This window comes from Euprymna scolopes, chromosome 28 (assembly GCF_053919585.1).
Source record: "Euprymna scolopes isolate OS-2025 chromosome 28, ASM5391958v1, whole genome shotgun sequence".
Classification (NCBI taxonomy): domain Eukaryota; kingdom Metazoa; phylum Mollusca; class Cephalopoda; order Sepiida; family Sepiolidae; genus Euprymna; species Euprymna scolopes.
In genome coordinates this window covers 57,626,439-57,770,617 of record NC_136509.1, presented here as the reverse complement: position 1 = coordinate 57,770,617, position 144,179 = coordinate 57,626,439, and the positions used below count along the sequence as shown (strand labels likewise).

The 144,179-nt window shown below is 32.3% G+C and overlaps 2 protein-coding genes across 12 annotated transcripts in view; one reads left to right on the top strand and one right to left on the bottom strand.

The window, feature by feature from the left end:
- LOC145249658 (protein YIPF3-like) overlaps positions 1-40,848 on the top strand; it is a 107,708-nt gene extending 66,860 nt beyond the window's left edge. For all 11 annotated transcript variants that reach the window (XM_080111436.1, XM_080111440.1, XM_080111437.1 and 8 more), the window contains 10 exons: positions 7,661-7,752; positions 8,379-8,485; positions 10,658-10,703; positions 13,627-13,719; positions 13,959-14,090; positions 15,433-15,555; positions 20,944-21,067; positions 22,331-22,441; positions 27,846-28,088; positions 40,315-40,848. In XM_080111436.1, coding sequence (XP_079967562.1) covers positions 7,661-7,752; positions 8,379-8,485; positions 10,658-10,703; positions 13,627-13,719; positions 13,959-14,090; positions 15,433-15,555; positions 20,944-21,067; positions 22,331-22,441; positions 27,846-28,057 — 1,040 coding nt within the window. In that variant the 3' untranslated portion in view covers positions 28,058-28,088; positions 40,315-40,848. The remainder of the gene's footprint in view (positions 1-7,660; positions 7,753-8,378; positions 8,486-10,657; positions 10,704-13,626; positions 13,720-13,958; positions 14,091-15,432; positions 15,556-20,943; positions 21,068-22,330; positions 22,442-27,845; positions 28,089-40,314) is intronic.
- Positions 40,849-56,482: 15,634 nt separating this feature from the next.
- Positions 56,483-129,592, bottom strand: LOC145249660 (glutathione S-transferase 3, mitochondrial-like). The gene is made up of 5 exons (XM_080111447.1): positions 129,118-129,592; positions 100,894-100,958; positions 98,230-98,287; positions 64,359-64,431; positions 56,483-57,427 (listed from the first exon to the last, which is right to left on the bottom strand). The coding sequence occupies exons 1-5, from the start codon at positions 129,247-129,249 to the stop codon at positions 57,327-57,329; spliced, it is 429 nt and encodes a 142-aa protein (XP_079967573.1). The 5' UTR covers positions 129,250-129,592; the 3' UTR covers positions 56,483-57,326.
- Positions 129,593-144,179: the final 14,587 nt, after the last annotated feature.

Below are 144,179 nucleotides of genomic sequence, written 5' to 3'. Positions count from 1 at the left end.
ATGAATAATAACAACCAATAATCTATATGAATAATAACAACCAATAATCTATATGAATAATAACCAATAATCTATATGAATAATAACAACCAAAAACCTATATGAATAATAACAACCAATAATCTATATGAATAATAACAACCAATAATCTATATGAATAATAACAACCAATAATCTATATGAATAATAACAACCAATAATCTATATGAATAATAACAACCAATAATCTATATAAATGATAACAATAATCTATATAAATGATAACAATAATCTATATAAATAATAACAACCAATAATCTATATGAATAATAACAACCAATAATCTATATAAATAGTAACCACCAATAATGTATATAAATAACAACCAATAATCTATATAAATAGTAACAACCAATAATCCGTATAAATAATAACAACCAATAATCTATATAAATAGTAACAACCAATAATCTATATAAATAGTAACAACCAATAATCTATATAAATAGTAACAACCAATAATCTATATAAATAGTAACAACCAATAATCTATATAAATAGTAACAACCAATAATCTATATAAATAGTAACAACCAATAATCTATATAAATAGTAACAACCAATAATCTATATAAATAATAACAACCAATAATCTATATAAATAATAACAACCAATAATCTATATAAATAGTAACAACCAATAATCTATATAAATAATAACAACCAATAATCTATATAAATAATAACAAGCAATAATCTATATGAATAATAAAAACCAATAATCTATATAAATTATAACAACCAATAATCTATATAAATAGTTACAACCAATAATCTATATAAATAATAACCAATAATCTATATAAATAACAACCAATAATCTATATGAATAGTAACAACCAATAATCTATATAAATAACAACCAATAATCTATATAATAATAACAACCAATAATCTATATAATAATAACAACCAATAATCTATATAAATAATAACAATCAATAATATATAAAAATAATAACAATCAATAATCTATATAAATAGTAACAATCAATAATATATAAAAATAATAACAACCAATAATCTATATAAATAATAACAACCAATAATATATATAAATAATAACAACCAATAATGTATATAAATAATAACAACCAATAATTTATAAAACTGGTCAGCATTCTCATGATGATGAAACAATGAAAGACAAATTTTTAAAATTGAAACTCGCGAACCGGAAAGACACTTTCTGGTTTGCAAGTTTCTGTTTACAAAATTTCTTTTATTATTATTATTATTATTGTTGTTGTTATAATAAAATGAAGAGGAAATTGTAAACAAAGAAAGAAACATATTGAATAGAAGAGTAAGTGGGTTTAAGATGATTTATTAGATAAGGTGTGCTTATTTAACAAAAAGTCGGAGTAAGATGTCTCCGACTGTTATTACCGTGAGACAAGCAAAAAGCAAGCCCTTGACGGTTTATATATATAAAAAAAACTGTACTCGTACAGTTTAATCAAAACATTAAAATATTGAAAAAGGTTATATTGTACATATCCGTTTTGGACTGAAGATCTCCGAAAAAAAATTTCACTCAATTTGATAGAGTAGTTTTTTTTTGTTTTTTTTTTTTTTACAGCGAAAAAACACGTTTGTATGACAGCACGTTGAAGATAGGCATCTTGGAATTTTTAGAACCTGCCTCCCTGTAAAGCGCCAACACTCCCTCCCCATCTTTAATACTAGTTTTTCTTCCTAAAAATCAAACCTTTTGCTCGGTATTATAACAAATTGTTTTTTTGCTGTGTAAAAAAAAAAAAAAAAACTACTTCATGAAATAAACTAAGTGAAATTTTTTTTCGGAGAACTTCATTCAATAACGGATACATACAATTTAAACTTTTTTTGATATTTTCATTTTTTAATATTTTGATTAAACTGTACCAGTACCAAAAAAACATTAATATTTTTAATATACAATTCTTAAGTTTAATTACAAACCAAAAATAAATTCTTAAAATTTTTTATTGTAACGACATTATTTGTTTTACAGCAATGATACAACGAACAAAAGGCTACGATTTTTCTTTTATTGGGGAGGGGTTAAAAATAACGGGTTTTGTCGTTTTTGTCTTCATATATCTCATCTTTGCTCGGGATTCTCCATCCTATTTTCTGGTTAGTTCTGTGGTTAAGATTAAAGCAAGTTTATTTAGTTGTATAATGTAACTTAGCAATACACATGAAAAGATTGAAATTGCTTAAAATATCTCAATATGGCAAGAGCTTGGTGATCTAAGAAAGAAACTTTAAAAAATTTTTAAATCTGACCAAAAATAAGGAAGTTAGGACTATTTTTGTACCTCGCACATTTGGATATTTTCCCTCTTTAAGACCATATGTGTTTCATCATTTTTTTTTTTTATACCACTTTTTCTGTAAAAATGCTACATATTTGTTAAAACACAATGCAATGCAATTTACGATATGAATGTACTTTTGTTCAAGGAATCCGAATATTGCACTGAAAATCTCCAGAAATTAATGGTTTCCAAGTAATCTGCAGTAAATGTACATAACTATGCTGCAATATCATGAAAAAATTATGTTTGCATTAAAAAAGAAGGTATAGAAATCAAAGTTGAATTGTAATGTATTTTATGTATAAGAAATTGAAATCTAATACTAGAACTGTTTAAAAAGGAATATATTGCAATATTTCTTTGGTATTATTGTAGATTAACACCTGCTAAACCACCCTCCCCACCTGCCTCTCCAAAATGTGATTATCCCCCTTCTTTTTTAGGTAATCACATTTGAACACACTGAAAAACTTGGCAGAGATTTAAAAGAAAACAACAAAAATATAAATTTAATATAAAAACTGAATATAAAATATTTAGGGCAGTTAGCTATTTTCTTTTTCTATGTGAAATAAACCCTGTAAGCTTTTTTTTTTTAAACTTTGGCTAGGGGCAATTGTGAAAACTTGTTAGACAGACAATTCTGAAAACTTGTTAGACAGAAAAAAATAAAAACAATTATTTTAGAATGGGGGGAGGCATATTAGTTTTACATATAAATTTAATGTAAAGTAATCCACCATTTTCAGGCTATTTTAGTGTTTCAGAGCAGTTAATTTATTTTTCTATGGACAATTTGAAGACATTTTGTATGGTGGAGGTTTACCACTCGGATTTAGGGTTACTGGTAGAGTTATGAAAGGGTTTTTATTTTGAAGTGGGTGCCATTCACTTCAGAATGGCACCCACTAGGGTTAAAGGAGATTTTTTTCGGGGTGGGACATGTCAATCAAGGTTGGGAATTCATTATACATTAAATTTATATGTGAAAATGACCCTTCCTCCCTTCTACTCTAAATTCTCAATTCTTTTTATTATCATTTTTTTCTTTTTTTCTTCTACTAAGTTTTTATTTTTAGAATATTCATATATAATCACTAAAAAGAGTAGAATCTTATTTAGCTTTTCTTTATTGGCATCTATACAACCATTTATCACTTCTGTTGTGTTCTTGCACCAGGCAAAGCCAAGTAATCCATAAAAATGCTGTCATGTTGCTATGGGAAGGAACATTCTTGGCATGCAAGCAAAACAAAAAATATGGAATGAAAACATATGGCTGGGGTTTGATCAATCAGTGACCTTTTGTTAGTTTGATTGTTCAAAATTGTTATGCAGTTTTTTGTTTATTTTTGTTCAGCTGATATACTCCCCATGACCATTTTCAAGTATCTTTTTCATCTATGCTGATGTTTTCTAATATTTAAATGTAACTGTTGTTGATTATGTCTGTAATATAAGAATCCTCCTCCTCTTATATTTACCAGACAGATAGGGCCTTTCCTTTGAATGCCTGTGGACAGATATGAACCAGACAGCCCCATCCACTCCCCTGTCACTTTATGTATATCTTTCTCTACTTATGCTATCTCCTCTCCCAAAAATATAGTAAACAAAAATGGAAAAAATAAAAATAAAGAGAATAAATTTTAGCATGAAATCCAACCACATGAACCACCTACAGATTTTCACATGCTGCAAAATGAACAGACTTCTAAAAACTGTGCTTAGTTTCAAGATGAAAAATATATAGGTGTATGCATATATTTACGTATTGCACAGGGATGCAAGTGTGATGTTTGTGCATTGCACAGGGATGCAAGCGAGATGTTTGTGCATTGCACGGGGATGCAAATGAGATGTTTGTGCATTGCACAAGAGCACAAAAGATATTACTACCGTGCATGGAATGTAGAAGAAGTAATCTTCTGCTATATGAAAAAGACACATCAAAGCAGAATCACTAGAAATACCCATCAGGGCATTACAATATCAATCCCACTGAGAAGGACGTAAAACTAAAGATTGGATTGTACCAGACTTTGTTGTTGCATATAGAGTTTTCAGAGAACTTTGGAACTGAAAATAATATTTCATTTGGACATTTTATTTTATCAGAATATGACATGCTTCCATCAGCTAAGTATTTTATTTTTATTATTCCCATCTCTCACCAATTTTTTCTATCCTCGATGAACAGCTGAGTTAATTTCTTATATTTACTTTTAAATGTTTCTTTTGCATGATATATAAAAAAAGAGAAAGATATTATTTTGTTTTGCTAATTTCTTTTTGTTCACCTCATTCTTGGCCTATTGAGTATTGTATGAAGATTCTTGGGGTGGGGATTGAACCATATTATGTAATAAAAGCATTTGACATGCATATATATCTTTAGTCATTGTGTTCCATTATTTTTGTTGTCCATGTGTTTCACTTATTTCATGCCGATGCTGATCTGAATGCAACACATGATAAATGCTATACCTCTTACAGCTGACATTATTTTTCATTTATTTTTTATTAATACGTTATGAGAATGTGGGAGGAGGAATACTGTCAATCTTGTAGAATCATATGATTCTGCTCAGGCGACTTCCCCTGAACTAAGTTTTCTTGGCTTGTATTGTTATAGATGTGGCAGTATTTATGAAATAAAGTTAACATCAAAAGAAGCAGTTTTTCATTGGATTTAAGTGCATGGGAAACATCAGCCTATGCAATATACAAATAATCAACAATATTTGAATAGAAAGCATTACTTCCTGAAGAAGGCTAGAGAGCAATTTGGTTGAAAAGTTTAAAAATGATTTTTTAATTTTATAGTAGTGAATGTTCTGTGTCTGGTTATAACATGTACAAATGGCAAATTTTTTGTACAAAATGAATACACCTATTTTCATGTGTTTCTCAAGATTGTGGGAATCATTTTCTGCTTATTTTTTTTTTTTTGTGGTTCTTTTTTTTAGTGATGCAGATTGTGGAATAATTTTGGAGTTATTATTTTTTGGTTATTTTATGCCTTGAACTAAAACTTTTATTTTGTCTGTGTATGGAGGAGTTGTTTTCTGATCACTAATAGAATAATTAAAAAAAAATGAGATCATCACATCATCAAAGGTGAAAGGCAAAAGATTTCTGATTATTTAATGACCTTTTTTTAATTATTCTGAAACACAATGTCATAAATAATTCTGAAATGATAAAAAATTATCAGTACTACCAGACTTTTGGTATCAAAGTCAAAGTGTAGTATCTATTCTATCATGTTTTCTTTTTAGGTGAGGATTGATAAATTTTATTTAGATTATGCAGACTAGTGTTTTCATCTTGGATGTTATTATCTCCACATTTCAACTGATATAACCTCTGACTTTTGTAACCCCTCACTGATGAAGCTCGGCTAGGACCCCTTTTTGTCTGGAAACTTGGCTCGGATCGTCTGGTCCTTCTCTGAGGGTTGTTAAATTGAATCCTGTATGCTGAAAGCGAATATCGAAGCCGCAGGCAGAAAGAAAAACAGACACGTGAAATTCTAATCCATGAGGATTAATTCACGAAATTATGTACAATGTTTTTACAAATATCATTCAGTTCTTAGTAAGTTTTTCACAGACAGCGTCAGACAAGACATTCTTTTGGAGGAGGGGTCACATCTTCAGAGAATGGCGGGTTACTTCGAGTTTTGCGCACAAACTCCTTCGGAAACTGACTAATTTTCGCGTGACATATTAATAGTTGTGTATGTGGTCGTGGTTGGAAGTTTCCTCAGCCAATCAGATCACGCCATGAAATCGGGAAACCCCAGATTTTGCGTGTGTGCAATTCACCAATTTTGTGATCTGAGATTTACAGATATATTAAATTCCCATGACCCCTAAGGTCATCTGTCAGTCCGACATCTGGCTTTTGAGTTCGCTAAGGCCAGACAATGTTATGTTATTTTTCTAAGTTCCTGTCTTCAATTTTAAATGCAAAATATATTTCTCTGACTTCCAAACAATATCTATTTTGACAATGAAATATATATTTATATTCTCTATTTCAAATCCTCGGGATATCTGCCGTCACCCGGGATCGGTTAACGCTATCTTAGCATAGATATTCGGTCCTCCTCAGTCCCCTGGGGGCATATACAGCTCCCCAATGAGGGAAAATTGCTCCCTCAGGTTGATTACGTCACATATTAACCTCGTTACACTTCATTGGTTACTTTGCCTGTAAAGCATTTTTTATTAAGTAGAAAAACTTGAAAATTTACGTGGTTATGTTTCGTAAAGAATGTGTAGAATAAAATTGTATGGACTATATTTTTGTTGTTGTTTTAATATAAAACTGGAGTATTACCATATTTTAATAAAAATTTCAAATAGAATTTGATGTGAAATAATAGGTTGGTGCAAAAATAATGCTTTTGACATTCATTTGAACGTCAAAAAGTGACATTGTTTTTGTGTCAACCTAATAGAAAAACAAATTAAAAAAGATAAAACAAATATGTTTAAATTCACTGCAGACACTTGAAATGTAATAATATATATTTTAAACAAATTTTTTTCATTTTTCCTTTCAAAATAATTAAGCCTAAATTGTAATGTTTTCAAATTAAATAATAAACAAACGTTAATTTTCAATATCAATAACGAGCGTGTTTTGCGACGGTGAAATCTAAAATGTTTCCACCAAAAAAAAGTTCCTGAAATGAATAAGCGAACTTTGGTCATTATTATTTAAAAAAACATAATTTTGTCTTTACACTTAATATTTATTTTATTAATTCATTATCTTCACTCATTTTATTTAAAAATGTAGTTTAAAAATTATTCTAAATAATGATTCTATTTTCTTAACAGTATGGATTGTTTTGATGACGGGACGTTCTTGACAATTCACCGAAAAACTTTTAATCACTTCAATTTTTCAACTTTTAAAGTCATTTCCTCAAGCAAAGATAACGATTTTGAGAAAAATATTTTGTGTAGGTCTTTTCTATGTCAAACCCCAACTATCGTCACCATTGCATCACCGGGGTTCCAAAATCGACCTGCCCTTCTACTCTATTACAAATTTTAGGAAACGATTTGCATTTCCTATTTTTATTTTCTACAAAAATAACAAAATTCATCTTTTCGGAATGAAATGATTCTATTGAATCTATAATGTTGCCATGTGCTGTTTAATTTCACTAAATGTTATTGGAAAGATCTTTACAAAGCATTTTTCAAAATAAATCCCAGATTATTTTGAAATCTCTTACCTTGAAATTATCTCTTGTAATTTCATATAAATAATTTATTGCTTACCTGTCTTATTAGAATCTACAAAGATGGATGAAGATGTCTACAAAGGTCAGAATGATGTGCATGAAGATATCCGACAGAGAATAAACCAAAATGTCACTGAAATGGTAAGTTGTTTATCTTTAATATTTGACACCAGAATCAATTCATTAAATGTAAGAATTATTAAAATTTAAATGTAAGAGAAAATAATTTTTCATTAAAAAGAAATTTAATTAAATATTCTTACAAACCAAAAGCTTTTCTTTATGGCATGAATAAAAATTACTGGATAAAATGGCCAATCTACTATTTGTACAAGGATTTAAACTTAAAAAAAATACTAAACAATTCATTTGTGATTGAATTTTACTTTTTATGAGAAACATATAGCAAAATAAAAGCATTTATTTATAAAATATCTATATAGATAGATACATGTAAAGTAAAATACTGGAATCAGTAAAAAAAAAAAAAATAGTCTCTCTTTTTACTGAACAGACATTAAGCGTTTAGGGAAAGAATTTTTAAAAGTCATATCCTAGTTGGACAGTTATGTCATTTTAAAATTAATAATGACAATGGTGATGGGCACTTTTAATGCATATTCCGAAGTACGCAAAAATCACTGATAGAATTTGATTGTTCAAATCTTTTTTTCATGCCCCCCCCCTTCCAGCACACAAAATAATAAAACAAAAACCTAAAACTAATTCCTATCCATAATCTTTTTTTTCTCCCCCCCCCTCCCCAGGTATGGCAGGCTGGTAAACAACATGCAGCCAAAGCTTGGAATCTATATGGAAATATCGATATACTACGCCCTTATTTTGATGTCCAGCCGAATGAAGTAAAAAGCAGGTAGGTCAACAGACATCATTTTTCTCATGTTTATCATATTTTTTTCATTAGATAATTTTGATGTTGCAAATGATCAAATCATATAATCTTCAGTTACTTAAATTGAATTTGCTATAAAACGCATACAAAGCTTGAGCTAAATTCTGAGCTTCAACATGTTTTAATAAAGTTATTGATTTTATTATAAACTAGCGAGGGGTACCCGGCGTTGCCTGGGTGTTTGTAGGGGTGTGTGGTGTTAAATAAAAAAGAAGCCGGGGGGGGGGGGGTATGATCGAAGCCGAACCCCTGAGGCGAAGTTTGAAAATAAAATCGGCCAGCCAGAAGTGGAAGATGTTTGAAAGTCGTCGAGCGTTACGACGATGACGATGTAAGCATTGTTATAAGCGAAGTAAGAAAAGAAAACAACGTTTTAATTAAGCGGGGGGGGGGGGTAAAACACAAAAAAATGTGAAAAATGGCTTAAATAATACAGGGTTTAATATTTAAATTTAAAAAAATCGAAAAAAAAAAAAAAGCATCTCACACCACGATTCGAACCCAAAACGTTTAGTAAATGAACCAAGGCCTTAACTACCTGCGCTAAAGTGGCATATATAAAGTTTGTTCGGTTTATCAACTATTTAAAGTAAATCAGGTCATGACGTCATCTGACGCATGCGTTGTTGACCCTCCCCCCTGTCGAATCTGTCTAGACATCTCTCTCTCTCTCTCTCACTCACTCTCACTCTCTCTCTCACTCACTCTTTCTCTCTCACTCTCACTCTCTATCTCACTCACCCTCACTTCGTCCGCCTTACTCTAAAGACTGGAAAATGGCGTCTGGCTGTTTTTATTTAAAAAAAAAAACTTTGGTCGTTAATATTTTTTGTAAGCATATTTTTTTTTTTTTTTACTTCACATGTTTTACTTGGTTTATTTTTTGTTTAACTATCCTATTTACCTATTTTGAATGTGGTAATAACTTTGGTAACATTGCCATAGCATAGAAGTTCATAGTTTAGCTTTAATTAATTTTTTTTTTACCGATAACAACATTTTTAAATTGTAAATTAAGATCGCCATTAGAGGTTGCTGACGTCAAGATCACGTGACATGACTCGGCGGGTTTTAAATACAAGTTGATCCAAAATAAACGGCCACGTGTATACTTTATGTAGAAGAGTTGGCGGCCGTATTTTTGGGGGCAGTTATAAATCGATTTAAAAATATGTAATGTTTAACATTAAAATGTCACTTTTTTGCCCCCCCCCCCTGCAGAAAATCGATCAGTTGACGCACTTCTGATGGTCACTTTGGGCCAATTTTTCGATATTTGTCGTCCGGAAGGTGGGGCTTTCATATGAGACCAAGTTTGTGAAATTTTGTTGTGTCTGTCGAAAGTTTTTAGCAGACACACAAACATACATACATTTTTGCTTTTATATATATAGAAGATTGTTGTTGCATGTGTATGTGGTACTAATAAATGTCTGTGTTCTTATCATAACAGGTAATATGTATGTAACTATGTATGTTGTTTGTTGTGCAACGGACTGTTGTTCTTAAATCCCTAATGTCTATTTTAGCAGCTTGTGATTCATTTAGGTGTTGTGTGTGTGTCAGAACATATACCCATGACATGACGACATGTGACACATCACTTCCAGTCCCCGTTTGCATCTTCGGGTTCAAACTTGACCGGGTCACAGAGTGTGACATGTTGTCAAAACATGACTTCAAATCTCTATTGTCCACTCATCACTAGATAGATAATTATATAGACAGATATATAGATAGTTACACAGAGAATTATATAGACAGATAAACAGATGATTTTCTGCTTGGCTATTTTCTAACATTATAATTTGGAATTGTTGTAAAAGATTTACTGGGAAGAGATTTTTTACAAATTGTATTATCCACTTGCTTGTTGAAAGATCTTAAAACTAGTTAAAGGTTGTTGTGTCGCTATAACTTGCTTTGCTTTACATTTATCTTGAAGAGGCATGTTCTTAAATTGAATCAACTTTTGAATTGAAGGTGTTCATTTATCATAATAGAGTAAACATTAAAATTTATAAAATTAATGATAGTATGAATTTGCATTTATTTGTGAGATTGTTTTTTTTTTTTTGTTATTTTAAATCCTTTGTTTTTCTGTAATTAATTTGAGACTAATTTTAAATTTAGACTCCTCCAATCACTTATTCCACAAAAGCCGACAGGACAAAGACAGGTGAGAAATTAATTTTTATTTTTGTTTCTAAGAAATGACCAGAAAAAAATGTTATTTACTTTTAAAAATGTTTTTCAGTTTTTACACTTTCAGGAAAATTGTACATTTATTTAAATTTTTAAAAAATATGCACATTGTGTGAGGAAAGAAAATTCAATATATACAACCATACCAAATATTTATTATATATATATATATATATGAGCAAACAGTTAATAAAACCTGTTAATAAACACTTTAAAAAAGAGTTAAAAACATATTTAATCTGAAAAGGAAACACTTGATAAGTAGATAGTCCCTAATTCACGGAGTTTCGAAGAAATACTTTCCTTCTAATCAGAGAGTAGGAATTAGCAAAATGTGGGATCGGATTTTGCATACAAAAGTATTTGATGAAACTGTAATTAAGTCAAAGATCTTACTTGATGACAAAAAAGTGAAGCAGAGGGAATATGGTGAAGAAAAAGGTGATTACACGTAAATGGATAGTCTGGTGAAAGGATGGTAAAATCCAAAAATATAACTCCAAGAAAGTTAATTGAATTTCCATTTGCACAAGTAAAATCCAAGAAAATCACGTAATTGGAGGATGGTCCAAAATAATCCAAAGGCTGAAATCCATGGAATAATTCACAAATATGTACAAGGAAAAGGGGAAAAATTTCAATAATATTAATAAAAGAAAAATTAGATGTGCTTTTCACACGGCTGCCGAGACATAATGTAAATAAGAAAGATCAGGGAAGAAGAAGAGGAAAAAATTAAATGGTGATAGAATTAAATATAAAATAGAAAAGCAAATGTCAAAATGACCCAGACAAAAAATGTTAAAAGGCGCAAAAAAATATATAGGGCAAAAAAATAGGTCAACTGAAATGTACAGGTTATTACTTAAGAAAATGTCAGCAAGAGTTGTTAAAAGACACTAAATGGAAAAAAATAAATAATAAAAAATAAATAATAAATAAAAAAATAAATTAAATATAAAATAAAAGAATAAAAAAGTTTTTTAAGGGAAGAGGATGGCTGGTATCTGCAAATTCAGGATAAAGCAAGTAAGTATGTAAGTAAATGCATATAGTAAAATATAAGTAAATATACATACAGGATATGAATGTGTGGGTAGATTGATATATTAGATAGATAGGAATATTTAAAGACTAAAACGGAAATTGCAGATAAAAAACCGGCCAAGCAAAGAAGAAATAAAGAATTAAAATAAAGGATTATTAAGTTATAAAGTATTAAGAAAGTATGTGGAAAAAATGATAAAGTTAAAGAAAAATTATATATCTATCTGAAAGGTTAAAGTAATAACTATGTAATTTCAAAATTACCATAATTAAATTTGGATTTTATATATATATAGAGAGAGAGAGGGGCTTCCTTTCAATTTTGAGAGATGATTGTTACTCCAGCTTATTTTAATGACAAAAATATTCTTACAGCTGACTCACACAAAATACTTTCACTAGATGCGTAGTATTGAAGCAAATGAAAAATTATAATATTTCACAAACAATATCCCATTTAAACTCTTCATCCAGTTCAAATACTGGTCATTTTCATAACTGGATTAAATTTCCTGGTTCGCAAGAAAAAGAAACACATGACTGAGTGTTTTAAATTAAAAAGAAGATAATGTTTCTGAGGGCAGGAAAAGGGAAACCATCTACCATTATGAGACAAAGTAAAAACAGAGGAACAGCAGAGAGTAAGACAACTGAAAGGAGCAGCACAAGTAGAACTAGTATAGAATTTAATACGATATGGGAACCAGTAATTATAAGCAATAGATAATATATAGCAGTAATAAGTAAAAAAACATTAATATATACAAATAATAAGTATAGAGATAGATATACATTAATATATAGTAATATATAGTAAGAAATAGTGATATTTACAACTAAAAATAAAAATAGGTTTAAGGCTTCTAAAATTCGTACTAGAATTGTTCACAGTAGTTAGAGTACTAGAAAAAATCTGAAGGTTGAAGGTTCAATCCTTAGTGTAGATGACTGAAGAAAAAAATACATTTGCAAATTACTTAGGACTTTTATCCAGTTATGGCTGACGGAACAAGAGCATGCTACCCCCGTGAAGTAAATAAAGGGCTCCGCTCGAAATTCTGTTCAAATTCCCGAGTTCAACAGAAACATTCCAGAGTTCAACAAGATACACTTGAAGAAGGTCGAAACGTGAAAATCACACTCAAGATGAGAACAGTAGTCTGAATACTAAAAACAAAGCGTTTTTCTTAAATGCTTTCATGACTAACTTATAAATCATGAACTTCTAAACAAAACTCTTTTCTGTTGGAGACTTTCATCTGTAAGTGGTTACTTTCTCTTAATATCAAAACCAGTTCAAATGTAAAGGATAAGAATGAAAAATTTTTAAATGTCAGAATCTAATAGCAATTTGTTTAGATGTGATTTTGAGAATCGGATTGACTTTTCTTATATATGTGTTTATTTATATATTTAAGAAGACATTGTTAAACATGACAATATTCTATTGTTTGATTATCCCTTTTTTATTTTTAAAATTTTTCTAATCATCTTTTTTTTTTATCAAAAACACACCCACACACATGTAAGTATATAATGAAAATACAACCGGTAAAAATAGCTGATTAACACTGCAATTATTAAAAATAAAAAAGAAAAAAATAATATAAGGTGGTATTGAAACAATTTTTTTCAAATGTGGTGTTAATTTGCTTAGGTATTTGAGTTTTTCCAATTTATGCATATTGTGCAAGTAAACTCAAACAAGTGTTTTATTAAAAAGAAAAAGAAATTTAACTACGTTGGGAATTTTCTTTTCAGAACTAAGCTTAATTCTGTAATGAAATTTGACGTGTTAAATGGGAAGTTTATTTCAAAATGACAATATTTTTTTGTCCATATTTTGACAGAGTGTTCAGCGAGAATTGTATGGACCAACGATGGTGATCTTTACGCTGATTGCCCTTCTTTTGTTTCAAATGAAATCCTCTGGACACAAAGTGGTAAGCTACTTTTTCCTCATTTTTAATATCCTTCAACATTACTTTAAAAAAGGCTAGAATGATCTAGCATCAAAGAATTTATATTGGAAATAAGTCATAAAAAAGAATGATGATTTTATTAACAATTGAATTCAATATTGTATTTTTATAATTGTTTTATTGAATCCTAAAATTGGAATGAACTTTTGTTACTGCTGGATATGATTGTCTTTTTAATATTATTTGTTTTCTCTCAACAGCAAGAAGGCACATTGATGGGGACATCATTTGTGGTGTGTTTTACCTACTGGTTTGGTTCATCTGGGGCCATCTTCCTACTATCATACCTTTGTAATATAAGTCTTTCCATGATACAGATACTTTCCATGTTGGTTGGTGTGACTTTGATTATCTGCTTTTTTACAAAATGGAATAATTTTCTTCATAAATCATAGAAAATGATTGCTTTAAAACATTTTGCATAATGTATATGTTAACATGTATAACTGCTGCACGTGTAATGTATATGTTAACATATTATTTATATGCAGATGTTTATAAATGCTACTGTCTTTGTTGTACACAAAACTTTTCCTGCTTAACTGTTTAGTAGTAGACAACAGCAGACATACAGCAGGTGAACTATGCAAAAGAGAAATAATGTGTATAGATAAAGGATAAAAAAAAGATTAATTTTATCGGTTAAGAGTGAAAGAGAGATGCTGAAAGCCAAGGACATTGTTTGTCAAAGGCAAATTGTGTGCAAGTAATTATGATAAAACGTTTGCACTTGTAGATTTTTCATTAGGCTTATACTCAATTGATAATATTGCTGAATAGAAATGTTAAAAATTGTTATGGTTTTTTGTGTAGTTTCGTTCAGCTGATATGCTTCCTGCGTCCACTTTTGAGTATTTTTCATCTATGTTGACATTTTCTTATATTCAAATTTAACTGTTGTTGATTATGTCTGTAATATAGGAATGTTTTGTGTTACATTCCACATGATTGCCTATCTTGTCAGCAGCACTCACCCTCACAAACATGTATATTCTGTTCAGGGGAGATGACGACGTTGGGTTTGTGCAGTTCTTGCAAAGAAGTGTCAACATCTTATACATACAGCACGTGGTATTCCCAAATGGTCACTCATCTGGTACTAACCAGGCTCAACATTGTTTAGCTTTGGTGATTTAACAAGAACTGCTATATAAATGTGATTATGCCTATGTCATGCATAATTATTTTTGAAATAAAAAAATTAACATCAAAATAAGCAATATTGTCCTATGCAATACACAGATAATAATGCAGAAAAAGCAATGTAGTGGAATGACATAATTCCCTGACGAACACTGAAAGACACTGTATGCTTATAATAGCCAATAATGGAAAAAAATTATGTTTTGACTAAAAATTATCGTCTAAATGTAGTTCAGTGCTCATTAGAATCAGCATTTAATTCTTTATGTAATAAGTTTTTTTGCATAATTTGTATAATTTTTAGGGGTATGGAGCCAAATTTCATTATTTGGATAGTTCAGTAATATAATATTTTTTTACCATTATTCAACCTAAAATTATCATCCAAGATATTAGAAACTATTAAGTTTCCACATAAGGGAAAAAAAAATTTTCTCAAAAATTCTTTTTTTTTTTTTTTTAAATATTCTTAAATCTATTTTGATTAAATAATTATAAAATCAGATTTGAATATATTATGTCTATATTCAGGGATATGGTTTGGTTGGTCATTGCTTGGTGGTGTTTTTGAGTACAGTTCTTCATTCTGCACATAACCATCTGGTCTTTTACCTCCTTTGGGTCATATTTGGTGGTCTCTCTACCTTAAGAATGGTGAGTACATGAGCAAAAACAACTTTGTCCTTTCGACATTTCTGTAATGCAACTCTATTAGAAGCATACATAAATTCTTTCAAAATGCCATTGTCTCTTTTAGTTCTATATTTTTTTAGTTGTTTCAATCACTAACAAATTTATGTGGTTGCAAAAGCATCCACCATGTTGTGTCATTTGTGACTTCTAATTGGATACACACAAACATGAGAAATACCTTAGTTTGTTTGAAGGATGCAATCTCATGTACCCTGCCACGCATTGCTGTGGCTTAATTTCATGTAATGGAAAATTCTAATAAAAAGAGAAAATGCATGTTTATTATATTCTTAGTACAGCTATCCACTCCAAAAAGTTAAAAAAAAAAAAAAAAAAAAAATATGGTACTTGCAGAATTGGATCCGGATCCTAGGGAGTTACCATCAATCATGGCTTGGGCTCGACCAACATTCAGTGGATTAAGCCGAAAGTTGCTAAACCATTGAAACGCTAAATAGTTTTCTTTTTTATTGTATTAAAAAATGTGAGTTTTTAATTAATATTTGGGTAAGGGGGGGGGTACTATACACAGATTCGAAAAAGTTGTTCAAAATCGAATAAATGAAAGCAAAGGTAAGGTAAATTACGTTTCTATCTAACTGGATGATTTTTTAGTGTTTTTATTTAATGTAAAATTTTTAATCGGCTCAAAAACGCAGTATTTATCTATGTATTTGAAGACGAATGGTCGTGGACTCTGTTGAATACGTAAAGTTTGGGAAAATCAGTTAAAAACTATACAAAACAATGTCAGACACCAACTGATTATATGTTATTGTGACATAGGCTGACATATTCGGTGGGTTTCTGATAGTATTTTGCATAGTTTTTTTAGTTTTAAATCATTTTCTCAAACTTAACATCATCAACAGTGTCCATCACCGTTTGCATTTTTCAAATACACTGATAAACACTGTTCTTCGAGCCGACTAAACGTTATAGTAAATATAACGGGTTTGTATTACTAAACACAGAAACGAAAAAGTTGTTGAAAAATAAATATAACAAATAAATGTTATCAAAGGCAGGATAAGTTACTTTTCTACCTAACTGGATAAAATTTTAGTGTTTTTATTTAATGTAAAATGTTTAATCGGTTTGAAAAAATGTAGTGTTTATCTGTATATTTGAAAAATACAAATGGCGGCAGACTGTTGAACACATTAACTTTAGGAAAATGAGTTAAAACTAAAAAAACTATACAAAATACTGTCAGGAACTTACTCAATATATGTTACTGTGACATAGGCAGACATGTATTCAGTGGTTTTTAACAGTATTTTGTATAGTTTTTTTTTTAGTTTTAACTCATTTTCCCAAACCTAATGTGTTAACACAGTCTGCCGCCATTTGTAATTTTCCAATATAACAGTAAACGCTGTGTTTTTTGAGCCGAATAAAAATTTTGCGTTAAAAAAACAAAAAAAAATTATCCATTTCGGTAATAAAGTAACATATCTTGCCTTTGATAATATTTGTTATACATTTATTTTTTGACAACTTTTTCGAATCTATATGTACAGTAGTACAAACCCAATAAAAACACTAAAAATTATCCAATTAGGTAGAAAAGTAACTTATCTTGCCTTTGAAAATATTTACTTGTTATATATTTGTTTTTGTTGACAACTTTTTCAAGTCTTTGTGCAAGTACAAACCCAAAGGTGTATTTTTCTGTCTAATTTTATTTTTGTTACCACGCTTAAATTTAAATTTCACAATATCTTTTTGGGGGGAGGTTATTTTTTTTACATTAGGTCCACCTCCACAATTTTCGACTATGCTGAATAAGAAAATCTCATTTAAAATTTGCAGAGGCCATTAGTTTTCGAGATATAAAGACCTGTACTATGCACTATAATTCACTGACGGCTATGAATAAACACTCCCAACCTCCCCATATTAAGAACAGCTTTCAGAATAAACAACACCCATGCCTAACCACATGTTTTAACCTTTTACCTGTCTTTGGTCTTTTAAAAACGGCTTTTGGAATAAATACCACCATTCTCCCCATGTTAAGAACGGCTTTCAGAATAAACACCCCCAACCTACCCATGTTAAAAATTGTGGAGGTGGACCTAATGTGAAAATTTACCTTTTGTTTTTTTAATAAATTGTTAGTTGAAAGCACAGAATAGTGACAAAACATCATCCCCTCCCCTTGGTAAGAATAGCAAAGAAATAAAATAAAGGTTTTCTTGGTAGAAACTTTTCTGTATTTCACCTAACAATTTCTGGTGCTAATGAACTTACTAATCCGCGCTATTTTTTAAATCGAATTTCCAAGTTTAATTAAGGTTAAAGTACAGAATAGATACAAAACACCCTCCCCTCCCCATGTTAAGAATGGCTTTTTAAATAATAACGTTATTATTTCAGCACGGATCACTCTCTACATGAGTACCTAATATTTTTTTCAGCCATTCTTACCATAGAGAGGGAATGGTGTTTTGTAACTATTCTGTGCTTTTTTAACTAACAATTTATTATTAAAAAAAGATATTGTGAAATTATAAAAAAAATAAAGATATTGTGAAAGTTGAATTTAACTTGAAAAAAAACCCCAAAAAACCAATGTGAACGGCGCGTTCAACATTGTAGCCGGACCTTATTTGGCAATAAGGTCACGTGAGTTGATTAATGGGTGCTAATGCACTTACTGATCCGCGCTATTTTTTTAAATCGTATTTCCAAGCTTAATTAATTTTTTTGGTATTTTTTTTTAGATTAGGTCCACCTCCACAATTTTCTTTTAAATGACGACTTTTAAAGGTTTCCGACTATGCTGAATACAGAAATCGCATTGAAATTTTGCAGAAATAAGTAGTTATCGAGATATAGATAGTTGTTTTATGCATTGTATTCTTTGGCGGCCATCTTTGTTACGCGCGCAGATTTGTTTATGACGCGCGCAAGCGTGTAAAAAAGACGGCTGCCAGAGATTACAATGCATTATACAAATTTTTGATATCTCGATAACTACTTATTTCTGCAAAATTTCAATGCGATTTCCGTATTCAGCATAGTCGAAAACCTTCAAAAGTCGTCATTTAAAAGAAAATTGTGGAGGTGGACCTAATCTAAAAATTTACCATTTTTTCATTCAATTGTAAGGTTAAAGTACAGAATAGGTACAAAACACCCTCTTCTCCCAATGTTAAGAATGGCTTTTTAAATAATAACGTTATTATTTCAGAACGGATCAATAAGTGCATGAGTACCCAATTTCTTTATAAGCATTCATATTTTCTTATATAAAAACAACTTCTGTAAAAAAAAAAAAAAAAAAACGTGTACTTTCAATGTTTGTTAAAAAAGGTTTTCTTGAAAAAAAACCAAAAAAATATGGTAAAAAAAGCAAACAACAAAACATTAATCGGTATTCATGCAGAGAGTGATCCGTGCTGAAATAATAACGCTATTATTTAAAAAGCCATTCTTAACATGGGGAGGGGAGGGGGTTTTGTACCTATTCTGTACTTTAACCTTACAATTGAATAAAAAACATATAAAACTTTAATTAAACGTGGAAATGCGATTTAAAAAATAGCGCAGATCACTCTCTGCATTAGCACCAAAAGTACAGAATAGTTAGAAAACATCCTCCCTCCCCATGTTAAGAATGGCTTTCTAAATAATGTTAATGATTCAGTACTGTTCCTTGTCTGATTAAGTTTAACTTTTGTTTATTAAATTGTTAGGTGAAAGTCCAGAATAGTTACAAAACACCCCTATCCTCATGTTAAGAATGGCTTTCTAAATGATAACGTCATTATTTCAGCGGGGGTAGCTTCTCTGCATAAGTACCATGTTTTGTTTTTAAATTGTTAGGTGATAGGACAGAATTGTTACAAAATACCATCCCCATGTTAAGAATGTCTTTCTAAATAACATTATTTCAGCACGGTATTTTCTATGCATACGTACTATCTATTTTTGTTTATTAAATTGTAAATTGTTAGGTGAAAGTATAGAATAGATGCAAAACTCCCTCCCCATGTTAAGAATGGCTTTCTTAATAGCGTTATTTCAGCACGGTATCTTCTCTGCATAAGTACCATGTTTTGTTTATTAAATTGTTAGGTGAAAGTATAGAATAGTAACAAAACGTCCTTCCCATGTTAAGCATGGCTTTCTGAATAACGTTATTATTCTATTATATTATTATGGTACTTTCTCTGCATAAGTACCATGTTCTGTTTATTAAATTGTTAGGTGAAAGTACAGTACTCATGCAGAGAGTGATCCATGTTGAAATAATAACGTTATTATTTAAAAAGCCATTCTTAACATGGGGAGGAGAGGGTGTTTTGTAGCTAATCTGTATTTTAACCTTACAATTGAATAAAAAAACATATAATAAAACTTTAATTAAACCTGGAAATACGATTAAAAAAATAGCGCGGACCACTCTTTGCAAAAAACAAAAAAAAAACTCAAAAAGCAAGTGACAAACTTTTTTTTTGCCTTGTATAATAAAGAAAAAAATGCTTAAATTAAAAAATTTGGAAGATAAACAAATGAATTATGTTTTTTTTTTGTTTTTTTTTACTTATCGAGTAAACAGAAAATGAAGTCTACTTCGTTTCGTAAATTCGTGGCTATGAAATGAATCGAACCGGAAGTTCAGTTTCATCAGCAAAACACGTTCGCACTAACGATTACGAAAATATATTTATTTTATTTAATATTTTAATAATTCGCGAGGTAAATTTACTTTAATAACATAAAAACATCCCTCGACTCTAAAGATGGGTTGTCTGAAAATTTCAAATAAATTGGTAACGTAGAAATATGGTTTTATTCGCTTATAACGAACCAAGAATTACATTTTTATATATATAGATTGAATGTAAACTGCTCCAAAAACTTTCACTCTTTTAATACATGAAGATTTAAGAATTTTAAAGATAAAAATTACTTCCTATGCAACAATTAAAATGCTTCCAAATTCTTGTTAAATTTTGAAGTTATTCATTAATTTTTGTTAACTATTAACAACAAAAAAAGTACATTCAGATAAATTTCATTTTGAATTAAGTATTTTTTAAATGAGATTTTTTAAAAAAGTTGTTTTAGTATTTTATACTATCACATTTTTTATTTCAATAAATAATCGCTTAATAGTAAACAAAAAGTAAATAATGTGTAAGTCACTTAGAGGTGAGAAACACACACATAAAAAATGGTAATATCATTTTATTAGTATATACATATATCTCTCATACTATATCCAATCCCACTGACTAACCTGATCGACCAGCACAATATTTTTATTTCAAGAAATAATGTCAAAAAATCAAGGATTTCAATGTTTTTTTTGTTTTTTTTTTTCTTTTTTTGTAGGCTTTTATAATTCTTTCGCGTACATCTGGACATTCTCATCGGATGCTTGTTTGTGGCACAATTACATTTCTTCATCTTTGCTTTCTTTTATATCTTCATTTTGCCTATCACCAAACAGTGGAAGGTAAGCAACTATGTTTACATGTTTGGGTTCATCTCATATATCACCTTATTACAAAGGTAGATAGCATATTAGTTTATTTCAAATACTAGGATTTGAAGTTGGCATTTGTAAGAAGATGATGCTGATATGCTTAGTCGTTGATGACGCAGCCACAAACAATGCATGGAAATGGAATCATCGTTTGAGTATAAGAATGTCTTTAAAAACTGAAACTTATATACTTAAAGGACGATCAAGTTTTAGTTTTCAAAAACATATTCTGAAATGATAATTCCATTTCCATGCATTGCTTTTGGCTGTAATAATTGAACCAATACTAACATTTGAGTATTATCATCATATGAAGCTAAGCAAACTGAAATACTAACAGTTTTTAAATCTGATAAATTGATCTATTATACCTTATATGTTAATGAACATGTATGATGTAAGCTTTTGTTTGTAGTGTGACATGAACATTCTTAAAAACCATTCCATTTATAAAAGAAAATCATTTGCTTTACATTAATCACTCTCTTCTCATATCGCATTCATGTTTGCATTTGCTTTATTCATAATGTTGGAACAACCTAGTACACAAGTCTTCCAACTTGTGCTGCAAAACCCGTCACCAACAAACTATTGCTCTACAAAGAATTTCTCAACAAAACTAATGTTTTTTTCCCCTCCTAACTATATGGCTATATACACAGATTGGGTATCAATCATCTGATTTTGACATTGGTGGATGTCTTATTCTGTTTTACTCCACATTTTGTTCCTCAGTATGTCCTTTTGGGTATCACTTATTATGTGTGTGATAAATGATTGCCTCTAATTACAGGTTTCTGTTCTTCAAGCCTTATTTCAAGAGGTCAATCAGTTTCCCTTTTCTACTCCTTGCCACAACTGCACAGTTTTTGCTTATCTTATGTTTGCCTTGGCAAACATAAGATAAGCAAATCTTTATAAGATGTTAAAGTTAAATCTAAAATGCTTTATTTAATAGATTAACAGCTAAATCATTTAATTTATTAAATTTAACATCTGTAAGAAACATGTTTAAAAACATTATTAACATTGCATTTTTTTATAAATACAATTAAGGTATAAACATGATATAAATATCAACATTGATAAGGACAATAGTAAAAAACAAAAAAAAAAATGCAAAAACTGAATGTAAATAATATTTGACCATTGCCATTTGTAAAGCGTTTCATTATAATTAAATTTTGAACAAGTTTTGTTGATAAAGCAAATTTTGCTTTTTATTTATTGCAGAACTTTCTGAGGTGTTTAACAAGGATCTTTTACAAAAACCAATTCTTGAAGAAACAATCCAACCAAAATTTGTCCGAGAATTAGGAGACAACATCGCTAAAGCAAATCATGGTAATTTCTTATCTCTTTTTTATCCTATGTTTGTTGACACCCCCCTTTTTTTTATCCTATATTTGTTGACACCCCCTTTTTTATCCTATGTTTGTTGACACCCCCCTTTTTTTATCCTATATTTGTTGACACCCCCCTTTTTTTATCCTATATTTGTTGACACCCCCCTTTTTTTATCCTATATTTGTTGACACCCCCTTTTTTATCCTATATTTGTTGACACCCTCCTTTTTTTTATCCTATGTTTGTTGACACCCCCCCTTTTTTATCCTATGTTTGTTGACACCCCCTTTTTTTATCCTATATTTGTTGATACCCCCCTTTTTTATCCTAAATTTGTTGACACCCCCCTTTTTTATCCTATGTTTGTTGACACCCCCTTTTTTTATCCTATATTTGTTGATACCCCCCTTTTTTATCCTAAATTTGTTGACACCCCCCTTTTTTATCCTATATTTGTTGACACCCCCCTTTTTTATCCTATATTTGTTGACACCCCCCTTTTTTTTATTCTATGTTTGTTGACACCCCCCTTTTTTGTATTCTATGTTTGTTGACCCCCCCCCTTTTTTATCCTATATTTGTTGACATACCCCCCTCCTTTTTATTTAACAGTTTTTATCATATTGGTTGTTACTATTTCATAGGTCCTGTCCGTGGGGCATTAGAATACGCCGACTGCCTCCCTGCTGAGGGTAAAAGTCCCTCAATGGGGGTCCTGGATATGACCTTAAACTATATCCAGTGGTGAGGCCCCAACTTGTGGGTTTTGGGGAGTGTGGAGCCACCCTTTAATTACCATTGCTCCCAGGTCCACTCTGACCCGGAGTGGTAGTACCTGTTAGGGTCCCAACTACGGGTTAAATAGAAACTGATGTGAAAACAACAAATATATTCTATTAAAAAATTTTTTCTTCAAAATCTTTGGATTCAACATTAAATAACCCGCAAAGGGTTGATATGCCGTAAAACAAAACCAACCAACTATTTCATAATATTTTGGTTTTTTCTTTCAGATCGATTTTACCATAGTTTATTCCAAATGGAATTATGATACTTCTCACCATTAGGAGCATTAATACTTTTCTATTGTTTATAATACTGATTGTTTTTAAAGGATTTCATCTAGGGTAAAAAAAGAGTAACAAAATAATAAATATCTTTGATGATGGCTCTTCTATTATTGATTAAATAAGAAAGTAATAAAATGAGTTGTTCATTTTATTAATGCTCTCCCGTCAGATTTATCCACTATAAGATTACTTTATAATGTATCAAAAAATATTACTCAGAAGTTATTAGAATAATTTTTAAAAAGATAGGTCAAAAGTGTTAATAATATAAGACATTATATTTCTTAATCACATTTGCAACTTACAAGAATTGTGACGTAAGCAGTTTCATAGTTTCAGAGATACACCAACACCAAATCACCATTATAAGTAGTGGTGGGACGATTAATCGGAATCGGAATCATTAGTCGTAAGAATCGTGTATTGTGGGAGGTATCGGAATCGGAATCGCATCGTTAAAAAATACCTTAATTTTCCGATTCCTTCATTACGATTCTTTTAGTCTGATGTTGAAAAAAAGAAAAAAATTTCCTGATATTTCTAACCACAAGAGAGAAATAAAAAGAAACCAAAGAAATTCATTATTAACAGGGCAATGCTTAGTGCCCCTCCATTACAAGGTTCATTCATTCAGATCTATTGTAATCAAAACTACAAAAGAGTTAACTTGAAAAGAAGTATGCAGGGCTCTACATTGTGAGTAAAAATAAAAAAAAAACGCTTATCTTTTTGGCGATTGTTTTTTTTTTTACTGACAAATCTTCTAATAGTGAATGAAAATGCTTTTTCAACTTATATTTTCTTAAAATAAAACGAGCAAAGTCAAATTATTTAAACAGTAAAAGGTTTAATAGAACAATATACTTTTTTTTCTTTTTTTAAAAGAAGGCTTTTGAAAGAAATATCTCTAAAATGAAATTGATCACGTTGTATTATTTCGCAAAGTTTTGACAGTAGTCGGTTTCTTTTGAAGTTTCAAAAAAATCGACCCCATACCTATCTCTTCCAAACCTAAAGTTATTAAATAACCCCTTCGTTAATTTAAGGGTACTTAATTCAGTTCAGTCAAGTTTGTTTTTTTTAATTTCATTGAAATAAAATCCATTATTTTTTTTTCTCCAGAAAGATAAAACCCTGAATTTGATTATATTAAAAGCAGAATAATATAATCTTTTTTCTAGAATTTTAAATTGAAAATTAAAAGTGTTTTGCGCAGTTTTTTGCCGAACGAAAAAGAAATTAATATATATATATTTAAAAGGTTTTGTAATCAATTAATTTTTATGTCTAAATAATATTTACGATGGATTAAATAATTTCATTTTAAAAAGTATTTATAAATAGAATTTTACTAAGGACTTATAGTTTAGCAATATTGAACCGCGTCAACCAAAAAAAAAATTCAAAAGAAAATGCGGGTTTGTATTACTGTAGACATAGATTCGAAAAAGTTGTCAAAAAACAAATATATAACAAATAAATGTTATCAAAGGCAAGATAAGTTATTTTTCTACCTAACTGGATATATTTTTCGGGTTTTTATTCAATGTAACATGTTTATTCAGCTCGAAAAGCATACAGTGTTTACCGATGTATTGGAAAATTCAAAATGGCGCCCGACACTCTCTTTAACACGGTAAGTTCAGGAAAAGATGTTATAAATAATAAACTATAAAAAATACTGCTAGAAACTCGCTCAATATATGTTACCGTGACATATTTTGACATATATTCGGTGTTTTTTTAATAGTATTTTGTCTAGTTTATTATTTATAACACCTTTTCCCGAACTTACCATGTTAAAGAGAGTGTCGGGCGCCATTTTGAATTTTCTAATACATCGGTAAACACTGCATGTTTTTCGAGCTGAATAAACATGTTACATTGAATAAAAACAAAATAAATTTCCCAGTTTTGTAGAAAAGTAACTTATCTTGCCTTTGATAATATTTGTTTGTTATATATTTGTTTTTTGACAACTTTTTCGAATCTATGTGTACAGTAATACAAACCCGAAAATGCATATTTGCATTTCATTATGTAAACTTTTATACATTGGTTTCAAAAATTAAATTCTATAAGTTTTTTTTGTTAACTACCGGTTGGTACAATTTACCGCCCCATCCCTTTATATTTTTTTCTTTTTGTCTTTTTTAGCGGATTATTTACAATTAATTATCCAAATAAGTGACTAGCTTTAAAACAAAATTTAATAGTAAATTATTTGTTTACAGATAAACTGAATTTTCTAATATGGCCCAAAGTCCAAAAAAAAGTCTTTTTGAAGATGATGAGTTGAAAGCCATTTGCAAAGTCTGTCAAATTAAAATATCGCGAGGAATAAAACCATCTAACATGACCACAACCAACATGTTAAAATATTTAACTATGAAGCATCCAAATAAATTGGAGGAGCAAAATAAAAAAGAAAAGAAACAAAAAATTACCAACTAGTCACTCAGAGCAGTTTTATTAGTGAGGGTCGAAATCGCAGTGTCTTTTTTTTTTTTTTTTGCCTACGTCACCATCTAGGTGTCACCATTTTTTTTTTTAACCCTCCTTAACTTCAAAGAGTAAATACAATATATACAACTAAAAAAATAATTTTTAAAAATGCTGATTCCATTCATGAAAAATTCTTTTAACTAGAAATTAAAACTTAGGTAAAGATAGCTGACTGACAGCAACAGGAGCACTGGTTAACTACTGAACCATGTGGAAAGGTGTGGGGGGGGGGGAAAAAAGGAAATTAAATCATGATAATAAATTATGATAACCGTCTTTGAAAGGCACTAAACTCCTAAAATTTACTTCTTTAAAATTTTAGTCGGCACTCCCCGGCGATTTTAAAGCACTCTCTCTCTCTCAAAAAAAAAAAAAAAAATTTTTTTTAAGTTTGGGAAAGATATATTTATTATAACCAAATTCCTGTATGAAGACTGGATCTACTTTATTGGACGTTAATTTGTGAGATAAGTAATTTTTCAATGTTTAATATGTTTTTAAAGTTTCAATTATCAATTAAATTTTTTTAATTGCATTTATTTTTCAATTTATTTAAAAAAAAACAGGGTTTTAAATGTATTTTTCAAGGTAACAAGCTTCGAAAGAAGTCTAATAAAAAAAAAATCACTTAATTTTTAATTTCGACAACCCTGAGAATTTAATTATTAAAAAAATATTGAAATGTGACATTTGTTTATTTAACATTTCTATTAGTTCAATTAATTTTCTTTCAATAATTCATTTCACTCAACAAACTTCACCATTTTTTGTTTGTTTTTTTTTAATCTTTTTCTGTACTTTTGGTAATTATATTTGCTCAGTTTTATCTTGTATTTCATTTGTTTTTTTATCGTGGTATCATTTTTATGTGTTCCTTTGATATACCCTATTTCAAAATTAGTTTGGCTAAACTTATTCTTCACGTTAGAAACGTGTAAAAGCAATGAAAAAGTAAGAAAAAATAATAGGTGTTAACTACTCCTTGTGAATTATGGAGGTCTGAAGAACTGCCGTCACAAATACAACTATCAATAGCTAAACAAAAAATCGTTTTTGAAATTCCTTTAATTGTAACTTTTCGCTATACCTACCTTTTGGTATAAAACACAAAAACTTTCGATTAATGGTATTTCTCATATATGGTCGTTAACTTTGGAAAGGTTATTTTGTATCTACGGCGCCATGTCACGTGGTATATTGTTTTTTTTTTCATTACGCACGTTCATTTATAAATTATTAAATTAAATATTTATCTTTTTTATATTTAATTAGTATATATTTTCTTTCTCTTCCGCTATATTTTTTTTATTTAATTCATTAAATCTGTAAATTATGAGGACCAAAATAATGAATCGTGTTAATTTATTCTCTAATTTTCTTGTTTTTGTTCTGTTATATAAATTCTATTTTATTTGTTTTTTCTCTGAAGGATAAATTCTATTTTCTTTGAGTTTTTTTTTTCTGTATTCCAATTAAGTAAAATAAATTTTCTCTAAAATAAATTTTGCTAATTTTTCCGTTTAGTTTACTATATAATAATTTTATTTAAACCAAAACACGACGGTGTAGACATAAAATATCTCTTCCAAAGTAAGAGAACATATTTGGGAACTACCGACCATAAGTATAAAACTCCTTGGTATATTTCAAAACAATAAATTCCCTAGGAATCGGAATCGGAATCGTACTTGGTATCGGAATCGTTAATCAATATTTTCCTGGAATCGGAATCGTATAAAAATTAGGAATCGTCCCAACACTAATTATAAGATATGAAAATGCTGATTGTAAAATGATGTGAAATTCTAAATATTTTCTTTTTGCAGCAATAAATCAAGTTATGAATGTTGATCCAAATACGAAATTGGCCATTGACAAAATAGACACTGCTCTGCATCCTGTTGACAATGCTGTTCCTCTTGTAGCTCAAAAAATAGCTGCAGCTGTCACTAACTCTACAACCTCTGTCAAAGTTGCACCACCGTTAATCTTGAAAGCAGTGCTTTCGAATGTCACCCAACGTGTGTTGTTGCAGTAACAAAGACAAGATTTCCATGTGAAGCAACAAGGTATTTTTTTAAAATTTTCTTTTTATGCTTTTATTTTCATCTTCCCAAGCAGAAAAATCAGACTCCAAAATATTTAACAGTTGGATACTAATAATATTATGTTTTTCGTAGTTGAGCAGCATCTCATCGTTCAAGCATATTTCATTGAATAATGTTATCATTCTGTGTCTATTTGATCTGATGATCAGTTTTCCAAAATTCTAACAAACTTTCACGTCTGTTAGAATTTTGTAACAAATGTCTTTTTGATTTTTCTCCTTTCTCAATTGATTTTTTTTTTTAGATTATTATTTAATAACAGTACTTTATAGAATTCCAAATTTTTTGAATTATCCAAATCTCCAATGATTCAAAAATAAGAATTTAAATCTCTTGAATTTTGATGTCAAAATTGAACATTTAAATATTAGAAACACTTAATATTTCTATATTTATAAAGCTATCTACTCGCTCATTGTATGTCCATGTATTAAATAGTAAAGGGTATGTTTATGAGTATTCGTTTAGTGATTTGGATTCACGGGCCAACATATACAAACATATACAAGAGACCAGGATCATTGGATCAGCAAGTATGCACTTAAATATCACCTCAACCTACATACATATCAGGCTGTCTGAAGATATCAGCTCCCTGACTCAAATGCACTGTTCATTAATGTTTTTTTTTTTTTTTTTTTTTTTTTTTGCAAAACTTAATCATGTTCTGTAAAGCCGAAAACAAAAAATTCGTCCACCCCTTTTTTCTCCCCACTTCTCTTCTCTCCCCACCCCCCAGGTGGTAGGGCATTAGAATATGCCAGCTGCCCCCTGCAGAGAGTAAAAGTCCCTCAATGGACCCACCTGTTGGCTGTGAATGGCGACCCATGATGCTTTGGGATGGATCTTAGTGGTTAAGCGGATTATGATCTGAGAACAAAGAAAACATGACTCTGTAACACACCACTTTGGCCCTTACTTTGGCTAGACGGATGGTCGGAGAAGCCTGATTCGATTAATCAGCCACACACCAAACCCTAGCACTAGAAATGCCAACTACTACACATAAGAATAAACTCTAAGGATACCACATCTTTTTACTTTTACCATCAAAATAGGCAAACCAAGTAAATGTTAGGTGATGGCAAAGGTCAATCAATTATTGAAACGAAAACCACATAATTATTCCTATCTGAAGTTTCTCTAAAACTGAAGACGAAACTGAATGAAGAACCAATAAATGACAACAGAAGCTCAACTAATTGAGTATACCTTTCTTATATCCCTGGGATAAAAAGGCGAATAAGGTTTCCCCAACATCTCCCACATTTGGGTTTTGAGGAGGATGAGGAATAATAAAGACGAATAATCAAATATATTTACATGGATGCAGTAAACACTCAATAAAAACCAAGAAACAAAACTAACAACAATGCAAGAACTAAAACTGGCATTTCTAACTTTGACTTTGTGAGTAAGAATCTAATCCTGAGAAAAACGATTCTTTCAAATATATACAAAATAAAACTTTCCATTATTGAAATTGTAGAAGGAAAAAAAGATTAGCGAATTATCTCCATTTCTAATTGAAAAAGTTCTATCCCAAAATAGTAACCTAAAACAGTTTAAAAAAAAAAAAATGAAAAACAGAAATCTAATTGTGGTAGATAATTATAGAGATGCTCAAAACGTTTTACAACACATATAAAAACAAAAGCAACAACACAAAACATCAGTCCCACAAAATCCAAAACATGGTCCTGTTCAACATCTAATAATAGAGATAAGTCAGACATAAATTCAATAAATCAAGAACCCAACCCAAAGAATCTGAAGATATGAAAGATGAAAACAAATATATCCCACAAGTACATAGACATGCATATATATATATTAGAAGAGGATTAAAGAAATGTTGAAGGCTTCTTTAAAAGGGGGCCTATAAAGATGTGTAAAGTTCAACAGGTAAGGTGGAGCTTAAATATAACGATAGCAATTCTAGATAAGACAAAGCCATATATTGGTATACATAGATTTATTTGTCGATGTAATAAGGAAAAAACAATAATTGCTGAGGGTGGGGGTTATATGCTCTTCATATCTCAATATTTCGAAACCTAATGCATGTTTTCCACTATTTCTCATACTCCCTACTCTTTATAACTCCTAATTTCTCACAAGTCCCCAGTTAGCTTAAATTTACCTACATTAGTTAAACATCCCTAGGTGCCCCGCTCGCCCATTGTCCATCACTCCCCTATATACCAGATACTTTAATGTCCTTCCTATTATTCTCCTATATATATTTATGTATGCATATATATATTAGTTTAAAAATTTTGCCTACCAAACTCCTGTTCAGTTTTTGATCTACAGACATGAAACTTAATATATAGGGTATTCGAACCTATGCAAAACTTTATATTTGGGTTTTAGCTGGGGAAAATCTGTGCAAAAGTGAAAATTAAAAAAAATAGAATTTGCCAGGTGAAGGTCGAACGATGGCATTATGAATATGCATGTGTAATGTAATAGCTATTGGTTCAGGTTTTAATTTTTAGCCTTGCAGCAAACATGTCTTCATAGCTTAGGCATTAACATTAAAGGAAAAAAATAAATCATAAGCTGAACGTTTTGGTTTCAATTCTTGGTGGTGGTGCGCAAATCATTTTTTTTTTTTTTTTTTTAAACTTTTTAAATGATTACTATGTATTGAGTCTAATATAATAATAAATGAAATCTGCATTAATCAAAATATATTTAAGCATATTTTACGACTGAGCAATGTTGGGTGGCCTACTAGTAAAATAAAAGCTTGAGAATTCACTAATCATCAAGTTATTGAACAGACTAGGATTTTTGAATGTGCATCACGTCTAGATTTATTTACGCCAAATTTTACACGATTCTTGCTATTTCGGCGCCTCTTGTGTTGATTTGGCTTTTTCATATAAAAGCGAAACTGATCTGAAGCGAAGGTGCGGTTCCCGGCACAAGAGCTGGAAACATCTAGAAATCAATGGGCATTTGGTCAATGTGATGGGGAAACTCCTTATATCAGACAGTTGCTATTCATATGGACACTCTCCTCTTTATGGGGAGCTGGTTTCCACCCAACATTTTGGCGAAACAAAAAGTTGGGAAACGAAACCAGAAAAACTGTCTCGCAGTAAATGTTCACCGTGGGACTTCTATGGCGTGATCATTAAAATCACGCACCTGTCAATTTAACTTTTTAATCGTTAAAATTAAACTCTGTTTAGTTACCCACTCACCCACAAAGGGAAAGTAAGTTGTGGGTTTGATCCTACCTATTTACCATAATTAAAATATATAGTTACATCGTGTTAAATACAGGGGGGGGAGCACGTTAAAACTTACTTTGCTGAATGGAGATGGTGTAAAATCTTTTTTTTTTTTTACTGCATTATAATTCTTTATCTTTCGGAAATGAAAATACTGTCACTTTTTGGTCCTTTACGATAATTTCCTCAGCAAGTTGGAACGATGCACCGTGAAGGCATTTTAATAAAAAAAGAAATATTACACTGACTTCAAGACGTTACGAATGCCTACCAGTGACTACCGGTGTCACCGGTATGGACTATCCGTGATGACGTCAGCAGATTAAATTATTTTTGCTCACCGGCCATCTTGTCTTTTAAGACGGTCTTGCTAGTATTCTCATAAAATGTCTACTATTGCTAGAAAGTGCTATCTAAAAATCACCAATATGAAAGACATCTTTGAAAACACTCACATGAATGACTTTTTAAGAGACAACTTATGAAACTTTAATTGCAGGTGCTCCAGTCACAGTAGTGGCGAATAAAATGAGAATTGTCATTTGCATTCAGTAACATGTATTTCATTTGATTATGATTTACGAGATATTGATCTCCTCTCAGAAGGGAGTTAATGTGTGATTTTTTTTTCTTGGCACATCATTTACATTTAATTCTTATTTAATGTTTACTTATTAATAAAATATTTGTTAAAATCTCAATTTGCAGTTTATGCTACTGCATTTGTAAAACTCATATTTTTCATTGAATTTCTTGAACATTTTAATCCAATTCATAAATAAACAAAACTCAAAAATTTCAATTTTACTTTTGTAAAGATCACCAGAAATACTAGCTTATAAACTTTCATTCTGAGAAATGCCAGTCTAAAGATTTTAAAATTCATTTAAATTTATCTTACAACTAAATATTTTTTTTATTGAATAATATTGCTGTACAATATTTTAAATTTTTTTTTTTTTTTTTATAGTTTTTTTACAAACATTTGCAGGTGTTTTCACATCACATTCTTCCAAATATTGTTTCCAAACACACAAGCATTAATTTTTTTTACTTTACATTTTTATATTGCAGCTATTATTTTGGATTTTTTAATTAAAACTCTGATTTGAGACACTACAAACATGAAATGTAAAAAAAAAAACACAGTCTAATTTTCAGAGTTTGTCATTGATAGCTTCCATCTTACAATATCCATATTTCATTTTGTATAGCCAATTATTTTTTTCTTCGACCATGTTTTTTGTATTTTTTTTAATAAAAAATGTATTTCACTAAAACACTTATTCTGGCTTAGCAGTAAATAATCTTTACAACATTTATCCTTAAAAAAGTCTACATTTCTCTGTTTATGCCAGGTTTCAGGTAACGCATTAAATTTTTCAATACATATTAACCTATTTATTTCTTATAATTACTTGCATATCATATGAATAGATGGAATAATTTGATTTTTGTAATTTATTTACAATGCTGTTTTATTTATTTATTTATTTAAGTAATTAAATTGTAGATGAACTTGATACATTTTAATACTAAATAATCCTCCAACTTTGGTACTCTTGCACTAACAGTTATAACTTCTTCAGAAACATTAGTTAACAGTTATTTTATTGAACTTCAGAATGCAATGATAAATATTGTTAACTGTTAAAATGTTTTCTTTTTTACCCTTTTCAATACAAATTGAACACTCATTAAACTTACATTATTCATCAAAAATAAGCCAAGTTTTAAAAAAATCCAATTTAGAAATAATACTTTAATTAAGAAATGAATTCCACTATAATGCATTTCCAGTTTCTTAGAAAACAAATCAGCCAGTTTTAATTTTTTATATTTATGACTTTAAATATTCTTGCTCATGTGCAAGCATATCTGTAGCCATCAAATGCAATGTACTGTGGGTTTTTTTTCGTCTGGCCATTTTGATTCTAATGTAGTTAATAGCGAGTGAGTACATAATGAAAACAATACACACAGATATGTACATTGTACTCAAGATTTGCTGAACACTGGTGTGTTTGTATGTGTGTGTGTTGGATTCATTACTTTGTGTACAACAATGGATTCATTACTTTCCTATTATCATTTACTTCCTATCTAATATTTTCTGATCATCTTGGCTGGGTGGGGGTGCAGTCTCTGAAATTACCTTCATTACTAGACTGTGCCTGTTAGGGACAGCAAATTCTGTAGACAATGACTTTTACAATTAGTTTTTCAATTTATTTTTGATTACATGTTTTAATTTAATTTTTTCATTTGTACTTTTTTAATTTTAAACTTCTTTCACATGTTTCATATCTTGTTCTTTATTAAAATGCCTCAGTGCTAATAATTAAATTTTCTATTTAGTAATTTGATTGGCAGAATTCTACAATTTTGCATAATTAGATACAACCTCACACATTGAGTATCCACTGGTTCTGATGGAAATGTAGTGTAATTCTAAAATGGATGTGGTTTTGAATTATTTTTTTCAAATTCTTCCATCCAGATAATGTGTTAATTTTAATGTGTATTGTAGCATGTTTGGACAAAGTAGGAAAAAAGGACTCTGACCGACTTCACTCTGTCGAGGGAAAGGTGTCCTTTTTTTTTTTGCAGTGAAGTTGGTCAGGGTCCTTATTCCTTACTTCATCCACATGTTTGAATGGAGTTTGCCAATATTTGACTCACTGAACTGTGCAGACTGGAGAGTAAGCTTGTAAAATATAGAAAAAAAAAACGTCTGACCCTTGGACAAAAGCAACATTATCAATTAAGTAATAATTTTCCAAAAGTTCTGTTTTGAAATTTGTTTATTTTTCAGTCATTTCTTGTGTTTAAAATCATTTTTCTGAGGAACTGTAAACATAATCCAATAAAATATAGACAGCATCTATATATTAAGATAGCGTGGGTGTTATTCATTTTGTGTGTCACACTTACATCAGAGTCACTGTCGTTTAATTATTATGGACCTCCATTTCTATGTAATAAATAATTTTACCAGGAATTCTTCATAAGTTTTGGTTTCGATTATTTTTATATATATTTTATTTTTTTCATAAGTATGGTTTCGATTCAAGCTGATATGGATCTATTTTTTATTTTTGAAATCACAACTTTATAAATGATAAAAATTGATAGGATATTATGTAAAATGTTTTTGACTCCTAATGGGGGTATGAGACGAATGGATTCGCTAATCATTTTCATAACCAACAGCTGTGCTAAACAACCAACGAAAACATCGCAAAATTATTATAAAAATTGTTGAATTTTGGATTCAATCAGTTCGCCGTTTGCTACGTCACTGACCGCATTTGATTCTTGGTTGCCATCTTGGTTACTGATCTGAACTACGCCGCCATCTTTGTTCAACACAATGACTCAAAACTTAACAGGTTATGCGCCCAGCCACCGTCTTTTCTTTGACGGATCGGAATCTAAATTCGAATTTTGGCAGGTAAAATTTCTGGGATATCTAAGGATTCGAAAACTACACAAAGTCATACAATCTACAACAGAGAATCCAAACGACCCCGAATTTCTTGAAAAAAACGCGACTGTTTTTGCAGAACTGATTCAATGTTTAGACAATAGAAGTCTGTCTCTGATTATAAGAGACACATTGGATGATGGGAGGAAAGCATTGAACATATTACGAGAACATTATTTATTAAAAGGGAAACCGAAAATAATATCCCTATATACAGAATTAACCTCTTTGAAACGTAACGAGGATGAAATGATCACAGACTACGTCATAAGGGCAGAAACAACCGCCAATGCCTTAAAACTCTCAGGTGAAATAATAAGCGATAGCTTGTTGATATCAATGATCCTCAAGGGACTTCCAGACGATTTTAAACCATTTACAACTGTTATAACTCAGAAAGACAAACCCATAAATTTCAGAAAATTTAAAGTGGCATTGCGCAGTTACGAAGAGACTAATCGTATGCTCGTGGACAATAATGACTCCAGCAATATTATGAAGTTCAAAAATGCTTCTCAAAAGCAGACACCACCAAATTACACACCTCACCGCAACATATTGTCCAAAAGTAATTTTCCCAAGAAAAAGAAAAAAATTATCTGCTATAATTGTGGAAGACCCGACCACAAAAGTTTCCAATGTTGATATAAACACTCTAAAATGGACTCCGTAAAAAACATTGAGAACTTTGAGGAAGAACATACATTTCTATTCACATATAACTTTGACAATACCACAAATGATAAAAATCTCCTCGTAGACTGTGGTGCTACAGCGCACGTTATCACCAAGGAATCTGATTTTAATTTTGATTCAAACTTTAATCCTCAAAGTCATTTTGTCGAACTTGCCAACGGTAGTCAAATAAATGATATAGTCTTGAAAAGAGGCGATGCTAAAATATACCTAAAAAATAATAAAGGTGAAATCTGTAACTGTATTCTAAAAAATGCTCTGTTCATACCTACATTTAAGCAAGACATATTTTCCGTGCAGGCTGCAATTAAACAAGGCATGAATATACAATTTGGCCAAAATACATCAAAATTGACATACCCCAAGTAAACTGTATTTGACATTAAAGAAAATGGCCGACTATATTATTTAAAAAGTATGGTTCCCTCAAAAACTGCCTGTCACGACTTGGAAACCTGGTATAAAATTCTAGGACACTGCAATACAGCTGATATTAAAAAATTACCAAATGTAGTCGAAGGCATGAAAATAATACCTTCAGACGATCTCCCAAATTGTGATGTGTGTGCACAGGAGAAAATGACAAAAGATATAAGCCAAACGCCAGACAAAAAAGCTACGAAAATTCTCTCACTTGTGCATTGTGACTTAGCAGGTCCGATCAGCCCGGTGAGGAGAAACAATCTAAGGTACGTTTTGAACTTTATTGATGATTTTTCCAGTTTAATTATGGTTTATTTTCTAAAAAACAAATCTGACACTCTCCTCGTCACTAAGAAATATTTAGCTGATGTTGCCCCGTACGGTTCAGTAAAATGTATTCGCTCAGACAATGGGACTGAATTTACTAGTAAAGACTTTGAACTTCTATTAATTAACCACCGTATTAAACACGAGAAATCAGCGCCGTATTCCCCCTTCCAAAATGGCCCCGCTGAAAGGGCATGGTGAACCTTTTTTGAGATGACAAGATGGCTACTTATCAAATCGAAATACGCGCATAGTTTATGGACATACGCTTTAATGGCAGCAGCATATATCAGAAATAGATTGTTCAATAAGAGGCTAGGAAAAACGCTGTATGAAGCGCTTTGCGATGTAAAACCTAAAATGATTGTTTTGCATTTATAGAAAACACCAGTAAACTAAATACTAAAAGCGAAAAAGGTACTTTCGTAGGTTACAATAAAAATAATCTGGCATACTTAATCTACTTTGCAGCTCAAAATGCCATAAAAGGGTTCGATGTGTAAAATTCAATGATACATTAAATTTAAAAAATGGCGATCCAGTGAATGAAAAACATGAAATATTGCCTAGCATCTTAATCGATCACAATGAAAATATTAATAACGACGACAATTACAGTACTTCTGACAAAAACAGTAACCAGACACGTCGATACCCAATAAGGGAGCGAAAAAGGCCAGACTTCTTACAAATTGAAAAGATACAAGATTACGCCGTGGATTACTGTTGTTTGTTGAACAGCGCACCGGAAAGTTATAATGAGGCGATTAATTCAGAAAATCACCAAGAATGGGAACAAGCTATGGTATTCGAATTGAAAGCTTTATCTGAAAATAACACATAAGAAATAGTGGTAAAACTAACAGATAAAAATATAATTTCTTCACGCTGGGTTTTTTCCAAAAAAATCACAGCTTCTGACAGTGAAACTTTTAAAGCAAGATTTGTGGCGAAAGGTTTCTCACAAATTCCTGGAATGGAATATTGTGCAACATTTTCACCAACGACAAATTTAACGACAATTAGAATTTTATTACAACTTGCCACTCAATACAATTTAAAAATACATTAAATGGATGTAAAAAAAATGCTTATTTAAATGCTCCGATTGACTGTGAAATCTACATTTACCCTCCAGAGGGATTTAAAATGAAAAATAAAAATTGGGCGTGGAAATTAAATAAATCGTTATATGGACTAAAACAAAGTGCACACAATTGGAATTTAACACTCCATAATTATTTAATAGAAAAGGAATTCAAACAATGTCCCGTAGACGCGTGCATGTATACCAAAAATGTAGGTAATAAATTGTTGATTTTGGTTTTTTGGGTTGACGATATATTACTCGCCTCAAACTGACAACACTTTAAGAGATGTTAAAAATGAATTAAATAAAAAATTTAAAATGGCCGATCTTGGACGACTGTCATAATTCCTTGGTATAAAATTTACCTGTGAAAATGAAACTATAACTATGAACCAATCACGATACATTGAAAAAATTCTGCTCAAGTTCGGAATTTAAGATTGTAAGCCGCGTTCAACTCCCGTCGAAATGGACATAAATAAAAATATAGGGACCGAAACAAAATTCATAGATAACCGAATATACAGGGAAATGGTAGGGAGCCTCATCTACTTGATGACCGCAACAAGGCCTGACATATGTTACACTGTAACAAAGCTATCTCAAAACTCATCGAAACCGACAATTAAAGACCTTAATCGTGCAAAACAAATCCTTCGTTACCTAAAAGGAACCAAGGAACAATCTTTAAGATTTAAAAAATCCACATAACCTCTAAATTTAGAAGGCTTTTCAGATTCAAATTGGGCTAACTCTGAGGATAGAAAGAGTATAGCGGGGTATTGTTTTAGACTGTCAAAGACTGGACCTATGATCTCTTGGAAAACTAAAAAGCAACAAATTGTTGCCCTTTCTACTTGTGAAGCAGAATATGACTCTTACTCATTCCGCGCAGGAGGCAATTTTTCTGAACACCCTTCTAAAATCTATTTTAAAACCAGATCTAAGTAAAAAACCTATAGTAATTCATTGTGACAATCAGAGCAGTATCTTATTAGCAAATAATTCTATGATTCATCAAAGGTCGAAGCATATTGATATCAGATATCATTTTATAAGGGATGAAATAAGAAAAAAATCTATTACTCTAACTTACGTGACGTCTGAGAATAAATTAGCCGACATTTTCACTAAACCTATAAAAAGAATAAAGTTAAGACATTCTATAACCGAACTTTTTGGAATCTAATTATGAATAAATCTCATTTAAGAGACCCAAAAGGAGAAGCATGAACAGTTAAAATCACACCAAAAAAAAAAAAAATTGTAAATTGTCCCGGGCACGATGTTAAACTGCGACCATTTTTACCTTACTAACCAAATTAACCAATTAATACCTAACATAATGTTTCCAGTTTTTTGTTAAAAAAAAAAAAAGAAAAAAAAAAGCCACTTGTTAAAACCCTTTTGTAAACTTCCTATTTGTCAAATAGTTCTTTTTGTATCTCTTTTTTTTTTTTTTTTTTTGGCAAACATTTGTTAAAACAAAACAAAAAAATGTATATTTGTGAATTTTTGTGCACATGTTTATATGTATTTGAAAAGTATTCTATTTGTATGTTTATATATATTTAAAAAGTGTTTATTTTTATATGTATCCAAAATTAGAATAAAGACAAATTCCCATAAAACCAGAAGAAAAAGAAAAGAAAAAATAATACAAAAAACAATAATTATTTTATTGGTTTATTTTTCTTTGTTCATTTATTTTTATTTATTTATCTTTCTTTCCTTTTCTCAAGTGAAACCAAAATTGAATCCGAAAGGATTTTTCCATTATATCAAAAAAGGGTGTGTGTAAAATGTTTTTGACTTCTGATGAGGGTATGAGACGAATGGATTCGCCAATCATTTTTATAACCAACGGCTGTGCTAAACAACCAATGAAAATGTAGCAAAATTATTATAAAAATTGTCGAATTTTGGATTCAATCAGTTCGCCGTTTGCTACGTCACTGACCGCATTTGATTCTTGGTTGCCATCTTGGTTACTGATCTGAACTACGCCGCCATCTTTGTTCAACACAATGTCTCAAAACTTAACACATTATCTATAATAATATATACAAAATCTGCAAGAATTAAAATATATTTAAGCATACTTTACGGCCAAGTTATGCTGGGCATCCCTGTTAGCTTTTGCCATTTTAACAAAAAAGCTACAATAATATCAGAGCGTCTCCATTTACACTGAACATCTACAGAATGCCGACATCAATATATTACATATGAATGAGTCCCCCTGTGGAATTTCCAAGCAATAAATGATCACAGAAAAAAACGAATCTACAAATATCATGAAATTTTAAAATGCACACATAAAAACACTAAAATTAAATCATGCCCATGGAAATCTAAAAAGCAACAGATGGTATCTCTCTACGTGTGAAGCAGAATTTATCGTGATCACACACACAACCCAGGAAGCACTCTACCTTAAAAATATCCTAAAAACTTCACTTGCCACAATTCAAATTTTGATTCGGATCCATTGAAATAAAGATGCACGCTGGCCCATAAACTCTAGAGTTGTAAGCCATGTTACTTTCAGAACAGTTTCCAATGGTTCATTGTTCTGCACAAGTCTTGGGGGTGACTGGTTTTCAGTAGACGGTTCTTGAGTTGGAATCCACCAAGCAAAAGATTCTTCCTGTGTCGACATGAAGAAAACATATGCAAAGTTGCTACAGAAAAGGAGCAATTCTGATCTCTGATTGAACGTGAATTAATTCGATTCGTTAGTTCCTAGCAGCATCGTTTACAAATAGAATCTCCTAACTATGCAGGATCATACCCCATTATAAGGCAAAAATATAACAACAATTTACCTATTTTAAAAATATATCCCTTGAATTTTGATCTGAATATTTTTGTTTTGTTGTAATTGGATTCAACGTTTTTGTATTTTTTTGATTTTAGGTTTTACTCCAATTTTTGTGGACATCATGCTTCCATCTCCAACAGAAAAGAAAAACGCCTGTAAACTTCTGGAACATTACTGAGATGGTTTTTACATTATTTAATAACTACTCTGACCTGCCTTAGTATGGAAGTCTCAAATCTCTCCTTACACATTTTTTTCCTTTGAGCTGACCGTTAACATCGGAACACACATATTTATGATATAAATAATAACTGGAAAACCTGATATTGAAAAAAATTAATTCAGTTCATATGATGTTTATTCCTTTATGTCAACTGAAAAGAAAAATTAAATTGAAAATGACATTGCAAATAAATTAGTGCTATCAAGATTTATAGGAAAAGGAAGAAAAAAATAGAAATGAGCAAAAGAGTTGGACATTACATTCATTTGCTTGAAATTTGTCCATAAAATATTTGTTTTTTGCCTCTTATTAATATTCATTTGTAATGTCTGAATTTTAATTATTTTTTAAATATACATTGTACTGAAATGTCATGAATTGAATAAAGCTTATTTCACAGACCTTTTCCAGACATTATTTATGTCATGCTTCTGGATAGTTCCTCTTTTTCTGAAATATATGAGAGAGAGGTATATGTGACCTGTTGGGTCACAACTACTTCCCCTATTTATTGTACATTGATTTCATTTAAAAATTCATGAACTTTGACATATCTGTTAAGAAATTGCATAACTAAGAATAAGACTCTTTACTTTTATATTATTATTATCATAATATAGTAAATAATATTCTTTATTATTCTTATATAGAAGTAAAGAGATTATTTTACCATCTAAATTACATCTGAACAAATGTAAATACTCTCAGAGATATTAGGGAATGGTTCAATCAATATCATGAGAAATACATAGATAGCAAAGTGAGATGACTGACTTGTTCAGTTGCTTATAAATTACAGCTAATTAGATCAACAGAACATTTTCAAAGACAGCTCAATCTAAAAATTAAAGTATATTTTAACATATTTTGCATGATTAAAATATATTGAACTTAAATAATGGTTAATTGACTCAATATAAAAATAGGTATTAATAACAAGTGATACACTTTACTGCCTCAGCATCATCAGAAGTGATGCCAACTCTCGTCAATGTTTTCTGATCATTCCATGTATCAATTTATAAAGGACAAGACTGATGAGGTGTATATTTTCTCTGCTTTTTATGCACCCTGTGCATGAATGTTGATTGCATGCAAGTATGAAATCTCGACCTATACAAAATGGTGCTCACTGCATATCTCATGACTGTACCATCATTTTTATCTCTGTTTATTCCTCTTCAATAAAAAAAATATTTCTTGTTTTTTCTATTTCTTGTATGAAATTATTTTTGAATGCATTTGCGTTTTTGCTATAATTGCATTCACAATCACTTAATCAGTTTGTACTGCTAGAAATTCTTTCAATTTAAATATGTTGTTGATTTCTTCAGATTTTATCAATTAGTGTGAAATGCTTTACGGGCCATACTAAACTGTTCTACATGTTTTCTGAAGATTGAATACGTTAATCATATGAGGAAAGAAAACATTCTGAAGATGAAGTCTGTTATTAGGAACAATTCCTAGTTTTGCACTCTTTGTTATCTTTGTCTTGCTCATTTTTTTTTAAGAAAACAATTTTTAGCTGTTACAGGATGTGAGTTCTTTGGGGGTTTTTCTGATTTTTTTTATAAGAAAAAAAAAAGACATTGTTAGAGCTTTACATCCTTATTTTCCCTTATTTGGTTCGATTTTATTTCTCTTTTTTCGTCTTTTTCTTTCTCTTTTTCTGTTTTTTTCTCTTTCCCTTCCCATCAAGTTTTGTTTTGCTTTGCTTCACTTTCCTTTTCCTGAAAATTTTGCCATACCTCAAATGATTCATGATTTTGTTTCATCAATGAATTTTTTCTGTCTTAAAGACAGAAAAAAATATATCACTCGATACTTTCAATATGAAAAATAAATAGGTATTGTAGATGAACACCCTTAGTTATGTGGCACCTGCTCCTCTTAAATGAGATTCTACCCCCCCCCCTTTTTATGTGATTATAAGTGAACACCACAGGTTGGGAAAACTTATTTTTATTTCAGATTTCTTACCATTGTTCACTTATAACGCTGCTATTATGATGGCAGCCCATATGTATGTATACTAGCAGGCCACCTATGCTTAATTATGACATTTTAATTCATGTAGATTTCATATTTATTATTATACACCAAATTCTCTTGAAAATTATATTATATCCAGTAATGATATCAAAAGACAAAATGACCGCAGTGCTGTAATCAAAACCAAAACATTCAGCGTTTCAACCTTAGTCATTATTTAGTACTTCAGCTTTTATGGTTACCATCTAATAAAATAATCTGGATAAAAAAAAAAAGAATTAAGTGATTTCAAGCTCCAAATGTAAGCTCAGACAAAAGTTAGCTTATTTACTCCTGCCAAGGTCAATTCTTTCTTCAATGTTGACCTCTTAGCAGCTATTTTTACAGGCTAAAAACCAAACCGAATCTGTTCCTGAGCTCCAAATACTCTAGAAATCAAATTTCACATCTATAGAGGAGTTTAGTAGAGATGTTTCATACACACATAGACTAGGTTACTTATTATATATATATATATATATATATATATATATAAAAAGCATGTCCATGTGCTAGAACATTTTCATCATAAATTCTATGCAATTATGTATAAAAAATTAAGTTAAATGAAACAAATCATCTAAGAGACCATGAAAATTAATTAATGAAGGTTCGTTTTTCAAAGAAATATGCAAATTAGTTAACTTTCACAAGTCGCTTGCATATCCATAACTGAGTATATTAAGAAAGATATTTTAATTTTTGAATAGAAAAAAAAGTAGGGTTTTGCTATCAGTGTCAGAGTAAGAAAAAAAGAAACTCAACTGTATAGGTATATAGATATAGTGTGTGTATATACTATAATATTATATGAAAGGGATTGTGTGAGCTCATTCCCTATGGACTCGGAAACAACTGGGCCTATTTTTTTTTTCTTTAAATTTCACACAAAAGGTCTTGTTCTTGCATTTATATTGGAATGCATCTGATAAGTATTGATGATTGAAAAATCCAATCACAAAGGATTTTGACCAAATTCAACACTTTTATAAAAACTAACATCACAAGTGCATTTGAGAAGTTTTATCACTGCACAAAAGAAGTTCCAACCTATAAAATCAACTGTCTTTTATAAGACAGGTGCGTTAGCAATGAATATTTCTTTTTAGAGCACAATTTAACCATGATACTTGACTTTTGTATATTTAACTTCAAGTGATTTATGTAAAAATAATTTTAAAATCATTTGGTTCTTTGAATAAGGCAGGGACACGTTCAAAATGAATGTTTCTGTTTTGCGCACTATGGTACGTGACTTTTGCATTTTAAACTTTAAATGGAGCTATTATTTACAGATTTTATAAATTCAACATTAGATTCTCTCTACAGTGCAATGTAGATTACAATGTATTGCTGATTAAGTCACTGTGAGGAGGCATGTGAAGCTTCATCCCAGTACACTGCGGGATGGGGTTCTTATCTGGAGCAGGCAATCAATTGGTTTGATTAAAAAAAAAAAAATAGGCAATTTCACCGATTTTGATGACAAAAGTATGGTGGGGTGGAACATTTGTTGATCCTCATTCAACCCCAGGCAATGTCAAGTCCCCTACTAGTGTTTATGTATTTATGTATAGTGAGAGTATTTGAAAAACTGCATTGAATATTCAACTTACACAAGGTTTCATGTAAAAAAAGTTACTTTGAAACGAGGAATTCATTATAAAAAAATCGTTAAAAATTTTGAGAATAAAAAAAAACTCTGCTTTGTTTCTTAAATACTTGTTCTTTTTAATGCTAAATAAATATATAAAATTGTTCTTTAAGATGGTGTGTACAGAATTGTTGATTTTGAAATTTCAAATGGGTTGTGTGTTTTTAAAGTATAATGACCTGTTTTTATTGTTGACATTGGAATGATGATAATATTGACTAATATCCTGTTAAATCTACTAAAATTTGGGATCATCTAACTCCATGAACACACAGGCACACAATAATATAAATCTAACCACTTGGGGTAACATTAGGTATAGTGAAATTTCAAGTCATATTTTTACTTTTTGATGGTTAAAAATTGGGCTTAAACACTTTAGAGGCTTTTCTATATATACAAAATGACAAAACAAAAATGAGTTTTGTGTGGGAGAAACAAGCTTAAAAGATTTTCAATTATTAATTACACTTCTAATTCACTGACCATCATCAGGTAACTGGGGTTTTGGATAGGAGAAAAAGATTTCTTGTGTCTTCATTAGCAGAAAGATAATTGATAACTTGATCAGTTTAAATAATTCATTTATAAATAAAAAAATAAATCATAAGTTTTAATAACATTTTAATTTTTTTTTCTTTTAAATTGATTTAAATTTAGAATCAAAACTTCATGGAATTCAACAAATCGCTCTCTTACAGACAAAAGATAAGTGTCACACGATGTATGAGTGAGCATAATAATTCATTATTAGTATTTACGACAACTGCTTCATTCATTGTAATTGATATTAATTTAAACAAATCATAAACAATTTTGTTGGGAATCACAATGACTGAAACGGCCAAATCAGAAATAAATTGTAATTAAATCTGATCACAGATTGAATATGTGAAACATCTATTTATGTATTCATAAAATTACATTTTAAACATGTATATGTCCCCACCCTTTTTTTTTTTTTTGTAGTTAATTCTTTATTTTTATGCAAATAAAGTTAGAAAAGGATTATAAAATTGCTAAAAAAAATCCTGAAGAATTATTACAGATTAAGAGCGGAGAGAAATTAGCGCAATACATGTTGTTGGATAAAAAACAAAAAGAACTCTTTTATCGCTAATCTCGCATTTTTAACTAAACAAATATGTGGCATTAGTAAACTAATGTGTTTTTTTGTTCTTGTCCTTTGAAAACAATGTTCAAGACAATTATTAAGGAACACAAAGACATTAGTTTTATATGTAATTTTTTGTAACATTTCATCCTCCTCCACATCAAACTCTTTTTCTTCTGTGATAAATATATTTTCCTGATGGTGGGGGTGTTTTGTTCTGTATCTTGAAGAAAACACTTTTTTATAAAATTTTATGTATTTAATAAAATAAAAGAAACATCTTAATCTTTTCAATTGTTAACTTTTTTTTTTTATTATGTTTATATGGATGTAGACACATTTCAATGTTTTTGTTTTTTAAGCAGCAGATCAAACTTCTTGTTATTTAATTACAAAACTTTATATCTATTGTATGGGGAGGAATAAAGGATCTGAACTTTGAGGATTCCATGCTAAATGCTGCCCCCCCCCCAATTCACCAAATAATATTAATAGTAAAAATGAAGTCATGTGACGGTATTGCTATGTAACTATACGAAAATGTCTGATAGCAATAGCTTATTCTTATGCATGAAAATCATATTGTGACACTATTGTCAGCCAAGGAGTTACTTAGTACTGTATTCAATGTGACTATACATTAAACATAGTCTTGTTTCAAGTCAGCATAATTGCGAACAAGTCCTGCTGTGCCACAATAGCGCAACATCTTCACCAAATGTCATACTATTGTGTCCTAGATGTATTCCGAGTCAAATCTTGGCAGTCACAAGAATTCTGCGGCCACATCTCCTAAACAGCATTCCTTCACTGCTTTGTCAAAGAAAATGTTTTATCAGTATGACAAAAAGGAATGAGTATGTATATCGAAAGAAATGACTGAAGGTAAGTGGACAAGACATTTTTGTCTTTGAAAAATATATTTTTATTCCTAATATATCGTCTTGTAAACCAAATGCTGTGGCTTCATTATGCAATGCTGTAAATGAAACTCATTTTCAATGCAACTGAATTCTCTGTTCAGAAAGGAATTGTCAGCAAAAATATCAGCCATCCATTCCTTAATCATCACCTAGCAATGTTCACACACCAAGTCTGCATAGTAAACCTTATTTGGTGAAAAAAGTTATCAATTGCTAGTGCTTGCCATTGTTGACTTCCAGCATTCACAGACCCCAGTTATTTCAAAAGAGTGCAATCTCCAAATTAAGTTGGTTTAACAACCTTTGAGATTTCACCACTTCCAACTAAAAAAAAAAAAAAAATCCATTATTTAATTTTATTTTACTCATGAATTGTTGAATTCGATAACTATGTAAATAAAAAGAATAAAGAAAAAAATGACCAAACTTGCTAGAACCAGAGATCTTAAGTTTTTCGGTCTGAGTTCAAATGAAAATGTCCCGCTAGTAGATAAACTTGAAAATGAAAATTTATTTTTTTTACTTTACACTTATCGGGGACACAAAGGAAAAGTATTAAATGACTGAATGTTATAAAAATAATTATAATTCTACTTGATATTATTTAGTATAAATTTAAAGAAGGAATAGTTTGGGTAAGATATATTCTTAATACGTATTCGTATGTATAATTCTACAATTGTGAAATACAATACTTGTTTTTCATAAGTAAACAAAATAGCAAAAAAAATGTGAAAATAGAAAGCTGCCCCCCCCCCCCAAAAAAAAATATTGTCAAAGACAAGAATAGTGCAAACATTTCATTTCCATGATTTTCAACAGATGCAGAAATTATTTTTTTTATTTGCACATGAAAATATAGAAACATGGTTTGGATGTCACAGGTAAACTTACCTCAAACCAAAGTGATCATGTGTGGCTCTCAGTTATAATCCTTGTAGAACCTTTCTCTATCATGCATGAGTGACTTCCACAGGTACCACTTATGATAGACACTTCTCTTTGTTGCAGTTTATCATCATTAAATGAGGGTTTATACTTAGAGCAATCTACTTGAGAAAAGTAATGTCCAAGATTGTCTACAGATAAGCCCCTTTTGAGTGGACAGTTACTGACCATTATCTCTAGTGGATATCTTGAAAAGTCAGTGTCTGGGTAGTCGAATCAGGATGACTGAGAAAGACCAAAGTATTAGAACCAGCTCTCCAAGCATGAGGCAGTCAGTTAGGAGTTGAACGACTGGATTTGTGTGCCTCTTAAGCACTAAAGTATTTGCCTTTTGATTTAGTTGGATAAAAATCTAATTTTCCAATTCAACCCAAGAAAATGAATATATTGGACAGTTGAGTTTGACATAGTTGAAGGCAAACTGTGGCTTGGAGCTTGATCAACCGACTGATGGACACAGCCTCAACAGTAGATGTAGATGTGGACGTTCAGAGGGTCGATGGTGTCACACAGACGCAGTACAACTAATATTTACAGAGTGATGGAGGCTGTTTTCCTTTTGAGTTGATTTATAATTTTATACATGTGAACCCATGCATGCCTCTTTGCTAGCTGTCAATGTGAGAAACGATAACAATAATAACCAGAAGAGAAGACCACAAAAACTTTGGATCGGTATCAGTGGCGATACACCTGGTCTTGTCACATCTGGTGCCAATGACAAAGAATCAACCCTTAAAAGTGGAGAACAAAAGAACCAAAATACAAAGAAAGATTGCGCAAAATTGCATAAGAAAATGAAAGAAAAAAACAGACTCACAAATATTTCAGTTTCTACACTTACAACTGGAGAGTAAAAGTATTAACAGAAAAATAAAACAAAAAGAATGAGTGTATGTGTTGCATAAAAATAAAAGTGGAAAGAAATGTGATTGAGAAAGAAAAAAGAAATGTGGAAGTGAAAAAATAGCTAATTGAGAGGAAAAGAAAATCAAAAACAAAAAAAAGTGAAAGTGTTTCTCTTTTAATCTCTACTCAGAAAGTCAGCATTTTTTTCTCATTTTAATGACTTTTTTTTTTTTTTTTTGCTTTGTAAAGATATTTCTTTATTTTTGCATCTTAAAACAATATTAGCATTTATATCGTTAATATGCTTGTCTGGTTCCACTGAGGGGGAGAAGACAGTAGTTGCTTTATTTTGGTTAAAAAAAAAATGGTTATAAAAAAAAAAAACATGGATGAATTAGTAATCAAAAATGGGAGAATTCAAATTTATTAGATATTAGCATGTTTGTGTTTTCTTTTGCTATCCATTAGGTATTGCTATGCAGGGAGGACAATCTCTTTGCGGGATGTGTGTTGCTGAGTGTTGGGGTGGCAGAGGACCAATATTTCATGAGTGATATGATCTTGAGCATATGATGCAATGGGGAAAGAGGTGGCTGGTTAATTTTAATGCATTTAAAACCAAGCTTCTATCTTTACATCATTAATGATCTGATCCCCGTCCAGCATCAATTGAAATGAATCGCTCTCGTCTTGGGAAAGCTCTATGTTTTGTCAAGCTTCAAGCAACCTTTACTCCTGATTTGAGATGGAACACGTACATCAAATCCCTTTCCAAGTCTGCTGGAAAAATGGTGGAATCATTTTACTGCTTCAGTAGATATCTCACTACTGGTGTAATTCTCTATCTGTATAAGAGCCAAGTATGTCTATGGATGGAGTACTGTTGTCACATCTGGGTAGGAGCTGCTAGAACCACCTTATCCTGCCTTGATAATGTTCAAAACAAACTTTATAGCCTAATGAAGGATGCCCTTTATCTCTTCCATGCAACTTCTTTCCCACAGAAGAGACGTTGCAAGCCTGTCTCTACTTTATGGCAAGTGCTCGTCTGAGCTCTAATCTATGGTCCCCCTTGCTTGACTTTCACAAAAAAAAAAAACACTCATCTAGCTGAAATCACTATCAATAATTTCTCCCACTCTTTATCTGTTCTGTAGGCTTGTATTGTCATTGTCAAATTTGTAGGCTTCTATTGTCATTGTTAAATCTAAAAGGCTCGATCTAAAAATATCTATAGATTCATTGTTTGCTACTTCCTATTTCATTGTACATTTGTATGACACTTCCTATCTATTGTTCCCTTTCAGCACTTAGTGACTCATGCGTCACCTTCATGGTATCACACACCTCCCATGCCCAAATTGTCATTTATTACATAAATTACAAAAAAAAAACCCTAAAATCATCAACATAAATTATATAAAATTCATACATATTACATAACTAATGAAACCCCAGAGATATGTCCTTCATTTAAAAAACAAAGCAGAAATTCGGCATATCATTTCCAACCCAGAATCACAGGTATGCACCCAACTCTCTCGGTATTACAGGGCTATTTGAATATCCTTTAAAAAAACTCTGCAAAGCAATTCCTTTTTTGACTGGCTCCAGACAACTGGTACAGCTTCTCATATCATAGAAGACAAATCAACCTCATCCCTCTATTGCGGTAGAAAAAAAACAGGAGAATTTTAACCACCTCCAAAATAACAGGAATTCTGCAATTTCGCCCCACCCCCAAAAATAAACAGGAGGATTTTAACCACCTCCAAAATATTTCACCTCACCAGCTCAAAATGGACAGGAGGATTTTAACTACCTCCACAATATTTCGCCCTATCCCCTAAAAAACAAAAACAAAATCATGAGGAATTTTGATCACCTCAACTATAACTATATATACTGCCACTCTCCTCTCTCCCTTTCTCTCCCCCCAAAAATAAGGATTTTTTTTTCACTTCCCACTGGGAAAATCTTGTGCACATTCCTAAACTTGTCCGGTCTCTCGCCATCGTTTTTTTTTCAATAATAAGGACAGTCCATTACCTTTTTATTTGAACAACACGTGTAACATCATTCAAAAAAACAAGTAACATTTTAACAAAACAAAATTGCTTCTGTACTGTTTCTATTTTCGACAACACTAAAACAACAATATAATTCAACACAATAAAACCCACAACCTAAAAAGCATTTAACAATTATAAGTCTCTTTTCTCTTTCTATCTTTTCTTCTTCCTTGTAATAATCGATTAAAAGATCCCAGTGCAATTTTACACACAAGAAACTTATGTAATCTTCATCATAAGAAATACATAATACATTTAAGCAGTTTTTTTAACACATGACCAAAATGTTTTCCTTTAAAATCAAGATAAGTCTCTTTTCTTTCTCCTTTTTTTAACAATAAAAATATAAAGTTCGTATGCAAATGTACAGAAAAAATATTTAAGCAGTCTCCATTTTTTTTGCATATAAAAAATTTCAATAAAAGAAATTTTCACTGTGATTTTTTTTTTCTTTATTTTAAACTGAAGGGCTTTCTCTCTTCTCTTCTGCACAGACATCGGCTTGCACCCCTCCCACGTGAATCATGGACAGTAATAAAAAAAATCACATTAAAATCCTAAAATTCTTGACTGACCTCAGTGCAATCACTCATGTCAACTTTGATCCTCACCAGTAACTCACTCTCCAAACATTAAACTTTCACCTAATCATTTCTCCACGCTGTTGATGTATGTTACCCCCCCCCCCCCCCACACACTCTAAACACATTTTTCTCAATGATTCTTCATCTGCCACCGGATCATAGAACTGACGTACCCCACGTGCCAGCGTGTCATATCCCTAACTATCTGATTTCCTGGATGCTTCTTTTCCTGCATCCCACAAAAACTCATGTTCCGTTTTTTGTCAACAACCTGGCCAAGTGGAATCACTATGACTTAAATTCTTTCTAACTATTGCCCCAACCTCCCATCACCCAGCACGTGACGTAGGACAAATCCCTGTTTTCATAACAGACAAAGTTCTCAGGAAATTCCTTAACTCGACAAATATCTCTCATAAAACGTGTTATGCTGCTAAAAGTCCTTATAAACCGTGACTGAAAAGACAGGAGAATGCCGGATTGTCACCAATATAGAAGACCGCTATATGGACAAAAATCGAAATGTTTAGCAATTCCTGTCCTAGACTTACATTTCCAGAAAGTAACAAAATGACGCACTGCCGTGCTCTCTGATCCCACTTTAACACCAAGTGAATGCAATCTGTGCATCAGTTGATGCATGTAACCACATCTCATGTTCCTAGTCAACACGTGGGGAGAAAAAAACTTCACAATATGTGAATTGTTCCCCTCACTTTTAAACTCCTTCAATACAAATCACTATCTAATATCAAAATTTCCTGAAATAATTATCACCTCTGAGGCTCCCCTCCCTCATGAGAGTTCTCCACACCAGTGTGTTGCACTCTGTCCCTGCTCTCACCTCCACCTGGAGCGACCTTCCAACAGAGAGAAAAAAAATCATTTCTCACAACAAAAGGAAAAAAATGATCAACGAAAGAGAAAAAAAAAAACATGTTTACAAAAAGAACGACATTGCTTCTTTCTTTAAAAAAAAACAAAAAAAAAAAAACAGCACATTTCCCCTATCCCTTTAAGCATAAATGTAAAAAATATAGAAAACCCTATGACGAATCCCACTATATAAAAAAAAAAAAAAAATTTATGTTCACACAGATGTGCGCGATCCACGCTCACTTTCCAATCTATCTTTTTCGACTAAACCTTCTTTCCCATCGAACTAAACTTCTCCACTCTTTCCACACTTTTCATTGTAGTCGCCAATCTCCTGACACCCCTCTCTCTTTTCTTCTATCTCGGCTGACTCCCCCCCCCCCCGTCACTCCCTTTTTTTCATTGTCTGGTCGCTGCTACCTGATTTACTCATTTTCTTCTCCAAACCCACCGCCGCTACAACGGCCTATCTCTCTCAGTGAATAACACTTGAAAAAAACCTGTATTCGCACACGTTTCTATGAAGTAAGAAATTATACGTCCATACATGCTAACAAAACTAAACAAAAAAACTAGAAAAATATTTCATCAAAATGGAAAAATAAATTGGCCTAAATTCGCCAATTTTTTTCTGTGCAGAGCCACAAGAGAAAGCTACTCACCGCGTATCCTTTTTTTCATCTCGTATTTCCCTTATTCCTCGATTTTCTTTCCTTCCTTCGTTCTTGATTGCTTTACTTGTTTTGTTTTTCTTCACTTTTTGTGTGGCATGTTGTTTTGTTTTAATGAATTCAGCCGGTTCAATTTTTTTCTGTCTTTCTCTATCTATCACGCGAGCACTCGTTTTTTTCTTTCTTTTTGTCTATCAGTGTTTTTATTTTTTTGTTGTTTTAGTTTCTTCTTTTTCAAAATGGATTCAGCCGTCCCTTTTCATCATGAAATCCTCCCAAGATCGAATCTCAGGTCTAATGGCACCATTTGTGACAGAGGTGTGTGGCCCCAACCCCCAACGTCATGTGTGCAGTGGTATTTTTCGTTTACTGTGTTTCTTATAGCCTGATGGTTATTTTTCTCACTGGCGACTGTCACTGAGTACACACGTGGGTTCACAAGAATATTAAAACAAAATAAACATGAAAAACATGCCATATTTGACAGTTGGACTTGTGAGCGTATCTTCTCCCTCTTCTATTGATATTATGTTTGTCTGTCAGTTGAATTCGTCTATTTCTGTTTTGCTGCCAACTCTAAAAACTGTCCAACTTGTCGCTACCAACTCCCATCCACCGCAAATGGCATCTAGTTGTCAACTAACTGCCTTCTCTGCGTCTGTATCTGAAGCCCCCCCCCCCCCGGAAGCTGCCCTTCCCTTCTAATCTGTTCTGTAGGCTTGTATTGTCATTGTCAAATTTGTAGGCTTCTATTGTCATTGTTAAATCTAAAAGGCTCGATCTAAAAATATCTATAGATTCATTGTTTGCTACTTCCTATTTCATTGTACATTTGTATGACACTTCCTATCTATTGTTCCCTTTCAGCACTTAGTGACTCATGCGTCACCTTCATGGTATAACATATACAGAAGAGGACAAAGATAGAAATTAATTTGGAAAATATTGATATCAGATAAACCGATTTGTTTTGAAAAGGTTAAAAAGCTATTGAAGTAGAATGCCCTAGCAATTCACACATTGGGAAGTATTTTTAAACCCGGGTAGGTTTTTTTCCATGTGTTGGCTGAACATGAAATTTAACCACATGCACTCACTGCTGATGCACAGGTTGCATCCTCTTGAGGTTTGTTTTGGAGCAGGTCGCCATTTTGTTACTTTCAATAATAATTTCCAAAAAGAAAAAGAGATCTATATACTGTAATTATATTTTCTTCAGGGTTTTATTGTCTGGATTTATGATTGTTTAGGTGTTGTGAAAATAGAAACAGTAGAGATATATTTATTTGTTAAAATGTCCTTTGATTTTGTAGATAATATTTCATAAATTGTAAAATTGTATTATTCTTTAAATTGTATTCTTATTGTTTGTAAAAAAAAAAAAAAAAAAAATGTCAGAATACCTGACAAGTTCAGAGATGTGGATTAAGTCCTCTGAGTAGAAAGTGAAAAAAATTCTTCTGATTTATATTTGAAGAGTAGGAGAGAAAAGAAAATGGCAGAATACCTATTCAGACATAATTCAAAAGTCCTCTGGGTAATAGGTGAAAAAATGTTCCTCATGATTTTTTTTTTGATGGGAGGGAGTAAAATGCCTGTTTATATAGAAGACGGTTAAAATTCCTCCTGTCTTTTCTACAGAGAGACGAGGGTGATTTCCCCTCTTTGGTATGAGAAACATGTACCAGAGAACAAGAGCCTGTCCAAAAAGGAATATCTTTGCTGAATGTTGTTTTCATAAGGATACTCAAAAATGCCCTTTGGCTGTCGAAAGGTTAAGTGTATATTTGCGATTCTGGTTCAGAAATCATTCAGTCGGGTTTTGCTTTGTTCTTGAGTTGACTGTCATATCTTTGCCGTTTCACGACTTACATAATATGAATGTATAAATTGTGTATAATTTATGTAGTATGACTTGTTTTTGTGTGACCGTGGATTTAACAATAATGACGATGATAAAAGAGCATTGATAAGAAAGGTTGTTATAGTATTGATTGATTGTGGAGAAAATGAATTGATAAAGGAGAAATCTGCTTCCATGGTAATTGGATTGATATCAACAGCCATTAAAACAAACCAGCTGAAAAAGTTGATGTTTTGGATTATAAAAATATCTCAAAAAAAAGTGTCAGAAATGATGCCTTTTGACAAGTCTCATTTCAATACCATCCTTGTTAAGAAAAACAGTTAACCTAATTCATTGGGGAGTCGAATTTATTTGTGGGTCACCCAAAATATAGGTCAGATATGAGTTTCTTTGGATAGAGAAAACAAGATAGTGGATATGAATTCAAGTGCCCAAGTTGGGAAATTCGGTTATCCCCAAAAGATAACCAATTTATTTATTTTTTACTAGCATACGAAATAGCATCTGGGAAAACCCTTGGTTATGTAAATGAAGGAGGAGGAGAAGGAGAAACCCTCCCTCATAAGTGATGGTAAAAGGTAGAGACCTAATGGAGGGTGAAAGCAATGGGACCCTCCTGTTGAGAGTGGCAGCCAAAGACATATTTGGGAAAGAAGAAAAAAGAGCCAGATACGTCCAAGGATGGAATAATGTTGCCACATATGGGCAGGAGCTGCTAGAAAAGACTTGTCCGGCCTTGATAGAGTTCAAAATAGACTTCGTGGCCTGGTGGGAGATGTCCTTTTCTCTTCGCTGCAACCTCTATCTCATAGAAGAGATGTTGCGAGTTTGTCTCTGCTTTATCGTTATTTTCATGGAAAGTGTTCAACTGAGCTTCAATCTATGGTCCCCCCTCGCCAAACTTTCACAAGAAACACTAGACTAGCTGAAAACATTATCAATAATTTTCCCCACTCTTTATCTGTGCCTAAACCTAAACATAGACTCCATGAACAAAGCTTCTTTCTTAGAACTGCACACCTGTGGAATTGTCTTCCGTTTTCCTGCTTTCCAGCTGTCTATAATATGGTCGTCTTCAAGTCCAACGTGAACAAGTTTCTGATGAGCCGTTCCACTTAAGTTAACAAATTTGCCGAACTTCCATTACTATTGATTACTATATTGTCCTTTTGACTACTCTACACTCTTTAACACTTATCCTTGAGTGGCCGATCGGCCTTGATAAGTGGTGACGCCCATGTAAGAAAAAAAAAAAAAAAAAGGAAAATTTTTTCAGAGCTTGAGAATTAAAAAAAAAAACGTCCAGAGATTGATTTAGTGAGAATTGTCAAATAAAATTCTGTGGATCAGGAGGTGGGGGTCAAGCCTACCTGATTCTCAATATAATGAAAGGCAAAAATAGCCTCAAGGATGCACTCTGCCAGACCACCAGAGGGACCATACTATTCAGAGAGAAAAAACTCTGTTCCAAGCCATTGAATTCACGCCTGTGAAGAGACAAGCCCCCAAACTTAGGGTCGACTGCCTCAACTTTACTAATAGAAGCCATCGATCCCTGGCCATTTTGCATCTTGAGCCAGAAACTTTTGAATGATCAGTGAATAATTATTGTGTTATTTTTATACAATAAACCCAGTTATCGACTTTTTGACTTGAAATGACCTCTACTTCCAGTGAGGTTAACTTAAGAGACCAGGGTCCAACGGATTGCACACTATCAAAAGCAACTTGGGGAGAGTGTCTTACTGGATCCTCTCATCAACCAGGACCAGCCTTGTCCCAGTTTAGGCCATTCTAACATTTTAAAGCAATTAACCATTTTTGTTTGCTGTTAGAGATAAATTATGTGCAGGGGAAAGGAGGTGGTATTTTTTTTTGGTGTTTACACAAATTTTTTACAAAGATTTCAACATGCCACCTTGAACTTATATTCTATAGAAAAACATTTTTTGGACTGATTGTCTGAAAAAGCTGAAATGGTCATAAAATGAGGTAGCATTTTATGTTAAATTTCATATGAATGAAAAATTCATCAACACATCCTGCTTTTATCAGAGGATATAGAGTATTAAGAATTTACAACATATACAGAATGGGTTTTAAAAACAATGGAACTTTTCCAATACTTGTATTGACAATAGATATTCTTTTTCATTATGATGTCCGACCCTTTGTTAAATAATGGGTTGATTAGAGTAAAAGCCATTCAACTTAATAACAATGATTAACTGATAAAATGTACCATCATCTGATTTAATCTAAAATATACATTTGATATTTAGTCGCAGCTGAGAAATAAAAGGCAATTGTTTAGAGTATGGTTCAAAAAGTGTTTAGATTCATTAGCAATCAAAAACCATGAGAACTGACCAATTTACACTGGAAATAAAACACATTTTATGAGTTCAAATACATTTAATCTTTTAATGTGAAATAGAATCAACAAGATTGGCAACAAGTTCAAATTTATTTCCATAAGACATGTGAAAAACGAAACGTGAAAATTCCAGTGAAAGAAAAATTCTGAAAGTAAGTTTTGTTCCGCACCAAATTTATAAAATTTATTTCGTCAGCAGATTAAAAAATAGAAACTATTTTGAAATTAGTTTACATATAGCTTTGTTCTTCTCTAGAAAATAAGATAAACTTTTCTACTTAAGTCGAAGATCATCAGTTTGGAATTTCCCCAAATCATATTTCCGCCTTCTTTCCTGATAATTATGTTAAAAAGAAAACACAGCAAACATTAAATAGAAACCATTGGAGAAGAATCACAAATGTCTGGCATCAAAAAAATAGATCAATTGTAGTTGAGGCCGAATAGAACGTTTTCATTGGCTACTATACAAAGATGCAAAGCACTCTTATAATGCGAGTTTTTAGCAAGGAGGTGTCACGTACCAACATTGAGATATATAACACGAGTGACACTAAACATTATAGCAAATGGGCTGGCATAGTTAAATGAAATTAATGCTCAACAAATGTGACTGCAATAAATTATTTGCCATTCATTAAATAAAAAAAAAAGTTTTAAGACAATTCTTTTTTCTTTTGAAAAGAATGTTTGTCAGGTGCAATTAATATGAAAAAACTAGCAAATCCATTTATTAGTGAATATTCAGCAAAAATGCTTGCTTACTGGTTGTTTTTATGTGAAGATTAATTCAAAATAAGAATTAAAGTAAAAAATAAACACCAAAAAGTTTAAAATTTCAAAAATAAAAACTTCTAATGTGAGTGTCATGGAAATGCTGATTGATTGAGAGCAACAAGGAATCTGATTTTTTTTTTAGCTTCTCAAGATCATTTGAACAGCATGAATAATGGTCATTCCAAGGAGAGGCAGAAGACCAAGGTAAGCAAAAACTCCTTGTCGTCTCTTGGCAGGATCTGAAGAAATAAAAGACAACAGATGAAATCAAAAGCAAACAAAAACTGGGCTTATGTACTCTTTCATACTCATGTGTGATGTGAAAAGATGTGTACTCTTTCATACTCATGTGTGATGTGAAAAGATGTGTACTCTTTCATACTCATGTGTGATGTGAAAAGATGTGTACTCTTTCATACTCATGTGTGATGTGAAAAGATGTGTACTCTTTCATACTCATGTGTGATGTGAAAAGATGTGTACTCTTTCATACTCATGTGTGATGTGAAAAGATAAAATCTCAGAGCCTTACATATTGATATGTGGGATAATGTAAAATTTTGTATTAATGAAATCTCATCATGAGAGTTAAATAAGTTTTCATTAAAAAGGAAAACATTCTGTATTAACTATTAAAATAGTTAATATTTTGTCAGATTGGTATACCATGAACACAAGTCTTAAGATCCAAGCAAAGTTATTAGTTAGTCACAGTTATTTAAACATGTCAACATTTCAAAGAAGCTGTTTTGTTGTGAGCATATAAGTTGAATAGTTTTAACCAATAAACAAATCGATTTGTTTGCACAAGCTTGGCTTATGGTTTTGGATGCAAATTACCTAAAAACACAGAGTTGAGAAAATCTTACTTTAATGAACAAGTGTGCAACTGATGCATTTACTTAGCAAAGAAAGAGTTTGAAGGATGAACTGTGAATATAGAAACTAGAAGAATGAATAACTGGTAATACCATTTTGGGGGGTATGGACCTATCATCTGACATTCTGCCTCCCACAAAAAGTGGAAGTTTATGTGGAATACAAATTCACACGTGGTTCCCAATTAGTATATATATTCCAGTTAAGGGAAATAATATATAGTGCCTGCCTAATATTTTCAAATGGTTATCCATCTTGTACTGGTCAGACTCAATGTCACTTAATTTTGGTAGTAAAATCATAGAAGTGATAACTTCTCTCTTTTTTCCTCTCCTTCCCTGTTTTTTCTCTCCCCTATCCCCCCCCTTTCCTTCTTCTTCGCACAGTCACACACACAATGTGTAAGGGAAATAGCTAGATGATAAATAAAAAAAAAACAGAGTTACTTGTTTTTACATAAAAACATTAAATGATTATTTGATCTCCAAAGAATTAATCTTTTTTTCTAAATTTTAGATATCTTTTCCGGATTACATCAATTTAAAAAATATCAACTTTATAGGTTGATTTTAGTATTTTTCAAGTTTTAGCAAGACATATAAACGCAGAGAACTTGAATGCTTACTAAACACTATCCTCGAGTGTCTTAACACTCTCTGTACACGATTTTTTTGAGAGAACCTGATAAGAGGATATTTTCCCTACAAGTAAACCCTTTGTAGTATTTGCGGTCCAAATAAAACCCTTCGTAGTATTTGCGGTCCAAATAAAAGCGCCTCAGTATTGCTAACCCACACTAGTTTTTACAAAGAATGGTACCCCTTCTCCAAGTGATGTAATCTCAAGTAAAAGTATGACGCTGGATACTCCACCAGATTAAATGAATTCTTGTCTTGAAATCGACTGAGTAGTCTAAGAGAGCACAAGAAAGACATATTTAAATAGTCAATTAGGGAGGGAATTATTGTTCTCAAATTCTTTACTAACTCAGTGTTTGAGAAGTAAAGAACTTTAATGGAATATTCAAATATCCATTTATCTCATATATGTGGGAAGGGGCATCTTGCTTTCTGAAAATTTTGAATGAAAAAAAATTAAACAAAAAAGGTCCTTTACATTACATTATTTAATTATATTATTTATTTATATCATATTTATTATATGTTACTTATGTACTATTATTTATTATATTATTTAATTATAATATATTGTTTACTTATATTATTAAATTATATTATTTAATTATATATTATTTAATTATAATATATTGTTTACTTATATTATTAAATTATATTATTTAATTATATATTATTTAATATTATATTATTTAATTATATTATTAATTTGTATTATATTATTTAATTATATTATTAATTTGTATTATATTATTTAATTATATTATTTAATTATATTATTAATTTGTATTATATTATTTAATTATATTATCATATTTAATTATATTATTTAATTATATTATTTAATTATATATTATTTAATATTATATTATTTAATTATATTATTAATTTGTATTATATTATTTAATTATATTATTAATTTGTATTATGTTATTTAATTATATTATCATATTTAATTATATTATCATATTATTTAATTATATTATTTAATTATTATATATTATTTAATTTTATTTTTTAATTATATTTAATTATATTTAATTATATTTAATTATATCATCTCATTAATTATATTATCTATTATTATTTTTGAATACATTTTGACTATTTTACCAAACTCTGAGGAATAAAATTCCTGAGAATTTGTCACTTCAACCGAATAATTTTTTATTTATTAACATGACTAGCAATCGGTGCCCGGCGTTGCCCAGGTGTTTTGAAGTGTATGCTGAGGAAAAAAAAGGTCAATTTTTTTAAACTTTGACCCCTATTATGACCTCTTAACATTTATTGTTTAGGGATCAAGTAAAGTTAATAAGTTAGATCCATGTCCAAGGAATCTATATATAAAATATCACGTGTTCAGACCTTAAATTGTAGGAGGAGTTTGGTAGAGTTCTCAAAGGTCTAGTTGTTGAATATTGACCACTTAATCGCCAAATTTCTGTCGAAAACCTATCACATCGATTTCCCAAATCTCAGTACCCTGTATATCAAATTTCGAATCTGTAGGCTTAAAATTGACAGAGTTTTAGCGTAGGGAAATGCACACAGACGCACAGACACACACAGACACTATCACTTATACATATATATAAACATGAACATCATATATGTAAGGATAATAGTACGCCATATATATAACAAAATACCAGTATTTACTGAAGTGAAAGGAAACCCCAGGGGAAGTTTACCCAAAAATAAATCTATATTTTTTTGTGTGTATTGATAGTCTGGTACTTATACAGTTTAGTGACGACATTAAAAAATGGAAATATTGAAAAAAAATGTTATTGTACGTAACTGTTATAGACTGAAGTTCTCCGAAAAAAAATTCACTTCATTTGATCAAGTAGTTTTTTTTTACAGCGAAAAACAATGATTTATCACGGCTACGTCAACGTGGCCATTTTGGAAATGTTATTGCAGGCCCAGGAATTCCCCAAGGGCAGGTAACTGCCGCACATAGCAGAATACCTCCATTTTAGGCCAATCTAGCCCTTCCCCCCCCCCCCACCCACCAGAAGAGTTTTTTTTTTTTTTTTTTGCGAAGACAGATGCCATGTTTGGAGTGTTTTTTGTTTTTTTTAATTTGTAACAGAAGTAAATAAACGAAGTTTCGAAGTTATCCATGCGTGTCCAACTGGGCATGTTTCGAAAATAATCTCGTATAAAAATTCATCAATTCTTTGCATTCTTCAATTTCTTTGCATATTCAATAGTATTCTTATTTAAAAAAAAAAAAAATACGCAAAAAAATTCCAGATTTATAAAAAAAAAAAAACGTAAAAAAATTGCAGATGTGTTGTGCGCATCTCAATATGGCGAGAAAAAAAAAGGCTAGATTGCGAAATTTGGCATAAAATGGAGGTATTCTGCTAGGTACATTTCCAAAATGGCCACGTTGACGTCGTCGTGATAAATAATTGTTTTTCGCTGTAAGAACAAACTACTTGATCAAATGAAGTGAAATTTTTTCTCGGAGAACTTCAGTCTATAACAGTTACGTACAATAAAATGTTTGTTTCAATATTTCCATTTTTTAATGTCGTCACTAAACTGTATAAGTATCGATAGTCTTATCAACACTCCTTTTTTCTATTTATTTAAAAAGAAAATACAACTTTATACAAATTCCCTATTAGTTTTTTTTTTCGGTTCTCTTATACGATGATCATCTTTATTTAACTATTACGTGTAATTATATTCATACAGATATTCTATATGATTTACATTTGCGTAATATTTGCGTAGAAATGAAGAAAATAAAATTTACTGTGTATTTATCGTGTTGCCATAACAACGTGACGTAGCCAAGGACGGTAGTGGACGTGAGTGTGTGTGCGTGTGTGCGCGTGTTTTCGTGCTGTATTGTTTGTAGTAGTAGTAGTACTAATAATCTGTCCAGCGTTTGCTTTCTGAATGGCGGACGTCGAGTCGGAGGTTCGATTTTTAGATTGTAAGTTAGTTTCGTATTTTTCTAATTTGTAAATGGCAAGTTAGAAAAAAATTAAACCCTTCCAAGATGGACAATAAATAAGACCAAAATATTTTATGGTAAAGTTTAGAGCGTAAGAACTATACTTTTTTAGGAGATGTGATTATTGGATTAACCAATCAGAAATCGTCTGTGGCACACACATCTGTTTTTATAGATATATAGATAGTCCAGCAATTAGCAATTCTAATCTGATTTTTTTTTTTTTACTCAATGCACATTGCATATAAAGATATTCAGTGTCATGGATATAAAGAAATATGTCGCTCACAAAGAAAAAGTGTTGTAAGTTTGAATTATTTTAATATTTCAAACTTATCAATAAATTCAATAAATCTATATAAAGAAACAAAACATAATTTTCAAGATTATAATTATAACCTTAACCACCTATTAATTGAATACAGAAATTTCAATTCAATTTAGTAATAACTTAAAATTTATAATCTAATATATAAATCTCACTGTGTGTGTGTGTGTGTGCGTCCGTTTTTCAAATTATATCTCTTCCCAGACGGAAGGTGGCTGGACAGAGTGCAGTAGTTCCAAAGATTGCATTTTTGGTGCAGAATTTTATTAGATGTATTTACTCAAAATAATTGCTAAGGAATTCAAAAAGAGGGTCAAAATTCAAAGAAATCACAACTTGGCAAGCCTAGCGCAATGGCGTCGTTCTATGCATGCGTGCGTCCTATAAAACATCTATTTATTTAGTTATTTTACAACACTTTCAAATTGGTTGTCCTTTTGGTGCAGTGAATAGTGTGACCGGTTACTAATACCAGTGTTGCGGTTTTGATCTTTCCTATTTTCATTGTTTGTTTTACATTTCGATATTCTTGACTTTTAAATGTTATGTAATAATTTTACACTTTTATTAAAAATAAATACAGAAGAATATTTTTGATCTATGTAATGAAAATGTCATTCAAAATATATATACATTGTTTTTATAGATTTCCGTCTTTCTGGTAGTAATTTATAAGAATTTATTAAAAAATACAATTTATATAGAAATTTATAAGAATTTATTAAAAAAATACAATTTATATAGAAATTTATTTCAAAAGCTTTTTAGTTGTTGTTTCACGATGTTTCGACTAACTATTCCTCTGACCTAAATTAATAAATAATGAATTCCAATTAAATCTATAATACAAAGCTGAATGTGTGTGTGTGTGTGTGGTCACGAATAGGCTCCTATATGGTTGACTATTTTAAAAAACTGATTACATATAAGGATAGATGTATTGAGACACAGGAATGGGTATGTTTGATCTGGCAGAACGGTGGTTCATTAAAATTGTGGGGTGTGCGTTTGCGCCTGGTCCACAAAGTATGGAAATAAAAAAATTAAAAATTAAAAAGAAAACGTTACAAGTGTTTTTGATATAGATGTACATAATACTTTGATAAGTATGTTTTAACTTAAATAGAGATGGTATAATAAAATTGTGGGGTCTGCGTTCGCACCTGGCCTCCATAGAATGGAAATAGGCACAAACTTTAATAAAGACTTTTCATATCTATCTGCGTAAGTATACTTTGATAATTGTGTTTCTGTTTGAAGAAATATGGTATAATAAAATTATGGGGTGTTCGTTCGCGCCTGACCTCCATAGAATGGAAATATGTCACAAAGTTTAACAAGGTTTTTTAATATAGATTCACAGAATATTGTGATAAGTGTTTCAGTGTGAACAGGTATGGTATAATAAATTATGGGGTTTATCTATTTTATTTTTACTTTCATCATATTTTGCTTTGGTTTTGATACCCCCAAATTTCATAACCTATCATACTTTCATAAATTAGAGTCCATTTTCTGTAGGCTGTTTTTGAACCCAGTCAACGACGGGTACTTTTGCTAGTTATATATAAATTCATCATTTGTTTATTATTATTATTACATGATGATATGTTACTAATTGTATGTAACCCACCTCCTATTTTAGTGTGTAATAATTTATAATCGTTTTTTATTTTTACCTGATATGCAAATTTCTATCTTGTATATCTGTAAAAGTGAGTGTGTGTATGCGTGTGTGTGAGGATAATTCTCAACCTATATACTCAATAAATTTTTTCATCTAAAGACTTGTAATTTGGTATAGAGGGTAATCAAACGTGGAAAACATTTTAATCAATTTTCATCTGAAAAAAAAAAAAAAGGGCTGCTAAGGGGTCAAAACGTGTGTGAATCCTTCGCATGACAGCTTCCTTATGGTAAGGATAAGACGGTTTTTTGACTAATAAGAAGTGAACTGTTTAGAAAAAGCATAATAAGCATATTTCATGACCGGGCAACACCGGGCCTCCTTTCTAGTCGTTTAATATTCTTTTAAATCTGAAACTTTCAGTATGTTTATGAAAAAATGCTTTGAAAAGATATTTGGCAGCAGATAATCCAATAAGTATGTCTAGCTCAACTGACACCCAAATTGATTGTTTCCTTTTTTACTCCCAACATTAGAGATGAACTCTTCCAACATTAGAGATGAACTCTTCCAACATTAGAGATGAACTCTTCCAACATTAGAGATGAACTCTTCCAACATTAGAGATGAACTCTTCCAACATTAGAGATGAACTCTTCCAACATTAGAGATGAACTCTTCCAACATTAGAGATGAACTCTTCCAACAAGAAGTAACTTACCTCCAGTGTAGTAACCATAAGCATAGGCAATTTTTCCAATTATCCAGATGACACCACAAATTGCGCTACTTTTCTGGAAGGAAACAATAATTACATGAAATATTTTTTAATGAAGAACAAAAACTGTGTGAAAGAAAATACAATGGACAAAATCATCAATTAAAATACAATGGACAAAATCATCAATTAAAATACAATGGACAAAATCATCAATTAAAATACAATGGACAAAATCATCAATTAAAATACAATGGACAAAATCATCAATTAAAAAACAAAACTTGTGATCAAATTGTTTAAATTACAAAGAAATAATCTCAGAACCAATTTGAAACTGATGTATAAATCCACCAGAAAATGTTATTTTAATCCCTAAAATTTATCCTCTTCTAATTTGGAATATCAATACAATCTGGCAAATATGTGGTGATGATTTGTTTGTATGGCGGAGATAGTTCGTGAGAACAATATGTTTGGTTTTCAGAAAGTTGAGCACATGGACTAGGGAATTTGCAGTGGTTAACTGTGGTATCGTTTGAAAAATCAGAATGGATGTAGAGGATATTTTTTAAGGGGGAATTTTTAATGTTAGAATTTGGACATAAAAAAATGATTGAGAAAAAAAAAACCCACTCCAGTCCAATATTGGTTGAAGGTCGGAAAGGAAGTCAGACATATCAACTTCGGACTGATATACGGAAGATTAAAAGGAAATATGAATAGGATAAGCCTAATTTTATTAATGAAAGCTGTTGTAGCAGCATTAAAATGAACAACAATGCCAGTTAACATTTTAAGTTTTACTTGAGTGAAAAAAATAACAGAAGCATTAACTGGAAAAAGATAAATATTCGATTTTGATAAAATGTTATTTTGGCAAGAATGAAGGAGATCACTGGAGAAATTTACTAAATACAGGTGTATTTGAAAATCAAAACTTAATAATTGACTAAATTATTTTGATTAATCCTGAGGTTCAACTACTTTACCAAGAAAAAATAAGAGGTACCTAAATTGAGACATTTAATGAAATCTATAAATAAGTCAGTCCGTCCGTAACACTTTTGTGCTTGGCCTTTTTGGTAATTAGGAGAGGCGAAGTAGACTTCTCATCTTGTCCCACATTCACTTGGCTAGGCCAGACGGACCATAAACTAGTTATGGTCTGGCTGAAACTAGGAAATAGGCCTAAGTTAGTGGCTCACTGGAAGTTAAACACCTCCCTTCTGGAGATACAAGACTTCCAAAAGAAGCTAATAGAATCAATTCAAAAAGCACTAGTGGGGTCGGTTACCGGGAGTAAGTGGTGGGTAGGTCTAAAAGCCAAAATTAGAACCTTCTCCATCAAGTATGCCCGGCGCCTCGCACTAGGTAAGGCCAAGACGAAGAAGCAGCTAGAGCAGAAACTAGCCTGGGCTACGGGGAAGGGTGATAGGGTTAGTCAGGAACTAGCTAAGCAGGATCTTCTGCATGAGAATCGCGAGCGTTATGAAGGTCAAGTAGTCAGAGCTAGGCTTAGAAAGGTAGGCAATGAAGCAGTCAACTCCAACACTGACGCGTGTCGTGAAATTTCTAGGCATGGCTCGGACAAGTAGATTGCAGAGGTAAGACATCCGGATGGACGGACCCTGAAATCGACTCAGGAGATCTGCGAAGGGTTTCGAGAACATTTCGAGGAGCGTTTTACGCAGCAGCCCGATTTTCCAGTCCTTGAATTTAGTGACTATTTGGCTGACTCTTCCAGGCTAGAGCGGCTAGTTGTGAAAGCCGGGTGATGGAGCAGGAGGTTTTTACTGCGCTGAAGCAGGTTAGCTGTGACAGATCACCGGGGCTCGATGGTCTGTCATACGAACTGTATTTGAGGCTGTCGCCCATGTTTCTGCCTCTTCTGACGGACGTGTTCAACCATTGGTTTGCTCAGGGATCCATCCCGGGGCAAGTCACCAAGGAAGTGATCACATTGCTGAGGAAAGGTGACGGGCATGGTGGGGAAAAGTTAGACGATTACAGGGCCATAACTCTGCTAAACACAGAGTTGAAGATTTTGGCCAAAGTCCTGTCGAATCGGCTGCAGGTTGTTATCGGCGAGTTGGTTGAACCGGAACAGAACTACGCTGTGAAAGGGAGATCGATTCAGAACAACTTGCACCTGATCCGCACAATCCTAAAGGGAGGGATAGATGATGACACAGAAGCCGCGCTGATCAACTTAGATCAGTCCAAAGCTTTTGATAGGGTCGACCATCGTTTCTTGGCATCTGTCTTAGAGGCCGCTGGCTTTAAACCGGACTTCTGCAAGTGGATCTCCGTGATGTATCGACAACCCACAGCCATCATGCAAGTCAACGGAAAGCACTCGAAACCCTTTGTTATCTCTCAGTCGGTTCGTCAGGGTTGTCTGCTGTCGGCCCTGCTCTATGTCCTGGCTTTGGAGACCCTGCTCAGCAAGCTGAGAAGTGGGGAGGCAAATTCGACCGCCAAGGTATCCGCGTTCGCCTATGATGTCACGGTCTTTGTGTCGAGCTTCAGAGACATCGAGACCGTGTCGGAGGCACTTGCTCAGTACAAAAGAATTACAGGGACCAAGATAAACCGCAGCAAGTCGGTAGGACTGCAGTTGGGCGCCTGGAGTGGCAACGCAAACCTCCCGGCGCCCTTCAGCTGGATGGCCTGGTTCAGATCCTCGGCGTGTGGTTCGGACAAGGTCTCCAGCTTGACAAAAATTGGTTGGAGGTACGGTCAAAGGTGGAGGCTGCAGTCAATTCGTGGCTTCCTAGGAAACTTTCCTTAAAGGGTAGAACCCCCCTCCACCTCAATCCTCGTCGGCCAGAGAAGACCCCCCCAGTCCTGCTCCCCACGAGAACAGCCTCCCGGCAGATGAACAGAGAAGTTGGAGATGAGGAGGCCAAAAGCAACAATGGTGGTCCACAGCCTATGACACTCCCAGTCTCCCAGCCCCCACCCAGTCACCCAGACCCTACTCCCCATGAGGGCAGCTCCCCAACGCCCGAAGGGGAAGATGATGAATTGCCCGTAGAACCCAAGCGCTTTTCAGGGACACTTTGGAATCGTTAAAGGCGATCGGGGAGGGGGGTAGGGAATATAAGACACTTCCACCGCCCAAAGCTCCCCAAAACACTCCGACACCACCAAAAGCCCCGAAAACCATCCCACCGACAATAAAGCCCGATGGGAGAAATCCCATGATTCAATCTCTGGGCAAAAGGAAGGAAAGGGGCCAGAAGACGGGCCAAAACCAGTCTATGACACCACAGTAGGACTGGCCAGAGTTAGCCCCAAACAAAAGGGCCAAGCAGCAGCAACAACAGAGCCAGCAGCAGAAAGAAAAGGCAGCGGCAGCCGATCCCCTCCCCGGTCCGTCCAACACCAAACAGGACGAGAATACGGCATATGGCCCTCAGGAGCTGGAGCAGATGACACTCGATGATTATAGGGAACTCTCCAACTCCACTTACAAGGCTGTCACAAAGGGAACAACCATCATACCCCTTCTGGGACAGATTGAAAAATTGGAAAAGAGAGTTCTCTCCCTGATCACCTCCGACCTCAAGACCAGGAGTTTAACAGGTGTCAACAAAGACAACCATGGTGGAAATCCTCATTGACTTGAACATTCCAGCAAGTTATATATGCAGGAGGAGTTTCGTCATGTGGGACATTCTACTCCCCAGAGAGGAGGATGCAAAAAGACTGGCCGGGACCGAACACAGAAGCAGGAACATTCGGCTCCAGCCAGTATACCTCGGAGGAAGGAACACTATTCTCAGTACTGAACGTCCCGTGCTACATGACCGGAAAACAAGTCGGGGCCATACTGAGTCAGTACGGGGAGGTGGAGGCAGTCGCCCCAGCCCGCGGTCGATACAACGTTTTGACCGGGGACTACAAAGTTCGGATGGTCCTGTGCAACGTTTTCAGCCATGCTTTTGAAGAGCAGACCATGACGCTGATCGTGGAGGAGAGAAAACCTCACTGCTGGCACTCCCAGTTGAGGGGACACATGGCCAAGGACTGTCCTAAAAGGCAACAAGCCAACTCCCAGGGAAAAGTCCCCACCAAAACACCCACCAAAACCCCAGCAGAGGTACAAGCTGCAGTCCAAGCCACAGCCGCAGGCAATTCCGACCCGGCAGCAGAAGCGGGTTGGGCAACGGTCACAAGGAAGGGCAGACCTAGCAAAAACCTGCCCAAACCAATAACGACCAACACCCAACCTGAAATCACCCCGATGGACACTCAAATGCCCTCTTCCTGAAACAAGAGGAAACTCCAAGACTGAGGAAGAGATCACGTCGGAGGGTCTAAAGACAGACACAGAAGACACAACATCACCAGCAGCAGTCAACAAGAGAACGACGAAGAGGAGGAAAAGCAGGAGATCCAAGGGAGACACTCCCATCCACATAGACAATATCCAACCAGCCGAGGCTGAACCCCCCAAGTCCCACTCCCCCAAACAGCCAGAGCAATTTCCTCCCTCCCAGAACCCCCAGAAAGGTCGACCAACGACCCCAAAAAATCAACAACCCCAACACCAAACACCCCATACCTACTTCCCCTGCATTCACTCCTCCTCCAGACAAGGAAAAAACCACCCCTACTAATCCACATGGAACGGACTAAAAGACTTCCCTTCCTTCCAGGAGGAAGGATATGTGAGACGGGCCCTCTGTAGGCAACACCAGAACTGAAAGGCCAGCAGAAGGTTCGTTACAACCAACTAAGGAACTTTACCTATGTCGGTGGGAACAATATCACCGATCCCACCAACTTCAAAGACGCTCCCTTGTTGATCACATTTGTTAGGGTCAACAAGGATTCCAGGACGGAGGCTCTCTGGGCTATGATAGATGCCGCGAAGGATGCAATTCCGGGCCAGCAGCTGGTGGACATGGAGCATCCTTCGCTGAACAATTTATTTTACAAATGTGAGAGCAAAGTCCCTGTTTACATCCACCCCCTCCTTTTACAGGGCACTCAAACTAACCTTTCCCCTGGATGTGGGAGGCGTGGCCAAGAATGGATCACCCTCAGCTGATTTACTGACCGGAAGCCTTGGACAAGCCTGCCACATCCTCAACCCCGGGGATTTCAGGCCCGTGTGTAACACTGAATAAGGTAAGTGGACCATGGCTTTAAACTTGGCTACTTATAATGTGAGGGGCCTCAGATGTCAAAGCAAGGCCGCGCGTGTGCTGAGAGATCTGGTGTCCCTCAAGGTAGATATTGCTGCTATACAGGAGACCTACTTTATTTGTGATGAGGATTGTCAGGTACTGGTGAGCGACTATGATGTTTACTCAGCATATGGCAATATCTATAGTCGTGGAATCTCCTTGCAAGTAAATCACACCCTATCAGTGTCGGTGAATGTTGTTCACACAGACGAGGACAGGCGGATGATTGTAGTCGATGTTGCCGTTAATAGCAGTGTGTTTCGGATAGTCGCAGTTTATGCGCCTAATTCCGCTGTGGAGAGGGCTTCCTTTTTTCGACCGATGGAGGGCTTTATAGATGATCCAGAGAGGGTAGTCTTAATGGGTGATTGGAATGCCATCCATGATCCCAAGATAGATAAGGTCGGGGGGACTAGCGGGCCAGTGTGGTGTGACAGCAGGCTGTCTGACCTGATGGCTTCATGTGACCTGGTCGCATGGATCACCTGGGGCGGGAGGTGTAGACGTGGCATCCTAATGCGCCTTCCCATCCAAGTACTCACTTGGATCGGATGTTAGCTAGAAGAGGCGATGTAGATTTCCTATCTTGCCCCACATTCCACTTTTTAGGACACTCGGACCATAAACTAGTTATGGCCCGTCTGAACTTGAGCTCTAGGCCTAAACTGGTCGGATACTGGAAGTTCAACAGCACCTTGTTGGAGCTGGAGGACTACTGGTTGAAAGTTACAGAGATAATCCAATGAGCATTAGTGGGGGCGGTTACCGGGAGGAAGTGGTGGGTTAGTCTCAAGGCTAAAATTAGACACTTCTCGGTCCAGTACAGCCAACGCCTGACACTAGATAAGGCTAAGGCCAAGAAGCGTATAAAGAATAGGCTGACCCGGGTGGTGGAGGGGGGACCCCCTAGGGATAGCACTAGCTAAACAAGACCTCAACCGCTTGGTTAGTGAGCGGTACGAGGGCCAGATAGTTAGGGCTAGGCTAATGAAAGTCTCGAATGAGGCTGTTAATGTAGACGTTGTTGAGCGTAAGGCTGCTCTAAGGCGTGCCTCGGACGGGTACATTCGAAAGGTAAACGACCTGGAAGGGCACGCCCTCGTGTCGACGCGGGAGATTTGTGAGGGGTTTCGAAAGCATCTATCGGAGCGCTTCACCCAACTACCCAGACTCAGGGTCGAAGAGTTTGGCAGCTATTTGGCCGACTCGCCCCACCTCATGGCGACTAGCTGTGATGGTCTGGTCACGGAACATGAAATCATTACTGCGTTGAAGCAGGTCGGCTGCAACAAGTCCCCGGGGCTTGATGGTCTACCCTACAAATTCTACTTGAGGCTGTCGCCCATGTTGGTCCCTATTCTGAAGGATATGTTCAACCATTGGTTTGTTCAGGGCTCCATCCCTGGGCAGGTGACCAAGGGAGTGATCACATTGCTAAGGAAAGGTCAACGGCATGGTGGGGAGGAAGATTTAGGCTATTTCAGGCCTTGACTCTGCTAAACACAGAGTTAAAGATTTTGGCCAAGGTTCTTACGAATCGGTTGCAGGTTGTCATCACTGACTTGATCGAACCAGATCAGAGCTATGCTGTGAAGGAGAGATCAATTTAGAACAATCTTCATCTGATATGCACGATCATAGAGGGGACAGAAGACGATGCCGAAGCCACACTGATCAGTTTAGATCAGTCCAAGGCTTTCGATAAGGTGGACCATCAGTTCCTGGGATCTGTGCTGGAGGCCGCCGGATTTAATCCGGACTTCCGCAAGTGGATCTCTGTACTGTATGATAGGCTGATGGTAGCGGTGCAGATCAACGGTAAGCTGTCGGAATCTTTTGTCGTCTCCCAGTCGGTGCGACAGGGTTGTCCGCTGTCACCTCTCTTATACGTCTTATACTTCGATGCCAAGCCCTGGCTTGAACTTGACGAGTCATATTTTTTGGAGAACATTAATCCGCCGCTGTCTAGGGAGAAAAGAATGGTTTTTCTAGCGATACTAGCAGTAGCGAGGATGGTCATATGGATCACACGCCTTCAGCGAGTCCGCAAAGGGATATCTGTTCCGGATCGGGATCTGATCGTCTACTTTAAACATCTGCTTAAAGTAAAGATCAGATGCGATTGGAAGAGGTTGCCTCAAGTGGCTTTTGACAAGAGGTGGGTGCATGACGCTAGCTTGTGCATCCGACGACGTGCCAAGTTTGAATTCGTGTTACCACCATAAGCATGGCACACGTGGTACTGGGTCCTACGGAGCCCATCCCGCTACGTTAGACAAATAAAAAGTAAAGAGACTCTTGACTGGTGGTACAAATGAGATCCTGTCCCCTGATTGTTTTTTGGCATCAGAGAACCTTCCGAGGCTACCCTACCACTACCCCGCCCCCATCTTTTTGTTTTATCACCCCCTGGTCAACCCCCCTACTCGAAGGTTGCCGCTTACCTTTTTTTTCCTTCCTACACCCGATAAGAATTTTTCCCAATCCCCACTAGGGATCTTCCCATTTGTTTTCGGTGCCCCGGAAAATCAGTAGATGATCTAACTTTCTAGATTAGCTCAGGGAGGGCCCTTACTAACAATGCACTAATTTTATTTTTTGTATATTTTTTCTAGATTCCCCACTCCCCAATACGAACTGTTTCTCTTCTAAATTCAAGAACTTTTTATTTTCCAATGAATTGAACTTTTTTCACACGCACATTTTAATAATTAAAAAAAAAAATAAATAAATAAATTATGCAACACACACACAGAAATTTTTGCAAAAACGCTGGGGATTTCATCAGAGTGAATGAGGTATTGTGGTAAATGTTGCCAGTCAAGAGTAAAGTCGCCAAAGATTCCATTTTTACTTTTGTAACAAAGACCCTGCAACACTCCCCACCCAGATCTTATAGGGCCTTGTGCCTAAATTTGTTTTGTAAATTGGAATTTTACTTTTAATTTATTTTAATTTTACATTGAATTATTTTGATTGTAATTTTCATTTTCACGAAATAAATTGTATATGAAGATCAAAGTGTAGTATCTGTTCCGGTACCAAACAAAGCAAGCAAAGACCATATGTGGGGACAGCCCTGTGGGAACATGATGAGAATTAGCAGCAAACCAGATGTTAACGTATCCACCATGAGAGACAAAATGAAAAATAGTCTTTTGCACATGGCTCCATGCATCGCTTCCGCTTGGGAAGAAAAAAATAAGATAACCACAAAATAGTTATCGACCAATGGCAGAGCTCCGTGCCTAAAATAAACACCTCAAATATCACAGTCACTGGGAGCCGGTTTGCCACAATAAAACGATGGTTTTTAGGGAACCAGAAGAGGAGGAGGAAAAAGAAGACGAAGACGCCGGGCTTCTAGCTGCTGATGAAAGAAGTCACCCGCTTTCCAGTTACAAGCCAGGACACGCATCACCGACACCAGGATGACCGGCCTACCCCTACCACATCCATCGTCTAAAAGATAAGTTACATTTACAAACCTTCATTCCTTGTCAATTCATACATACCTACAAACATTTTACGAACATTTCACCGTAATACAAACTGTCAAATATCTCCATCGGACAATCCATTCTTCGTTAAATCACATTCCATGCTACAAACACTTTGCCTCTCCTGATACAAATTGTTGGTCGTAAATAAAATCGGTTCTCAACCTTCAATATTTGTCTGTCTTTAATTATATGGAGTCAGAATCTACATACTTCCAACGTTGTTCATTTCATGTATTCTTTGTTGTGGCCTCTATGGCATCCTTTACCCACCCTTAATCCTTTTATAAAAACCGAGGCCATAGCCCCACATATAAGACCTTAATCAATGTAGGAGCAACCCTTCATACCAATTGTCACTATCCAGCTCCCCTACTCCCCAGGAAGTTGGTCCCCATTTCCCCTTCACTCCTCACATTGAAAATCGGCCTTGTGCCTAATTTGCTCGGTTGGAGAGCAAATAAATACTTGGCCTTTTAGCCAAGATCAAAGTGTAGTATCTGTTCTTACTACATGCTCTATTTATGTTTGTAACTTTGTGATATAAAGTGGGGGATCACTTTTCGGTATTAATTTAATGTAAAATGATCACCCACTTTACAACCAGTCAGTCTCCAAGCCATTCAAGTCATTCTTCAAATCATTCAAGTTGTTTTTGAAGGATTCCAGTTATTTTTTAAGCATTCAATTCATCCTTAAATTCATTGAAGTCATTCTATGTCATTTACTTTTTATTTATTTAAGTCATTTCAGCCCATTTTTCGGTCATTTTAGTTTATCTTTAAGAATTTCATGTCAATCCTACATTCATGCATTCATTCATTACATGAGAGCACACGACTAATGGCTATTGTCCTTGTTTTTGATTTAAATTTTATATATTTTTTGCCACGGTAGAAATTTATGAGCAAAAAAAAAAAAAAAAAAATGTCAAAAATTAAATCCACAATATTTTTGCACATAGAGTAATAGATTTTTGGAACAAATTGCTTTATCAGGTAAAAATGGCTTTAGTATAAAATATTTCGTAATACACTGCTTTTTACAACAGAGTATTTACATTATTTTCATAAAACAAACATTACATTCTCAAAGAAAAAATAAATGAACAGAGCATACTGCTGTTTACAGAAATTACAATTAACATATATATTAGCTTCAACTTTTAGCTAGGAATTTACTGTTGTCAATATATTTTCTTTGTCATATCTACATCCATATGTGAAAAAAACAAAAAAAAATCGCTTTCTTAATATTTCCTCTTCAGTATAAGAAAAAAATTGATTGTTTACTTTTTACATAAAGAATTGGATAAAATGCTACATTAAATAAAAGTTTCCTTTTTTTGATACAATAACTGATATGCATGACATATGACAACTAGAACATTTTTGTACAAAATAAACAAGTTTTTTTATTTGTTCCCTTTTTCTTAATTAAAGTAGAGCGATTTTCATAAAAAGATCTTTTTAAATATCTTCTTGCCTAGAAAAATTTCTTTTACTTCAATATTATCCATAAGGATAATATATATATATATATAAAATGCATAAATGTTGTTTTTTTTTTTTACAAAAAAAATAATCAACACAATAAAACATTGTTTTACTGTGTACGTTTTCAGCGTCCCAATTGTATTTTTTTTCATGTTTAAATTATCCAAATAAACAATTGTTAATACTTTCTGCTTTTTTTTTTTTTTTTTTTTTTACATTGTTCATTTCCACATTGTCTTAATTAGTTTTATTGACCTTATTATTAACATAAATTAAATATTTGACCCAATGGGTCATGAATGTTTGTTTAAAATAAATGAAAAAGTTACATTTAATTTTCATTTTCTATTTAAAAAGCCATTCTTAACATGGGGAGAGTTTTTTTTTTTTATTCTGTACTTTTTTTTTCTATTCTGTACTTTCAACTAACCATCTCATTTAAAAAAATATATCAAAATTTGAATTTAACTTGAAGTATTATGGTATCTGTTCAGTGCACATTTACCCATAAGTATGGCAAACCACTTATAATTCAATGGCTGTAAGTTTGTTTTTTTTCAAAAAAACAATTATAAACAGAACGACTCATAGAAATCTATCTATATTCTTTTTTCATTTTTGATGTACTTAGATAGAAATGTTTCTGTTATGTCACAAAAACTATTTTCTTTACGTCAGAAGTGTCACGCTCACACATTAATTCCATAGCTAATCTAACATACTGACCCAATGGGTCACGAGTAGTCTAGTATATATATATATATATAATTAGCTCCAACAATAGGAAAATCAACAAAACAAGGAATAATAACGAGTTAGCATTGAATGAAAGTGTCTTAGACAGAAAATGTAATTGCAGAATACCTGGGAATTGTTCGTTGGGTGGGAAATGTCTAACCTCAGAAATAGTGTATAAATGCGAGATAAAAACCGACAATACTAGGAAGATATATCTTGGGGCCATAGGACCCGTGTTTAAGTAAAGACATAGAAACCATGTAGTATCCTTTAAAAAGAAACTAGAGATGGAAACTAATAGAGAAGGTGTTAACGATAGCAGGGGGGAAGGGTACAAGAATCAGCATTAGAAATAAAAAGAAGAATACAACTGCATTAGGGGATTGGGTTAGGGAACTTAATAGAAACAATAAAGATTTTGAATTAAAATGGTCAGTAATGGATAGGAGGAGGAAGTACAGCCCTGAGAAATCAAAAAGGTGCAATCTATGTTTATTGGAAGCCTTTTACATAGTGAATTCTAAAGAAATTTTGAATAAAAAGCTAGATGCCATACAGGGATGTCTTCACAGGAATAGGTTTCTGCTATCGCCTTAAATGTAACTGAGATATAACTTTTTATAACAATAAGGATCCTCGGATTCAAGATCAAATTTTAATGTAGAGTTAAATAACTGGGAATGATGTAGTCTAAATGAAGGATCCATATCTAGTAAGCAAATATAGTTTCTATTATTCTAAACTGGATAAGAAATATAGATAAAGTATAAAGCTCAACAAAGACTGGAAACATTGTTCCATAACCGCGGGCATTTTTTAGTATGTAGTTGTAGTAGTATTGATGATGAAATAAGTGGTAACCTTTCCAGAAAATAAAACAACTTAACTAGCAATTATTATTAAAAAATTAAATTAGCAATTAGTGGATTGGAAATTAATTGATATTGTTCTCTGGCAACTAAAGCTTGTAGAATCCCTGCTGGTTAATTTACTCTTGTTCTAAATGTTTTTATCCAAAAATGCAAGGGTAGACACCTTTTCATCGGAGTGAAGCAAACTTGTAGCTATTGGGTGGTTTTGTTGTTAAATATAAATCCTCTAATGATTATTCTATTGCATTTTCACCCCAAACAAGGCATATCGCCACTTTGTTGGAGGGGGCTACTATCAGGGACATGGGCATCAGGGGTACTGTGTAGGGAGTTGGGCAGCAAGATGTCAGTTCACGTTGCATTTGAACTTCTGCATGTCAGTATAGTTGGGGAAGCATGGACCCGGCAGGGAATTCCAAAGTCTAGCTGTCCTGGGGAAGAAACTACTGGAGTAGAAGGCTCTCTTACATCTAGGGATCTCTACTGTGAAGGGGTGGGATTTAGCTGCTTGTCAGGTTTTTCGGGAGTATTTACATCGAGGGGGCACAAGTGCTTGCAGTTTGTCAGAGAATTCACCGTTAAAGCACTTGTAGAAAAGGCAGAGGGATGCAACATTTCGTCGATAGGACAGGGGCTGAAGTTTAGATGACAGTTCAGGACCTATCAGATTGGCGACTCTCTTTTGAACCTTGTCTAGGAGCGAGAGACTAGTGGTAGATGCAACAGCCCAAATATGACAACAATACTCCATAGATGGGCGAATGGTGGCCTTATAGAGATATAGGATACTTTCGGGCATTAGTATCTTTCTAGCACGGTAGAGAGAACCTACCTTCTTCGCAGCGGTCCTGGCGATACTCTCAATGTAATTGTTCCAACTCATGTTTCCTGAGAGCGTTAGGCCGAGTAATTTAAAGGCTGTACTTTCAGATAGAGTCATTGGCCATTGCTATTGGTGGTAGAGAAGGTTTCTTGTAATTATTGAAGGAAACAAGTTTTGTCTTGGCAGCATTGAATGTGACCATCCATTTATGTCCCCATTCCACTACAGATCAGAGGTCATCCTCTAGTGCTTCTGGTATTTCTTTAAATATGTGTTCATTTGTTTTCCTGTCGTGTCTCTTATAGAGTGTGGTGTCGTCAGCATATATATACCCATCTCACAGGCAATTTATTTTATTTAGGTATCCAAGAACACAATACACGAATTGTAATTTTGGTTTTGGAGCCATGAGTAACCCAAGTAGATTATGGATGGATAGCAGATGTAGGTTAAACCCATGGGTAAATAATCAGTTTTAAAATTAAAAATATACTTTAAATTCTTAATTTGTTAAATAAGCTATCATAGCCTTTTCTGTATCTGGTTAATTAAATTAATTAATAAATCATAGACACTTTTTAGTATTCACTAGACCTGAAACATCAAACGGCTAAGTTGTCTCCCTTTAACTGTTATAAGTACTAAATACGACCTTTATTTCCACATAATTTTTTAACTAATAGTTAACAACGTGATGGATTATCCCCCTTCGTAGTTAGTTTTTTCACAACTATCTAGAACCATATTTGATTAGAATGATAATGAATAATAAAATATTAAATAATAAAAAATAGAATAGAATCCATTACTCGGAATGTTGTATGAGGATTAATAAATATAAGGTAATATCAATCTTTATTTTCTTATTTAATAAAATATTAACCCTAAACTGGTCTTAAATCTAAGTAATAAGTTAAACGATATTTTGTAAACATTGATGCCACCAATGAGCGAATACGAAACTAAAAATTAACCGTAACGTTATAGCAAGGTTCTTCTGGACGTATTATAAATATAGAAATAAAATTTAAATAAATTCTTTTTTAAAAAATTAATTATGTGATATATATATATATATATATATATATATATATATATATTATCCATAAGGATTATATATCTATATATATAAAAATGTAAAGTTGGTTCGTTCTAAACGAATAAAACCATATTTCTACATCACCAATTTATTTGAAATTTTAAGACAACCCATTTTTAGAGTCGAGGTATGTTTTTATGTTATTAAAATAAATTTACCTTGCGAATTATTAAAATTAAAATATTAAATAAAATAAATATATTTTTTTAACCGTTACTGCGAATCTGTTCTGTTGATAAAACTGAACTTCCGGTTTGATTCATTTCACAGCCACGAATTGACGAAAGATTTCATTTTCTGTTAACTCGATAAGTAAAAAAAACAAAAAAACTTACTCATGCAGAGTGATCCGTGTTGAAATAATAATGTTATTATTTAAAAAGCCATTCTTAACATGGGGAAGGAAGGGTGTTTTGTACCTATTCTGTACTTTAACCTTACAATTGAATAAAAACATATCAAACTTTAATTAAACGTGGAAAACGATTTTAAAAAAATAGCGCGGATCACTCTCTGCATTAGCACAAAAAAAAAAATCCCATATTTTAAAAATTTAAATTCATTTATATACTTACCAACTTTTTAATTTTATTTATGTTAAGGCTTTTCACTCATGAAACATTACGTTTTAATTGTTTCGTTTCTTTTCACGGCATTGTTTACATAAAAAAGTTTGTTTTAACTTTTTTTAAACTATTTCATTTTTACGACATGCCTCAACGTATTATAAAAACCCTAACCTCCCCATGTTTAAAAAAAAAAAACGCCCTTCCATAAACCTCGAAAGCCGTTCTTAATATGGGGAAGTTGTTCATTCCGAAAACTGTTTTAACATGGGGAAGTTAGGGTGTTTATAATATGCTGGGGCGAGTCGTAAAATTAACGAAGTTGCTATCTATTATTTATTGCAAAAATTGCTTGAAATTTCTTTATTTGACAAAAAAATTACATTTTGGTACTTCTTGGGCATTGAGTTCCATGGCGACCAGTAGAAAAAAATAATAGTCGCTCCCTTAGTCTCCCACCCCACCCCGCACGTAACATATTTTATTTACTGACGTTGCCGTAACTAAACGATTATTTGTCACATTTACAAACATTTATTTATTTATTTTGAAAAAAGTTTTACTTTTTATGAATATTAAAAGGAAAATGGGTACTCATGCAGAGAGTGATCCATGCTGAAATAATAACGTTATTATTTAAAAAGCCATTCTTAACATGGGGAGGGGAGGGTGTTTTGTACCTATTCTGTACTTTAACCTCGCAATTGAATAAAAAAAAAAACACGATTTAAAAAATAGCGCAGATCACTCTCTGCATTAGCACCGAAAAATGTTACTAAACATTTATTAATAATTTCTCACTTTTACAAACATTTGATTTTAAATTTCTTTTTAAATGACGACTTTTATTGACTTTTTTTTTTTAAATATCCCCCCCCCCATGGTGTTTATTCCAAAATCCGTTGTTAACATGGAGAGGTTGGGGGTGTTTATTCTGAAAGCCGTTCTTAACATTTGTGGAGGTGGACCTAATGTAAAAAAATAAATAAATAAATAAATTAAAAAAAAAACTAAATCATTTACTGATAACTTCTCACTTTTACAAATATTTTTTAATTTACGTGCGCGGATGAACAAATTGTTGAATAGTACGAAAACAAAACGTTTTTGTAATAAACTTCGGGATAATTTTTTGGGTAAATATTTACATTTAGGTCCACCTCCACAATTTTCTTTTTTAAATGACGACTTTTATTGATAAATAAATTTACTTCTCCGCAACTTTTATTGATAAATAAATCTACTTCTCTGCCACGGGCACTGAACCCCTCCTTTTTTGGATAACCTTTACAGAGATAGTTCCAACGTCTGCCACGTTCTGAGCTCGGGGAGAGGCCGTCTGACGTAGGCGGTGTCGAGACAGAAAATTACCCCTTCAATAAAGTGCCCAGTTGTTAACTTAAGGAGAAAAAAACCCGTTCCAATTTTTATTTTAAACAGTTCAAATAATTAGAATTTTAAAACATAAACAGTTCAAATTTTTAATAATTCAACAGTTCAAATAATTGGAATTTTACAAAATACACAGTTCAAATAATTAGAATTAAAAAAAAAAAAAACAGTCCACATGATTAGAATAGTTCCACGTGGTTAGTTAACCCTGTAAAATTCTGTGATTTGTTTCACAATATTTGTAAAAGCATCTGTCTCTGACATATCGCATATTTTAGGGTTAGGGTAATTTTCTGCCTCGACACCACCTACGTCTCCCCGAACTCAGAACGAGGCGGACGTTGGGACCATTTCCGTAAAGGATAACCCCCCCTTTTTTTTTTTTTTTTTAATAGTATTTTCGGGTGAGTATGCTGACAACAAATATCAGTTAAATTTGGTAAATAGCCCCCCCTCCAAAAGTGGTGTTTATTCCGGAAGCTGTTCTTAAGATGAGGAGGTTGGGGGAGGGGTGATTATAAGGTGGACTTAATCTAAAAAAAAAAAAAACAAAAAAAAAAAACAAGTTTTTTATGCGCACATAAGCAACTATTTTTTATTAACTTTTTTTTTTTTTTTACTTTTTTATTTAAAAATTAGTAAATTTCAATGAATAGAATAATAAATCATTTATCATTAATATGTGTTTTTGGTTTTGTGTTGAATGAAACTTTTTTTTTCATTACAACAATAATGAACCAATTTAAATCTTCCGGCATGCGTTTAAGGGTTACGAAATTATCAATAAATCGTTTAGTTACTAAGCCAACGTCAGTAAATAAAAAAAATGTTACGTGCGCATGCATTAGCCTTGACTGGGGGGGGGGAGGGCTCAGGGAGCAACCATTAAATAATTATGCTGGTCGCCATGGAACTCAACGCCCAAGGAGTACCTAAAGTGGCACTTATGCACTTATGTTATCGTGCTATTTTAATAAAATAGTATTTTCCTGTTAAATTCAAATTTTACAATATGTTTTTCTTTTATTAATTTGTTAAGTGAAAGTACAGATAACCCAGTCGGTTTCTAATGCGAGGAAAATCTAGCCCCCCCCCCCAAAAAAAAAGGGGTACTCTGGATAATAACAAAACATTAAAATTGCCTCAGTCTCGAAAGATTTCTTCTCTACTGAATGAGGAAAAAAACGGTGAAGTGTAGTTCACCTTCTGTTTCTCTCCCCCTCTCTCAATATCTCTCTATCCATCTCTCCCTTTCCCTCTATCAATCTATCTTTCTCTCTATATCACCCTCTCCATCTCTCTTTGAGCCCCTTTCTCTCTCTAACTCCCTCTATCTCTCTCCTTTCCTCTGTTTCATCCCTCTCTGTTTCTAACACTCCACCTCTCTCTCTGTTTATCTATCAATCCCTTTATCTCTCTATCTCCTTCTCTTTCTCTATTTTCCTCTCACTGTCTCTTTTCTATCTATATATCTTCCTCTCTATCTGTCCATCTCTAATCCCTCATCCTATTTTAGTCTCCTAAATTAATTACAGTGAATAAGGCATTGTCAAAACATGGATAAATCCTATTTTAGTCACCTAATTTATTGACTGTGAGAATAGAAGTTATTTGGAAATTACTGCTACCTTGAACAGCACCAGAAGTAACTGGTAAAACCTTTCTAATTAAATTGATTTTGGCAGCCATTTGGTAACAAAATGACATAGCCTTAGCCCTTGCTGCATGAGGAATACCTGCGACCTTGCTGCCAAGTAGAAGAATTATTTATTCTACTTTAAAACATTCAATTTTCCAAAAATCTCATGTTCGACATCTCCAAAACATCCAATATGGCGAAAAATATTGCAGAAATGTAAACTTATTGTTTAGGATGAATGCACAATGTTACGCAAAAAATCATTTGAGGCTCTTGGTCGATCCTTGCAAGATTTGCGTGGCAATTTCAGACCATTTGGGAATGCAGTAATATTGCTTGCAGGAGATTTCAGACAAATGTTACCTGTTATTCTTCAATCAACACCAGCAGATGAAATAAATGCTTGCCTCAAATACTCTACTTTTTTGTTCCATGTGAAGACATTAAACTTAACTCAAAATATGCATGTACAGTTGCAGACTGTTCGATCCGCACAAAAACTTTTGCATCACTTGTGGGAAATTGGGTACGAAAAAGTGCCAGCTGGTCAGAGTTAAGGGCAAAATTCTTTGACTTTTAACTTCTGTAATTTCTGTAATTTTATTTCATTAAAAGAATAGTTAGTTTAAAAGGTTCTTGCAGATATTCAAATTATAAGAATTCCATTTGACTGAGTGAATGAGCTATTCTTGCAGGTCAATACAAAGATGCCCATGAACTTAATGCTATAATTAAATGTAAAATTCCAAGTGAGGTAGTCAAATACAAATCCATCGACACTGTTGTGAAAGCAGATAAAGTGGTTAATTATCCAACAATTATATTTGCCAGGGATGCCACCGCATGTATTGCAACTGAAATTTGGTGTACTAATTATCATGTTGTGAAATATAAACCAATCCAAGCTTTGCAATGGCACATAGCTTGCAGTAAAAAAAAAAATTAACAAACAATATCATAGAAACAACAATCTTAACAGGACCTTTAACAGATGAATATATCTTCATTCCATGCATTCCTATGATTCCACCGGATACATCATTACACTTTAGCAAATTGCACTTTCCAATTTTATTGTCATTTGCAATAATCATCAACAAAGCACAGGGAACAATCTTTACAATTGTGGGCCTTACAGTTACACACTGACTGTTTTTTCACATGGATAATTTATGTTACATATTCAAGAGTAACCAAACCGGAAAATCTCTATATCAGCTAAGAAAATGGAACAACAAAAACTGTGTACCCATGCAAAATGGAAATTTAAACCTATAACAAACATGCTTTTTCTCATTTTGGAACTTTTTCCATTGCGCCAATTTGAGCCACAGCAACGCGTGGCAGGGTACAGCTAGTATATATATATATATAATATAAAGCTGAACGTCTGTGTGTGTGTCTGGTCACGAATAGGCTCCTATATGGTAGACTATTATAGAAAAATGATTACATATAATGATAGAAGATGTATCGAGACACAGGAATGGGTATGTCAGATCTGGCATAATGATGGTTCATTAAAATTGTGGGGTCTGTGTAGGCGCCTAGTCCACAAAGTACTGAAATAAAAAATTAAAAAAAAGAAAACGTTTACAAGTGTTTTTGATATAGATGTACATAATAATACTTTGATAAGTATGTTTTAACTTAAATAGGGATGGTATAATAAAATTGTGGGGTCTGCGTTCGCACCTGGCCTCCATAGAATGGAAATAGGCACAAACTTTAATAAAGCCTTTTCATATCTATCTGCATAAGTATACTTTGATAATTATGTTTCAGTTTGAGGAGATATGGTAAAATAAAATTATGGGGTGTTCGTTCGCACCTGACCTCCATAGAATGGAAATATGTCACAAACTTTAACAAAGTTTTTTTAAAATAGATCCACAGAATATTGTGATAAGTGTTTCAGTGTGAATAGGTATGGTATAATAAATTATGGGGTTTATCTATTTTATTTTTACTTTCATCAGATTTTGCATTTTCATCATATTTTGCTTTGGTTTTGATACCCCCAAATTCGAAGCTATCTCTTTACAACCCTTCCTTTTCATAACCTATCATACTTTCATAAATCAGAGTCCATTTTCTGTAAGCTGTTTTTGAATCCAGTCAATGATGGGTACTTTTGCTAGTATATATATGTAACACACACACATTACGGGGTGTCCCAATAAAATGTATACACTCTTAAATGATCATAACTCCAACATTTATAATTTTTTTTTATGTGTGAATAATGACGAAAGCAAAACTACACTTCACTTATGTTTCAGAATGATTTTTTTTTATGTGTGAATAATGACGAAAGCAAAACTACACTTCACTTATGTTTCAGAATGATTTTTTTTTATGTGTGAATAATGACGAAAGCAAAACTACACTTCACTTATGTTTCAGAATGATTTTTTTTTATGTGTGAATAATGACGAAAGCAAAACTACACTTCACTTATGTTTCAGAATGATTTTTTTTTATGTGTGAATAATGACGAAAGCAAAACTACACTTCACTTATGTTTCAGAATGATTTTTTTTTATGTGTGAATAATGACGAAAGCAAAACTACACTTCACTTATGTTTCAGAATGATTTTTTTTTCTTAAAGTTTAGTTTTGCTTTCGTCATTATTCACACATGAAAAAAATTTATAAATGTTGGAGTTATGATCATTTAAGAGTGTATACATTTCATTGGGACACTCTAATGCATATAAATAATCCTTCTAGTGCAAAGATGTTTTAGATACACCAATAAGACTCACAATTACTCGTTTGCAAGATAAATCTGAGTAAGAAGGAACAGTTAAAGATGCCATACATTAACCCTTCTCCTCGAGTGACCTCTGGGTCTTGATAAGAGGTGATTCCTTTGTATAAAAATAAACACACAAATTCTTTCAGAAGTTCAAAATCACAAATAAAAACTTAAAAAAAACTGACTTTTCCATTCAATTTATAGAAAATGTTATTTCAGAGTGTCAGTTCACTTTCTGAATATTAACAACAACAAAAAAAGACAAAATTATTTCAAAAACAATAGTTACAATGTGCGTTCCTATTTAATTGCATCCTTGTACAGTTAGACACATTAACAGTTTTTAGTGTGGGAACAATCCATATAGATACTACACTTTCACTACAGTTATTAAAAAACCCTCAAAAAAACAAAATACAGTAAATGAGTAGGGATGTCATTGGTCCTCTAGAAGCCATTATTCCTAAAATATCTCAGTATTAAAATTTTAAAAATTTTATTTAAGCAAAAAATCAGAAAAGCATTCCATTATCAATAATTTATGTGACTCAAATTCGAATTTAAATGATGTAAAGAACTTCAGCCTCTCTTGCCCTTCTTAAGCAATGCCAGGATACAGGTCTTACTAGTATTATGTATTCTGTAAAATTGTAGATGATTGTGTATGTGCATACATAAATATTATGTATTATGTGTATGTGCATACATAAATATTATGTTTAATGCATATGTGCATACATAAATATTATGTTTAATGCGTATGTGCATACATAAATATTGTGTGTGTGTGTGTGTGTGTAGATAAATATTATGTTTAATGTGTGTGTGTATATAAATTATGTATAATATGTGTGTACGTATGCATATGCTTAATAGAAATTTCTGCCTCATTGATAAGGTGACAGCAAACTAGAAGCCCTTCAACTATGCGCTATTAGAAGCTTGATATTGGTGGAATTTGATACGAGCTCAGTGTCTCAGGTGTGTAATCTTCTGCATCAAGGCAATAACATACATGAATACCCCAAGCATGAGCAAAACCAAGGAGAACCTGGCTTTAGTGCATGCAACAGGTTTTGAATACTTACAACATCCCGGACAGGGCAACATTTCACACCTGCTCTTGATGTGTTCCAATCCACGAAAGTATAGAATTTAAATTTCAACATTTGGCAATAAAATCTGTAGGACATCTTACAAAACTAATTTAAAAAAAAATTTAAATTGTAAAGATTAAATCATCTTTCTGAGAAACAGTAAATATATTCTTACAATAAATTAAGAGAAAAATCAAGAGGAGTGATATACACTTGTGCCCGATATTATTCATACCCCCCCTTGAAAATTGAGTTTATTAGGTGTAACTTTGTAAGAATTTATTGTTTACGTCAATATTGATACATATTCTTAATAAACCTCTTCTGATCATTTTCGTCATTTTAAAATGCTGGGATACTTGTAATAAAAGAAATATACAGCTATTTATAAAATCTGCAATGTTCAAAAATAATCATACCCCCTTATTTTTTCAGTATTAATCGAGTTTCTGACTGTTTGTTTCCTGTTTGATTCTTATTTTAAATGCTTTTATACAACCTTTGATTAATTTCATTTCGTTTTTTGCATTTTTCAGAAATTAAAATGATATCAACTGAAAACCAATAAAAGAATAAAAATTATTAGAATGGGGAAGAAAAAAGAGCTTAGTAATGATCTTAGGACTAAAATTGTGAATTCACATAAGGATGGTTTAGGTTACAAGTCAATTTCCAAGAAATTTGAGGTCCCTACAGCAACAGTACAGAGCATCATCAACAAATTCCAGAGCCACCACACAACAAACAACTTGATTGGTAGAGGAAGGAAAAGGAAACTGTCTGCTAGAGCCACCAGGAATATTGTAAGAAGTGTTAATGCAAATCCTAGCACCACTATTAAGGATATTTTAGAAAATCTGGAGTCTTCTGGCATAAAAATATCAAGGCAAACATTGCAAAGGACTCTGCATGAAAATGGTCTGAAAGGAAGAAGACCAAGAAGGACTCCATTGCACACCGGAAAACACCTTGCAGCATGTCTAAAGTTTGCTAGGACCCATGTGAATTCTCCAGAGTCCGTTTTCTCAAGTATTTTGTGGACTGACGAAACAAAAATTGAATTGTTTGGCCATATGGATGCTTCTTACGTTTGGAGGAAGAAAGGAGAAGCTTACAACCCAAAGAACACCATACCCACGGTGAAACATGGTGGTGGTAGCCTAATGTTTTGGGGCTCCTTTTCGGCTAGTGGTCCAGGTAGTTTGGTCAAGATAGATGAAACCATGAAGAAGGAGCAATATTTGGAGATACTCCAGAAAAACATTAGACAGGATGCGGAGAAGCTCCATTTAGGACCAAACTGGGTCCTTCAACAGGATAATGATCCAAAACATACTGCCAAAATAGTCAAGAAATGGTTTGAGGATAATCAAATTAATGTTTTGGAATGGCCTAGCCAGAGTCCCGACCTGAACCCTATCGAAAACCTCTGGCACATATTGAAAACTGAGGTTAAAAAGCAGAAACCTAGAAATTTGAGGGATTTGGAGAACTACTGCATTGAAGAATGGTCAAAAATCAGTGTTGATGCTTGTAAAAACCTTGTTGATAAATATCCAAAATGGTTACAGGCAGTTATTAAGAATAAAGGGCATGCTATTGACTATTAGTAAGAGAGGTATGAATAATTTTGAACTAGTGCCATTATTGTTTTTCTTTGTATAATGTTTCAAACTTGCATAATTTATTTATTTGTTGAGTTTAAATTAAATGCTTATGCTTGATTTATTGTTTGAAATCCCTTTAATATTGTCTACCTTCTGGTTTGAGCAATATTCTTATAGAAATCTCAAAGATCCGAGGGGTATGAATAATATCGGGCACAAGTGTATGTGTAGTAATGAAGAAAAAAAAAAGTGAAAAAAACTCAGGTAATGTTGGGTAGATATGCCTAGTAACAAAAAAATATATCTCACGACAACCATATTGAATTATCTCTATATATAAATCTCAAACGTTTGTTAGTATGTATGTTTGTATGACTGCCTAAAACTTTTGACAAACACAACCAAACTTGACAAATTTGGGATCATATTGAAGCTCGAACCCCCGGACAAAAAATATCGAAATTTTGGTCTAAACAGTCAAGTCTAAGTTGGTCAGCTGGCCGTTTTTCTGCAGGGGGGGGGGGGCAAAAGTGACATTTTTTCGTTTTTCCTATGTATTTAAGTAGCAATGAAGTGATAATCTAGTGATGTTTATACGTAATTGAAAAATTGCTTAGTCATGTCATATGACATGACATCACCACGCTGTAATGGTTATGTCTGCAAGCAAAACAATGCATATAATAAGAGATAATTATTGGTAAAAATTCGAGCATCATACAAATTAAAATATTAACTTACACGTTATGAAAACGATACATAAGTTTTTATCGGGTTAAAAATAGTAAAATACAATAGTTAAACGAAAAATTACAAGTAAAACTGTCCAGAACAAAAAAAAATTACGCTTATAAATAATGACTGACGAGACGAAACGATAGCTATGTTTACAAAATGATAACAAGCAGCCATTTTCTTTTTTTGTATTCTTCTTTGTTTATAGGAGAGAGAGAGGGAGAGACAGAGAGAGAGGTCTAGACAGGAAACCATTTTTTTTTTTTTTTTACATAGACGTCACCACTTATCAAGGCCGATAGGCCACTCAAGGATAAGGGTTAAAGAGTGTAGAGTAGTCAAAAGGACAATATAGTAATCGATAGTAATGGAAGTTTGGTAAATTTGTTAACTCAAGTGGAACGGATCATCAGAAACTTGTTCACGTTGGACTTGAAGACAACCATATTATAGAAGGCTGAAAAGCAGGAAAACGGAAGACAATTCCACAGGCGTGCAGTTCTAAGGAAGAAGCTTTGATCATGGAATCTATGTTTAGGTTTAGGCACAGATAAAAAGTGGGGAAAATTATTGATAATGTTTTCAGCTAGTCTAGTGCTTCTTGTGAAAGTTTGGCGAGGGGGGACCATAGATTGAAGCTCAGTCGAACACTTTCCATGAAAATAACAATAAAGCAGAGACAAACTCGCAACATCTCTTCTGTGAGACAGAGGTTGCAGCGAAGAGAAAAGGACATCTCCCACCAGGCCCCGAAGTCTATTTTGAACTCTATCAAGGCAGGACAAGTCTTTTCTAGCAGCTCCTGCCCATATGTGACAACAGTACTCCATCCTTGGACGTATCTGGCTCTTATATAGATAGAGAATTGCATCAGCAGTGAGATATCTACTGGATCGATAGAAGGATCCGACCATTTTTCCAGCGGCCTTGGCAACAGATTTGATGTATGTATTCCATTTAAGATCAGGAGTAAAGGTCAAGCCCAGAAGCCTGTCAAAACTTGAGGCCTCCCCAAGACGAGAGCCATTCATTTCAATTGATGCCAGATGGGGATCAGAACGTTGATGATGTAAAGATAGAAGCTTGGTTTTAGATGCATTAAAAGTAACCAGCCACTCCTTTCCCCATTGTACAACGTGATCAAGATCAGAGGAGAGAGAATCAGAGAGAACTTGGTCGTTTACTGTCTTAGATGTGCTACCATAGATGGTAGTGTCATCAGCAAAAATGTCTACGAATGATGTAAGGATGTGATTTGGAAGATCATTAATGTAGATCAGGAAAAGAGTTGGGCCCAGGATCAACCCCTGAGGGACTCCAGCATTTATACTGTGAGCTTCTGATTTTTGCCCATCAACTACTACTCTTATGAACCTATCAGAGAGAAATGATTTAATAATTGAGAAGACATTTCCAGCAATACCATAGCTGGAGATCTTATGAAGTAAACATTTATGCCATACCCTATCAAAGGCCTTTGATATGTCAAGAGCAATTGCCCTAGAAAGGTTGCCTCTGTCGAGAGATTCGCTAATCCTATGAGATATAACTGTAAGCACATCTGCTGTAGATCTAGCAGAACGGAAACCATATTGTGTGTCACTAAGAAGGTTATTTTCGCTGAGATGGTTGATTACTTCTCTATTTAACACAGATTCCAGCAACTTACTCATGATGCACAGGAGACTTATTGGCCTGTATTGAGAGGGGGATGAACGATCACCTGAATTCTTAAATACAGGGAGATTTTCCAGGGTGATGGGAAGCAATTCTCCTTAAGACAACGTTTAAACAGTTTTGTAAGTATGGGTGCTAGTTTTGGTTGAAGTTTTTTGAGTACTATAATTGGAATATCGTCAGGGCCGGTTGCTTTACTGGAATCAAGGTTTTTGATTAGCTTGGCAACATCACATACAGATATTTGTACATCACATAGTGTATTTTCTGATACAGGAGGAAATATTGGGGGTTGGCAGCCTTGGTCGCAAAGGGTCGAATTAGCTGCAAAGTTCTTGGCAAAGAGTTTGGCTTTGTCTGATGCTGACAAGATCAACTCAGGTCCATTGATAATAGTTGGGATGGAGCACACACTTCTGTTCAAGATTCTGTTTGCAATTTGCCAAAACTGGTGGGAACCAAGCCGTTGCTCAGCTACTTTGGACTTGACGGACTGAGCATACAACTCTCTTGCGTTCTTTATTACTTTCTTACAATGGTTGCTGGCAGTCATGAAAGCGGCTTTAGCTTCCATACATCTATTACATTGGAAGCAATGGAAAAAGTGATTTCTGTGCGCAATAGCAGCAGCACATTCTGGAGAAAACCATGGCTGGCTGTTAGGTTTTTGCTGGAACTTTTTCGAGGGTATGAAATTGTCTATACCTACAATTAACCATTCTGTCAGGTCTGATACTATAGATGACACATCCTTTTTAAACATGGAACGCAGAGGAAGATCCGATATAAATGTACGGAAACTATCCCAGTCAGCCATAGTGTATCGATATACTGTACGATGGAGAGGTACGTCAGAGGACTTATTACATTTCATTTTTATCTTAATTGATACCACTGAGTGGTCGGAAGATCCAAGAGGAGACAGAACGGAAACTGAACATAGTTCAGGGCAAGTTGTGAGAAAGAGGTCTAGGAGACTTGCATACTGGCCGTCATTGTCGGGCACACGGGTGGGTTCGTTAACAATCTGAGTGAGGTCATATGCAATGGAGAAATCATGACAGAATCTCCCCTCATCATCGGTCTTGTTTGAGTGGGTCAACCATTCAACGTTGTGAACATTGAAGTCTCCACATACGTGAATGTTAGCTGAAGGATATGCTGATAGAACCTGGTCAATTTTCTCAGATATGCTTTTAAAGATAGTAACTCCGCTGTTATGGGGGCGATAGAGAGTAAATATAAATGCCGTAGTGTGAGCTAGTGCTACTCGGAAGCACATATAGGGCAAGTTAGGATCTTCTCTGGAGATGTCCCTACCACATGGAAAGCCATCTTTTATATAGGCACATATTCCATGCCCATGGCGATCTTTGGGGTCAGTTTTGGAAGTTAGGTTAGAGTATCCTTTAATTACGAACTCATTTAGGGAAATAGTCTGTCCAATTCCAGTTTCACATAAAAAGAAAAGGTCTGGTTTAGTCTCCTGTAATTGGGCTTCAACCTCTGGAAGGTTAGAACGTAGACCCCTGATGTTGGAGAAGGAGACATGGTAGTGGGGATCTACGTTGGAAGTTTCAGATCCGGGTTTAATCGTGTATTTGTTATTGAAACTTGTCATGATGGAATTTTGGAGTTTGTGGACTAGGTCGTCAGATTTGCTTAGAGCAGGACATAGAGGGGAAAACAAAGAGAGAAAAGTAACGAAGAATTTTTTTTTTTTTTTTTGTAGCACATGATAAGATAAAGCCGTAACAATTACCCACTAATATGGCATCGAGAGGCCCCACCAGAGACTACTGCATGGTCCAGAATCCATTCACCAAATGGCAATACAGCAGCCCCAGTACTTTGCACCTGCTGATAGGACAGCCTCCTTAGTGGTTAATCCAAGGTTCGGGTCCCTTACTATCAGGCGGATAACGTCAGCCCAGATAAAACGTTTACCTCCAGCACCCTTACTAGTGACATGGCTACAAAGATAGACATAGAAACGAAATATTTCCGCCATCTTTGCCGACTGTTCACGCAAAATACTGCCAACCTAGAATACAGCTTTTTCTTCTCCCTTTGTCAGGAAAATCACTCGTTAAAAAAATGAGGACTGAGTGACAAAGTGAAGCGAGAGTAACTAGAGCTGCCGACAACGCTTCCACAAAACGTTCTCTACTCTCCTTTAAAAAAAAAAAAAAATATCTATTAAGTATTGTACTTAATAAAAGTCCAACTGGCGTGTTTTATAAAGGGAACGTATGGTGATAGATTAACAATGAATACAATTTCCTAATGTGTTCATGCAATCAACATGGTAGATATAATAAACATTTATGACGAGAAAACGCTATCATTAAATAAAACAATCAGGAGATAGAAATATAAATTAAGTACTGAAATAGAATGTAATTATTAATATTAGAAATTAAACAAAAAAATTAAAATACCCTTATCTCGAACACGCATTTCGTCTTCAGAGTGCAAACTGATTTGAAAAGGCTTAGTTTTTATATCAGCATCCCGAAAGATTTTTTTTTTTTAATTAACCGTTAAAACAAAACGTGATTACTTTCTGAATTTTTGCGAGTGGCGTTTAAGAAATTGCGATATAAGAGAACAGGGGGAGGGGGCTTCTGAAATTCAACTAGTGCCGTTATAAGAAAATTAACAAAAAAACAGAAATTGAGATGTGTTTGTTTATTTTCTCTTTTAGAAACAACTAGCTGGGCTACCCGGCATTGCCCGGGACCATATAAACAATGAGAAAATTGAAGTTGATTTTGAACATATGTTATTCTTGGAAAAGAGGAATTTTTAATGTCTATGTATCATTAGCTTTTTCGAGGAAATGAATATTTTACCTACCCTAGGACGGGTATTACACGTATCAAATAATTGTACCTTATCTAGGATAAGTAATTTATACCATATATATGAAATAATGTTTCCTTTGCGGGGATGGGTAATATACAACACATATTTAAAATAATTTTACCTACCCTAAAATATATACATGAAATAATTTCACATACTATCGGCAGGTATTGTACAACATGTTAAATAATTTCTCTTACCACCAAGGCTACCATAATTTTAAGAAAACTGAAACAATTTTTAGAAAGTAACTCTGGACCGTATAAGCAATGAGAAAATTGAATTGGATTTTGAATATATTTGTAATTCTTAGGAGTATGAAATTTTTAATGTCTATGTATCATTTGCTATTTTGAGCAAAAGAATATTTTACCTAGCTAGGACAGGTATTAGACGTATGAAATAATTGTATCTTACCTAGGGTAGATAATTTACAGCATGTATATGAAATAATTTTACCTTTGCAAGGACGGTGAATATACAACACATATTTAAAATAATTTTACCTTTGCAAGGACGGTGAATATACAACACATTTAAATAATTTTACCTACACTAAGACGGGTAATTTAAATAGATATATTAAACAATTTCACAAACTTTTTTTACCCCAAAATGGACATTACTTTCTCCAACTTAACCCCCAAAAGAAAACTCAAGAGCACGTTTAAAATTAATATAATCATGCTTCTTTCTACCCACTACTCCAACCATCACATCATTCCCGTATGAGTACATAAAACATTTTAACAAATATAGATCACCCCCTATAGAAACTGGCCTAGGAAACTTTCATATAAACCCAACAATACATATGCATTAATCTAATTGTGAGATCATTAACTGTTTAAGCCATATCTGGAACTGACTTCACAAATGAAGTAATTTTCAGATAGAAAATTGTTTAAGCCATTTCCAGTACAAACTTTATATTTCACCACCCTCATTTAATCCAGGGCGATGCTGATTATTCTGCTAATATATATTTCTATCAATCTCCTTCAATCCCAGACGACGCCGGGGATATTGCAAATAAATTATCTCACGTATCTCATGCAAGTTTGAGTAATGCCGGATATTCTGCTTTTGTATAAGTGCAGCTATCTAATACAATCCAAGTACGCCAAGTATTCGTCTATTCTGTATTTGTACCTATATCATTTAATCTCAGGCGATGCCAGGTATTCTGTTAGTATTTATCTGCACCGGCATTATTAAATCCTATATATTTCCACCTATCTCATTCAATACGGGGCGATGCAGGGTAGTCTGCTAATATATATTTCCACCTATCTCATCCAGTCCCAAGCAACGGCAGGTATTTTGCTAATATATATTCTAAGCTATTTTATTCGATCCCGGGCAACGCCAGATGTTCTGCTAGTATATATCTCAATCAATCCAATGAAATCCGGGCGACGCAAGATATTCTGCTAATATATATTTGCATCTATCTCATTGCATCCCAGGCACCCGTGTATTCTGCTTGCATATATTTGCATGTATCTCATTCAATCCCGGAGGATTCTGGGTAATCTGTAAGTATATATGTAGATGTATGTCGTTGAATCCCATAATTCTTGGATATGTTACAAATTTCCACAATCATTTTTCATAATTAAACTCACATATCTTCTAACTCTTACTAAAATAATAGCTTTGATACATTTCACATGTAATCATTTTTCATAATTCTTGGATATGTTACTAATTTTTAAAATTATTTTCACGATTAAATTCACATAATCTCCCTCGTACTAAAGTAATAACTTTGATACATTGTCTGGGTTGTTTATTTTATTACAAACACACCAATAAAATAAATCACATTATATCATTTTTCATATTCTTGGATATGTTACTAATTTCGACAATCATTTTTAATGATTTAACCAACATAATCGCGCCTCTCTTACTAAAAACCCTGAGACATTGTCTGGTTGGTGATTTCATTACACACGCACCAATCAAATAACTCATATTTCATCATTTTGGATATGTTACTAATTTCAACAATAATTTTTCTTGATTTAACCCGAAGTATAGCCCCGCACTTACTAAAATAATAACTTTGATACAAAATCTGGGCTGTTTATTTCATTATGAACACACCAATCAAATAACACAAATTTCATAATTTTTCGTAATTATTGGATATGTTACTAATTTCCACAATCATTTTTTATGATTTAACCGACATAATATAGCTCCTCTTTCTAAAATAATAAATTTGAGACTTTATCTGGGCTGTTTATTTCATTATAACACACAAATCAAAAAACTTTTATTTCATCACTTTTCAGAATTTTTGAATATGTTACTAATTTCGACAATCATTTTTCATGATTTAACCCACAAAATCCCCTTTCAGATACAAAAAAAAAATAACTTTGAGACGTTATCTGGCTGGTTATTTCATTCCATATACACCAATCTAATAACTCATATTTCACCGTTTTTATAATTCTTGGATATGTTACTAATTTCGACAATCATTTTTCTTGATTTAACCCAAATAATCCCCTCCCTCTTACAAAAATCATAACTGAGGCATTGTGTGGCTGGTATGTCTAATTACAAACACACCAATCAATTAACTCACATTTCATAATTTTTCATAATTCTTGGATATGTTACTAATTCCTACAATTATTTTTCTTGATTTAACCCACATAATCCCCTTCCTCTTACTAAACTAATAACTTTGAGACACTGTCTCGGCTGGTTATTTCATGACAAACACACAAATAAGATAAATTACATCATTTTTCATAATTCTTGGATATGTTAATAATTCGACCATAATTTTTCATGATTTAACCTGCATAATCCCCTTCCCCTTAATAAATAACTTTGCTACATCGATCTACATAAAGCATTTTGTATTCCCAAGTAGTCACCCATCTTAGAATGACCAACTACATTGTTGCTTAACTTTGGTGATCTACATAAAGACTTTTGTATTCCCAAGAAGTCACCCATCTGATAATGACCAGACTCCATGTTGCTTAATTTTAGTGATCTGCATAAATCATTTGGTAATCCCAAGTAATTTCAAAGATCTTAGAATGACTAACCTCATTGTTGCTTAACTTTGGTTATCTACATAAAGCATTCTGTATTCCCAAGTAGCCAACCATTTGTTAATAACAAAGACAATGTTGCTTAACTTTGTTGAGCTACATAAAGCATTTTGCATTTCCAAGTAGTTACCCATCTGATTATGACCAGATTCCATGTTGCTTAACTTTGTTGATCTACATAAAGCATTTGATATTCCCAAGTAGTCACCCATCTGATTATGACCAAGACTGCTTAACTTTGGTGATCTATACAAAGCATTTGGTATTCCCAAGTTTTCACCCATCTGATAATGACCAAGACAATATCGCTTAACTTTGGTGATCTACATAAAGCATTTGGTATTTCCAAGTAGATACCTATCTGATAATGGCCAGACTCCAAGTTGTCACTCATATGATAATGACCAGACTATGTTGCTTAACTTTAGTGATACACATAATTATACTTTATTCCCAAGTAGTCAGCCATCTGAAATGACCAAGACAATGTTGCTTAACTTTGGTGAGCTACAAAAAGCATTTGGTATTCCCAAGTAGTCACCCATCCGATAATGACAAAGACGATATTGCTGAACTTTGATGAACTACATAAAGCATTTTGTATTTCCAAGTAGTCACTCATTTTTTAATGACCAAGACAATGTTGCTTAACTTTAAAGATCTATACAAACCATTTGGTATTCCCAAGTAGTTACTCATCTGATAATGACCAAGACAATGTTGCATAACTTTGGTTATCTACATGAAGCATTTGGTATTCCCAAATAGTAACCCATCTTCAAAATTGTCAAATTGGACCTGTAGTGCAGAAGCACCTTCAAAATTGTCAAGTCAAATAGAACATACACAACAGAAGCACTTTCAAAATTTTTCAAATCGGACCTATAGTGCACGAGCACCTTCAAAATTGGCAAATCGGACCTATACTGCACAAGCGAATATTTTGCTCTGTGGAACTGTCTACTGCAAAACAGTCACCTCTCAGGACTTGTGTGTAACAACGAACCATCGGAAACTGTTCTGTCTACTGCAAACCAGTCACCTCTCAAGACTTGTTTAAAAACAACAAACCATCTGAAACTTTTTCTGAAACTAAACATGGCTTACACTTCTAGATGGGTGACTACTTGGCAATACCAAATGCTTTATGTAGATCATCAAAGTTAAGCAACATTGTCTTGGTCATATATATATATATATACTAGCAGAATACCCAGCGTCGCTTGGATTAAATGAGGGTGGTAGAATGTAAATTTGTACCAGAAATGGCTTAAACAATTTTCAATCTCAAAATTACTTTATTTATGAAGTCGATTCTGGATATGGCTGAAACAGTTTCCGATTTCAAAATTAGATTAATTCATATATATTGTTGGTTTTCTATGAAAGTTTACTAAGCCAGTTTCTGTAGGGGGTGATCCATATTTTTTTGAATTTTTAATGTTATCATCCGGGAATGATGTGATGGTTGTAGTGGGGAGCAGAAAAAAGCATGATTATTTTAATTTTAAACAAGCTCTTGAGTTCTCTTAAGGGATTGTGTTGGAGAGAGTAATATTCGTTTTGAGGTCACAAAGCAATGCCCCACAATGTCATATTCCAAAAATATAGAATATCTGTGGAATCATATTTCAGGAAAGACATAATTTCTCTTACTATTATGTTGTTGGTATGTGGGAGGGAATAACTACATTAATATTGAAATTCGTGGTAAAGTAAAAGTTACCCAATCACAATCCATGTCAAGGTATTCTATACTTATTTGGAAAACTTGCTCAGTTATGTTCAAGAAATAATATCATTTCACTTAAAAATATAGCATCGGTACTTGGGAGGAATAGAACACAGTAATGTGGAATTTTGTAGTGAAGCAAGGATTGCCTAATCACTAAACTTAACACATTTGTTATTTGTTTGTAAAACCTACTGAGTAATCTTCAGAAAATGAAGTCTTTTTCAAAAATAAATTGGTGTCGGTAGTGGGGAATTAAAATGAAACACAGTAATGTGGAATTTGATAATGAAGCAAGGGTTGTCTAATCACCTAACTGTGTCAATGTATTTATGCATTAATTTGAAAATCCTACCGAGACATCGTTAAAAAATGTCATAATTTTTCTTACAATTTTAGTGGCGATAGTGACGAAGGAAAAATCCCAGTAATATTGAAATTTATGATGAAGCAATGGTTGCTTAATTCTTAACAAAGATTATGTAGTTATGTACTAATTTGGAAAGTCTAATGATCTACTTTCAAAAAATTGTTTAAGTTTTCTTAAAATTATGGTAGCCTTGGTGGTAAAAGAAATTATTCAACATGTACAATACCTGTCGATAGTATGTGAAATTGTTTCATGTATGTATTTTAATTACCCGTCCAAGGGTAGGTAAAATTATTTTAAAAAGGTGTTGTATATTACCCATCCCCGCAATGGAAACATTATTTCATATATATGGTATAAATTACTTATCCTAGATAAGGTACAATTATTTGATACGAGTAATACCCGTCCTAGGGTAGGTAAAATATTCTTTTGCTCGAAAAAGCTAATGATAAATAGACATTAAAAATTCCTCTATCCGAAGAATAACAAATATGTTCAAAATCAACTTCAATTTTCTCATTGTTTATACGGTCCTGAGCAACGCAGGGTAGCCCCGCTAGTATAATTTAAAAGACATTTTCTAGAAAAAAAAAAAAAAAGAATAAAATACTTACTGGACAAAATAAACCAGAAAAGAGTAACAGCATCAAGAAAATGGAATAGCCTTCAAGTCTGAGGATAAAAAAGAAAAATTCTCTTTGTGTAATTCTCTTTTTATTAATGACTGATATTGTGTATATGTATTAATCCATATCCACTTTTGTTTTAATAAAATATGCAAGGAAAGACAAAGGAAATCTTTCTATGTTTTATCGAGGGTCAATCCTTTATGGGGTTAAATAACAAAGATACAAGATTTATTCTCAAGGTTATGAAAAGATTTTACCCACCAACAAGTATATGCTCAGTTTTTGTCACATAAACTGTGTGACCAGAGGAAGCATATTTGGCTAGGCTAAGAGGATTATATAATTGAACTACATACAATATATAGGTAAAGCAAAATAAATTGTTTTGGATTATTAAAATTATTTTCAAAGGTATTGATAACACTGGTCAACAGCAAATTTGTTGTCTGTGTTTTTTCAGCTAATTTAGGACAAATCTGATGTACTGAATCCAAAAATCACATTAACATCAGGTCAAGTTTTTAGGCTATAGTCACATATCGTTGTTTTTACAATTTTCTTCATATATATATATATATATATATATATATATATATGCATGTGTGGAGGATTTTAGAAAAAGTTGTTGGTGGTAAAATGTCGTGTTTTGACTAGAAATGCTTATTTAATGACAATAAGTATTCAGGTTCAATAGTTCTGAGTGATTATGTCAAAAAGGGATAAGTTTCAAATCATAAAACTTTGAAATTTTCCAAAATTGGTACTCAACATACACGAAGGAGAACTCGTCTGTACAGGAGGAAGTGGTGCCTTGCAAAGAAATGAATGTTATCAACAACTCTTTGATGGACAAAGACAGAATACTCTTCTCACTGCTGCACATCAAACTTGGCTTAAGCAGTTCACGAAGGCTCTGGACAAGGATGGTGCTTGCTTCACTTACTTGTGCCAAGCTTTTCCAGGATTGACCGATGGGGAAGTTGAAACCTAGCATCTTTGACGATCCTCAGATCCAACAGCTTCAAAACTCGATTAACGAAACTGGAAGTGTGGAAGACATTTTTTCCGATAGTGAAGAACTTTTTTGGCAACAATACAGAAACATGCAGAACTTGTCAACAACAGGCTGACTGCTTTCAGAAACGTAGGCTGCAACATGAGCATCAAAATGCACTACCTATGTTCACATTTGGAGAACCTGAGAACCGGGATTCAATGAGTAATAAGCAGGGGAAGAGATTTCATCAGGATCTTGAAGGGATGGAGACTGGGTATCAGTGTCCCTGGGATGGCTGACTACTGTTGGAATCTGAAGAGATACTTCCCTGCCGCTGAGTATTCCAGGAGTTTGAAGAAACAGAAGTTCAAGCCGTAAAGTTTGAACAATCTTGAGCAACCTACAATTTGCATGTACTTACCGTTATCAATGCCCACCATTCAGTTTACAGTCATCAATGTTTTTATCAGGTAATCAATATATGCTGTTGGCAAAATATTTTTTCACTTAAAAACATATTTAAGATGATATGTGTTTAAAAAAATCAGCTGATAATGCCACCAAAATGTAATCGATTTTGTCACAAAATCTGATTTTTTTTTCTTCAAATCAGTTTAGCACAAAAACCTGACCTGATGGAGGGAAACGGATGTCATTTCCTGATTCAATCGTGCAAAAAGTAAAATTTTTGCCCAGTATTATATTTACCCATTCATTTTTTATTATCGCTTATGCTTGGATTCATGGCTTGAAACCTGACATAAGTCAGTTATTTTGTTCAAGTAATGTTTTAAGCTGTATTTATAAGTCAAAATAAGTCAGTTGGTAGAACATCAGACTGAAGATCTCCAAATTTCAGTTCCTGGTTATGGAATTCACTTTATTTGTTGGGAATTTATTATTTACTATTAATAATGCAATATTTTCCATTTCTAAAAGTAATTAAGATTTTTAAAGAAAACAAATTCTGCAATGGATTGATTACATTTAAAAAAAAAATTGTGACAGACAGACAAAATATCTATTTAAATAAGATGATGAGGGAGAGGAGAGATAGAAACTTCATACATTTCCTAACTATTAGTTGTCACTGAACATGTCTGCAAAGTTTTCAAATTCAACATAATCATGTAGTGCTATTGACTCGACGAGACTTAACCATCAATCTACAACACTGCTGACTGTACTGTCACCATTTTCTTTGATTCGGTTTGGAAAAACTTGTTGACAAGTCAGAAATTGCAAACTGTGCAATCTGTTAGGAGTGGCAGATCAAAGACATGTAAGGGTTGGAACAAAAAAGAAAAACTGCTCAAGAGAAAGTGAATGCAATTCTTACACAATAACATCCAAGTTTCAACGGCGTAACGATATATAATTGTTGCCAACAAGGCATCAACAACTCCTTTCAATATTTTAACAAAATTAGTGACCGTTTGTTAGAGTCTATGCAATATAGCATTCTGGGAGTCTTAACTCCACTCACATTTTCTCAAATCAAAAATGGTCAAACTGTTAAGATGTTCATTGTCATCATGTGAAAAAATACAAACAAAAACGTTTTTTTAGATAAAATATTTTCAGATCATAAATATTATTAAAATGATTTAAAAGATTTTGAAAGAGGTCAAAAATAAAAAAAAAATACTAACGTGTTTTGATGAACTCTTTGGATACAATTGAACATTGGATCCTTGTCAGAATACATGTTAGGATACTGGAAATAAAAAAAGGAGACCAATTTTAGAAGAAAATAAGTGCAGATTTCATAAAAAAGCATAATGCCAATGATACACCACTTTCTCCAAAGAAAGTCTTCTGCACTCAGCAGTGTATCTCAAAAATGTGATTCTGCACATTTTGTATTTTAAGTGTACAATGATGTTTAATTAATTTTATTTAAAATGTATTTATCAAAATTTGAAAACATATTTGATTTTTTATAAATAAAAAGACAAATTTAAGATAAAAACATGTTTATAATGAAAAAAGTAATTTCTAATAAAAAATATGTTTTTAGACAAATATATAATAAGTATGTTAAAAATAAACTGGAAAAAAATTTGAGCATTTGCTAAAATGAAGAAAACATCCAATGACATTTTTCATTCATTTTTATTTATATAAAAATAATTTGGCACAAGTGCAGTCTAACATCCCCAAGCAAATTAATTGTATTCATTTTAGGAGAGTTCCGTCTGTGTAAGGAAAGAGTTAATAAAAAAAGCTCCTCTCTTCATGTAAAAAAATCGCTTTCTACCTTTTTTAGGGGATGTTAAACTGCACAAGTGTGAAAATAAACATATTTCAATGAAAGAATCCGCATTTTAGATTTTCTTATGTGTTGACTTATATTTTCATATGTTTAAAATTCCAAGGAGCCAGATTTTCAAGGTACACTGTTCAATGTGGAAGTAGTGTGCCTCTATTTTAATTGCATTATCACAAAAAAGTTTGAGGTTAGTAAAATGTGTTCTTTGGTCATGAAGTAAACAAACAGGCTATTGGTATGTTTAACTGTATGGATGACAATAATAGCAATAATGGTTTTGTAATAGTTTATATATAAAAAAAAAAAAACATTTGAAAACTTTAAGTGTGTAAAATTCGTAACATACATTCCAAATGGTTTATAGACAAAATTAGTTTAATAAAATTGTTGGTACTTCTATTTTTATATATTTTATGTTATTTCAAAATGTATTTAGCAAAAATAATGGTAAATTTCACCAAAATTTGTTGAGCTGTTTTTTGTTATAGAGTCTCCTTTTTATATTTTGCTAAAATCCAATGGTGTGATAGTAAAAAAACAAAAAAAAAAATTTTTTTTTTATATGAAACTCGTTTGTGCTTTTTATTTATAAATTATTTCATGTTAATACAATGTAAATTTAAGCTAAAAATGTATATCTCATTTGTTTGTAATATACATTTTGTTCGTTGCAAAGATTTTTGGAACAGCTGCTTTAAAAATTTCATAACATCAAATTAAACAAAAATAAAGTTTTTATCACTTTACTTTTTCATAATTTCATGTAATTTTTTAAAACATTCTTTTTTACATAACTTAAGCTAACTTCTATATTATCTTTATTATTGTTATGATCGCGCACCCATAAAACGTGATAAAAAATTATGCTTCAGTGTTTAAAAAATAACATCTAAATCACTGAAGTTAAAAAATAAAGAAAAAACAAATATCAATTAATATAGAAAGAAAGGAAAAAAAAAAAAGCATCCGATTATGGAAATAGAGTGAAAGATGATATGTTCAGTTAATTATAAATTATAGCTATGTTTTGTTTTAAATGGATGATATTATCCTGTGGTGATGTTATGATTCACACAGTTTCTTTCGACTTTGTTTTAATGATGTCCTCCAATTTGCATGGAAGCAAACATACAAAATGACAAGCAACTTTTACTTTATATGCATCACATGTTTATCCATTGCTCCATTTCTTAAAAAACAAAAAAAAAGAAAAAGCTGATATTTCTTATTTTCTAAACAATGGGTTACAGCATATAGCCATATACAACTTGAGTGCAGAATCAGAAAGAACGTACAATTTTAAATAAGAATGTCAAATTCTATCAAAATTGATGAAAAACTAGAGAAACAGTGAAGAAATTAATGAATTTCTTGTGAATTGGTTTGTGATTTCAAGTTATTTTTCCATATAATAATGTCAATTTGGATTCTGAAATTTCTGACATTTAAATTCTTACAACCTTTGAACAACATTTGCATAATTCTAACAGCTTTGAACTTTATTTACAGAGTTAATAAATAACTACTGTGATTAAATAATAATTTAAAATAAAACAAAAAAAAAAAAAATCAACTGGGAATGTTAAATTTAAGTGACTCAGGAAGGGTATATGTGTGGTAAGAACTCCAAGAATACCTAAAATGACTGAGAACTTGCAATCCCACAGACCATTGCAGTTAAAGTGCAATTGAGAAAGACACTAATTGTACTGTCTCCAAAGATGAACTGATTTCCAGGATCAAACTGGTGCTTAGAAGGCACATTTTAAAAGACATGTAAAGACTGCATGCTCCTTGTTCTAGACACAGTGATGGAACCTCAGAACTGATTCTTCGCATAAACTATATTGAACAAAATATCCTCGAAAAGATGCACTTTAATTTTGAAAAGAAAATTATTCTCCAAGATACGTTCTTCTTTTCTTTCTAAAAAGAGTCAAATTTATGCTGAACAACCTGCAGTGGTAGTAAGATGGCATTTAAAATAGCAGTTGAGGTATTTAATGAGTGGTAGTGTTGGCTGAGCATTTTTTCTTTCTGCACGAAAATCAACAGAGTCTATGCCATTTCTAAAATGGCCCTTTCTTTGTTGGCCTGTACAGTTCTAGGAGGTCCAACATCCCAGGCTTTGTCTTCTTTCTTTGAGAATTTATTGCTAATTGCTTCTACTGGAGAATGCTGATGGGCCTGCCCAGGCATTTCTTGTAGGCCAGTGTACTCCTTCTTGGGAACACTGACTCTTCAATTCCATTTTCTGACCCTAGTGTCACATCATTTCACTGTGAGAGAAAGATATTGCTTTAGGAATTCAAGATGCAATCAACCCAACTAGTGATGATGGAGTGCAGAATTGAATAAAATAAAAATTTTGTACATCATTTGTGATTATCATTCAATTTTAACAGATCAAGAGCAAAAACAAGATGGTGATCCAGATTTGGGTCACACAAGTGAACATTCCAAATAAAATCACTCAGATGAACATTAAAAATAATGTTTTTAGATTTTTATTTTTCCTTAAATAGGTTTGCTCTTGTTTTTGTATTGACTGTAACCATGGTTAGATTCTTCATCTTTAATCGGCTTCTACCTTTTCAGGTACTACCAAAGAGTTAAAGAAAAAGTAATCAGTCAATAACCTGAATGTCATTATGATCAATTCTTTTGTTCAGTTTAAGAAATAAAAAAAAATAGAAAAAAAAATTCTATTGATTCACTAAAAGCTCATAGGCTAGAAGTGTTCAATGCTAAGAAAATAGCAAAGAATGTTAGGTTCTGATCTGTAAATGGACAATTCTGACTTCTCATCTCAGTGGGATTAGCTTTTTTGGTACTTGTACACTTTGTGCACTGGATTTCTATAAATGTTGGCTCAGGCTCGACTGGCAGTTGATGTAAACTTTTTCTCTCTGCACGAAAATCAAGAGTCCAGCACTGATCAAGTTGATCAGTCAATGAAAAAGTGATAACAAATATGCTTAGCCATTAAAAAAATCGAAGCGGACGATTTTTAATAAATTGGGGTGGGGAAAAAAATTTGTTTTTAATTACGCACAAATTTAATAAGTCGAACCATAAAAAACATAAAATTACTATTTATTTTTAAAAAAAAATCATTCATAAAAAATATGGTAGGTTGTTATATTTTATTTTATTGTTTTTTTCATTTTATTTCATTGTAATTAATATCTGAAAAATGTTATTTTTTTCTCAGTATTTTCAAATTTGATTGGCACTCTGCATATTCTGGTGGTTTACGTCAGCTGCCGGTAGAGCCAGAGTCAACATCATGCAAATCCTGTGCACAAAATGCAAAAGTACTGCGTTTTCATAGATTGGTAAATATAACACCTTATGTGGATATAAACACTTAAGTAGGACAAAAAAGTTTCAAATGATCCCACAAAGAAAATTGTGTTGCAGTCTTGTGGTCCTCCTGATATCTGGCATAAAGTGGTGGTAAGTAGCACATTTTAAGGGATGTTTAAACATCTTTATCTGTTGGCTTACTACGTTGCCTATCATGACTTCATCGACAGACCCCCTTCCTTCTGAATCTACTTCAACATGTATGAAATTTAAGATAAAATAATCCTTCATTTCTGGGCCATTCTAAGTTTATAGGACAGTTAATAAAAAACACAATTTTACCATGAGAAGTAAAAACTTGCTCCATTTACATAACAAACATGCACAACAGACCTTTCAGCAAATTCAAATGAAGAGAGTGTAACCCTCTTGGCCTTAATACGAACTTCAAATGATAATGTAAGATTTGTATGAGGTAGAGAGGAGCAAAGTCCTCAGATCTGTCGACCAATTTCAGACAAGTGCTCCAAATTACAACTAATCAGTGCTAGCAAGGTCAAAACAATTTTTTCCTAAGCCCATCGGTTGTCAGAGTCCAATTGCTACAAACAATAATGGATACCAGATTAAAAGATGACACTTCAATATGTGAACCATAAGACCTGCAACAAACTCAATCAGTGGCACAATAATGCGACAATAAAGGCGTGACATAACGCCTTGTCTTCTTTGCCACACTATTGACAAATATATGAAGTCACCAAGCCAGCTGAGTGAAGTCTCTTACCAACCCAGAGTGCATTACAAATCAGCCAGGCCAGAGATGATTTATTAGTAAAACATTCCGACCCAGGAGCCCAAGGTCAGATTGAATGTTAAAGTGAATCCCTCAATCGTATCATCCTAACGGATCACTAACACTTGATATAATGCATTTCGGTATAACAGCAGGGTGCCAGAGAAGATTTCTTTTGTCCTAAGAAAGAACTCAATGCATGACAACACTTGCGTCTTGGGGCAACCTGTGCCCCACCCTCACACGAGTGCACACTTTCCAAAACCAGAAAGGTTTTCTTAGTCCTATTTCCAGAAGCTACCGTTTCCCCCAACTTGTGTACACATTCGATCTGGGTAATAGAGACGAAGTGTATATAGATGAATCTCCCTATTTGGCATACCCTAACCCTAATCCTAACCCTAATCTCCAGAAGGATAGAAATAACAAAAATAACAAATAGACCAAGACACAAAAACGGAAAAAGAGCTGCAAATAGAGCAGGGTATCCAATAGGAGAGGAAAAATTGAAAGACGATATAAAAAGATTGGATATATGTGTGAAATGCATACTTCCATTCTCCCCTTTAACGAAAGGTTTCTGCTGTAGCCTACACCGCTTTCAAAACCTCCAACCAATTTTTCTACATCTGAAGGTCAGGACCAAACCAGACGCCGAGTATCTTGCAAGGTCTGACGCACCAGCCAAAGGGCTCCTGAAGGAAAACTCTTCTCCAGGCACCGATGCGCGAGCCTGAGGAGGTTACAGTTAATTTTGGCCCTCTGCTACCGTGTATCAAACAGATTTGCAAGGAACACAAGCAGAAGCGAATTCTCGTGGCTGGAAATTTTGATTACACTTCCTTCCTGGCTTGTCCAATCAGAAGCCAGCTCTCAGTCATATGACTGAGTTTATAAAAGGTTAAACTGGCAACACACACTCTTTTTCTTCCTAGATCTTGGACAGACAACAACTCCATGTGAAACCAACCGTTCACGTCCAACTTGTCTATCGAGCTTGGGGTTCAACTAAGACACAAATACAAACAAGCGAACATGGCTATCTCCACATGCAGTACACACACACTCAAACTCTTTATCACAGGTCTCTCTAATCTTTTGTCCCCATCCACACACAGATTTCAATGCGGTACACACACGTTCTCATCCTACAGTACTGTCTCTAATCTTTCATGACGCATGCTTCTACTACTAACTTCTAGGAGGCAAATAATTGGCTACGGACCATAACACATGAAGTCCTCTCTCTTTCAACAAGCCTGTATAATCATTAATCTCTACACAGAAACTCTTTCCCCAACTAACCCATTTCCTTATTCTTACTAACGAAGATAACCAGTACTTTATCATGTAAGAAGCGCCCAGTAAAGTTATATCGTGTAGGACTGGATTCATCCTTAATCTGTGAAGGAAATCTCTAACGCAAGCTCATAGAGCATCGGTCATTGGGATAAGCAGAAAACGATTACCACTTCTACCATCACCGCAGGGTTTGCATAAAGGAGGTGAATCCATGAGTGGAATTGTGCGCCAAAACTGCCTGCTGATAAAACCGCCCCCAAGTACAGGTTCATTCTGTTGAAGGCTTTGGACTGGTCTAAATTAATCAGCATGGCCTCAGTGTTGACTTTTTCTATCATCAAGCAGATTGAATGCAAGTTATCCTGAATTGTCCTGCCTTTGTTTGAGGCCAACCAGGACATGCTGCAGAAGATTAGTAAGCATCATTAAGGGCCGATAATTATCTAACCCATCTTTACTTTTGCATAACAAATTCACAATGCCTATGGTAAAGTATTTGGGGAGTGAGCGATTCCTAAACCATAGTTAAATAAAACTATCAAAAAGGGAACAAAGATGTGCGATATCCTCAAATACACCATAGGGCAAACCACTGATCCTCAAAAATTTGTTAAGGTCTATCTGTTTTAGAGCATCAATGACTTCACCTCCGTAATACTACTTTTGGACCTAGCCACTTTGGTAAGAAAAAAGCAACCAAATAGGTGTTGAACTGTTTGAATGCCAGACTAGGATTCATGGAAACAGCTCTTTAAAAGGAGACCGGAATACTTCCAGAATGCCTTTGTTTGATGTCATGGTATGTTCATTCTGTTGAAATTAACAATCTGTTAGAAGTGATCACCCTTGAAGCAGGTAAAATACTGTTCAGAGTTATTTCTTGTGGACTGTAATTTTAACATCTCTATTTTTTGATGACATAAGAGCTCTTATTTTTTTGTCGACCTAAGCAATTATTTGTTAGGTGTACAAAAGGTGTATAAAGCATATTGCTCTTGATGTGTGCGTGCGTGTGTGCGTGTGTTAATAAAAAAGCCTTTGTCGTCAGCTTTCCAGCAACAGTCTATTTTAATCAAGGTACATTCTTTTTCATTGATTGGCTTTAATAATTAATCAACATATCAAGCAATGTGACACACTCGGCAGCATGACAAATCTTCTCTGCACACAGATCAGCAACCATGTTTGTTGCTTACTGGGGCATTATCTTTAACCTAGCCTGAATCACTAGAGCTTGGTGCTCCTTTTCAGCCAAGTAGGCAAGCCAAGCACTATCTCCCTCCTTCACCGCCCAGTCTAATCTTGATTAGAGTGTTGCTATAACTGCCCTAGATTCTAGATTAAGTCGTCAGATAAAATCGTCAGAAAAGGATCTAATTTTGATCCCACCACTTATTCCTTGATTACAACCCACGTCAATTCCCACTGTAAGGTTAGTAATAGCCCATTATGGTAGCCCTCCATATCGAACAACAACGTTGAGCTTCTAATAACCGGCTAATATAGGCTTTGGTCTATCTAAGTTTACCTGTGCATAAACAAGTCGGTGATCTAAGTCAATGATATGGAAACTTGGACAATTTAATACTCCTACATCGACTTGCCTAAGAACCGGTGTATATAATTTGCAAGTTACACCATACCAGAGGCAAACATACTACCTGTTTTTTAACCTCTGCGATCTTTATCTTTAAATTTCTTGCCACCCGGGTCTTTATTAGACATATCAATTTTTTCCCCTCTTCTGTGAGGGTTTGGGTGTAAGACTTGGTGGGGGTATTGTTTTGAAGAGAGGTGATGCTAAAATCTCGCTAAGGAATAATAAAGATGAACTTTGTTTCTGCATTCTGGAAAACGCTCTTTTAATTTCAACATTTAAACAAAATATTTTCTGTACAAGCTGTCATTAAATAAGACACAAGTATAAACTTCAGCCATAATAAATTAAAATTGGTGCATCAAAATGGAACTACATTCGATATTAAAAAGAAATGGAAGATTATATTATTTAAAAAGTGTAGTCCCATCAAAAACCGCTTGCCATGATTTGCAAACTTGGCATAAAATCATAGGACACAGCAATATTCCAGATATCAAGAAATTGTCAAATGTGATTGACAGAATGAAAATAAAAACTTCTAAAAACTTGACGAACTGTGATGTTTGTACACAAGGAAAAATAAAGTACCAAAACAAGATGCCAAACAAAAAGGCCACCAAAATCCTATCACTGGTGCATTGTCCCATGGAATCGATGGGCAGAGAAAACTTCATGTATGCATTGAATTTTATAGATGATTATTCCAGTTTAATAATAAAAATTAAAGAACAAATCTGATGCTCTGCTAGCAACAAAAAAATACTGAATTGATATGGCTCCTTATGGTGCAGAAAAGTATATTCATTCTGACAATAGAATGGAATTTATAATAGTAGAAATTTTTTAACTTTTATTAATTAACCATGGTATCAAATTTTGAACTTTTATTAATTAACCATGGTATTATTTTATTAATTAACCATGATATCAAACATGAGAAATCAGTCCCTCATACACATCACCAAAACAGAACTGCTGAAAGATTGTGGTGGGCTCTTTTTGAAATGAAGTCTACTAATTGAACCAAAACCTATGGATGTATGCACTAATGATGGCTGCATATATATGCAACCGGTCTTTTAACAAAAGACCAAGAAAGACAAAGTGTTTGGCGTTAAAAAAGAAAAAAAAAGTAAAAAAATTAATTAGAATGCATATATTTGGTTTGACTTGCTTCACATTCATAGATAAGAAAAGCAAATTGAATATGAAAAGTGAATGAGGTATATTTCTAAGCTAAAACAGAAAGTTCAGCCTACCTAGTATTTTTTGCAGACAAAGATATTTAAAAAAAATAATCCAATTTGTAAAATTCGAACATGTTTAATTTTAAAAATCGATTATGAACAGAACGAATTAATATTTCCCCAAATTCATACATCAAGTGATGACAAAAACATTGATGATGCAGACAAAAATATTAACAATGATGACGACAATGATGCTGATGTGAAAGTTGAAAATACGTAAGAATGGTACCCCAAAATAAATAGACCCAATATTTTAGTGGTCAAGAATTTTCAGAATTATCAAGTCGATTATTGCTTTTCCATCAAAAATACGTCAAAAAGCTTTATTGAAGCAACGGATTCAGAAAATTGTCATGGTAATGAAAAATTAAATAGATACGCTAACTGAAAATAAAACCTATTCAGTAGTAGCCTCATCAAAAAATAAAAATGTAATTTCTTCCTGATGGATCTTTACATTTCTAATAATTTCACTGCCCAATGTTTACAGGTATCGATCTCTTTCCACAACTTATGCAGGGAACTTTATTTGGTGGTGGTTGGGGGTGGGGCTTCCTAACACTACAATCACTGAACATCACTTTGATCTTGATAAGACTTTCAGACCTTTCCTTTCTATATTCATTCAAGTAATTCAAACAAAACGATCTATTGCTTCACAGACAAGTCATCAGCATAAAGCATCACTTCTGGACAAAGTGTATGAAACTTTATCGACAATGTTTCTGAAATACAAATAAAAATCGACAGACATGCTACAGAATCATGATGTACTTCTACTTTAATATTAAAACTGTCACTAAATGTACTGTTCATTCTAACATGAGCATGTTTGTACATTTGTCCCTAATTTATGCACAGCCCACCTCTATTGTCACTTTGTCAAACGCTTTCTCCAAATCCACAAAAGCAACATACGGGATTCTTTTTACTAAGGTATTTTTCTTGTATTTGTCTTGGGATAAATATAGAACTAGTAGTAATTTACGCAGACATAAAAATTAAACTGCATTTCAACTATGCTTATTCGATTTACTTGCTGCTTAATCAATCAAGTAATTTGAGAATTTTTGTGCAAGAAGAATGTTCACAATTTAGCTTTTGTCTTTTTGTTTTCAATAAAAGTTTATAACAGTAAATATAAGTTTTGTCTAAGAAATAAACAAGGAAATAATATGGCCATTAGCAAGAGTAATATTTCAATTGCTCAATACATGAGCATTAGCTAATCAATTTAATAATGTCTCTCGGAAATGAAACACAAACGTGTTTGCATAGCTTACTTGCTTTCAGTATATTTCATACTAGTACTACATATATCATTAGATTGAAAACATAATTTTCAAAACCTACAAAAAAAATCTCTAGAAATTCTTAGGTTTTGTAGATTTAACTTAAAACTGTTTTGTGAGTAAATGCTTCAATGAATTGAGGTCAGTGAAGTAATCTTATCTGAAACTCCAAAGCTTAAAACTTGTCAAACACATGAAATGGGGTCACTGCACAGAGGAAAACGAAGGAGAAGGATAGAAATGGGTCTCACCAGATTTAATACTATTAAATTGAGCATTTACTTGAGATTGAACTCTAAATGGTTTGTGAGAAAATCTAAAACTGTTCTTAATATGATAATGAATATTAAATTTTGTATCTCTGGTGGTGGTCAGAGGAAAATATTGTGACTTAAAAACAAAAATATATATATATTTTCCGGTTATTTGACCTATAAACTTCAAATTTGTTAGGAAATAATTTTCTTATGTAGTTCTGAGAAGGTAGGGGAGGCAATTCTTCTTTTTTTTTTTTAAATTTTTTAAAAAGCATTCCACTCCCCCTTTTTTTTAACTGATTCTGATTAGTAAACATAAGGACAGACTAAAATTTCCAGACATCTATTGGTCCAACATAAAACAAATGTTAAACCGAATATGATGACGATTTAGTAAAAAAAATCTGCTTTTCGTTTCAAGCAAAAAAAAAAAAACAAAAAAAAAAAGAAATATAAAGACCAAAAAAGGAAAAGCAAGAAAAGAAAATGAAATATAAAGCAAAAGAAATAAGGAAAAGAAAAAGAAATATGAAAAGAGTATGAAGAAAAAAGAAATATGAAGAAAAAAGAAGGATAAAGAAAAAAGAAGGATAAAGAAAAAAGAAGGATAAAGAAAAAAGAAGGATAAAGAAAAAAGAAGGATAAAGAAAAAAGAAGGATAAAGAAAAAAGAAGGATAAAGAAAAAAGAAGGATGAAGAAAAAAAAGGATGAAGAAAAAAAAGGATGAAGAAAAAAAAGGATGAAGAAAAAAAAGGATAAAGAAAAAAAAGGATAAAGAAAAAAAAGGATAAAGAAAAAAAAGGATAAAGAAAAAAAAGGATAAAGAAAAAAAAGGATAAAGAAAAAAAAGGATAAAGAAAAAAAAGGATAAAGAAAAAAAAGGATAAAGAAAAAAAAAAGGATAAAGAAAAAAGAAGGATAAAGAAAAAAGAAGGATAAAGAAAAAAAAGGATGAAGAAAAAAAAGGATAAAGAAAAAAAAAGGATGAAGAAAAAAAAGGATGAAGAAAAAAAAGGATGAAGAAAAAAAAGGATAAAGAAAAAAAAGGATAAAGAAAAAAAAGGATAAAGAAAAAAAAGGATAAAGAAAAAAAAGGATAAAGAAAAAAAAGGATAAAGAAAAAAAAGGATAAAGAAAAAAAAGGATAAAGAAAAAAAAAAGGATAAAGAAAAAAAAGGATAAAGAAAAAAGAAGGATAAAGAAAAAAAAGGATGAAGAAAAAAAAGGATAAAGAAAAAAAAGGATAAAGAAAAAAAAGGATAAAGAAAAAAAAGGATAAAGAAAAAAAAGGATAAAGAAAAAAAAGGATAAAGAAAAAAAAGGATAAAGAAAAAAAAGGATAAAGAAAAAAAGGATAAAGAAAAAAAAAAGGATAAAGAAAAAAAAAGGATACAGAAAAAAAAAGGATACAGAAAAAAAAAGGATACAGAAAAAAGAAGGATAAAGAAAAAAGAAGGATAAAGAAAAAAGAAGGATAAAGAAAAAAGAAGGATAAAGAAAAAAGAAGGATAAAGAAAAAAGAAGGATAAAGAAAAAAGAAGGATAAAGAAAAAAGGAGGATAAAGAAAAAAGAAGGATAAAGAAAAAAGGATAAAGAAAAAAGGATAAAGAAAAAAGGATAAAGAAAAAAGGATAAAGAAAAAAGAAATATGAAGAAAAAAAGAGGGATAAAGAAAAAAGAAGGATAAAGAAAAAAGGATGAAGAAAAAAGAAGGATGAAGAAAAAAGAAGGATAAAGAAAAAAGAAGGATAAAGAAAAAAGGATAAAGAAAAAAGAAATATGAAGAAAAAAAGAGGGATAAAGAAAAAAGAACGATAAAGAAAAAAGGATAAAGAAAAAAGAAGGATAAAGAAAAAAGAAGGATGAAGAAACAAGGATGAAGAAAAAAGAAGGATGAAGAAAAAAGAAGGATGAAGAAAAAAGAAGGATGAAGAAAAAAGAAGGATGAAGAAAAAAGAAGGATAAAGAAAAAAGAAGGATAAAGAAAAAAGAAGGATAAAGAAAAAAGAAGGATAAAGAAAAAAGAAGGATTAAGAAAAAAGAAGGATTAAGAAAAAAGAAGGATTAAGAAAAAAGAAGGATTAAGAAAAAAGAAGGATTAAGAAAAAAGAAGGATTAAGAAAAAAGAAGGATTAAGAAAAAAGAAGGATTAAGAAAAAAAAGGATAAAGAAAAAAAGGGATAAAGAAAAAAAAGGATAAAGAAAAAAAAGGATAAAGAAAAAAAAGGATAAAGAAAAAAAAAGGATAAAGAGAAAAAAAGGACAAAGAAAAAAAAAGGACAAAGAAAAAAAAAGGATAAAGAAAAAAGAAGGATAAAGAAAAAAAAGGATAAAGAAAAAAGAAGAATAAAGAAAAAAGAAGGATAAAGAAAAAAGAAGGATAAAGAAAAAAGAAGGATAAAGAAAAAAGAAGGATAAAGAAAAAAGAAGGATAAAGAAAAAAGAAGGATAAAGAAAAAAGAAGGATAAAGAAAAAAGGAGGATAAAGAAAAAAGAAGGACAAAGAAAAAAGAAGGACAAAGAAAAAAGAAGGATAAAGAAAAAAGAAGGATAAAGAAAAAAGAAGGATAAAGAAAAAAGAAGGATAAAGAACAAAGAAGGATAAAGAACAAAGAAGGATAAAGAACAAAGAAGGATAAAGAACAAAGAAGGATAAAGAACAAAGAAGGATAAAGAACAAAGAAGGATAAAGAACAAAGAAGGATAAAGAACAAAGAAGGATAAAGAACAAAGAAGGATAAAGAACAAAGAAGGATAAAGAACAAAGAAGGATAAAGAACAAAGTAGGATAAAGAAAAAAGAAGGATAAAGAAAAAAGAAGGATAAAGAAAAAAGAAATATGAAGAACAAAGAAGGATAAAGAAAAAAGTAGGATAAAGAAAAAAGTAGGATAAAGAAAAAAGTAGGATAAAGAAAAAAGTAGGATAAAGAAAAAAGAAGGATAAAGAAAAAAGAAGGATAAAGAAAAAAGTAGGATAAAGAAAAAAGTAGGATAAAGAACAAAGAAGGATAAAGAAAAAAGAAGGATAAAGAAAAAAGAAGGATAAAGAAAAAAGTAGGATAAAGAAAAAAGTAGGATAAAGAACAAAGAAGGATAAAGAACAAAGAAGGATAAAGAACAAAGAAGGATAAAGAACAAAGAAGGATAAAGAAAAAAGTAGGATAAAGAAAAAAGTAGGATAAAGAAAAAAGTAGGATAAAGAAAAAAGTAGGATAAAGAAAAAAGAAGGATAAAGAAAAAAGAAGGATAAAGAAAAAAGTAGGATAAAGAAAAAAGTAGGATAAAGAACAAAGAAGGATAAAGAAAAAAGAAGGATAAAGAAAAAAGAAGGATAAAGAAAAAAGTAGGATAAAGAAAAAAGTAGGATAAAGAACAAAGAAGGATAAAGAACAAAGAAGGATAAAGAACAAAGAAGGATAAAGAACAAAGAAGGATAAAGAACAAAGAAGGATAAAGAACAAAGAAGGATAAAGAACAAAGTAGGATAAAGAAAAAAGAAGGATAAAGAAAAAAGAAGGATAAAGAAAAAAGAAATATGAAGAACAAAGAAGGATAAAGAAAAAAGTAGGATAAAGAAAAAAGAAGGATAAAGAAAAAAGAAGGATAAAGAAAAAAGTAGGATAAAGAAAAAAGTAGGATAAAGAAAAAAGTAGGATAAAGAAAAAAGAAGGATAAAGAAAAAAGTAGGATAAAGAAAAAAGTAGGATAAAGAACAAAGAAGGATAAAGAACAAAGAAGGATAAAGAACAAAGAAGGATAAAGAACAAAGAAGGATAAAGAACAAAGAAGGATAAAGAACAAAGAAGGATAAAGAACAAAGTAGGATAAAGAAAAAAGAAGGATAAAGAAAAAAGAAGGATAAAGAAAAAAGAAATATGAAGAACAAAGAAGGATAAAGAAAAAAGTAGGATAAAGAAAAAAGAAGGATAAAGAAAAAAGAAGGATAAAGAAAAAAGTAGGATAAAGAAAAAAGTAGGATAAAGAAAAAAGTAGGATAAAGAAAAAAGAAGGATAAAGAAAAAAGTAGGATAAAGAAAAAAGTAGGATAAAGAAAAAAGAAGGATAAAGAAAAAAGAAGGATAAAGAAAAAAGAAATATGAAGAACAAAGAAGGATAAAGAAAAAAGTAGGATAAAGAAAAAAGTAGGATAAAGAAAAAAGTAGGATAAAGAAAAAAGAAGGATAAAGAAAAAAAAAGGATAAAGAAAAAAGTAGGATAAAGAAAAAAGTAGGATAAAGAAAAAAGTAGGATAAAGAAAAAAGAAGGATAAAGAAAAAAGAAGGATAAAGAAAAAAGTAGGATAAAGAAAAAAGAAGGATAAAGAAAAAAGTAGGATAAAGAAAAAAGAAGGATAAAGAAAAAAAAAGGATAAAGAAAAAAGTAGGATAAAGAAAAAAGTAGGATAAAGAAAAAAGTAGGATAAAGAAAAAAGAAGGATAAAGAAAAAAGAAGGATAAAGAAAAAAGTAGGATAAAGATAAAAGAAGGATAAAGAAAAAAGAAGGATAAAGAAAAAAGGATGAAGAAAAAAGAAATATGAAGATAAAAGAAGGATAAAGATAAAAGAAGGATAAAGAAAAAAGGATAAAGAAAAAAGGATAAAGAAAAAAGAAATATGAAGAAAAAAGAAGGATAAAGAAAAAAGAAGGATAAAGAAAAAGGAAATATGAAGAAAAATGGATAAAGAAAAAAGAAATATGAAGAAAAATGGATAAAGAAAAAAGAAATATGAAGAAAAAAGAAGGATAAACAACAAAGAAATATGAAGAAAAAAGAAATAAAGAGCAACAAAACATGAAAAAAGAAGGATGAAGAAAAAAGAAGGATGAAGAAAAAAGAAGGATGAAGAAAAAAGAAGGATGAAGAAAAAAGAAGGATGAAGAAAAAAAAGGATAAAGAAAAAAAAGGATAAAGAAAAAAAAGGATAAAGAAAAAAAAGGATAAAGAAAAAAAAGGATAAAGAAAAAAAAGGATAAAGAAAAAAAAGGATAAAGAAAAAAAAAGGATAAAGAAAAAAAAAGGATAAAGAAAAAAAAAGGATAAAGAAAAAAAAAGGATACAGAAAAAAAAAGGATACAGAAAAAAGAAGGATAAAGAAAAAAGAAGGATAAAGAAAAAAGAAGGATAAAGAAAAAAGAAGGATAAAGAAAAAAGGATAAAGAAAAAAGGATAAAGAAAAAAGAAGGATAAAGAAAAAAGAAGGATAAAGAAAAAAGAAGGATAAAGAAAAAAGAAGGATAAAGAAAAAAGAAGGATAAAGAAAAAAGAAGGATAAAGAAAAAATAAGGATAAAGAAAAAAGGAGGATAAAGAAAAAAGAAGGATAAAGAAAAAAGGATAAAGAAAAAAGGATAAAGAAAAAAGGATAAAGAAAAAAGGATAAAGAAAAAAGAAATATGAAGAACAAAGAAGGTTAAAGAACAAAGAAGGTTAAAGAACAAAGAAGGATAAAGAACAAAAGAGGATAAAGAACAAAGGATAACGAACAAAGAAGGATAAAGAAAAAAGAAGGATAAAGAAAAAAGGATAAAGAAAAAAGAAATATGAAGAAAAAAAGAGGGATAAAGAAAAAAGAAGGATAAAGAAAAAAGAAGGATAAAGAAAAAAGAAGGATAAAGAAACAAGGATGAAGAAACAAGGATGAAGAAAAAAGAAGGATGAAGAAAAAAGAAGGATGAAGAAAAAAGAAGGATGAAGAAAAAAGAAGGATGAAGAAAAAAGAAGGATAAAGAAAAAAGAAGGATAAAGAAAAAAGAAGGATAAAGAAAAAAGAAGGATAAAGAAAAAAGAAGGATAAAGAAAAAAGAAGGATTAAGAAAAAAGAAGGATAAAGAAAAAAGAAGGATAAAGAAAAAAGAAGGATAAAGAAAAAAGAAGGATTAAGAAAAAAGAAGGATTAAGAAAAAAGAAGGATTAAGAAAAAAGAAGGATTAAGAAAAAAGAAGGATTAAGAAAAAAGAAGGATTAAGAAAAAAGAAGGATTAAGAAAAAAGAAGGATTAAGAAAAAAAAGGATAAAGAAAAAAAGGGATAAAGAAAAAAAAGGATAAAGAAAAAAAAGGATAAAGAAAAAAAAGGATAAAGAAAAAAAAGGATAAAGAAAAAAAAGGATAAAGAAAAAAAAGGATAAAGAAAAAAAAGGATAAAGAAAAAAAAGGATAAAGAAAAAAAAGGATAAAGAAAAAAAAAGGATAAAGAGAAAAAAAGGACAAAGAAAAAAACAGTACAAAGAAAAAAAAAAGATAAAGAAAAAAAAAGATAAAGAAAAAAAAAGGATAAAGAAAAAAAAAGGATAAAGAAAAAAAAAGGATAAAGAAAAAAAAGGATAAAGAAAAAAGAAGGATAAAGAAAAAAGAAGAATAAAGAAAAAAGAAGGATAAAGAAAAAAGAAGGATAAAGAAAAAAGAAGGATAAAGAAAAAAGAAGGATAAAGAAAAAAGAAGGATAAAGAAAAAAGAAGGATAAAGAAAAAAGGAGGATAAAGAAAAAAGAAGTATAAAGAAAAAAGAAGGATAAAGAAAAAAGAAGGATAAAGAAAAAAGAAGGATAAAGAACAAAGAAGGATAAAGAACAAAGAAGGATAAAGAACAAAGAAGGATAAAGAACAAAGAAGGATAAAGAACAAAGAAGGATAAAGAACAAAGAAGGATAAAGAACAAAGAAGGATAAAGAACAAAGAAGGATAAAGAACAAAGAAGGATAAAGAACAAAGAAGGATAAAGAACAAAGAAGGATAAAGAAAAAAGAAGGATAAAGAACAAAGAAGGATAAAGAATAAAGAAGGATAAAGAAAAAAGAAGGATAAAGAAAAAAGAAATATGAAGAACAAAGAAGGATAAAGAAAAAAGTAGGATAAAGAAAAAAGTAGGATAAAGAAAAAAGTAGGATAAAGAAAAAAGTAGGATAAAGAAAAAAGAAGGATAAAGAAAAAAGAAGGATAAAGAAAAAAGAAGGATAAAGAAAAAAGGATGAAGAAAAAAGAAATATGAAGATAAAAGAAGGATAAAGATAAAAGAAGGATAAAGAAAAAAGAAGGATAAAGAAAAAAGAAGGATAAAGAAAAAAGGATAAAGAAAAAAGAAATATGAAGAAAAAAGAAGGATAAAGAAAAAAGAAGGATAAAGAAAAAGGAAATATGAAGAAAAATGGATAAAGAAAAAAGAAATATGAAGAAAAATGGATAAAGAAAAAAGAAATATGAAGAAAAAAGAAGGATAAACAACAAAGAAATATGAAGAAAAAAGAAATAAAGAGCAACAAAACATGAAAAAAGAAGGATAAAGAAAAAAGAAGGATGAAGAAAAAAGAAATATGAAGAAAAAAGAAATATGAAGAAAAAAGAAATATGAAGAAAAAAGAAATATGAAGAAAAAAGAAATATGAAGAAAAAAGAAATATGAAGAAAAAAGAAATATGAAGAAAAAAGAAATATAAAGAAAAAAGGATAAAGAAAAAAGAAATATGAAGAAAAAAGAAGGATAAAGAAAAAAGGATAAAGAAAAAAAAGGATAAAGAAAAAAAAGGATAAAGAAAAAAAAGGATAAAGAAAAAAAAGGATAAAGAAAAAAAAGGATAAAGAAAAAAAAGGATAAAGAAAAAAAAGGATAAAGAAAAAAGAAGGATAAAGAAAAAAGAAGGATAAAGAAAAAAAAGGATAAAGAAAAAAGAAGGATAAAGAAAAAAGGATAAAGAAAAAAGGATAAAGAAAAAAGGATAAAGAAAAAAGGATAAAGAAAAGGATAAAGAACAAAGAAGGATAAAGAACAAAGAAGGATAAAGAAAAAAGGATAAAGAAAAAAGAAGGATAAAGAAAAAAGAAGGATAAAGAAAAAAGAAGGATAAAGAAAAAAGAAGGATAAAGAAAAAAGAAGGATAAAGAAAAAAGAAGGATAAAGAGAAAAGAAGGATAAAGAGAAAAGAAGGATAAAGAAAAAAGGATATAGAAAAAAGAAGGATAAAGAAATAGAAGGATAAAGAAAAAAGAAGGATAAAGAAAAAAGAAGGATAAAGAAAGAAGAAATATGAAGAACATAGAAGGATAAAGAAAAAAAAAGGATAAAGAAAAAAAAGGATAAAGAAAAAAAAGGATAAAGAAAAAAAAGGATAAAGAAAAAAAAGGATAAAGAAAAAAAAGGATAAAGAAAAAAAAGGATAAAGAAAAAAAAGGATAAAGAAAAAAAAGGATAAAGAAAAAAAAGGATAAAGAAAAAAAAGGATAAAGAAAAAAAAGGATAAAGAAAAAAAAAGGATAAAGAAAAAAAAAGGATAAAGAAAAAAAAAGGATAAAGAAAAAAGAAGGATAAAGAAAAAAGAAGGATAAAGGAAAAAGAAGGATAAAGAAAAAAGAAGGATAAAGAAAAAAGAAGGATAAAGAAAAAAGAAGGATAAAGAAAAAAGAAGGATAACGAAAAAAGAAGTATAACGAAAAAAGAAGGATAATGAAAAAAGAAGGATAATGAAAAAAGGATTACGAAACAAGAAGAATAAAGAAAAAAGAAGGATAAAGAAAAAAGGATAAAGAAAAAAGGATAAAGAAAAAAGGATAAAGAAAAAAGGATAAAGAAAAAAGAAGGATAAAGAAAAAAGAAGGATAAAGAAAAAAGAAGGATAAAGAAAAAAGAAGGATAAAGAAAGGATAAAGAAAAAAGAAATATATAGAAGAAAGAAGAAAAAAAGGAATAAAGAAAAAGAAAAAAAATGAAAATGATGAAACAAAAACAAGCAAATTGTGATCATCCTTCTAATCGAAGTTTTTATCCACAAAATTAAAACTTCATAATTTTAGTCATGTAATCTCCATTTACACACATTTTACCAGATCAAGGTTTTGGTTACTTCTAAGCATTTTGCCACCTTGCCATTTCTTTTTTTACACCTATTCAAGGTTTTATTGTCATAAAAGCATTTTCTAGATGGGGATTCCAGCTATTTTTTCAGAGGTGAGGGGGGTTGAAAGAATATAATTTTGTATGATTGCAAATCTATCTTTTACTCAAATGAGATCGTTTCTGGTTTCCACTCCTTAACATTTTCCACTCAACCCTGAAAATGGTTAACATTTTTGCCTTAAAAACAAAAGTTATCCAAGCCTCTCTTCATGACCCAAAATCATATACAAAGGTCTAGAGAATTCACAGGATATGCTTATTCAAGAATGACAAGGAAGGAGGAGAAAGAAGCTACATAACAAACAAGATAAAATGCGACTAGATTAGATAATTGATCTTCTGTATTTTTTTATTTTTTATTTTTTTATTTTCTTAGGTATCCTCATATCTCTCATTCAATCAAACTTCGTTTAAAATTACATATTTAGATGCATCCACATATCAGTTGTGTCGTCAAACAGTCTGTCATGATCAAGTTTATAAGTAGTATTTTTTCCACTAAACATACAGATTAAATGTTCAGGTGCAATCTCAAAATTTTATCTTTTTAAGATAAAATTTTGATTTGACAGTCATGATCTGTTTTATTTTTTAAATTATCATCTTCCACATGAAACATAGGAAAAAAATAAATTAGAACGATTATTACTTTATTATTGTTGTTGGAAAGCTCTATCTAGGATAGAGTCGTTGTGCAACATCGGACGGATGGATGCATGTGCATAAAATGAAAATTGTATGCGTCTCCTCATGAATCACTACAATAAGAAATTAGTAGATAGAAATTGTGACTAACAGACTTTTAATTTTGACATTGAGTGATTTTCAATCTAAACACTAAACTCTGAATTTAAAACCAAACAAGAGTAAAGTGTTATATAATAAGGCGTTTTCCAGGAGGCTAATACATAACAAAGGAATTAATTCATCCTTAAATTCTACACAAAAAACAATTATTGCTTTTAAGTATGATTTTTCATACTTAAATTTGAAAAATTACGGTTCAACAGCATAGTAAAAAAAAATGCTTAATAAATAATACATTTGGTCACTATTTTTGCGGGCAATATGTACATTATCTAACCTGGAAAGTTTTATAAACCTGTTTTATCCAGTGATTTATTTTTGATGTTTTACTTTTAATTAAGAAAAAAATGACATTGTACATAAAAGCTCCTAGTGTACAACTACAAAAATCTGAAAAATTGGTGTTTAATCAATAGTATTCCATACTTAAAAAAAAAAATGTTAGTGAAAGTATTTATTTCTATCCCACAGTGAGAAATGTAACACAAGAGTCGGAAAGTGGGATGTAAAAGTTAGTGCCCTCAAGGAGGAGCACTTTGACCGGCAAAAAAAAAAAAAAAAAATGCCTGGGCAGTCACGTTATAAATAAACTAACTTCTCAAAGATAGAAGACAAAGCCTGGGAAGGTGGACTTCCTAGAACTGCATAGTATCAACAAGGAGAAAGGTCATTACGAATGCTCTCAACTCTGTTAATTTTGGTGCCAAGAGGTGAGAATGTTAGAGGTTTGCAACAATCTTCACAACACTTATTGCTGAATAATCGATAGACAAAAAAATTATGAAATTCAACAAAATTAAAAAGGGTTACAACATTCCTTTTCAACCATAGTGTACTTAATAGATATTATAAGAAAAAAGAGAAAGGAAAGAGCAGGGTGTAAACACCCATTCTTTCATTTTTTTTGTGTGTAATTACAAATTTTGCTTGGTATAAATGATAAGCAACAGTGTATGTAATCTTTTTACTCTACATAGTTATTGCAACAATAGTGCGCGTTATTTTTTAATGTGACTTATGATCAATGACTAATTCGAAAATTGCAGAGCAATTCTTTTTACATTTCATCATTTATGAATAAAAATCAGTTGAAAGTTAAAAATATCAAAAAGAAAAAAATACCAAATTAAAATTTATGTTGATTCTTAAAGATGGTATAGGAGCCTCCCCTCTCCTTTTGCTCAAGGATAAAAAAAAAATTAATGACTATTATTTGAGGTTTTCTTAGAGTGTCTCTCAGAATCTGTATAGAGTACGTATCCATAGTTATTTTTATCACAACAGATAAATGGCAAAAATTTGAAATAAACGTGACTCTTCAGAAACTCCCACCATGTTGGTAGGCAATTGAGGGTCAAAGGTGGTATTTTGTATTAAGTTCTTCTTGCATCTTGAAAATAAAGATCATCACCCATGTTCTAAATGGAGAAATAAAAACCAGGAGAATAAGGGCTCATAGAATGTTGAACGTTTTGACTAACTAATTTTCAAATAATGTAAGGGTGGAGGTGGGAGCCTTTTGGCTCCTACATGAAATAACTAAAAATTTAAATTAAAGTAAAATGATTAAGACAAGTTATTTTATAAACTCTAAGAATAAGTCATTTTATTAGGGACTTCCAATGTGCACTACATTACAGATTTAACTCCTCTTCTGTTATATGTAACAGTAATTTAATATTATCATAACTTTTGCACCATTTAAAAGAAGCTTCAAATAAACTAGTAATATTTAAAAAAAATTTTCAACATATGAAAATAATAAAAATGGAAGACAAAAATGGTATTTACATCATTGATACCTTAAAACAACATTCCACCGTAGTGATCATTTCGAAAGCATAAACATACCCGTGTTTAATAAATCTACCAAAAATCAACTAATCGTCAGATTTTCATGAAATTTTTTATATTTATTCACTTTTGAATTAACTTATATTTTAAAACAGTTTTTTATTAAATATGCGAGGGAAATATTTTTAGGTATTCTAACCCTCTATATTTTATGTTTCGAAAACTAAAAATAAATTTAGGTTCATAAAAATTTCAAAATTTTATAAAGCGGAAGAGTTTAAATAATTTTTAAAATATTATATACACATATATAAATAAACCCATTACTTATATCACTTACCTTGAAGTTGTAAATTAATTCAATATGTTTAAAAAAAAAACAAAAAACAAAAAAAAACGTTTTTTTTTCTCAATAATATATAATTAGTTAAATTACAAAAAAGAAAACAAAAACAGCATTATAAAAAATTCATTTTTAAAAAATTCAAATAGATGTGAAGTTTTAAACAGATTTTGTAGTAAGAATTTCTAATTAAAAAAACATTTTCATATCATAAAAAATGACTATTGGTAATTTTAAAATAGCAGCAAATTCAACTACAACTTCAAATTTTAGTTGTTAAAAGATTTTTATTTCTGGGGGTAGGGCAACTTGATCTTAGTCCTTATTTAAAAAAAAATGCATGGAAGTGTCTAATAAATAAAATTAACAATAAACAATAGCAAAAAAAAAAAAAAAAAAAAATGCATCTTTTGGCACCCATAAAAATTATACACAAAACGATGTTGACTATTTTACACACAAATTTTGATATGCCAACAATTTATTTTTAAAAAGTCATTAAATTTTTTTTTTTAGTAAAATCTTTATTTTCATATTTTATCTGCAAATAAACTGAAAACAGATTTGAAAAATACAATCTTTAAAGTTCTTTTGGAGAGAATAATTTAAACTGAAACATTAAAGACCATTTTAGTTTGTCCAAAATGTTGCCCATCTGTGAAAAATGCAACGTTTTCGTTTTGATATAAGTTTATTGTAAACTTACTTTGATTTTAGTTTTCCTGCCTGAAACATGTCGCAGACATTTTTAGATAAAATATATAAAAAAGTAAATATTTAAAAAAAAAAGAATTAAAAAACATGTCAAGCCAAATGTCAAGAAGATTTGGGTCACAGTTTCTTTCCATCAAAATTCATTTGAAACTTTTATAGCTTGTGAAAAATAATATTTGTACAGATGAGCGATCTTTAATTTCTGTAATTATACTTTTGAACATTTTCAAGTTAAAAACGACTGATGGGAGGAGTCCAATATTTTCCTCTGATTCTTTTTAAATCTCTAAATATTTAATTAGAGATTTGTTGCTTTTTTAAATTTTCAAATTATTGGTCCCCCAATTTCTGTATATACTTTTAAGCTCATGTAAAAAAATACATTGGAGAGGGGCGTATATTACACAAATACATCTTTCTAAATATTTTTTCCTCAAATGTTTTTCTTGTAATTGATTGAAAATTATGAGACAACTAAAGATTTTTTTAAAACAAGGTTGATTTGTATTAGTTTTTCATTAACTGACAAAATGCTATTTGAATTTTTGTAATAACCAATTGAAAATAGTTAATGATTGTGATGCAAAATAAGACGGTGTAGGAACAGAATAGTTAATAAAACCCCTTCTTGTTAAGGAGTTTCTAAATAATAATACTATTTAGAAAATAGTTAACATTAGGAGGTGCAAAGGAGGCTTTTTAACTATTCTGTGCCTTCCCTTTATCAAAGAATGGTCATACTTTTTTAATCTAATTATAAAAATTTTGTCAATTAGACCGAGCTGTAAAAAGAGATTATAGTAGTAGTACTACTAATAATAATTTGTAGTTTGACATCCTCAACAAATCATCCCCCCCCCAAAAAAAAAAATTCTACTCTTTTTTAGATGATTACATGTGAAAGTTTTCAGATGGAAAGAAAAAATAATTTTGAGTGGGGGATCAGTTTCATAAATGCATAAATTAATGCATAGAATTGATCTTTCAAAAAGAAAAAAAAAAAACATTAACTGCTTTTAAAATGCTAGAAAGTCTCAGAAATAACTCATTTTGCATTAAATTGATGCATAAAACTGATCCCCACTCTAAATTCTTTTTTTCAAGGCGTCCAAAAAAAAAAAAAAAAAAAAAAATTCAAAAATAAAAAGAATAATCCGATTTTTAGGGGACAGGTGAGTTAGCAGTGACTGGACAAAATAACAATCGTTTTATATTTACTTTTTTTTAATTATCAGTAAATGTTTAGCAGTAATTTTTCTCAACAAAAATGTTTTTATTTTTAAATATTTTTCCTGTACTTTGTAAATACTATATTCTTATGAAATTATCAATGTTTTTTTAATTTGTTTGCAATTTGTTTTTTGCATTTATAATTTGTTGTGAAAGAAAATAAGGCATTATTAGAGGTCAACACCCTATGCTAATTCACCCCAAAAGAAAAATGTGATTCTATTTTTTAGGTTATTACATGTAATCAGACTGAAAAACTTAGTGGTAAAAAATAAAACAAAAAAAAATTAGTTTTGCATATAAATTTAATGTAAACTGATCACCACTTGTGGATCAGACAGCGTTTTAAAAAAATATGTAACCAATTTTGTTTCTTTTACTTCTTGATCTTCCTTATGAAACTTTAGTATAAAATATGTCATTGTTAAAAGCACCTCCTCCTCCCTACTACTAATGCTAAGACCAAGTTGTAATACAAAAAATAAAGTAATTATGTGTGATTTCATAACTTTGTCAGCCACACTTAGGATAACTGTTAAAAAAATTTAGTAAACTCCCCTAGAAAGTTAGAATCGCCTAGATATGGGGGATCATTTTACATTAAATTTTTTTTCAATGTATTTTCACATGATCGTCTAAAAAACAAAAATTAGAATCTCATTTAAATATTTCTTTTTGATTTGACAAACTATTAAATGTTTATATTATATCCAAAATGTTTATGAACTCGTTTTTCACTTGTGCCTAAACTGAAAATTAAATATTAAAACATTATTTAATCAGTGACCAATGATCAGGAAAAGAGTGGTGTCAGCAAAATAAAAATAAATAAAAACTTGTCCACTGAGCATTGTAATTTTCAATTGTGAACTCTATGAGAGGCATCATACAAACATTTAACAAATAGGTGCAAAAAAATATGTGAACACTTTAAAAGGTTTTATAAATGAACTGTAGAATATTTACTTTATTGTAATAATTAATTACAAAAAAAAAAAAAAAAAAGAAAAAAATTAGACTCAGAGAGTTAATGCAAAATCTGGGAATGGGATTCCTAACCCGACGGTCCTTAATCTTGTGTTGTGAATAAATACATTGTTTTTGCTGTAAAGACCAAAGGATTAAGAGTCATTTTTGGAATCGGAAATAAGGCTAAAATTTTTCTGATGATTTCGATACCTCCAAAATTCTTATCTGCTGCTCATACTGACACTTTTTAGGTTCAGTGGAAAAGGAAGATGTGTGCAGAAAGAGAAAATCGTGTCTATATCTCTTCCATATGCAATGAAGCTGTTTAAAAATGAACACACAGTTTTGTTAGAAGCAGACCAACAAAACTGACTGAAAATATTGAATTCAGTTACTATTATATAAAAAATCCCCCCCCCTTTAAACTTAAAAACTATGGAACATACCGCTATCCTCCCCATACCAAATGTATATTAAGTGCAATATGCATCTCCAAACCGTTGTGTAAAACGTCACCATTGCACACATTAAACGTCATCAATTCGTATGTTTACAATAGTCTGGGTCAATTTCTAGGGAAGAGCATTGGTGCTTGCTACAATGAATAAAATTTACAATAAAAATTGGATAAAAACAATACAAGATTTACCTTTTGTAAAACAAATAGATTTTCATTAATGAACTACACAGACGAGAAAATTAATTTTGACACTTATGCATCTGAAGATAATGTTGCTTACAGGCCTCCGTACATTTTTGGAAAAAAGGCACAAAAATTGATTAACACCCTCTATCATTTTAATTAAGCAAATCCAAACAATTTTTTTCTTAGTCGATTTTGCTTTTGCAATTTTTATCATCTCAAGAGTCATATATTCTATTACATGAATGTATTTTTTTTATTATTGGAAATCAGTTATAAAAAAAATCTTTGTTTAAACTTCATGTTGCGTAATATTTGAATTTAATATCATTTAAAGCTTTTTTAGAAATAATTATTTTTAGAATTTTTTTTTGTTGTAATTCAAATAATTATATTACCGAGAGAAAAAAAAATTATCAAGAAAAAGTGTTTATTTTTTTAGCATAATAATATTGATTTTAATTACAACTTTACAGTAAGTGAAATAAAGAACAGGATTATATATATATATATATATATATATAACTTTTTTTTTTTTTAAATTATTTGATTTTTCAGCTTTAAAAAATGTTTATTTTGTTAAGTTTTCGTAACGTGAAATATAGGTGGGGGGTTCTACCCCCCCACATCCATATTTCACGTTACGAAAACTAAACAAAATAAACATTTTTTTAAAGCTGAAAAATCAAATAATTTAAAAAAAAAAGATAGTTATATATATATATATATATATATATAATCCTCTTCTTTATTTCACTTACTGTAAAACCTAAAAACATATTTCCTCTAATGAAACCTACTTTTATTATGTAAGTTTATTTCACAATGAATAAATACCGAAAATTTCACGAAAATATGACAATTATTTGATTTTTTGCTAGATTTTTAAAACAAGGGTATATCTATAGCTTCAAAAACGTCACTATATGAGAACGTTGTTTTAAAGCGTCAATAATGTAAACACGATTTTTGTCTCGCATTTTCATTATTTTTGTATGCTGTAAAAATTCAGAAAAAAAATATTAGCAGTTTATTTGAAGTTTCGGGTTTGTATTACTGTACACATAGATTCGAAAAAGTCAAAAAACAAATATATAACAAATAAATGTTATCAAAGGCAAGATAAGTTACTTTTCTACCAAACTGGATATATTTTCGTGTTTTTATTCAATGTAACATGTTTATTCAGCTCGAAAAACATGCAGTGTTTACCGATGTATTCGACAATTCAAAATGGCGGCCGACTATCTCTTAAACACGGTAAGTTCGAGAAAAGGTGCTATAAATAATAAACTAGACAAAATACTATTAAAAAAACACCGAATATATGTCAACCTATGTCACGATAATATATATTGAGCGAATTTCTAACAGTATTTTGTCTAGTTTATTATTTATAACACCTTTTCCCGAACTTACCGTGTTTAAGAGATAGTCGGCCGCCATTTTGAATTTTCCAGTACATCGGTAAACTGCATGTTTTTCGAGCTGAATAAACATGTTACATTGAATAAAAACACGAAAATTGTATCCAGTTTGGTAGAAAAGTAACTTATCTTGCCTTTGATAACATTTATTTGTTATATATTTGTTTTCTGACAACTTTTTCGAATCTATGTGTACAGTAATACAAACCCGAAGTTTCTTTTAAATGGTAAAAAAGTTAGAATGATTAAATTAAATTACAGTTACATCGGGTTACATATGAGAGGGGGGGGGCGTAAAACTGTAGCGCGCGTTGGCGGTATCTAAAGTGCAAATCCTAATATTTGTTCAAAATAAAATACCCTGGGTAGTGAGTAGTATTTTAAGAATATATATTTATGATGGAGTATGGTAGTGTCGGCTTATAACCAAAACTAGTTATACCAGCCTTTTAGAATAGTTAATTAAATTTTTTGAACTACTAACCCTAAGTTTGGCTGTCTAGATCGTAAAACCACAGGTAAGTGTCTAGAAAGTAGAACCCCCTCCCCCCAAAAAAAATAAAAATAAATAAAATACAAAATCGGTTAACTACCCTAAAACGTTAGAATGGGCCATAAATAGAGACCGTTTTATTACGTTAAATGCATACACGAAACTGATTCTCGACTCTAAATTCCAAAATGATTGTTTTGTTTTTCTAATTTCCAAGTTTTCACGTAATTGGTTAAAAAAAAAAAAAAAAAAAAAAATTCAAAAAACTTTCTTTCGAGTATTATAGTTGATTTGTGCTTCTAAGTCAAACCGTAGAAACATTAACGCAGTAACGTCCGTTAAACCCAGAACTTGTTAACGCTTCTTTTTTTTTTCTATTTATTTTTTAGTTTCTATCGTATAAGTTTCTAGTTAGTTTTCAATTTCAAGCCTTTTTCTAGCACAAATAAATAGAAATTTAAAATTAAAGTTTTTCGTCTCGCTTTTTTACCTGCACGTCGAATTTCTTTCTGGCTGCCATGACTTTGCCACCCATCCAGGTGAGTAGAAACATCGACGCTACGGCCACAAGAATGACGTAGCCAAATTCAGGTGGCAAAATTTCATCCAATGTTGTAGACATGTTTTCCGCACTTCGTCGGCGGACTTCACGTTCAGCAGGGCAAATAGAAAAGCGTGCTCTGATGATGAAAGCTGTGTGATTGCAGCTTGTGATAACAAGAGCAGAGTTACCGGCCTTGATTTTAATTTCACCTTATTATTTCCCGGTTTTCAGTCTGATTGTATTTTAAGTAGGATAGTCCACGGAGTAAACTGTAGTGACTGCTGATGTGAAAGGGATAAGCAATTGGTAAAAGGGATGGTACTTTGAAGAATGGACTAGAATGCGTTTAGTTAAGAATAAGAAAGACAGCGACCCTGCCGACCCTCTCCACTTCTCTCTCATTTTGAGGGGGCAAGTATTTAGTTCTCTTTCACTGCAAAAAGTGTGACACCAGGGGCGGAAAGTGGGATTGAAGGTGCAGTGGTGCACTGATATACAAAAAGTGTGTGGGCAGCCCCGTCGGCATTCTCTAGTAAGGGCGCCTCAGGCGATTAGCAATAAACCAACCTATTTCCAAAGAGAGAAAGCAAAGCCTGGGAGAGTGGATCTCCTAGAATTGCACGACACCGCAATCAACAGGGATTAGACTATTACAGAAATGGTTTAATCTCTGTTGATTTGTGGAGCCGAGAATAAAAATCTTTGTGCTTAATTTACTACACATTGTAATTGCATATTTTTATATTCTAAAGCAAATAAATATTTCAACGTATATCATCTCTTCTCTATTGATGAAATTTCAAAATTTTACTGTGCGTAATTTGTATACTGATAGTTTTTTTTTATTATTTTTTTCACTGGATTATTATTGATTGGGCACTAATTAACCAGATTAAGAAAGAAAATTGAAAAAAAAAATCATTATTTCAACATTTGAAAGGGGTGCTCACTTTTTAGTTACAACATTCTGGTAAATAGGTCACCCATTTTGTGACCAATAAAAACGCGGGAATATCAAAACCATAGAAAGTAAAAATGACATGAACCTACCGCATTTGTAAATCAGAAATATTTTGTTTCTCAAAGAAAAATAAAAAAAATTGAATGAAAATAATTTTTTGTTTTTTATAAAAATAAAGTTCTGAGTTTTTTTTTAAAACTTAGTTTTTGGTTGATGAAAAGTGAGTTTGTGGGTGTTTTTTTTTTTTTTAAATAATTTATTTGTTTTTATGAAAGGTGAGTTTGTGGGTGTTTCTTTACAATAATTTATCTGTTTTTATGAAAGGTGAGGTTTTTTTTTTCAAAACTTTTTTTTTTTTTTAATGTTTTAAGTATTATAAATTTCGCTTACGTGCTGGAGAAATGTTTCGTAATTTTCCATCCCCATTGTCAATTTTCATATTGTATGCCTCCTGATACATAGCTTTGTCAACATGAGACCATTTCATATCTCCCGAAGACCCATAGACATACTTGATTCGCCTTTTAATTCTAGACCACAATGAAATTTTCAGAATGGTTGACTGTCCCATGGATGTAGTCACAATTTCCTAAATTGGAGTAGCTCCGCCGCTGGTCTGTGTAAATTGTTGAACTGACAGCAACGCATTCTGAAATTACCCACTCCAATGTTCTTGCCAAGTGGTCCGGAATTCATTGCAGAAATTCTTATTTTTTGGGTTTGGTCATAAAAGCCTATGACTAATATCTGACTGGTCACTTGGTCAACATTATTTTTTTGTTTAATAGACTTTCATTTATTTGCACAACATGTCCCGGACCGTCTAGCATTTCCCTGTCTTTCATCATTTTACTGGAGTATACATCCCTGCAATATTCATACCACAAAACACACGTTTTTTGGTAATGCCAATGGCATTTGCCGATCCTGTAAAGGGAGTTTCTCTTACTAAGTCGAACATTATTTGCAAAATTGTTGAAATTGTCAATTTTGCGTATTTGAAAAATGTACCACTCCATAAAAATATGGTACTTTTGCAACTGCAGCATCTCCAGCAAAAGTTGTCAAGTTTGACTCTAGCATATGTCTGCAGGGTCATGTCATGGCCACATGAGCAAACCTTGCTTTGGGCTATTAAATGTTTCTCCCGGGCATATTCTATCGGTGTTTCATTCAGTTTCTACATTAATTCGCATCTTGAGTTTCTGGAGGTAGCCATAATTTCTTTATTAGTATGTGTTCACAATGGAAAAAGCAAGCAAGAATAATAAAACAAAAAGGGGCAATAAAAGGGCAATAAAAATGGCAATTATTAACTTCCGTGTTTGGATAATAATTCACTTCCGTGGTTAGAAAATAGAAAAAAAAAAAAATGGGTGACTAATTTACCAGAACGTTGCAACTAAAAAGTGAGCATCCCTTTCAAATGTCGAAATAATGTTTGTTTGTTTGTTTTTTTTTTCAATATTTTTCATAATCTAGTTAATTAATGTCCAATCAATGATAATCCAGTGAAAAAATTTCAACAAATCTATCAGTATACAAATTATGCATGGGGTGATGGTTGTACAACTCCACCATTTTACTTAGTCAATAAAATTTATTGATAGTTTTATGTTTAAAGAAAAAAAAAAGAGTAAATTATCAATGGTGCTGTTAATGATGATGCAATAATAATATTAGCAATAATAATAATAATAATAATAATAATCATCATTATAATTATCGTTAGTTTTAACACACATCATTATCAGTGATTGCTCACTGGTAAAAACAGTTATTGTTCCCTTAAGTCTGATTGATGACAAATGTTCAGCACTCTGCATGTTTTGATTACTGTTGCATTCTTGCAATAGGCGTTTAACATTGTTCTCTCATTGAAAATGGCTGTTGGCTTTCTCTAGAATTTGAGTGACAATAGGATTCCTCAGAATTATAGTACTCACCCTTTCAGTGGAGGGCTGGGTGGTGCTGTCCTTTCTTGGTCTTTTTATCCTTTTCAACCCTTCACAAATATTTTGAGCGATACCAACAAATGCTGGTATCATCATCTCTTTTTTTGTGAGGTATCAAATTTTAGGATTTTTTCCAAATACTATCCTAACAGTTTCAGTTCCCTTGGTTTTGTGTAGTGTTTTTCCTATAATTTTAGTTGTGTTTATGTAGCGTTATTTTGTTTCAACTTGTGGTTGGTAAGTGGCACCTGATTAGCTGCTCCATGTACAATAGTTTTTCTTAATATTTAATCTGCTTTGCATTATGTCCATCTTCCCCTAATTCGAATTTCTCCTAGTTATTTGCCATTTTTCCAGAAATGATTACGATTGCTCCTACTATTATTGGCATTACAGTAATTTTCTCCATGTTTCACATTCCTTTCAGTTTTTGGCAAGTTCCATTTGTTTCGTTTTCCTGCCTCCTTAATTGAATTTCTTGGGTAGTTGGCATTTTTTTCTTGTTCACTAATTAGCATGTCTCGTTTTCTTGCTATGTCTGTTTATACCTGCATGTCTCAGAGAATTTTGTGCTTTTTATTTTCCAATATTGTTTTCAGTTTCTGATCGTACCTTTTGTCTTACATTTAATAAACTTCCTCATACAATCGTATCTGCTTTTTTTTTTTTTTAATTCTTTTTGAGTTAGTTTGCTGTATCCACATATGATGTAATTTACTGTTTTATCTCTTTGTTTACATATTTACTTCTTTCCTGGATTTAACCCCATTTTGGTATTGACATAGGTTGTTCCAATTGTGTGATTCTCAGTAGCAATTGCATTTCTCTATTCAAGTGTCCTTTCCGCAGCCATGTCCATGTGTTTTTTATTGTACTTCTTTAATCAGTTGTATAAATCTTTTATATAGCTTTTCTTTCCATTTTGATTTCTTTCTCTTTTGTTTCCTGTTTCGCTGCTCCCTTTATTGTTCATTTTGACAGAAAAAAGAAAAGAAGAAAAAGATAAGCAACAACAAGTGCATGTTCTACTACACAGAAGTAGAGAAGAGTGTAAGCCACCTGATATCTAGTTGTAAGATCCTGCCGAGGGACAACTATTATACAATACGACACAATGTAGTGTGCAAATATCTCCGTTGGAAAATCTGTAAACAGTTAAATATCGAATGTAGCAGCAATTTACGACTCCATCGTGGGGAGTTCTCGGTAGTGCTGTCAAAAATCCAATTGTATAAACTTGTTTTTACGCACATCGTCTGCATCCTGAATAAAAGCAAATGATTATTAGTGTTGCCTGCTCACTTATAATCAACTCTTATATTGAAATATTCCTAACTTTTCTCATTGACCTTACTTTCTAATATGAGACACTTGACTTTTATTAACAACATTTAATGAAATATAATTGAACAGAGAAGATTTGATTACAATTTTCTGACTCATATAAAGCCTGCCACTTAAACTATCGACTACAACTTCTTCATTGTCTCAACTAATGAATCCGCTTTGTTTTACAAGGATTCTAAAATATTCAAACATTTTATGTTTTTCCTATTGTTATAAACTTTCATTTTAAACATGTATAAAATATATCAGTGCGTAATACCACCCTGGGCGGGGTCTTTTCATACACACGGCCAAGAAAATGTATACTAACCCTAAGTCCTGGTGGCTACACTTTTAACTCTGTCTAGTGGTGGACGTTATTCTGAAAAACAATCAAGTTCATTTGCATAAAAAAGGTGCAACTATTTAACAAGCAAAAAACTATATGGTCCCTTGACTGATACCTTTTTCATGTTTTTGAATAAAAGGTAATGAAGCAATTTTAGTAAAAGACAGAACCACAACAAGGTATGTCTTCTGTATAAGTTTTTTTTATTTTTTTTATTTTTATTTTTTTAATTCTAGATGTTAAATTTTTGATGGGGTTTTCACATTTGTTATTTTTTTGTTATTTCATCAATATGAATAAATGAATCAAAACAGATATAAACTAATCACACAGTTAAGTACAAAATGATCACTAAATGGGCTGGGAATCCATACTGCTGGTGAAGAATAACAATTAAGTCCAGTATATCATCTTTAATTTGAGTGGTGTAATTTCAGCGATGAAGAAATTGTTGAGATCCATTAAGAGATTCTATTAGTGCCACATTGTTTGCAAGAAGCTGATCCAAATTGAAATCATCCAACAAAAGTACCCTTATACCAACAAGCAAGTTGTTCAGCTCCTCAGTGAGAAGATTTTTAAAAATCCCTAGTTGGCCAGGCTTGCGGTACATGAGCATACAACCAATCGCATGTATTAAAGTTCAATCTACGAATATATAATCAATATTTGTAAATCAAGTCTACAAGAGTTACTTCCCTTGTACTGTTAGCTAAAATCAGTTGTAGAACTGTTACCTATTTTGCCCATTTAAACCCCTGGTCTGATGTAAAACATTGGCCTAAAACAATCAAATGACACCGTTTCATGATAAATGATGCCTTAATTTTTTAAAATTTGGTACCATTTAAAACTCCTATTTAGACACAAGTATGAATTTTTGGAGAAAAATAAAAATTAGCCTCAAAAACTGTGTTTTTCACTCTTAAAACACCCTGGGGCTCAAGCCCCAGAATTTTCCCAGGGTCAAATATTATGTTTCCTGATGTATATCCATGTGATCTTGCTTTTCAGCAAAATTTAATGGTCGGAAAAGATTCTATATCCCGGAAAGTGCTATTTTTTTTAACCTCCTTGGGATGCAACTAGAATTTTTATCAAAAATCTGAGAATATTACATTTCCTCCCTTAGGTAGTTGTAACTCCATGCAAAATTTCAGAAAAATGTAATGACTAGTTATGAGAATTTTAGAAATAAACTGACGAAGGTGAATTCTAAGGTCCAAATATGACCAAGTTGGTGAACCAAAAATGTGATATTAATTGCAGATTAATATTTATTAAACAAGTGCGATGACTTCTTTTTTTTTAATGAAACAAAGTTTATAACATTAATATTAGGTTGGTACAAAAATGATGTCATTTGACGTTCAACTTCAAAAGATCATAACTCTTTTTTGTAATAAACTTTATTAATCGAAATAAGAACCATTAGAATCAACACATCTTTGCCAATGAGAAACCAGTTTATTTATCCCATTATAATAGAAATCCGAAGTTCTAGCAGCGATGAAGTCATTGAAGTCTGATTCAGCATCATCTTGGCTCTTGCAGCATTTTTTCACGCAGGAAGTTGTTGAGATGCTTGAAAAAATGATAATCGAGGACAAGATGTCCGGTGAATATGGCAGATGAGGCAGAGTTCAGTAGTTCAATTTGTTCAGTTTCTGCAGGGTCAGTTGAGCAACATTGGTCCCTTCATATTGACATACGTTGGAGCTTCTGGTACATTTTGTCAATTTGTCAGCAGTACTTCTCCGCCGTAATTGTTTCACCCGGATTCAAGATGCTGTGACCGATGTGACCAGCTGCAGACCACCAAACAGTTATGATAACCTTTTTTTGGTGCAATTTCGGCTTCAGAAGGTGTTGTGGAGCTTCTCCGGCACTCAACCACTGTGCCAAACGTCGCTGGTTGTTGTGGAGGATCCACTTCTCATCACAATCTGCTCGAGAAATGGGTTGTTTTTCTACGCAGAAGTGTAGAAGATACCTCAAAACAACGATTTTTTTTGATTATCATTCAATTTGTGCGGCACCCATTTATGCAACGTTTTGACTTCCTTATGACGAATGACTGTTCAGTGATTGACCTCGAGTTCAATAGAAACTTCTTGTGTGGTTTTGCAAGGATCAACTTCAATTAAGGCTTTCAAATGTTCGTTATCAACCACAGTCAGCTGGCTGCAGCCATTTTCATCTTCGAGGCTCTCATGACCATTGCAAAATTTCTTGAACCACCGTTGTGCCACACGTTCGTTAGTGGTTCCTGGGCCAAAAGCATCATTGATATTACGAGCTGTCTCGGCAGCTTTTCGGCTTAGTTTGAACTGGAACAAGAAAATCATGCAGATTTGAATTTTGTCCCAAATTTTGTCGAAAAGTCTGCAAAAAAAAAAAAAAATGAATGAGATTGAGAACGGTAATGAATAACACGATCCAATAGAGCGAAAGACGTGCTTCAAAATGATATATAACATTGCTATATATATATATATTCAGAAATCTATATATATAAAAGCGAAAATGTATGTATGCATGTATGTATGTATGTTTGTGTGTCTGCTACAAACTTTTGACCGACGGGACAAAAATTCACAAACTTGGTATCATATTAAAGCCCCACCCTACGGACGACAAATATCGAAAAATTAGCCCAAAAGGACCATCAGAAGTGCGTCAACTGATCGATTTTCTGCAGGGGGATGCCCCAAAAAAGTGACATTTTAATGTTAAACATTACATATTTTTAAATGGATTTATAACTGCCCCCCAAAATACGGGCGCCAACTCTTCTACATAAAGTATACACGGGGCCGTTTATTTTGGGTCAACTTGTATCTAAAACCCGCTGAGTCATGTCACGTGATCTTGACGTCAGCAAGCTCTAATGGCAGTCTGAATTTAAAAATTGTTGTCATCGGTAAAAAAAATTTAACCCTCACACAAGCTAAACTATGAACTTCTACGCTATGACAACGTTACCAAAGTTATTAGCACATTAAAAATACTTAGATACGATAGTTAAACGAAAAATAACAAGCCAAAAATGTGAAGTAAAAAAAAAAATACGCTTACAGAAAATATTAACGATCGAAGTTTTACAAAAAAAAAAAAAAACAGCCAGACGCCATTTTCTTTTTTAGTAACAGTCTTTTGAGTAAGGAAGACGAAGACAGAGAGAGAGAGAGAGAGAGAGAGAGAGAGAGAGAGAGGGAGAGAGAGAGACATGCACAAACGCAAACAGAGAGAGAGAGAGAGAGAAAGAGAAAGAGAAAGAGAGAGATAGACACATAGAGAGAGAGAGATGTCTAGACAGGAAACGAAATACGTAATTTAATAAACGCTAATGTGAAGTAAAACAAAAAAAATAAAATACTGCTACGTCATCTCGTAACGCTGCCGCGATGACCTCATTTAGTGGCTATCTGTCAATCAAACCTCTTTCACTCGCTTTATAAGTCTTATTTCAACACTATAATCAATTCCTCTTACTCTTTGCCTAGACAGTTAAGTGGTTGGAGTTTGTTTCACCTCCGCGTCAAAGCTCCCGGGTTCAATTCAGCCTCACGACCAAAACTATTTTTTTTCTTCTTTTACATCTTTAGACACGCGGGCAATGTTTCTTTTTTTTTTTTTACTTTTTTACTTCGCTTATTCTTTAGTTTACTCCCCCCCCCCCTATACACACAGCGTTTTTTTTTTTTTTGGTTTTGGGTTTTCCGATTTTTTTTAACATCGTTTCAAGGTTATTACTTATTCCCCCCATACACACACCTACAAACACCCGAGCAACGCAGGGTACCCCCCCCCCGCTAGTCATATATAAAAGTAAGATATGTGAGAAAACGATATTGTTTTTGCACCAACCTAATAACAAAAACTCTTTGAAAGTTTGAATGTTTCTTTTTGCTTTTCTGGTCAAGCGTATAAGTGTGGGGCACGGTGATCATAGGCCCTTGAGGGCTTGGAAATTCTGGAGGTTAATTTAACGTAGACTTGTTTCTTTGGAGTTTGAAACGATTTTCATTGGTTGAAACAATTTCACATGTTTCTGTGAAAAGTAACTATATAGAGTATCTGAATTTATTTTGAGGACGTTTTCGGTTATTTTGAATTAAATATTTAAGTACTTTCATCTATTTCATTAATCATATTCCAAATTTATTTAGCAAAAGAGAATGGCAAATTTAGGAAATGTTTGTGTAAGTAAAGTGTTTAGTGTTGAGACATTATGTTGAACATTTTTTACATCCATTTGATGTATTTTTAAATTGTATTGTGGGCAAGTTGTAATAAAATTCTAATTGTTGTTAAATTTGTCATTGGTGAAAATGTTGCAAACTATTCTACTCCAGAAATTTGTGAAAAACCTTTTGCAACAAATCTTGCTTTAAAAGTTTCACTCCCAGAAGCTGTGATTTTTTTTGGAAAAAACCCAGCATGAAGAAATTATATTTTTATCTGTTGGTTTTGCCACTATTTCTTATGTGTTATTTTCAGATAAAGCTTTCAATTCGGATATCATAGCTTGTTTCCATTCTTGGTGATTTTCTGAATTAATCGCCTCATTATAACTTTCCGGTGTGCTTTTCAATGAGTAACAGTAATCAACTGCGTAATCTTGTATCTTTTCAATTTTTAAGAAGTCTGGCCTTTTTCGCTCCCTTATTGGGTATCGACGTGTCTGGTTAATATTTTCGTCAGAAGTTCTACTGTAATTGTCGTCATTATTAATATTTTCATTGTGATCAATTAAGATGCTACGTAATATTTCTTCACGTTTTTCATCCACTGGATTGCCATTTTTTAAATTTAATGTATTATTGAATTTTACACATCTAACCCTTTTTATGGCTGGAAAGTAGTTTAAATATGCTGGACTGTTTTTATCATAACCCATGAAAATACCTTTTTCGCTTTTAGTATTTAGTTTACTTGTATTTTCTATAAATGCAAAACAATCTGAACCAAATATATGCATTCGGTTCATTTTGTGTTTTACACTGCAAAATGCTTCATACGGTGTTTTGCCTAATCTTCTATTGAACGATCTATTTCAGATATATGCTGCTGCCATTAAAGCATACGTCCATAAACTATGCACTAATTTCGATTCGATAAGTAGACATCTTGTCATCTCAAAAAGGGTTCACCATGCCTTTCAGCAGTGCCATTTTGGAAGGGGGAATACAGCGCAGATTACTTGTGTTTAATACGGTGGTTAATTAATAGAAGTTCAAAGTCTTTACTAGTAAATTCAGTCCCATTGTCTGAGCGAATACATTTTACCGAGCCGTATGGGACAATATCAGCTAAATATTTCTAAGTGACGAGGATAGTGTCGGATTTATTTTTTAGAAAATAAACTATAATTAAACCGGAAAAATCATCAATAAAGTTCAAAATGTACCTTAGATTATTTCTCCCCATCGGGCTGATCGGATCTGCCAGTCACAATGCACAAGTGAGAGAATTTTTGTGGCCTTTTTGTCTGCCGTTCTGCTTATATATTTTGTCATTTTCCCCTGTGCACACACATCACAATTTGGGAGATCGTCTGAAGGTATTATTTTCATTCCTTCGACTACATTTGGTAATTTTTTTAATATCAGCTGTATTGCAGTGTCCTAGAATTTTATGCCAGGTTTCCAAGTCGTGACAGGCAGTTTTTGAGGGAACCATACTTTTTAAATAATATACTCGGCCATTTTCTTTAATGTCAAATGCAGTTCCCTTGGGGTATATCAATTTTGATGTATTTTGGCCAAATTGTATATTTGCGCCTTGTTTAATTGCAGCCTGCACGGAAAATATGTCTTGCTTAAATGTAGCTATGAACAGAGCATTTTTTAGAATACAGATTTCACCTTTATTATTTTTTAGGGATATTTTAGCATCGCCTCTTTTCAAGACTATATCATTTATTTGATTACCATCGGCAAGTTCAACAAAATGACTTTGTGGATTAAAGTTTGAATCAAAATTAATAAAATCCAATTCCTTGGTGATAATGTGTGCTGTAGCACCACAGTCTACAAGGAGGTTTTTACCGTTTGTGATATTGTCAAAGTTACATGTGAATAGAAATGTATGTTCTTCATCAAAGTTCTTAATGTTTTTTATGGAGTTCATTTTAAAGTGTTTATATCGACATTGGAAACTTTTGTGGTTGGGTCGTCCACAATTATAGCAGATAATTTTATTCTTTTTCTTGGGAAAATTACTTTTGGGGAACAGGTGGTGGTGAGGTGCGTAATTTGGTGGTGTCTATTTTCGAGAAGCATTTTTGAACTTCATAATATTGCTGGAGTTATTATTGTCCAATAGCATACGATTAGTCTCTTTGTAACTGCACAATGCCACTTTAAATTCATTAAAATTTATGGGTTTGTTTTTTTGCATTATAACAGTTATAAATGGTTTCAAATCGGCTGGAAGTTCCTTGAGGGTCATTGATATACACAAGCTATCGCTTATTATTTCACCTGAGAGTTTTAAGGCATTGGCAGTTGTTTCTGCCCTTATAACGTAGTCAGTAATAGTTTCATCCTCGTTACGTTTCAGAGACGTTAGTTCTGTATATAGTGATATAATTTTCGGTTTCCCTTTTGATAAATAATGTTCTCGTAATATGTTCAATGCTTTCCGTCCATCATCCAAGGCGTCTCTTATAATCAGAGACAGACTTCTATCGTCTAAACATTGAATCAGTTCTGCAAAAACAGTCGCGTTCTTTTCGAGAAATTCGGAGTCGTTAGGATTCTCTGTTGGAGATTGTATCACTTTGTGTAGTTTTCAAATCCTTAGATACCCCAGAAATTTTACCTGCCACAATTCGAATTTAGATTCCGAACTGTCAAAGAAAAGATGATGTCTGGGCCCATAACCTATTAAGTGTTGAGACATTATGTTGAACAGAGTGTAGTACAATCCTGAGTGTAATTGCCAGTAACAAAGATGGTGGCCAAGAATCAAATGCAGTGCGTGACATAGTCAATGGCGAACTGATTGAATCCAAAATTTGACGATTTTTATAATAATAACTTTGGAAGATTTTCATTGGTTGATTACCACAACCGGTGGTTATAAAAACGATCGTTGAAATCATTGGTCTTATACCCCCATCAGGAGTCAAAAACATTTCACATAAAGAATTCCTAGTGGACCATGCGCTCAAAAGAGTAGAAGTTCAGGATTTTATAGGATGGTTTTCAGAACCCTTAAACATAAATTAAATAGGGTCGTCAATTTATAGAAAGGGTTACCTATTTACATCCCATAATAAAGAAGTAAAAACAAATTCAGGAAAAGATGGCACTTAATAAAGAACACAAGATCGCTGAGTTTATATAAAATAAATGACATTTATTTACATGAAAGAAGTATTAAAATAAATTGTTCCAACGTAAATGTTTTTTTGTGTTTGAACGTTTTAAATGAATGATTATTGGTGTGAGGATTTTGTGAGCATGGCATAAGGCTTGAAAGTGCTGATTTTTATGATAGAGGTGCCGCACAAGGGCTTGGAGTCAATATGGCTATTTTGCGATGGAAACAGTCCGTGTGTGTGTTTGTATTGTAAGAACAGTGATTTGTGAATATGAATATTTAAAAAGAGGTTTGAGTTATCCCTGGATGTGGTAAATTTCCACGATGAGTATTGTAGTTCACCTCTGTCCCGCGTGAAATCATAACGAGTGTTTTAACGTCTCACAAAGACAGAGTTTTCCCAAACACATGCTGCAATTGAGAATTTGGAAAGAAACTGCTTTGATTTTGGTGGGTGAATGCTTTTATAATGCCTGCCTGCTGCTTCGGAACTGATCACCGTATTCAAGCGCAAAGTAGTTCCTTTTCTTTTATGTATGTGTGCCTAATTTATCCCACTCTTTATCTGTGCCTAAACCTAAACGTAGATTCCATGAACAAAGCTTCTTTCTTAGAACTGCACGTCTGTGGAATTGTCTTCTGTTTTTCTGCTTTACAGCTGACTACAATATGGTTGTCTTCAAGTCTAACGTAAACAAGTTCTTGATGAGCCGTTCCACTTGTTAACAAATTTACCGAATTTCCATTACTATCGATTACCATATTGTACAATTTCTACTGTACACTCTTTAACCCTTATCCTCGAGTGGCCTCTTGGCCTTGATAAGTGGTGATGCCTATGTAAAAAAAAAAAAAGTGTGTGGTTGCATCACAATGCCATTTTCCTATGTGTTTTTTATAATGATTAGGCGTTTCAAAGCGGTGATCACTGTGAAATGTTCCTGCCTGTCATTTATTCTGGCCGAATATAGCGGTCGCTACAATTTTAACTGGAATTTTACTTACATTTTACCAAAACTATTGGAAAATGAAGTCCACTTTGCAGATTCACTGGGTTTAATGGCTAATTCGATTACCTGTGAGGCATGTGAAATACTTAGGTCTTTAATAAAAAGGAAACAAAAAGATGGTTGCCACTGGAAATACAAACAATTTCTGTCAACAATTACCATACATAAAACAGATAATGTTGTTTTTATGGAGTATTGACATGAAGCGATGCAGGATTCAGGAGGAAATTGGCATTTCAATCACATACAATCGTCAACTGAATGAACTTCAGAGAGACTTGTGAGCAAGACCTGTTGAACAAGCGATTATGCCTTATGGAGGGGGTGTGTACATGAGGATGATAGAAAAGTCTTTCTTTTTTTCAAGAAGAAAATATAATCGAGGAAGAATTAGAGACAGCATTTGGGTGTTCAGGGCAGTGAAGAGAGGGGGCAACAGATGCAACATTACAGTGGTTGAAAAAAGAGACCGAGAAACAAAACATTATTCCTAATAATTCGTTTGTGGAATAATTTCAGATGGATGAACAGTTTATGATGGATTGGAAACCTTTGAGAATGATATTTATCACCATGCTACAGTTGTCCACGAGGACAACTTCGTCAATCTTAATAATGATACGGTTCATACTAGGGATGTACCGATTATCAAATTGGCCGATTACAGATTAATCGGTCTTTGATAATCGATTAATTAATCGGTAATCGACCGATTAATACGTTTTCTAATGGCGATTTATCAGCAAATTTTGTTGTCATAAATGATACTAATATTAATTACTAGCAGGACCCGTTAAGCAGCGTCGCCTCGGCAAAAAAGTAAACTATGGTTGTTGATAACCTGCAGGTACTGTTTGAATCTGAAAAAAAAAAAAAAAATAAGGGAATGCATAAATCCCAATGCAATAATAAAATTAATAAAATGGTCCATTAGAATAAAAATAGAAAGTATAAACAGATTTTTTAGAATTTATGGATTCATGGATACAGATGAACTGTTTAAATTGATAGAAACTCCCCATGTTAAGAACAGATTTCGGAATAGACACCACCAACTTTCCCTTGGAATAGACATCTCCAAACATACCCATGTAAAGAACGTATATCGGAGCAGAGCACCCCTTTTTTAGTTGGGGGTAGTAGGTAAATAAATCCCCCAAATTTTACTGTGAAAATCAGAGGCAGCATACCCACCTGCAATTGATATGGTTGGTGACAAGAGAGAAGTAGATTTTTGTATCGCACACACGAGTACAAATCTGGCAGGCATTGAATTACAGTGCAGAATACATCTTTTTATATCTTTAGAAGCAGAAGAGATTTTTGTAATCAGTATAGACAAAAACCTACAAAAGTGGTTATTATAACGAAAAATGTGGAGGTGAACGTAATGTTTTAATTACTCCCTTTGCCCAAAAAATGTTAACGTGTGCGCGTATAAAGAAATGTAACCGTCAACCTCACTAGTAAATGGCAAAAGCACAAAACAAGAATAAGCAAAGGTGAACATGTTTGGTTGATTGTGCAGTTGTGCCACCTCCCGATTTTTAAATAGTTTATAATCAGGTTAAATTCAGGCTTCACAATACTAAATCGTTAGGTGAAAGCACAGAATAGTTACCAAACACCCTCCTCCCCCTATGTTAAGAATGGCTTTCAAAATAATAACGTTATTATTTCAGCATGGGGGCAGAAGAGCACAAGTATCCATGCATTTATTTCATGGCCGGTTTTTATTTGAGGTGAAGGTGATGCTGGTAAATGTCGATATAGAAATACCCTGGCCAAATCACTGCGAAAAAAATCGTCCGCATCCATCAAACTTAAACATCGAATTGGAAACTTGAAAACAAAATGAAACAAACTTCATTTTTTTACCAAAGAAGATGTATTTACCCTGTTATTATTTTAGTAAGAACGAATTAATAATTCGTTATCTTTTTTACTAAAATGAAATAAAATTATTCATTCTTTTTTTTTTTTTTTTGCGTAAAATTCACTGAAAATGTAAAAATAAATAACACGACGCTATTGGTCAAATACCACGGCAAATAAACAAGAATTATGTGATCTTG

Bases quoted from the DNA above. Each gene is read 5' to 3' on its own strand.
- LOC145249660 (XM_080111447.1), bottom strand. From the start codon at position 129,249: ATGTCTACAACATTGGATGAAATTTTGCCACCTGAATTTGGCTACGTC. The intron at 100,959-129,117 runs GTAAAAAAGCGA...TTTTATTTCCAG, and splicing joins GAAAGAAATTCGACGTGCAG to TATCCTAACATGTATTCTGA. The intron at 98,288-100,893 runs GTTAGTATTTTT...TTTTATCCTCAG, and splicing joins CAAAGAGTTCATCAAAACAC to ACTTGAAGGCTATTCCATTT.